At 43.8% G+C, this 144,179-nt stretch overlaps 1 non-coding gene across 1 annotated transcript; it reads left to right on the plus strand.

The window, feature by feature from the left end:
- Positions 1-44,509: 44,509 nt before the first annotated feature.
- On the plus strand, positions 44,510-117,156 carry LINC03041 (long intergenic non-protein coding RNA 3041). The gene is made up of 4 exons (XR_010148500.1): positions 44,510-44,592; positions 105,197-105,324; positions 105,817-105,880; positions 117,053-117,156. It is a non-coding gene; the product is annotated as a long intergenic non-protein coding RNA 3041 (transcript).
- The last annotated feature ends 27,023 nt before the right edge of the window (positions 117,157-144,179 follow it).

Raw genomic sequence — 144,179 nt, forward strand, 5'->3', positions numbered from 1 at the left:
TTGATTTGCCGGAAAGGAAATTCAAGTCCAGAAAGGTGATGTGACTTGTCTACTACTTCAACAGAAAATATAGAGCTGGCATAGTTTATACTAAGTTTGGTTACCCAAGTTTATTTGGCAGAGTATGATAGCCTGGTTAGAATCCATTCTTCTCTCTCTTCCTATAAACTAATTATCAGCTATTGAAAACATTGTTGGAAGCAGATATGCAGGTGATTTAAGCTTAATAAGCAGTTAGTAAGTGCCTCGTGGCCACATTCAGGGCACTGTGCGGCAAGAAAAAGCGTAGTGGCTGCCTTAAGGAATGGGAAGAAAGAGACCCTCAAGCAGATCATTCCAGTACCTTGTGGAGTACAAGGGCAGCATGCACAGAGTGCTGTGGGAATGCAGACCACCTCAGTCCAGCCTGAGTGTTTGGGGGGCTTCCCAGCTTGAGTGGAGCAGTGAGAATGAGAGGACTCCGCTGGTGAGGGCAGGAGGCAAAGGGCATTCCAGGCAGCTCCAAGGCCCAGAGGGAGGATGAGTATGGTATGTGCTGTGAATGGCCCAGTGTCACAGAGGGAGGGATGCAAAGTGGGGAGGCAGGAAAGGGTGCTGGGGCCTGGGAGGCCATCTTCAGCATCTGCTGGGGCCTGGGAGGCCATCTTCAGCATCTGTTGGGGCCTGGGAGGCCATCTTCAGCATCTGCTGGGGCCTGGGAGACCATCTTCAGGATCTGCTGGGGCCTGGGAGGCCATCTTCAGCATCTGTTGGGGCCTGGGAGGTCATATTCAGGATCTTGGGCTTCATCCTCAGCGAATAAAGATCAAAGGTTTTCAGCTGGGGCTAAGCAGTTTAGGATAGGGACATCTGGTTGCTGTGTAATGATGGATCTGAGGGGAGGAGGGACAAAGGGAGGCCCGCTTAGGGCATTGTTACAATGGTCTAGCTGAGTTGTAATGAGGGGCCTGGGGTGAGGCTATCTGGTAGAAGTTTCTGGAATGTTTGGGAGATATTTTAGGGAGGTGAGTGATTGGATTTAGGGAAGGGGTGCTGAGGGACAGGGAGGAATTTAGAATATTTGGCAAGTGACCTAGAAGGGCCTGGAAAGAATAGGCCATGTGCTAGACCAGTGCTCTTGAAAGTCTGGAACATGGATAGGTCAGGGAGGCCCGTGGTTGGGGCAGGTACCACCAGGAGAGGCTTTGTGTGGTCAGCAGGCTTCTTGGGCAACAGAAGGTCCCCCGCTGCCCCACCCCCTGCCAGCTCCCTGGCACACCTGTGGAAGCCTTTCTAACTTAGGCAAGCTTTCTTTCCCCCCACAGTGACAACCTGCGGAAAAGTCCAGGAACTGAGGGTGAGCTGGAGGTGAGGCTGTGCTCTGTGTTCACCGTCTCAGTGTCTCCTGAATGCTACTCTTTGTGGTCTCCAGATGACTCTCGAATGTGTGTCTACTGGAACACCTTTTGTGCTGCTGTAACAGAACACCATAGATGGGGTGGCTTATCCACAAAAGAAATGGATTGCTCAGAGTTCTGGGGGCTGGGAAGTCCAAGATCAAGGTGCTGGCAGATTCATTGTCTGGTGAGGGCCTGCTTTCTGATTTATAGACAGTGCCTGCTCACTGTGTCCTCTCCTGGTAGAAAGGGAGAGAGAGCTCTCTGGGGCCTCTTTGATAAGAGCACTGATCCCAATGACGAGGATAATGGCCTGATCACCTCCCAAAGACCCCACCTGCAAACACCAGCACATCGTGGATTAGGTTTCAACATAGGAATCTGGGGGGACACAAGCTTTCAAACCCTGGTGTGGAGCAAGCAGAGAAAAAGCAAACTCAGGCCCAGATCCCTAAAACCAGGTGTGATGCAGGAGGCAGCACCCTCGGCACCAGCAGCCCGGCGAAGAAACTGCTGAGGTCACATTGCCCGCCATCACCCTCTCACAGCAAGGGGTTAAACATTTCTTTAAAAACCCTACGGTGCCTTGGAAATCAGCTGAATGGCCTTTGTGAACAGCTCCAAATGTCCCGGGTGCACTCCTTGGCTTTCTGATGCGATATAAACGGTGGATTTTATGGGCAGCGGCATGGGCCAGTGGGCTAAGGACAGGCCAGGGAGTCAGCAAGGACACCACTTCCATGCCCGGTGACCGCTTGACTCAAGGTGTGACGTTGGGCTGATTGCTTCACCTGTTTACACCTTAGTTTCCTTGGCTGAAAAATGGGAGTCCTGATACCACGGGGCCTCACAGGGGGGCCGTGAGCGGCAGCTAATTGATGGTTGAAGTGCACCCTAGATGTCTGCAGCGCTAGTAAACTGCTAAGTAATTATGCGGCGCCTCGGCGTGCTGGCAGCCAACACGCAGGGCACTCTTCCCAGGCCAGGGGCCCGGGTAGCAGGCTGAGAATGCCGGCTCAGCTAAACGCCAGCCATTCACCTCCCCGGTGAGCCCCTCCGCAAGGTCGTTCTTCATCTCCTGAAGATCTTTCTCCTCAGGGCGCTGACATCTCTTCCCTCTCAGACCTGCTTTTAACCTTCTTTTCTGCAAGATGGAGCTTTTTCTTTAATTGACAGTCTTGCGAACAATCCTGTTTGTTGAGCAGCCACTATATGCAGGACGCTGTGCTAGGTGCTTCCCATGTCTTCTCTCACTGAGGCCTCCTCACAGGAAGAATCTGGGGGATCCTATTGTTCCCATTTAACAGATGCAGAAACCGAGGTTCAGAGAATTTAGGCACTCTGCGTATTCGTTCAGTGGAGCCTGTCCATCACTGTGTCCATTTAAGGGACGAGGCTGCACAGTCCCAAAGAGCCACGAGAAGGGTTCAAAACTAGAGTTTTCTGGTTTCGGAGACCTTCCCATCACTCTGCACAGCCCTCCCTGTTAGCTCTTTATTTCATGTAATGGAGCAGGGGATGGAGCAGGAGCATCACTGCACTGAGGTGCAGGGAACCTGGATAATCTTTCCCTGTCTCTACTGCAAAACTATTGTGAGGCGTGGGGCAAGTCGCTTGACCTTTCTGAATCCATTCCGTCCCTGTGACATCCCTTTTGGCTCTAATATGTAACAGCTTGACACTGCAGATGTGTATCACATTCACAGATACCTACTCTCTGCTTGTTCTAAAATTTAACAGATAATATATTTGCTCTGCCTGGCTAGGCTAAGTGATCCTTGTGGTCAGAGATGGTACTCGTATCCAGTTGTCTGTAGTAAAATGCACACACAGAATGTGCCAGGAGGTGTGTTTGGAGTGAGAGTGTGTCCCTGCCCTGAGGAGAAGAGTCTAGTCAATAAGACAGATGCATGAGCAGGAGGTTCCAGGAAAATATACCCCAACAGAGGTGGCTTTCCTTCTTGGGTCCACCTGGTCTGACTTGTCAGTGGGCAAGAGCTGTGGAGCTAGCCCCTGAGGGGCTGCTACTTGAGAAACCAAGTGATTCCCATCAGCTCATCTGGGAAGGGGGAAGTGTGTGAAGAAAGAGTTGAGTCTGCGTGACACCTCTCTTACAGGGAGGTTTGGCTCTGGGGGCTGCGTTGACAGAGACCTCGTCCATTGGATGCACAAGGATACTACGGAAAGCCAGCGGTCCTCCCCTCCTGGGACTGATCAATAATACCAAATCCCCAACTGCCCCAGAGGAGCACTCATGGGTCACAAAGAATAAGGAACAATGCCATCATCAGTTTGAGCTGGCACAGTGATGGTGGCACTGTTTAATTTTGTATTTCTTAAACTGTTGACAAAGCTGTGGAACATTTCACCAGCCCAGGCCTCAGACTGCCAAAATCCAGGCAGGCTGACCGCCCCCTCCCTCTTTAGGCATGCTCAGAATAACTGCATCGAGACCCTGCGTGCCTGCTCCTCCTGCGTCTCTGCCCCTCTGTGAAGGCTCTGCCGGCTGGCCCTTTTCAACCTTCCCAATATCTTCCCTGTTCTCCCCCTTCCTGCTCTTAATAAAGGATTGGCAAAAATAGCATAATCCTTGGTACCCGCAGGGCCAGCTGCCAGCCGCCAGTCCCACCATCCCTACCCCTCCTCCTCCCCAAATCACAAGTCCCTGCTGCATTTCGGTCCCCATTTCTCACCCCTGAGCCTCAGCTCCCAGGAGAAGGGCCAGAAGAATGTGAGCTTCCTTTAAATCCTGCTTTCCCGGATGTTTCCAAGTAAATGGGATCAACCATCACTTCGTATTAGCACAACTTGGCCTTTCCAGCAGTGATGGGCAGCCCCGGGCTGCTCTGCAATCACTTAGAGTCATAAAAACCGCTGCATGGGCTACCCCTGCATCATGGAGGGCTCTGGGGGGCAGCTGAGGGAAGGGGATGGGGGAGCAGAACACTGATAGCTCTGAATCTTTCACTAAGGCCATCTGCCAGGCTCTCCCCGCCCAGCCGGCTCTGTCTCTTTCATTGGATGGCACTGGGAACTCACCAGGGACAAGGACATGGAGCTACAGCAGGTAACATGAGTGGCTGCAACCCTCGGCGCCTGTGCCAGGAACTGTTCTCAGGTCTCCTGCAATCCTGCCATAAAGTCTATGATACATTTAAACACGAGGCTCAAAGAGATTGACTCGCTCAAGAAGGGGCAGAACTGGGATTCCACTGTCATACTCCTTCTCCTTCCCCAAGGGGCCCTTCACTTGCCTGCAAGGGAGGACCCTATAATGTAACTCAGCTCAGAGTAAGCTGTGCCCCTTATTGGAGACACTTCCTTCCAGAAGGGCTGCATCAGAGCGGAACAACCAGAGTTAGCTGTCTGGAAGTCACAGGGACCACCTCTTCAGGGCCCACCCAGGCACTCAGTGGTTAAAAGTGAACATGTAGCATTTATCCCTCTGCCTCCATATGTATGGGGACACTGTTTCCCTCCAGGGAACAGCCCCCAGGGTTGAAATTCCAGCTCCAAATTTTCCAGTAGCTCATCTGACTCCCCTGCATAGAGCATGTGGTATGGACAGCAAGGCTGGAGATTTTTTTAAAAAATGAAACAAAACTGAAAAAATCCTGATGTGGAGCTGCTATGAACCTGGTGTAAAAGCAAGCGTGTGAGAAACAGATCTTCAGATCAGTCCTCTCACCGGGCTCTGAAACTCCTTCACCAGTCCATTTCCCAGGGTGGCCGGTGGCGGGGCCCCAAGGCAGAAGTGCATTACTGTGGTGGAGGATTCCCGGCTTGGCCTGCATCCCATCCGTCCTTCCCAGAGTGACCCTTCACTCCTTCATTCTTTTCGTACAAGTTTCTGCCAAAGGAACCCAGATGGAGAGAGAAAAATCAGGGCTGGGTTTAGATAGGGGAAAAACATTCTCAGAATGCCAATATGTTCATCCTGGATGAAAAACTTAAAACAATTAACAAATCATTTTAGGGTTTGTGTGGCAACATGCACACACACACACACACACACACACACGTGTGTACAGAAAATGATGGTTTGGTTCTCATGTGCTTCTTTGAGCTATTTCTAGAAAATGAAGGTGCTCGCTGGAGAACATTGCAGAGGTGTAGGGCTAGCTTTCAGGCTTTTCTTCCATTTCAGTCCTCAGGGCCTCTCCTGAACCTCTTGCTTTTTGTTCTTTCCCCCTGCCTCTCCTTTTCCTCTCTGTCCCCTCAAGTCCTCAAGTTCTCCTCTCCCTCTCCCTACAAAAACTAGCTTTGCAGAAAGACTGTCACTCATTTACTCCACAGGGAAAAGGACTGACATAAAGTGTCCCCTTCCTGGAGGTTTTGCATTTCCAGGGACAAATGGCTGTGAAAGTGTGGAGTCTCATGCCTCAGAAGCACTGAGGCGGGGGTTGCGGAAGGCACACTGAGTTGAGGGCTGCTGACTCCTGCTCACCTCAAAGGCCTGCTCTGAGGATAAGGTCTTGTCTGCTGCCCCTTGCTGTTTGGAATCACCCCTACAGGCTCTGAAGGGGCTTGGTAGATAGAAAGAAGTCTTGGTTTTTTGTTTTTGTTTTTGTTTTGAGATGGAGTCTCTGTCGCCCAGGCTGGAGTGCAGTGGTGCAATCTTGGCTCATTGCAACCTCCGCTTCCTGGGTTCGAGTGATTCTCCTGCCTCAGCCTCCCCAGTAGCTAGGATTACTTAACATGCGTTTCTTCTTCACATTCCAAGCCGCATTCCCACCCTCCAAATAGAGGCACATTGAGAATGAGCATAGATTCGGCTGTGGCTAACTGCGTTTGCGGGGACTAGACCTACTAACCTGGCTGAGGATGGTCTAGTTTGGCAGGCGCTGCCCCGGAGGTGCCCAGAGCTCGGGTTGGAGGGCTCTGCCTGATAAACAGTGCTCTGGCAGCAGTGAAAGGGCAGAGGGAAGGCTCAGGCCAGATGCTGAAGGGAACTGACAGTAGAAGCATGCCTTTGCCCTTTCTTCTCCTGAGTGACAGGGGCCTGGAATTTGAAAACCCCTAAATGTGACATGGCCCGACCTTTGGCATCTGGGTTTTGGGAATTGGTAACATGACAAGAGAAGCTGCTTGGACTGAAGCCCGTCCTAAAGTGGACAGGGCTTTGCTCACACCATCTCATTAGGTCCTCAAGAGTGATGTGGGCAGATTTCTCACTAACCAAAGCATCAGGCTTTCCTTCTAGGGAATGGGATGAAGGTCTGCCAAGGTCACCAGATGTGTGAGTGACAGAACCAGGACTAGAACCCAGGTCTTCTAACTCCCAAGGGTCATCCTGCTGATTTTTCCAGAGGTGTGAGAGGTAATCCTACAGGTCAGGGCAAAGTTCAACAACAAATAGCATGCAAGTTCCATATATATGTATGTAATGTACGTAATGTATACATTACAGAGAGATTTATACGTAACAAAGCAACACTTTCTAGCAACTCATGGTCATTTGATCTTCTCACACTTAGTTTTCATAAGAGTAAAATTTCCTCTTTGTTCTCATTATATCATCTGTTTATGAACATTTTGTTAAATTACTTATTGCAATAGGCTTATTTTTGCAATAGGAACAAAGATCCACAGGTCTTAGTAGGCATGCCTTCACCTTAGGATCAAAACATCACACTGTACCCCATAAATATACACATTATTATCTGTCAATTAAAAACAAATCTAAAAAGGATTGGGGAAAAAGGAAGACATCAAAAATGATTCTTCATTCAGATTACTTAGCAAGTGGACATTTTTGTTTCACTTTAAGGAAATGGAAGCTGGAAATGCCAGGGATGGTTTGCTCAGGAAAGACAGCTGGACACGCCCATCCATGGAGCCATACTCAAAGGAAAGGTGTTGTGCCTAGATCTAAGGACTGTGAAAGGATGTACGTTTATGTTTTAAGTTAAGATGTTGAAGGTGTGTCATATACTTTTCTTTGATTTGTCTTTTTGAACAACTTTTTCCATTAGCTGACCAACAGCAGTCCATATTGCATCAGATGAAAGGGACCCTGATCTAATAGCTAACAGTTATTGAGCAATTATTCGGTGCGAGATGCTATGCTTAAGTGCCTTTTATATAACAGCTCTTCTAATCCTCACAATCTACCCAGGAGTTAGATAGTAGTATTTCCTATGGTGGGACATGGGCCAATTTTAACAGATTTTCGTCTCTCCTGCCTCCCATCCACTCTCCCTTCTCTTGCCAGCTGGTAGCCCATTGCTGAACTGCATCCCTATAAACCAGTACCCTGCCTTTCACAGCCTTGTGTTAGAAGGTGCTGAAGTCCTCGGATCTTTGGAAAGACCAGCCCCTGCTGGATCCATGGGGAAGGGATATGGTGGCTTCCAAATGGCCCAACCCAGGTTCCGGGTTTCATGGACAGACATGAAGAAGTAGACAAGTAAATCCATGGGGTGGGAGCTGTGAAATAGAAAAACCAGTGGAATTTGCTCAAAAAGGATAAAGTCCAGCTCTGGCCCTTTCCTGTGAAGTAAGGTGAAGGGCCAGAGTGGAACGTTCAGCAGCGAAACCCTGGGAAAGCCAGTCCGAGGTGCTCAGGTGGCATGGGGTTGTGGTGAGAAGGACTGGAAGTTGGGGAAGTATTCCTGGTGGCATGTGGACCAGGGGACAGAGCTTCCTGCTTCAAAATGGAGTCTAGAAATGGGGCAATAACAGCAGCAACAAGAACCACTGAAGGAAGAACAAAGAACAGTGCCTCCTTCAATGAGGGGCATCATGGAACCCATGACTCCTGCAGCTCATGAAGCTGCAATCAAACATATTTAGTGAACTGTTGTAGTTGAGTCAAAACTCCAGGGTCCATTCAGGTCGATAAGGTTGGATGAGAAGGATGCTAGGGGGGGAATGTGTCAAGAGCTATGTACTGGGAAGAGAGACAATCCTTGTGACACACACACCTGATGAAGCATTCATATCCAGGATACATACAGAACTCTTACAACACAAAAAGAAGAAGACAAATAGCCCAATTAGAAATAGGTGAAAGATTTGAGTGGACGCATCACAGAATAAGACATGCAAGTGGCCAATAAGTCCAACTTCATCAGTTGCCAGGGAAAGGCAAATTCAAGCCACAGTAAAATAGCACCGTGCAGACACTAAGGTAGCTAATGTCTAAGGCTGTCGACCAACCGTGGGTGAGCAGTGGTGTGCCCAGGGTGGGGCAAGCAGGCTGAATAAGGGGGTGTGTTCTCTGTAGAGAATTTTCAAACAATAGTAAAACCGCAAAGACAATCTGCTTTTTATTATCACCATGGAACAGCAATTCTAAACAATGTCAGTGATAAGATATTCCTCCCCAGCTAGGGCAGACCTCTCCCACAGCCCCCTCCCTTGGCACCCCACTTCTCTTGGCCAGGATGTGGAGCCACATCCCAGCGGGATATGTGTGTGTGTGTGAGATGTAGTACAGCCACCTCGGAGAATTACTTGGCAGTTTCTTTTAAAATTGTAGAAATTGCACTTCTACATATTTACCCAAGAGAAATGAAAACACATGAAATGCATGTTTATAGAAGCTTTATTTATAATAATCCCCAAATGGAAACAATCTAAATGTTCATCAATAGGTGAATGGATAAACAACATGTGGTATATCCATACAATGAAATGCCACTCAGCAACTGAAAAAGAATCAAGCCCAATGCTCGCAACCAGTAATGAATCTTAGTAACATTATGCTGAGCAAAAGAAGCCAGACACAGAAGAAATCACACTGTTTGATTCCATTTACTTGAAGACCAAGAACAGGCAAATCTAATCTATAGTGACAGAAAGCAGAACAATGGTTGCCTAGGGTGGAGGGTGGGGCAAGTATTGCCTGGGAAGGGCTACAAGGGAACTTTTTGGTATGCAGGTAATGTTCATTAGATTGATTGCCCTGGTGGCTAGGTGGGTGAACGTATTGGCCAAAACTCATCAAAACTGCGTACCTAAAATGTGTGCACTTTATTGTGTGTAAATTACACTTTAATGAGTTTGATATGAAACCAAAGTTTGAAACAAAGGAGAAAAAAACCCTAGGGTTGGGACCAGGACAGATACTGATTAATTCAATAATATGTCCCAGGCTTTTTGTGGTTATTCCTGAGTGGAACCCCATCAACAACATTCCAGAGTTGTGCCTGTAGACCACACTTGCAGTGTTCAATCTGGAAGTGCATTTACATTAACCATTATGGGGAGCTCTGCATGTTTGAACCCATAGAAGTTTATATTTCTTCCCTCTAAAGTGTTTTTATGTGTCTTTCAAGTTCCAATATTTTTAACTGCTTCAGGAGTAGGTAAAAACTGCCGTTTTAATTACAATGATAGTGATGATAATAACAGCGAACGTTTATTGAACACATACTGGGGCCAGATACTGGGCTCTGTAATTTACCTGCATTGTTTTATGTTATCTTCACATAACCCTGACCCTATGAGGCATTGTCTCCGTTTTTTAGAAAAGGATGGCGGTTCAGAGAGGTGAAAGCTGTTGTCAAGAGCACACAGCTTGTCAGACCAGCACTGACGTTCAAGTATGTTGGATTAGGTTGCTGTGTTCTTGTCACTGCACTCCAGGGCTTCCTACCCTGGGCCAGGCTGACCCCTCCTTCTGCCGTGGGAGGGCACAAGGCATGCCTGCTGCTGCGGAGCACACATCGTTGCTCTGCTGCCAGCGTCTTCAGGGCAGCTTCCCCGTCCCGGAGGAGCCCTCTGTAGCTCAGGCTTCCCTGCAGTCACCGCGGTGCCTGGCAGATAGACTTACACTGTGTGACGAGCTCTTGTTAGCATCATTCATGGACTGCAACCAACTGCAAAGTTGAATTGCCTTGTCCTCATGGGCTTTCCGGGTGGGGGGAAAATTCCTCCCTGACCTTCTACTCCTGCCCCGAGCTGTACGTTCTCCCTCTCTTCCCTCCCCTAGGATTCTGTGAAGTTTATTCTTTTGAACTGTGACCGTGACTGTGTATATCTCTGGGTGTCTTCTAACAGGAACCTGTGTTCCTTCCACCGCTGAGCTGGCTAAAAAGAGGTTAGGCAGGGCCCAGGGGAGTCCTGGAGGAATTTGTTCAAGTCTGCTGGGGTCTGCATCCTGACACTCGAGTGCATAAGTGCGGCGGAGCCTGTTTGACAATCAAACCCAGGCATGAACAAGCGTGGGGAGGCGCTGGGGGGCGGTAGGGACCCCAGGCTGAGCCAGCAGCTTGTGTGAGGAGGCCTGTCTGGAAGCCTGGTAGGGGACATGACAGGGAAGAGGGGCCCCAGCTGGGGAGGGGATACATTCGGAGAAGAGAGGAGAAGATAATGGAATCCAATAGAGCTCCTGAAAACGTGTCATCTTGCACCGCCGAAACCCTTTGAATACACTAAATCATTAATCAGAGTAGCCTAAAACTGCGATGACTACATGGAGACATGTTAGTCCAGATAAATCCTTGCAGGTTTCAAAGATCTGAAGGGCCCGGGCACTTCCCTGTGCAGCGGCTGCCCTCTGCCCTCTCCTCCATGATGTCATTATTGAAGTTGCGCTCTCACCGCGCATGGTGTGAGTTGACATTGACAGTTGTAGCACTCTCACGCCGACTCTGGAGGATTATTAGCTTTGAAGCTATTTGGCCTTGAGCGTTGAATTCCTTTTTGAGCTCACACTGGCTTATAATATCTGAGAAGCCTTGCTCCACTCTGGCCCCAGCTTGAATTAGGAGAAGAGGCCGCTTTCCAACTTGGAACTGATCCCAGCAGGAACAGAACAGGGAATATTATCCATTTCTGATGGGCAACAAAGTTAGTGTTCTCGAATCCCCCAGAGGCCTTCACACCGAGTTTCCATTTGAACATCAGAGTTGGAGCCGCGGCCTGGGCTACGTTTGCCGGTAATCGCGGCGCAGTCTTGCAGCTCGCAGCTGGACCCAGAGGGGGACTCAAGGAGTACACGCTCCTCTGGCCTCTGATCTGTTTGTTATTAGGCTGTTGGAAACCCCTCAGTGGGGCTGGAAGCTGATGTCAGAAGAGTATAATTCAAGTGAATGTTTGGAAAAAATAGCAGGGGGAAAAAAAAGCGCCCTTCTGTGATAATTTGCATGTGGTGAATGTAAGTGTCTGGGGGGATTAATTAGCTGAACAAAGCTGAGGAAGGGACTGCCAGTGAATGGGCAAACAGTGACCCGAAGAGCTTCTGACCTGCCCTTAATTTCTTCCCAGGATTTAAGCTAAGGTCTTGCAAAGCTTATTCCGGGGAAAAGGGACCCCTCCCCAATCCCTAGTGCCTCTCCCCATCCCCAGGCTTAGCCCATGACGGCTTTTCCGAAAAGAGAAAAAGTGTGCTCATCACTCTCCACAAACTGTGCCAATGTGCACAAAAGCAGCTTGGGGAATGTGACATGGTGGCCTCAGTTTCATTAGGGACCAGCAGCTGGGGTACATGATGGTCTACGGAGGAATTACGCACAGCTCTCTGGTGAAACAAAGGAAGAACTCCCAAGTTTTGGGGTTGCTAATTTAGAGAGAAGAAAGGTTTTCTTGAGATTATCACTTATTTATCTACATGTTCTTGTTTGTCTCACAGTTATCACTCATTTATCTGTCTGTGTGAAGGTCAATCTTCCACAATACTATTTATGTCCATAATTTATAGACTGGCTTTCTCTTGATGCAACTGGTTTTTGGATGTACCAGCCTTGGAGCTTAAAAAAAAAAAACAAACTGGATGCCTTCAGATTAGAGCTGACCCCCGTTTTTTCAGTTGGCTAGAAAAAAACTCAGCACCACTGCCAAACATCAAAGCTGAAGAAGTAAATGTGTCCAGGAAAAGATGCTAATAGAGGTGAAAGTACAGCCTTCCTGAAAACGGGGAACCCAGACCACAGCTGGAGGGGATGGGTTAAGTTACAGGACACAGACATACCTAACAAACCCAAGCACATCCCTCTTTGCAGTGGTTCAGTTGAATAAACCCCTTACATGTTATTTCTGTGATGCTCAGGCAAGTAAACAATGCATTTCCGGGCCAGGTGTGGTGGCCCACGCCTGTAATCCCAGCACTTTGGGAGGCCGATACAGGTGGATCACTTGAGGTCAGGAGTTCGAGACCAGCCTGGCCAACATGGTGAAACCCCGTCTCTACTAAAAATACAAAAATTAGCCAGGCGTGGTGACTGGCGCTTGTAATCCCAGCTCCTCAGGAGGCTGAGGCAGGAGAATCACTTGAACCCGGAGGCAGAGGTTGCAGTGAGCCGAGATCACACCATTGCCCTCCAGTTTGGGCCACATAGTGAGACTCCATTTCAAAACAAAAACAAAAACAAAAACAAAAAACAAAGCATTTCTGTAACTCTAATGGATGCTCCCCACCCAGTCTTCACCATTTCTGAAACTGAGACATCTTACAGTTGACATGTGCATTAGATGTATCAGTTTCCACCAAAAGGTGATATTAACATGATATGTCTTAGAGTGTGTGCAACAAGGAAATATGGTAGGAAAAAAAGTATTTAATATTTAAAAAATGACAGTGAGACTTGTAATCATTATTTTCACAGTCTAACTTGTAAAAATGATTTGGATATACACTGAGGTGAGAGTCTGTGAACTGGCTTTGTTTACCTGTGTGATATCCAGACAACGAATGGGTGGTTCCAATGCTGACATTCCCATTATTGATTTATTTATGAAATTGATGGGTGCTCACCTCATCAAGGTTTACTTATTTCAGCAAAATGATAAATTGCACTCTTTTTTTTCTGCCTCAAGGCAAGTTGGTGAGCTTTTTTTTTTTTTTTTTTTAAATCTTTTTCAGGTCTGTTAATAATTTCCAAAGAAAAGAGCAGTGAATGGTTGAATAAATAAACCATTCTTGATGACAATTTAAGCACTGGAGTGACAATATATGTGCATGTGTGTGCATGTGTGTGTGAACACACAAAAGTGCAATCTATTTCTGATTAATCCTATTAATTTGGGAAGTACTGTAGTAGCTGATTCTGTGTTTAAGTGTGTGCATTTACATATGCACATGTAACATCTTGCAGAGAAGAGTTTAAAAATAGATAGCTAGTGTCCAGGGTTAGCTAATGACAGATAATTAACCAAAAACAAAGCATGAGAAATTTCCAAGAGTAATTTAGTAATTTATAGCCACAGTTTCAAAGGTAGGGTGGGCTGCCTTAGGAGGTAGTAAGTTTCTGGTCACTGGATGTGCTTGAGTTACAAGTGTTGAAGGACCACTTGATGAGAATGTTTTGGTTGGAGTTCTTTTTATCATATGTGAGGAATTGGATGTGGTGAATATTTTAGCCCTTTTCAATGACAGAATCTGTAATTCTGTGACATAGAATATACAATATCATCTTAAGTGAGAGTGCATTGAAGTCAGGGATTACATCTTATTTTGGCATAATCCATGTATATAAGATCAATGTATGGAAACATGAATGGATGGAACTAGATGATTTCTGATATGCCTCCCAGCACAAAGATGGCAGTTGAATTAATGTATGTCAGCCTATGCCAATAATGTATATGTGGCACGACTTTCTTGATGCATGACTTTCTTCCTCAGGAATGTATTTTACTGAATCTCTGGTTCTCTCTCTTTTGCTGTCTGTGCTCTTTGAACCTGAATTTTTGGTGGCCCGTGTGATGGAGTTAAGTTACATCCACAGACATTTGACTATTCACTTGCCTGCCCTACAGTGCTGCGTTGCCTTGGAATAGACTTGTTGACTGCCTGGGTCACACACTGTTCTACTTTCCTGAGGAAGGGTATCTCATGTCCCAGTGAACACCCGGTACCCTAGGCACCAGCTTCTCCTTCAGCCTCACTTCTTACACATCCTCACATGCAGGAGGGTCATACTTTAATCCTCAATGCTCAAGTCATCCAGTCACCTTGAGTATGAACTTTTCCAATGCTCCGTGTTTTTTGTAAGAAGTTGAGCTTCTCCTGTACTGGGCATGATTTTCAGAAACTGCTGAAAATCAATGAGGGTTGGCAGAGCCAGGGTAGAGCAGCTTCTAAGTATGGGTAGCTCCATAAAAACAATCGGTGACAATAGAGTAGGCTTTCAACAGCAGTTTAGCAGTTTAGCTCCCTGGAGCTGACTTAAGTCATACAACTGTTTTTCTGACTGTGTCCCCCCAGATTCAGCTTTGCTCCTTTTTTTTTTTTTTTTTTTTGAGATGGAGTCTCACTCTGTTGCCCAGGCTGTAGCTTTGCTCTTGAAGTTTAGCTTTCTGATGTCCTTGAAAGGGTCCTTGGGCTATGCCTGGGCCACATATGTATGTGTCTACTAAGCAGTGCCCTGCACAACTGGGGAGTGGAGGTGGTAGAATAGATACATGTGGATTTAGATGGAGCCGTGTTCACCAACTGTTGCTAGCTACCTCTCCCCACTAATTTTATCCTTTCTTCTTGTGCAAAACTGAGTTTGCCTAGTTTGCTTCACCACATTGTAGGTTCAATGGAGACTATAAAGGAGATAGGCTCTTGTGATTTTTCGGTCCATGTCTTCCATTTCCTCCCAACAGTTGGCAACACTATTTTCCTCGCAGAAGAATGCTGACCTCCAGTTTCACATGGAACACACTGGGGCTCAGCAAGTCTTCCCAGCAGCTTTGATTTTAATTCTAGTGATGTGAGCATTGAGGACTTCTCAAGAGGATATCTTGCAAACTTCAAATTGCTATTGCCTTTTTGGGACTTTAAAGCAAGTTTCTTGTGCCCCTAGGCTTCCCCGAGGACACTTCCAAACACCAAATTTGCTTTGACTTAAAGAGAGTCGACAAGTGCACATGCAATAGAATGGTAAGGAGCAGTGAGGAATAAAGATGTAACAGAGTTGCGAATTCACTCACATTCACTCAGATGTGCAATATTGTGTAGTTTCTGTGTTTCCTAAACCTGAGCTGGTCTTCCTTAGATACTCCCCTACTTGCCAATTAACACTATAGCAGTCTCCTCCAACTTAAATGTTCTTATTTTAATTTAAATAGTTTATTAATCAGATGTTCAATCCTTTCCCAAGGCTGGTTTAAATGTTCCCTTTTAGAACTCTCCTCCTCTTTAGGTAAAGCTCATTCTCCATCCCAAGGTGATTTCAGGGTGGTTAAGGAGGCTCGCCTATTATTTGGTGGAGAGGAGCAAGGGGATCATGTGAGATCCTCCAGATTCTTGCTGGTCTTTGCTGCCAAGTGGCCAGTCTAGCCTGCTTCCTGTACTGGTAATCACTGTCTACCTGGAGTTCTGGGGTAACATGCCGGCACCCACTTCTGACCATGTTTTCTGATCTCAGGGCTGCTTCTGGCCTCTTCATTTTGACCATGGTTTTCATCCTTCCCACCAGTCTTTTTAGTACCTTCACATCTCTATACTCTAGTTCCCCATTGTGCCATCCCTAGGGCAGTAGGGACCTAGGAGCATTGTTCTGGGCTCACTTGCTGGTTACCTTCTCCCTCCACTGTTGCCCCATTGCCTTGCACCATGCTGGCAGTGACCACTCACAGGACTTCTCCTTAAGGCTTGTAGCCTTCCACTAGAATCCCCAGACATGCGTGACAAGAAGTGCTTCATTACTCTCCTGACATTTGCAGCCTTCCCCTCTGTCTATGTAACATGCTCCCCCCCTTTCCAGGATGCAGGACTGGAGAGAAGAATTGGGGACCTAACTGGCTTCCCTTGACTCCCCTGCCCTCTGTCTTCTTCATCCAATCCCTCAGGCTGAAAGCAGCCAGCTTTCCACTCCTCCACATCCTATTCTGATGGCATATAGTAAATCTCTATGATCTATTCCACCAGGTATGGCTCTTGATACACTAATGGGAGCTAAAGGAATTTAGAAAATCCCTTTCCTTCTCAACAATGCCTGGCTTTGAAGACTATTTTCTTGCTTAAGAGGTCAAGAAAGTCAGCTCTGAGATTCAAACTGATCAATGGCCTCTTTGTTCTAGGCAGTATCCCTGGGGCCATAAGCCTCGTGCCTCAGCCTTGGAGGTGGAAGACGGCAGGGGAAGGTGATTTAAGAGGAAACTGAAAAGTTAGAAGTGTAATATTTGCAAAATATTATCCTTGTTACAGAAATATGGTTCTTAGCTTTCATGAAGTACCGTTAAACACTCCCCTTCTAGGAAATGTCCATTTATACAATTTTCCTGTTGGAAACATCTATAGTTTTCGACTTCCTTCCTAAAACACTTTCCCCAGAGTCATATGTTCTTTGAAAGACTGTCTTTGAAGGATTTCATTCCACATCCTTTCTCTATTTTTCTGGCTAACAAACAACACCGAATCAGCAATATGTGTTATTTTTACCTATTTGCTCTTTCTCTGCAACCGGAGACTGTCTCCTCATTTAGCACCCTTTTCATTTGTAGGAGCTGTTAAGCCAGGAGGGCATTGTGCAGAACAAAATTACAAACCTTGTGGCTGGAAGAAAGTAGGATGGTTTGGTAGCAGTATGCTGGGTGGTTGCTGCGATCATTACTAAGAAAGAACTGCCAATTTGCTTTTCATGTGGGGAATAAACTCTAGTTCTTCTTTGCATGCCATCTCCACGATAATGGACATGACCCCAAAGAAAATGGACACAGCACGGAGAGGAGTACGTTTTCCTTATGCTTGTCAAAACATGTCAGTGTTCTCCCATGGAATGTAGTACTATTCTCCTAATGCAATTAAGCAGCACCTTCTTTTTCCATGGAAATGCACTTACAAATGTCAGACTGGCTTGCGGTCACCAGTCTGGGAAGAACTTTTGTTATGGAACCTGAAACCTGGCCTGATTACATGTTTTGCACAAAACCCCAAAGTTCACATGAACTTTTCAACTGGTGAGTTTGGCCAGGGGGTCATCGTGGATTCACTTGAGTTTTGGGGCAGAGGATTTTGACTCAGTGATGCTCAGTGTGATATTGAGTTTCCGGTGTCTTCTTGTTACCGGAAAGAAGGTCCCGATCCAGACCCCAAGACAGGGCTCTTGGATCTTGCACAAGAAAGAATTCAAGGCGAATCCATAGAGTAAAGTGAAAGCAAGTTTATTAGGAAAGTAAAGGAATAAAAGAACGGCCACTCTATAGGCAGAGCAGCCCTGAGGGCTACTGGTTGGCCATTTTTATGGTTATTTCTTGATTATATGCTAAACAAGGGGTGGATTATTCATGAGTTTTCTGGGAAAGGGGTGGGCAATTCCCAGAGCTTGAGGGTCCTTCCCCTTGTTAGACCATATAGGGTAACTTCCTGACATTGCCATAGCATTTGTAAACTGCCATGGCGCTTGTGGGAGTGTCTTTTAGCCTGCTAATGCATTATAGTTAGCATATAATGAGTAGTGAGGAGGACCAGAGGTCACTTTCATGGCCATCTTGATTTTGGCGGGTTTTGGCTGGCTTCTTTACCTTAACCTGTTATATAAGTAAGGTCTTTGTGACGTGTACCTTGTGCCAACCTCCTATCTCATCCTGTGACTAAGAATGGCTAACCTCCTGGTAATGCAGCCCAGTTGGTCTCAGCCTAATTTTACCCAGCCCTTATTCAAGATGGAGTCACTGTTTTTCAAACACCGCTGACACTGTCACTCTTCCCAAATCTTCCAGGGAGTGCTTTCATCCCCATTCTTTGGATGTCACAAAAAGCCACTTTTCCTTCACAAAATTCAGTGGAAAGTATGCCATCTCCATGAGATGCTTCAAGTTAGAAAACAGCTGATCTCTGCTCATCAACAAATCACCAGCCCTGCCCCTTGACTCCTCCCATAAGTTTGGTTACACCTGGCCTGCAACGACAGTCTTGCCCTTCATTGGGAGCATATATGCAATAAAAATCACAAGTCTTTACATGAGTATTGATATGTAACAATTGCTCAACATGTTCACATACTCTATATCAGTTAATTCTCATAGACACCTGCACTGCCCCCACACTGCTGCTGAAGAAACTGAGGCTTGAAATTGAAGTTCAAGGCCATGGCCAGAGGAGTACGTGGCAGAGACAGGATATAGCATAATGGTGGTCCATACAGCCCTTCTTACCATTGTATATCAGTGGTTATGAGAATGGGACTTACCTTGTGGGTGCAATATGATATAGCACCTAATAGCACCAGCTGTAGAACTTCCTTTTCAAGTCCACCTACATTTGTGGGGCCCAGTGCAAAATGAAAATGCAGGTCCCTTTTTTAGAAAGCAGGAAAAAATGCCACTAATGCTATAGAAATATAAAGCTTTTTCCTTCCCTCTGTAGTCTCTCTCTAGATTTACCATAGGTTTTAAAATTTGCTTTTTAATGCCATTTACATGAAAAAATGAAAAATCTTGAATTATTAGCGTACCTTTTACATTCAGCTTTATATTGCAAAAGGCCACTTTTAAATGCAGACATTAGAGCATTTATCTGATGTCGAGTCATCAAAATTACACAATTTGTATTTCGTAGCTTGCACACATATCTCATTGTTACTAGAATGGTGGAAATGCTCCACCAAACTGACCCAACTGTTTTATTTCAGTTCTTGATATGCATGCATTCTACCAACACTCTCTACCTTCAGCTAACTGCTGAGTAAGGAAAAGGAGCTATGGGCTGTCCTATCTCTTCTGTTCCCTTATCATTTTCAGTGTAAGTGGTTGGCTAATAAAGGGAAGTAATAACAGCAAGAAAGGATGTTTATATTTCCTAGAATGCCATTGCCCTCTTTCTATGTTCAAAGCAAATTCTAGTTCAAATGAGGACGAAGCCTCTCAGGGCTCTCAGCACTGCCCCTTTCCCACCACCCCCAGCCTATTCACTTAATTTGCAGACATAACACACTTACCTTGTACTCACTTTGAGTCTTGTCCATGGGTTTCTAACATTCTCTGCCATGGGGCAAATGCTGTATGTGAAGGGGATGGCAAGGGACAGCAGATACTCATACTGTGCCTGTCTCCTCTGCTCACATGTTGTGCTGCATGGTCCTATCAGACTTCACTTACAAAACCCAAGTTCAAAGACGTTATGTGACAGAAGCCCTGCCTCATATGGGCCTGATTAGGGCCATTTACCCCTGTTAGGATGGGTTACCTCCCTTCTTGCCTGAAGGCCTCTTGTCTCCAGAAGTGTGAAGTGACTAGGAGGTTCCTGTAGCTTCAAGTTTAATGGGACTCTTGCTGGGAAGCAAGGTGTCAATAACTTCCAGCAACAGTCATCCATTTCTGTAATCCTTATATTTCCCCCAAACCTCTTAAAAGTCTGAGATATGAAAATACCAGCACATTCCCTTCCACCACTATCCCACCTCAGTTCACCATTGGTGCAAGTGCTAACAATCACATTGCTTGTAAAACCCTAAATGACAAGGATCATATCTTACAAACCACCATATTCCCATTGCCTTGCCCAGGAGCTGGGAAACAGCTGGTGCTGCCTATTTCTTCAGTCATGTGTAGACACATAGAAGGTGCCATTTATGAGAAATAGGCCCTTACTAGACACTGAATCTGCTGCCACTTTGATCTTGGACCTCCCAACTTCTAGAACTGTGAGCAACAAATTTCTGTTGTTTGTAAATTACCCAGTCTAAGATATTTTGTTACAGCAGCACAAATGAACCAAGACAGTAAGGCACTAGTGATATGGTGGTGAGCAAAACTGATATTGTCTCTGTCTACATAAAGCTTACAGATTAAGAGGGGACACAGACTTTAAGCAATAATTATGAACTGTGAGGAGGACCATGAAGACACATTACAGGGAGCCCTGAGATTATACAAGTCCTGAACTAGTCTAGGGGGTTAGGGTAGATTTCCCTGGAGAGCTGATCTTAGGAATCTGAGGGTTTTTTAAAAAATTAATTTATTTTAATTTTATTTGTCCATAAGCTATTGGGGTACAGGTGGTATTTGGTTACATGAGTAAGTTCTTTAGTGGTGATTTGTGAGATTTTGGTGTACCCATCACCCAAGCAGTATACACTGCACCATATTTGTAGTCTCTTGTCTCTTACCTCCCTCTCACTCTTCCCCACAAGTCCCCAAAGTCCATTGTATCATTCTGATGCCTTTGTATCCTCATAGCTTAGCTCCCACATATCAGTGAGAATATGCAATGTTTGGTTTTCCACTCCTGAGTTTCTTCACTTAGAATAATAGTCTTTAATCTCATCCAGGTCACTGGAAATGCAGTGGTATATATATATATACCACAGTTTCTTTATCCACTCTTTGATTGATGGGCATTTAGGTTGGTTCCACAATTTTGCAATTGTGAATTGTGCTGCTATAAACATGTGTCTGCAAGTGTCTTTTTCAAATAATGATTTCTTTTCCTCTGGGTAGGTACCCAGTAGTGGGATTCCTTGATCAAATGGTAGTTCTACTTTTAGTTCTTTAAGGAATCTCTACACGGTTTTCCACAGTGGCTGTACTAGTTTACACTTCCAGTAGCAATGTAGAAGTGTTGTTCCCTGTTTGCCGCATCCATGTCAACATCTACTGTTTTTTGATTTTTTGATTATGGCTATTCTTTCAGCAGTAAGGTGGTATCACATTGTGATTTTGATTTGCATTTCCCTGATTATTAGTGATGTTGAGCATTTTTTCATATGTTTATTGGCCATTTGTATATCTTCTTTTGAGAATTGTCTATTCATGTCCTTGGCCCACTTTTTGATGGGATTGTTTATTTTTTCCTTATTGATTTGTTTGAGTTGTTGTAGATTCTGGATATCAGTCCTTTGTCAGATGTATAGATTGCAAAGATTTTCTCTCACTCTGTGGGTTGTATGTTCACTCTGCTGACTGTTCCTTTTGCCATGCAAAAGCTCTTTAGTTTAATCAGGTCCCAGCTATTTATCTTAGTTTTTATTGCATTTGCTTTTGGGTTCTTGATTATGAAATCCTTGCCTAAGCCAATGTCTAGAAAGGTTTTTCCGATATTATCTTCTAGAATTTTTATAGTTTCAGGTCTTAGGTTTAGGTTTTTAACCCATCTTGAGTTGATTTTTGTATAAGGTGAGAGAAGAGGATCCAGTTTCGTTCTCCTACATGTGGCTAGCCAATTAGCCCAGCACCACTTGTTGAAAGGGTTATCCTTTCTCCACTTTATGTTTTTGTTTGCTTTGTTGAAGATCAGTTGGCTGTAAGTATTTCGGTTTATTTCTGGGTTTTCCATTCTGTTTGATTGGTCTATGTGCCTATTTTTATACCAGTACACACTGTTTTGGTGGCGACGGCCTTATAGTATAGTTTGAAATCAGGTGGTGTGATGCCTCCAGATTTGTTCTTTTTGCTTAGTCTTGCTTTGTCTATGTGGACTCTTTTTTGGTTTCATATGAATTTTAGAATTGTTTTTCTCTAATTCTGTGGAGAATGATGGTGGTATCTTAATGGGGATTGCATTGAATTTGTAGATTGCTTATGGCAGTATGGTCATTTTCACAATATTGATTCTAGCCATCCATGAGCATGGGATGTGTTTCCTTTTGAAAGAAATCCTATGATTTCTTTCAGCAGTGTTTTGCAGTTTTCCTTGTAGAGGTCTTTCAACTCCTTTGTTAGGTATATTCCTAAGTATTTTAATTTTTTTGCAGGTATTGTAAAAGGGGTTGAGTTTTTTATTTGATTCTCTGCTTGGTCGCTATTGGTGTATAGAAGAGCTACTGATTTGTGTACATTAATCTTGTATCTGGAAACTTTTAACTGATAAAAGAACTGAATTCTTTTATCAGTTCCAGGAGCTTTCTGGAAGAGTCCTTAGGACTTTCAAGATAAACCATCATGTCTTCAGCAAACAGTGACATTTTGACTTCCTCGTTACCAATTTGGATGCCCTTTATTTCTTTTTCTTGCCTGATTGCTCTGGCTAGGACCTCCAGTACTATGTTGAAGAGGAGTGGTGAGAGCGGGCATCCTCACCTTGTTCCAGTTCTCAGAGGGAATGCTTTCAAATTTTCCCCATTCAGTATTAAGTTGGCTGTGGGTTTGTCATAGATGGCTTTTATTACATTAAGGTATGTCCCTTGTATGCCAATTTTGCTGAGAGTTTTAATCAAAAGGGGATGCTGGATTTTTGTCAAATGCTTTTTCTGCATCTATTGAGATGATCATGTGATTTTTGTTTTTAATTCTGTTTATGTGGTGTATCACATTTATTGACTTGCATATGTTAAAAAATCCCTGCATCCTGGTATGAAAGCCACTTGATCATGGTGGAATATCTTTTTGATATGTTGTTAGATTCGATTAGCTAGTATTTTGTTAAGGATTTTAACATCTATGTTCATCAAGGATATCCATCTGTAGTTTTCTTTTTTGGTTGTGTCCTTTCCTGGTTTTGGCATTAGGGTGATGTTGGCTTCATAGAATGAGTTAGGGAGGGTTCCTTCTTTATCTTGTGGAATAGTATCAAAAGGATTAGTACCAATTCTTCTTTGAAAGTTTGATAGAATTCTGCTGTGAATCTGTTTGGTCCTGGATTTTTTTGTTGTTGGTAATTTTTAAATTACCATTTGAGTCTTACCTGTTATTGGTTTGTTCAGGGTATCTAATTCTTCCTGATTTAAGCTAAGAGGGTTGTATTTTTCTAGGAATTTATCCATCTCTTCTAGGTTTTCTAGTTTATGTGTGTAAAGGTGTTCATAGTAGCCTTTAATAATCTTTTCTATTTCAGTGGTGTCAGTTATAATATCTCCTATTTTGTTTCTTAGTGAGGTTATTTGGATTTTCTGTCTTCTTTTCTTGATTAATCTTGCTAATGTTCTGTCAATTTTATTTGTCTTTTCAAAGAACCAGCTTTTTGTTTCATTTATCTATTGTATTTTTTGTTTGTTTGTTCAATTTTATTTAGTTCTGCTCTGATCTTGGTTATTTCCTTTCTTTTTCTGGGTTTGGGTTTGGTTTGTTATTGTTTCTCTAGTTGCTTAAGGTGTGACCTTAGATTGTCTGTTTGTGTTCTTTCAGACTTTTTGATGCAGGCATTTAGGGCTATGAACTTTCCTCTTAGCATCGCCTTTGCTGTATCCCAGAGGTTCTGATAGGCTGTGTCATTATTGTCATTCAGTTCAAAGAATTTTTAAATTTTCATCTTGATTTTGTTTTTGACCCAATGCTCATTCATGAGCAGGTCATTTAATTTCCATGTATTTGCATGGCTTTGAAGGTTCCTTTTGGAGTTGATTTCCAGTTTTATTCCATTGTGGTCTGAAGGAGTGCTTGATAGAATTTCAATTTTCTTAAATTTATTGAGGCTTATTTTATGGCCTATCATATGGTATATCTCGGAGACAGTTCCATGCACTGTTGAATAGAATGTGTATTCTGAGGTTGTTGGATGAAATGTTCTGTATATTTCTGTTAAGTCCATTTGTACCAAGGTATAGTTTAAATCCGTTGTTTCTTTGTTGCTTTTCTGTCTTGATGACCTGTCTAGTGTTGTCAGTGGAGTATTGAAATCCCCCACTATTATTGTGTTGCTGTCTGTCTCATTTCTTGGGTCTATTAGTAATTGCTTTATAAATAAATTTGGGAGCTCCAGTGTCAGGTGCATATATGTTTAGGATTGTGATATTTTCCTGTTCGACAAGGCCTTTTACCATTATATACTGCCTCTCTTTGTCTCTTTTAATCGCTGTTGCTTTAAAGTTTGTTTTGTCTGATATAAGAATAGCTACCCCGGCTCACTTTTGGTGTCCATTTGCATGAAATGCCTCTTTCTACCCCTTTACTTTAAGGTTTTGTGAGTCCTTATGTATTAGATGAGTCTCCTGAAGGCAGCAGATGGTTGGTGAGTTCTTATCCATTCTGCAGTTTTGTATCTTTTAAGTGGAGCATTTAGGCCGTTTACATTCAGTGTTTGTACTGAAAGGTGAGGTACCATCGCACTCATCATGCTCTTTGTTGCCTGTGTACTTTGGTGTTTTTTTTGTTTTTTTGCTTTTGCTTTTTAGCTTGTATTTTTGTTTTATAGGTCTCGTGTGATTTATGCTTCAAAAGGGTTCTGTTTTGACATGTTGCCAGGATTCGTTTCAAGATTTAGTGCTCCTTTTAGCAGTTCTTATGGTGGTAGCTTGGTAATGGCGAATTCTCTCAGCATTTGTTTGTCAGAAAACAACTGTATCTTTCCTTCACATATGATGCCTAGTTTGGCTGGATACGAAATTCTTTGCTGATAATTGTTTTGTTTGAGGAGACTGAAGATAGGGCCCCAATCCCTTCTAGCTTGTAGGGTTTCTGCTGAGAAATATGCTGTTAATCTGATAGGTTTTCTCTCATAGGTTACCTGGTGCTTCTGTCTCATAGTTCTTAAGATTCTTTCCTTTGTCTTAACTTTGGATAACCTGATGACAACGTGCCTAGGTGAAGATCTTTTTGCGATGATTTTCCCAGGTGGTCTTTGTGCTTCTTGTATTTGTATGTCTAGGTCTCTAGCTAGGCTGGGGAAGTTTTCCTCAGTTATTCCCCCAAATGTGTTTTCCAAGTTTTAGAGTTCTCTTCTTCCTCAGGAACAACAATTATTCTTAGGTTTGGTCATTTAACATAATCCCAGACTTCTTGGAGGCTTTGTCCATATTTTCTTCTTCTTTTTTCTTTGCCTTTGCTGGATTGGGTTAATTCAAAGACCTTGTCTTTGAGCTCTGAATTTCTTTCTTCTACTTGTTCAGTTCTATTGCTGAGACTTTCCAGAGCATTTCACATTTCTAAAAGTGTGTCCAAAGTTTCCTGAATTTCTGATTGTTTTTTCTTTAAGCTATCTATTTCATTGAATATTTCTCCCTTTACATCTTGTATCATGTTTTGGATTTCCTTGCACCGGGCTTCGCCTTTCTCTTGTCCCTCCCTGATTAGCTTAATAACTAATTTCCTGAACTCTTTTTCAGGTGAATCAGGAATTTTTTCTTGGTTTGGATCCATTGCTGGTGAACTAGTGTGATTTTTTACGGGTGTTGAAGTGTCTTGCTTTGTCATATTACCAGGGTTGGTTTTCTGGTTCCTTCTCATTTGAGTAGGCTCTGTCAGAGTGACGGTCTAGAGCTGAAGGCTGTAGTTCAGATTCTTCTGTCCCATGGGACATTCCTTAATGTAGTACTCTCCCCTTTTTCCTATGGATGTGACTTCCTGTGAGCCGAACTGCAGTGATTGTTGTCTCTCTTCTGGGTCTAGCCACCCAGCCAGTCTACCTGGTTCTGGGCTGGTACTGGGGGCTGTCTACACAGAGTCCTGTGATGTGAACCGTCTATGGGTCTCTCAGTCATGGATGCCAGCACCTGTTCTGGTGGAGCTGGCAGGGGGTGCAATGGACTCCGTGAGAGTTCTTAGCTTTGGTGGTTTAATGCTCTATTTTTGTGCTGGTTGGCCTCCTGCCAGGAGGTGGCACTTTCCAGAGAGCATCAGCTGTAGTAGTGTGGAGCGGGATCAGCAGTGGGCGGGGCCCTAGAACTCCCAAGATTATGTGTTCTTTGTCTTCTGCTACCTAGGTGGGTAGAGAAGGACCATCGAGTGGGGGCAGGGCTAGGTGTGTGTGAGTTCAGACTCTCTTTGGACGAATCTTGCCACAGCTGCCGTGGGGAATGGGGGTAAGACTCTCAGGTCACTGGAGTTGTGTACCTATGATTATGGCTGCCTCTACAGTGTCACGCAGGTTGTCAGGAAAGTGGGGGTAAGCCAGCAGTCACAGGCCCCACCCAGCTCCCACGCAAACTAAAGGGCCAGTCTCACTCCCACAGTGCCCCACCAACAGCCCTGAATCCGTTTCCAGGTGAAGGGCGAGAGGGGCGTGAAAACTTGCCCAAGGCAATCTGCCTTCCAGCTGCGAAAGAAAAAAAGAAAAGGGCTTTAGTTCTTCCCCTGATTTCTGGCCAGGAGGCTTCTTGCCCCATACAAATTGTTACAAAGTTTGGCTACAGAATTCCTTCTTCCTGTGGAGTTTCACCCCCCACCCCTCCTCTGGCCACCCTCCCGGTGGATTCCTGTGGTGCCAGGCAGGAATGGGCTGCTTGGGGATCCAGTGAGCTCCCAGGGCCTTTCTGCTGCTTCCTGTACCCCTGTATTTCACTCAGCTCTCTAACTTGACTCAGATCCAGGTAAAGTTGGAAGTTTCTCCTGTAAACATACCTTCAGCTTCTCCAGTAGGGGTGTGTGTTCAGGAGAGGAGCGTCTCCCTTTCCCACTTCTGCAGCTGGGGCACTCACAGTACTTGGGGTATCTCCCAGGTCCTGCAGGAGCAGTCTGCTTCTTTCAGAGGGTCTGTGGGTCCTCTTGGGTTTGCTGGGTTGTTCTTGTAGTCAACCTGGAGCTAAAATTCACGACGCAAGCCGCCAGATGCTGCTCTTCCTGGAGCTACAATCTAGTCCTGCCTCCCGTCCACCATGATCCCCTCAAACTTGAATCTGAGGTCTTAAAGGAGAAACAATGGCCAACTAGGCAGTAAATCCAAGGTTCTTTCCAGTTTTTATGTCTGTGAGAATTACTTGATCCTAAAACTATTAAAGAGAAATTAACATTTTATCTTAAGAATTAGGACTAACTGGACTAGGTTAGCAATGAGAAAATTCATTCCTTCTTGATTCTTTGGGCACATTTGCTCTTTTCTGTGTCCCAGAGTGTGAGTGTGTGAATTTGGGAGGATCCCAGCATTGCTGGCAGAGTCCTGGGGTGATTGAGGGGTGGAACAATTCACCACATCATTCCGGGTAAGAGAGTCAATACTTCTGCTTTCTGTCAGATCATAGCTAGAATCCCAGATTGCCAAACGGACAGTGGAAGCCAGTCTTTTCTACTTAGTGGCTTTCTGGTGACAGCCCCCAAAACTTTCACAGGCTATTTTAAGTGAGTGCCAAAAGCACTGCTGCACTACAGAATGACCCCCTGGCTAAGTGAGTGTGCAGGCAACAGCTTGTACATCAGAGTCTAAAACAAGAATTGAAAAACTCCTCATCTCCTATCCGTCTGCTTTCTAGGGGCATGAGATCCTCACTGCCTCAGTCCCTTTGGACTGCTATAATAAAGTGCAGTAGACTGGATGGCTTATAAACAACAGAATTTTGTTTCTGAAAGTTCTGGGTCTGTAAGTTTGAGATGAGGGTGCCAGCATGATTGGGTTCTGGTGAGAGCCCTCTTTTGGTTGCAGACTGCTAACTTCTCATTTGCTGCTCACATGGTGGAAGGAGGGTGAGAGAGCTCTCATGCCTCTCCTTGTAAGGACACTAATCCCTTTCACGAGGGCTCCACCTTCATGACTTAAGTATCTCCCAAAGGCCCCACCTCTTAACACCATCACATTGGGAGTTAGGATTTCAACATATGAATTTTGGGGGTCACAAACATTCAGACCATAATACACACATTTTCTGAGGCCCTACTGAGTGCTGAGGGCTCCCATGGGCTTTACCTCATTCTATCCTGCAAATCCATTTATTTTTTCAGAAGAGGAAACATGTTCATAGGTGTCTAGTTAATTAGCTGGGTTTCAGATCCTCATCTGTAAAGCCCACCTTTCTCCTAGCATCCCATGCATGCATTGTCTATTCTGATGTTTGGACTATTAGAAAAGCTGATACCAAAGCATCCTTCAGTCTTCTTCGTTCCACTATGCTCCCAGTTACATGGGCCAAAGCCCTTGAGAACATTCTTGATTTCTTGATATGAGAAAATATCACATGTTCAATCCGTCATCAATAGACAAAATAACAATAGCCATTTATGTATACATAAATACCATTTACATAAATATCGGTTATTATGTGCCCAAGTACTGTGTTAAGTGCTTTGCCTTTATTATCTCATTTAATGCTCACAACACCCTGTGAGATAGGCACTAAGTCCTATTTTTCAGATGAGGACATTAAGGTTCAGGGAAGTTTAATAACTTGTTCAAGCTCGTATGGCTAGCATGTGGTAGATGAAAGATTTGAACTTAGGAAGTTTGTACCCAGGGCCTATGCTCCTAAATCATTACATTTCATGTATGTCTAATTGACCCTACCCTCCAACATCTGCCTTGAATTTGTTTTATCCGACTCAATAGCTACCATATAGTTCAAACTACCTTTACTTTATGCCTGGACTTTAGCAACTGTCTTGTTAATAGTCTCTTTGCTTTCATTCTGCATTTCCCCTGCAATTCCTTCTTCACAAAGAAGTCAGAGAGGGCTTTTGAAATATAAACCACATTCTTCCACCCCGCAGCAAGAGCCTTCCATATGCATCACCATGACCTGTAAGGTTCTGTGGCCTGCTTTCCTCTCTGACCTCACTCCATGCTGTCTCCCAACATTCATTAGCCTCCAACTCCATTGGTCTCCTTGCATTTCTTGAATGCACAATTTCTGCCACAGGGCCTTTGCACAAGCCAGTATGCTTTTGTGCCAAAGTTTTAGGTAGCTCAGTCCCTGCCTTTTTTCAGATCTTTGTTCAAATGTCATCTCCATAAAAAAGCTGTCCCTGACTACCCTGGCTGTGGTAGGCAATATTCTTAGATGGCCTTTATGATCCCTGCCCACTGGTGTAATGTCCTCGTGCAAGTGGAAACGATGATTCAAGGGGATATAACCCCTGTCATGAGGTTACTATTCACTTGACTTTAAGTCATTGAAAAGAAAGACTATCCTGAGTGGGCCTGACCCGATCAGGTGAGCCCTTGGATGAGAAAGAAGCAGTAACAGACATTCTCCTCCTGCCCTTGGCGGCACAGCCTCCATGAGTCCTCCAGCTGCAAGGAAATAAGTTCTTCCAACAAGCCCATGAGTTTGGAAGAGAACCCCAAGCCTTGGATGAGACCCCAGCTCTGACTGATCCTGTGATTACAACCTTGGGAGACCTAACCAGGGAACCCAAGGAACCTAGGCCTTGATTCCTGACCCATGGAGTGAGATAACAAATGTATCTCCTTGTCAGCCGCTAAGTTTGTGGTCATTTGTTAGGCAACAATAGAAAATGAATACACCATCTAAAATACCTCCCTCGACAATTTTCCATCCCTTTGCCTGCATTATTTTTCTTTATAGCATTCTTTTGCTATCTGAAAATATATTATGCAGTTATTTACTTGTTTAGTCTGACTGTCCCACTGTACTACAGTCACCATGAAGGCAGGGACTTTGGCTCATTTACTGTAGCTCTCAGCTTCTCAGAGCGCTGTCTGGCACACAGTGGGTACTCAATAAATGTATGTTTGAATAAACTAATAAATAAATGTTTACCTAATTTAAAAAATGGTTCTTACAGGTAAACTTCAATTTAAAGAAACTTGACATGCAGAATCTCAATTTATATATAAAAAAGAGGTTAGTACTGATTTTTATTTCCTAAGAGGACACAGAATATGAAACAACTCACCAAAAATGTTGCCACAACTTTGTAGGAGCATATGTATTGCATAAAGCAGGCTAAGCCTGGCTGTTGGACAGCCTCATTACTGTTTCTTTTGACAAATGCCAGTGTATTTTACCGTTAAACATATAGGAACAGGACAGAAGACAGGCAACCTTGACAACACGTACTTGTTGAAAGACATTTCAGTTAGGAAGGCAATGGAATGGATGGAACATATGATAAAAGTGCTGTCAATAATATATTTGCCTTAAAAATATTCCAATGATGGCAGTGCCCAGGACAATTTAATGGTTTATTTAAAATTGTTACAATGGTGAAATGCTTGATGAATTAAAAATTCATAACCAAATGAAAATGGGAAAAATAAACTTGCTAATATCCAATACTCTCCCTTCTTTGTTCATTTGTAAAGATAGATGATACACTGAGATACATTTGGACTTGTTTTTCATTTTTCAAGGAAGGGAATTTTGACATTTGAAACAGAAAGAGATGTTTGCAGGCTCTTAGAACGAGATGCTTCTGATCGTGGTGGAGCCAAAGTGAGCTCCTCATGCAGGCTTTCTGCTCTGTGCTTCCTGGTGTCACTGCTATTGGATGGGGTGGAGGACTCACAGGTGGGAGTGCTCAAACAGGCCACCAGGTATGTCTCCTCTGCCTTCTGCAGTGCACCAGAAGCAATGCTGGGGAAGCATGGGTTTGTTTTGAAACCCTGAGATGCTTCTCAAACAGAGGGGAAGTTTAGAAAAGCATGAGTTCTGAGAGTGTGGAGTCACGTCTGACTTTGTGGGCTACATTGCTTTGCCTGTAGCCATAAGTTTTTTGTTCACACCTCCAGTAGGGGGAGAGTGGCGTCTGACTGTGAGAGGCAGCCTTGGGGCTGGAGAACATCTCGGTAGTCCTGACTGTGAACACTCATCCCGTTTCCATACACAAAATAAAATGACTTCTTTTTTCTTGAAGAAAACGTCTGATAAAAGAACAAAGCATCCTGCAAACTTACCAGTAGGGAAGACAGTGTTGCTTTTCTTGAGCAAAACCTTTTCTTCCATATAGATGAGGGTCCCAGTGGGTTTAATCTGCGTGTCTTCTGGGACTCTAGGATCTGAAGGCAGGCCTGGGTCAGCTTGCACCTGACATACTGTCAGGGTTACCTTCTTAATGATGCACCTATCCAGTTCCCCTAGCCTTCTTCGCTGGCTCTGCTTCCGTTCTGGTCCTCAGTAGCTCTCCCCTGGATCGCCACAAAGTTCTCTAACTGCTTTTCATACTTCCAGTTTTGTTACTCACCCAGAGGAAGCTTCCTCTGGGGCCCCTCCCTAGGGATCAGCTACAATGAACTTGTTGTCCTCAGACTGTTCTAGGTTGTTTCATGCCACATGGTTGTTCCTCACTCTGATCCCCCTTGCTTGCCTGGGACACCTTAAGTCAGCTCAAACTCTGCTATGGAGGAAGCTCTTCTTCAGACTCAGCTCCTAATGAATTTTCAGTTTAGTAGAATGCTGACTCTGGGCTAGCAGGGGGCAAAACAGTTAAGGGAGGTATGTAAAATGCCACCCCTCTCTTGTCCCCCAGGTACTCTGCAGAGAGCTTTCACAACACTTGCAGCCCTTCACTGTACTTATGTCTTCACTTCTCTGCCTTCCCTCTTAGACTGTGCGCTGCTTAAGGCCGAGCACAGTCACTAATTCATCTTGATCTTCCCAGTGCCTATACTTAGGATGCTCAACAAGGTGTGTTGATGAATAATAGTAAATTACAACATCAAACACTTACAGAGGGCTTACCATATGCGAGGCTTTGTCCTGAGTGCTTTATGTCTAATAACTCACAAACCTGTGAGGTAGGTTTTGTTATTATTATCCCTATTTTTCAGATAAGGAAACTGAGGAAAGAGAGTTAATTTGCCCTAAGTCACATAGCTGAATGGCATGTGACTCTAGAGTCCCTTCTGTAAACTCTCCAGGGTTCAATGATGATGGAAAGGGGCAAACGCAGTTAGGATAGGGTAAAGCCAGGAGGCATGAGCTCCAGCTTCAAGCTCAGTTTCACCTTCAGATCTGATGCTGATGGAGGCATCAAGCACCACAAAGCCTGGTACGAGGAAACCTGCTGGCTGCCCCACCATGATCAAGACCTGTCTGACTTTTCAAGGAAGGGACAATCTCATATAGGGAGGAGTGATGGGAGGTCTCCCTTGTCCCTGTTGCTTCCTTGTGGAGGTGTCCACCATCACCACAGTTCTGGGGTTCACTGTGAAGATTTGTTCTATATCGCCAACTGGAGGATCTGTATTAGATTCTGTTAAAGAAGCTGTGACTACCCAAAAAGTTGCATAACCAGTTCCTAAGAACAGCATGGGAGGAAACATGGACATTTCACACTTCACAGCCATGAAACTGGCAGAATAAAGTTGGCTCTGGTTGGTCCATACTTTAAACCCAAGGCTTCTACTCAAGGTAAAAATGCCTTTCCTTTGGAGTAGAAGGAATTACAGTGTTCATTGGGAGCGGAGCTTGCCTGGGACGACTCCAACCACAGTGAACTGTGATGGTGGTGCAGCAACAATGGAACCAGATCTGAGCCCAACAGTGGACCTGGGGTCCAGAAGAAATGGTCCAGTGGGAAAAAGTGGGCAAGGAGTAAAAAGGCAATTCACAGATGAAATACAAATGCCCTGTAAACATTGAAAAGCCATATACTTTACTCCAGAAATATTTTTTATAAAAAACCAGTTTTTAAAATCTGGTGTATTGATACAATTAAAATGATAATTTTAATTGCTGGCAAAGGTACTCTAGAACAATACTGATACAAGTGTAAATTGGTACAAATTATTAAAATTTTTTGAAAAAGTACCCGAGGTAGCTGTCCTATAGAAATAATGAGATGCAATGGTCAAAATGCACATGCAAGGGTGTTTAATTAAAGTTCTATCTATAGTACCATGAAGCTAAAAATGACATGAATATCTATTAATAGGGGAATGGTTACTAAAGATGGGTTACCTCTTCAATTACAGCTATTTTCCCATGGAGGAAAAATAAAACCTGTATGTTCTACCATGAAAAAAACCTCATTTCGTGAAAAATACAATAGTCCACTCTTAATAAGAAAGCCACAACACACATTTTTTGCATGGTGAAAATTTTGAGGAATAATGACCAAATTAATAAGAGGTGTAATCTGTGGTTGTATGTGTAAATGTGCGTGTGTTTGGCAATTATTATTGACTGCCTACCTAGGGTCCGCTGCCTCATTCTTACTTCCTAACAGAACCCTAACTTTACCCAGGTATCCACCCAACAAGGAAAGAGATAGTATTCCCAGCTCTGGGGTGAATCCTGATGAGTCTACACCAATTCTAGTGGTCCCATTTCCTTCCTGATGATTGGTTAGGAACGGGCATGTGACTTGGTCTTGGCCAATGAAAGGTGATGGGGATCTACTGTGGGGCTTCTGGGAAAGGTTTCCCTGTCTTAAAAAAATGGAGTCATGCCTTCTGCTGAAGTTGTCTTGTTTGAATGTGACACTTGGAATCACTATGACCATTTGGGAACCATGAGGAGAGCTAACCCAGGGACCAAGTCCATACATTGAGAATAACAGAGAGGAAAGATAAAAGAAACCTGTGTTCTCATTGATGTGAGTTACTGAGTTAACCAACACTGGAACCATGCTGCTTTGGGACTTCCTATTATGTAAAATAATCAATGTCCTATTGCCTGTATCAACAGAAGCTCCGTGTGTTCTCTTCCATTTGCCAGAGGCCTCCCAACTGTCATACTAATGAGGGTTTGGGATTTCAGGAGCAGAATGACTTCCACTTCCTAATTTATTTGTATCTTACAAGCTGATGAGATTGTCTATAAATTTTATTTTCTCTTTTGTCATTTCTCATATTTTGTAAATAAAAAGTAGAGTATAAAATTAAGTGTGGGCTACAGATAAATCTCCCTGTCTACACCCTACACAACAGGGCAGTGCATGCGGTTTACCCTGACTCTGGGTCAGACAAACCTGGCCTCTCTTTTCTACCTATAAGACTTTGCATAGAAATCTGAGCAGTCTTCTTAGCCATAGAATCAAAGTAATCATAGCCACTACCTCCTATGTTGCAATGAAGGTTAAATGTGTCCAAGGATGAAATCTGTCTGGCACCTTGATAAATATTATTCCTTCTGCTCCCCAAACTCCAATTCTAATTTTTCTCAGAACTTCGGTAACCCCAGAAAATGAGGTATGAATGGTGATAATAAAGAAATTGGGCTTGGTAAAGAATAGAAGCTCAGGTTTCAGTCCGACCAAAATGGCCCAGGCAATAAGTTGAAAAATACATCCAATTTGAAAAAGGAGTTATCTTAAGGGAATCGGATAATGTGCTGCGTGACTAAAACATGCCCCAAATCTCTGTCAGTTACACACAACTTCCTTGAGTTTTTTTAGGCAGCGAGGAAGGCTGCAGATGAGGGGTTGCCACACCTGGAAGTGCCTGCCCCATCTTTAGGCTGCTGCATGGGTACATGGATGCTGGTTGTCCGCTTTTGCAAAATTCACTTAGAACAGCTTCAGCTAAGCATGTGGCCTCCACCCACCTTTGAAATCAGTACTTTGTACAAGTTTAGAGGCATCAAGTCCTCCACAGCTCCTGGGTCCCTCTGCTCAGTGGGCTATAAAACACAATTGCGCTCAGCAAGCCCCGGTCATCAGTAATAATGAGACGGCTTTGAAACTGCCACTATGAAACCCTAAACCAGGCACAGACCCGCATGCTGGGCCAAGGACTTGGGAAAGGTTGGCCAAGGTTCGCAAGCACTAGCCTGGGTTTGCAGAGAGCTTTCTTAGCTTGGGTTTCTTCAGGGGCTGAGTCTGTTTCAGCAGAGGCTGGTCTGGGTGGTATGTGAATGGGCTGATTTACTGGGCTTGGGCAGAAAACAGGCAAAGCCTGGGGCTGTGAGTAGTTTTCACTTTGAGGTTTTGGGGGAAGTGATTGAAGCCTGAGTTTTACCTTCTGGAGGGAATTCTGGCCTCCCTCCCCAACCTCATTCCCATAAGGCTCATGTATTTCTTTCACCCACTGTCCCAGCCTTCTAAGATGGAGGGTGTGAGTGAAGGGAGCCACCTCAAACAGATTGGCTTTTCAACAATTTGTACATGGAAGCCTCAAAAGAAAATGGTTTTCTTTTTAATATGGTCTTTAAAGTCAAGCTTCTGATGGCACAGCTCAGTAACTTCAAAAGATATTATTTGGATCTCCCTTCTTCCTTTGAACAAAATATGTCAAATAACACCTGGGCTGCCCCTGCCAGTCAGGGCCAGGGAAGACCTTGTCTGCTGTTAGCCTCTGGGTCCCAGCAGTAGGACAGAGTGATAGAGGGCTTAGGGTGGTCCCAGGAGCAAACTCCCTAGAAAGGTGTCCATGGTGGCCCCCTTTATACCCTATCCCGTGGATTTGTAAAAACCCAGTTTCAGGTTAATTTCCTAGATATTCAGTCAGGGTCTCAGTGGGAAGCGTACAGCACATTACAACAGGGGGGATTGAAAGGAGATTAGTGAAGGGACTGTTTTCAGAGTTGTGGGCAGTGGTAAGGGAAGTCTAAAAGGTGCTGGAGAAGCACCCAGGCTGAGCACAGCCAAGCACCAGGAGGGCTGACGGGATGAGGGGAGGAGTAGTGAGTGAACCTGGAGAGGCAGCAGTGGCTGAGGGAGGGCCACCCGAGGAGCTCTGGGAGGAGAACCAGCCATGGTCACCTTCTGGGAGAAGAACCAGCCATGGTTACCTTCTTGGAGAAGAGCCTTGCTCGGAGGAAGTTGGGGCATGAACACCCCACTCCACTCTTCTTCCAGCTTCTGATCTGCTAGTGCCTCTTTGTGGCTGAACCTAATCAGAAGCCAGAGAGCAGTGGAGCACATCTGAGTGTGGTCTATAAAGTTCCCATTCCTTGGGCACAAAGCAGGTGGGGGAAGGTGACACTGAATGCAGTTGTGCATCACAGTCACCTGGAGAGGTTTGGTAACAAGTACAGATTCCCAGGCTGCCCCTGGAAGATTCCAATTTCGGTGTCTGGGATGGGCCCAGAGAAGCTGTACCCTTCCAGAGCTCTCTGGGTGGTTCTATGGCCCAGCCAGAATGGAAAATGCCTTCCTAAGTCATCATAATTAGTCCGTTCTCATGCTGCTATAAAGACATACCTGAGACTGAGTGATTTATAAAGGAAAGGAGGCTTAATGGACTCACAGTTCCACATGGCTGGGGAGGACTCACAATTGTGGCAGAAGGCAAATGAAGTGCAAAGGCAGGTCTTACATGGTGGCAGGCAAGAGAATCTGTGCAGGGAAACTGCCCTTTATAAAACCATCAGATCTCATGAGACTTATTCCCTATCACTAGAACAGCATGGGAAAAACCTGCCCCCATGATTCAATTACCTCCCACTGTGTCCCACCCATGACACGTGGGGATTATGGGAGCTACAATTCAAGATGAGATTTGGGTGAGGACACAGCCAAACAATATCAGTCATGTGATGGTCTTCTGAATTAAGTGCTATCACCTGGATCTCAGCTCAAGTTGTCCATTGATCCCTGACATCACGTTCAAAGTGGGCAGTAAGGTTTATCCATTTATTCCAAACATTTGCTGAGCACCTACTGTGTGCCAGGCACGTTGCTGGGTGCTAGGGGGCCAGTGGGAATAAATCTTCCCTGAATAGGCGTCTCAAATTCTCTCTTGCTTTTGTGGAAAGTTCTATATCCTTGGGAGTAAGATGGAAATATTTTTGGGAGATCAGCATATGTTACCAGAGGAAAACTTTCAATATGTTACTTAATCTTCAATTCCTTTATTTGCAAAATGGGCATGATAATGGTACTTTCTCACAGGCTTATAAGGAGGATTGAGTGAGATAATATGTGTAAATCTTAGCTGGAGCCCTGAGCATCATACATATCAAATACTGTCATTATTAATTTTACCATTATGATTTATTAGTAGGTCTCCCTCATCCTCTGACTCCAAAATAGCAAATAATTGAGAAAATGCAAGTAGCATTTTGTCTATTTTCACTACTCTCCATTTTTGAACAATTCCTTCAGAAGAAATCTTGGCGAAGTCTATGATGTGATGGAGTGTATTAGTACCTACACAGCCGCCCTGTCCATATGTTTACTCAGTACATTTCTATATAATTTTTAAGATACAAAGCAGGGTCATAGGGATGCAGGGAATGTGGAAATGATTTGAAGGTAGTGATTTTAAGAGTTGAGAAACAGGACTAATGGAGAAACATGAAAAGAACTACAATTATTAACTTGAACAGGAGATGAATGAGGGGATGGGGAGCCATTCTCTGAGATGAAAAGATTATTAAGGAGAAGACGGCAACTGGTGCTTCTCTGGAAAAGGTGAAACAAACGGAAAGCAGAGAGTGTGGCAAGAGGGAATCAGGTCTACTTTAAGGATCATTTCCCAACAGAGCTGGGTATGAGCTCCAGAACAGGCTCAAAAATACCACGGACTTACATGCCGGTGTCTGGAAATCCTCCCCAGTGGAATCACATTTGAGCGGGCCAAGAGTTTGAAGCAGGCAATAGGGTGGCAAGGCAGGACTGGGTGAAAAACTGCCTGCCGCCACGTGCCCCCGTGGCCCCAGCCTCCTCATCTGTCAGGGACAGGTGTGGGACTGCGCCTCCAGAGACTCAGTGAGTCCTAAGGCCCACCTGAAATTCCCAGTCACTGTGGATGTTTGCGGGATGCCCCGTGTGGTGAACACTTTGCTGGCTGGCACACCTTCTGAAATGCTGCATTCCACTTTGAAGATGAACAGTTTTTGTTGACTGGTCAGTTAAAAACTCATCATACCACATATGGAAGCTCAGTATGATTCTAGACAGGTTTTGGGCTCAAAAATGATTTCGTGTTGTGGTATTTCACAGGGTTTTCTACCTCAGGGTAAGTCAAGAAGCATGAGATGCCTTAGGTGCGGAAGACCCACTATCACCTGCTGAGCGCCTTCTATGGGCCAGGTGCTTGATGTACGTTTTAGGACAGTTCTATTCTCCTTTTCCCTTTTTGCCTTTTGTGGTCTGTAGACACAAGGCAGGGATACCAGAGGAGACTTTTTCTTAAAGCAAAATGCTGGCGTAGAAGCGTTGTGGATCTGGGCAGGGTGGAAGGCCTGCTTGTATTGCAGAAACCACACTGAGAGAGTACCACACTGAGGAGGTCTTCCACCTCCTGCCCAGTGTTCTACTTTCCCAACTCATCCAGAAGGACACTAGACCAAGAGAAGAGGAAGAACCCTGAAGAAAAGACGAAAAAGAGGAAAAGGCTGGAAGGCTGAGAGAGAGAGGCGAAGAGGAGATGGGATGTCCGGGGTGGAAGACCTCTTTGGCTAACCTCCATGGCTTTGTGGGCTCTCTAAGGGCTGACAGCTAAAAACCCCAAACAAAGAAGAAATTGGGGATGGGAAAGTTAGCAGGTTGGACTGCTGAAACTCTCCTGAATGTTTATTCTTTGTGGGATCTGTAGTACTTGGAATGTCCAATGAAACTGACTATAAAATCTATTTTTTAGAGCATTCTTCTAGACCAGAGGTCAGCAAACTTTTTCTGTAAAGAGCCAGAGAGTAAATATTTTAGTCTTTGAGGCCTGTTGCAACTACTCAACTCTGCCATTGTAAGTGAAAGCAGCCATATACAACTCATAAACAAATGGGCATGGCTGTGTTCCAAGAAAACTTAATTTACTAAAGCAAGTAGCTGGCTGGATTTCGCCACAGATCGCTGCCCCCATTCTAGATCAGAGTTTCTCAAAGGTTCATGCACACACTCATCACTTCAGGATCTTGCTAAAATGTAGATCCTGGGCCGGGACCAGATTCTGCATTTTGAACACACTCCCAGGTGCTGCTGGGGCAGAAACCACGCTTTGAGAAGCAAGGGTCTGGACATCTCAAACTGCAGGGGCCACAGAAGCCAGAAGTGGATGTGAGTGAGTTGGTGGGTGTAGGGGCACACACTGGCTGAGAGCTGGGGTCTGTGGCCTGGAGTGAGCTTGCCTGTCTACAGGAAGCAGCTCCTCGTCCTTGCAGGTCCTGCTGTCTGTTGATCTATGGAAATACTGTCCTGTGTGCCCAGATATTCGGCTTCATCTAGAGGAACCGGAAATACAGGTTTTTATGGGAAAATGTTCTGATTTTTGTGCAAGTCAAATAAGACACCTAGCTGGAATGGCACTCACCCACAGGCTGCCATTTTGCAACCCTAGTTTCAGACCCTTGAGCAGTTACCCAGGACTGCACTGGGCCTGCCTTCCATGATAGGAGTGTGGTGCTTGGATTATGCACACAGCACCTCTCAAGCTCAAGGCCTGGAAAAGAAGGAATGATTGTGATTTTATAGATGTGGTTGATGAGACTTGAAGAAGTCAGGAAGAGGGCTGCAATTCATGCTTATGGTGACTGAAATTAAAAGCTACATCCTCAGGCCGATAACTTTAGAAAAGGCACCTCCTCTGAACAGACAAACTGTACAAAGCCCTCTTTGGCAGGGCAGAAACTCTACGACTGACGGTGGTAAATGGCAAGCAACTTTTCCAAACTCCTTGGGCTAGCAGTGAAGAAGCAGGGATTTGAACCCAGGCCTTTCAGACTCCAAATTCCATGCTTCCTCCACTACCACCCATTGACTCTAATTTGATGGATATTTGAAAGTGAAAAAGTTCAACCTGTCATCTCCCTCTAATCCCGTATCTAAGCCACATTTGTAAGATGTAGGCACAGCCGATGTGATATTTTTATCTGAAATATTTACAGGTGGAAAGGATTAAAGCAAGTGATGGACTATTGAAGGTTAATGCCATCTTTTAATATGGAAAAACTACTCTCTCCACAAGAAATATACTTGTGGGATAATCTTGAGATATGTGTGTGCGTGCTCAAAATGTCAGCTAGAGTTTCATTAATTTCAGCCTCCCCCAAGAACACTATGTTATGGTTCTGAGGCTGCGTGTTAGCATGCTGACACAGGTGGGACCCACAGCACCCGGCCCTCAGGGGTAAATTTATGGTATGATGTGTGAGGAATCCATCATGCAATTTGGCCCATGCCCCCAGCTGCTTAATCAGAGATGGGGGATGCAAGACAAATGTTGTCTCCAGGCTTTGGGTGCTGTGTCTGTTTGAAGCTTTGACCCATTAGGACAAACACTCCCACTAGGAAGGCCAATTAATAAGATGGCTTATTAACACCCAGCCTCTCAGAACACGGAGTGCTTTGCCCTCAGCTTCTTCTGGGCTATTATTTAACTATTCTCTAGGCTAAAGGATCGTGTCCTAGAGTTTTTAGGCAAGCATAGGCCTTTGTGAGATATCTAAAGCATAACCTCATTTACTCTGGATGAGTTGTGAAGATCATGCTTACAACTGGACCACAGCCAGTGTCTACAGATGATGGGTCCAGCAATCCCGTCATGGGCATCTACTTTACAAGCCCCTTTGAAGGGCTGATCTTCCTCCCAGCAGAACAGAGATTAAGAGGCAGCCTCAAGGGGGAGTTGGCCTTCAATTCCTCTCCCAACTCTTCCAGTTGTAACCTGAGTAAATTGTGAGAATACACAAGCCTTACTTTCTTCATCTGTACCATGGGGGCAATAGTAGCAATTCCTACCTTGCAACATGGTTGGGAAGACTAGAGACCCTGTGTGGTACTTTGCTAGTACCCAGAAAAGTACTTGACCCTCAGTAAACAATTGCTGGGTTGTGTCCTAGATTTGGTGGTGTCCCTTTCTATGGTTTTGCTTCTGTGTAATGTCCTGGCTAAAAGGACCCGCTTTGGGGCAGCTGGACTAAGGTTAGTTTCTACTGTACCTCTTTCCAGCTGTGCAATCTGGGATGAATTATTTAATCTCATGAAGCATCACTTTCCTCATCAGTAAGATAGAGATAAAAATAGTTCTTACTTTGGAGAGCTAGGATTAAGATTGGATGGGCAGTTGTGTGTAAAATGCTTATTGCTTGGCATAACCAGGCACCTAGTAAAGGTTGTAAATAGAAGATAGGATATGTACTTTGGAATCTGTGAAGGCTTTGGCTACATGGAAAAATAATATTTCTGCCTCTTATCCAAAATACAGTTGACCTTTGAATAGCATGGGTTTGAACTGTGTTGATCCATTTATAAGTGGATTTTCTTCTGCCTCTGACACCCATGAGACAGCAAGACCAACTTCCTCCTCCTCCTCTTCCTCCTCCTCCTCCTTCTCCTCCTCCTCCTCCTCCTCCTCCTCCTCCTTCTCCTCCTCCTCCTCTGGCTACTCAACCTAAAGATGAGGGAGATGAAGACCTTTATGATGATCCACTTCCACTTAATAAACAGTAAATATATTTTTTCTTCCTTCTGCTTTTCTTAATAACATTTCCTTTTCTCTAGCTTACTTTATTGTAAGAATATAGTATATGATACACACAACATATAAAATATGTGTTGACTGTTTATGTTATTGATAAGGCTTCCAGTCATTAGTAGGTGATTAGAAGCTAAGTTTTGGGGCAGTCAAAAGTAACATGTGAATTTTCGGTTATGCAGGGGGTTGGCATCCATAACCTCTGTGTTGTTCAAGGGTTGAGTGTATATCAAAGTAATATGGAAAGCCTAACCAGCCTCAGGAACTTTGATCTGTAAATTCTGACATTGTACCAAGTGCAAACCTACTTGCACTTACTTGGAAAATAACTTTCTAGGGTGCAGAAGATATTTTAAAAACCATCAACTGCAGCTCAGCCCCTCTTTCTGAAACAAATACATGGGCCCAAATGAACCCAAGTCAGAGTTACTACTTTTTGGGCAACTATACTGTGTGGCATGCGGAGCCGGATGCTGGGTAAGTGCTCAGTCCAGTAACCTCGGAAGGCTACTTTTATTATTCATATCTATGCCGGAGGAGCCCAGGGCTCAGAGTAGATGAGTAACCAGAGCTCAGAAGTGAGAGAGCTGGGACTTGAACCCTCTCACTCCAAACTCCATGGTAATCACCTTGTCAGCTGTCCCGAGGCATTCAGCAAGACAGGTGTTCCTGTCTCTCTTTTGTAGAGAAGAAAACTGAGGTTCAGAGAGGTCGAGTAACCCACACATGCCCACACAGCTTGGGCCTGCTCCTTGCCCAGAACCTGGGTGACTTCTCCTGTAACCCACTCACGGATGCGTGTGCGTGCTAGCGGAGAGTGATTCTTATCTGGGTCCCTTAAAGAAGTGATATTTTTCCGTGGTTGTTTACCTGCTGGCAACCCTTGTCATCTTCAGAGGAGACCCAGAGACTGTGGGCAGGGTGGTGATTCCCCGAGTCAGCCACGGAGGGCAGAGTTCCCTGTGATGGCAAGACAGCAAGCCTGTGTCTCGAGTACACATTTCTCACTATAAAGCAAACAACCCGACTGGCAGAGCACTGTAGGGAAAATGACATCACTGCAGAATTTTAGGGCTAATCATTTAGCTGGATTAGCCCCAAAGTGCTGTGTCTAAAATCAGCATCCCTGCCTCTTTATGTACTCCAGATGAAACACATTAGCAGAAATATGGCAAGGGACACTCACAATACACGGTTCTACACTCTCAGCAGTTTTTGCAAATCTGCAATTAGTCTAAAGGGCCTGGGTAAATTAGGCCTCTTGATAAATGAAGCACCTAGACAGGCCTCAGATTTATTGGATCCCGCTGTCCCGCTGTCCAGAGCCCTTGTCAGCTCCACTGCAGAGCGGGGACTGTACAGGGAAACAAAACAGAGCCAATTCAGGCTCGGAATTGCCCCCAAGTCTTTGAAAAGACTGTGTTTGAGACTGCTGCCTCGGTGGCCTTAAAAGTTTCTGCCAGGAACATAATAGCTGAAATAGGAAGCCATTGCCAGGAAGTTTGCGAGGGGGTAGAAGAGGCCTGTTATACACTCCAGGCAGAAGGAGAGATGGGGGAAGGGTTTTTGTTATAGGCAGGAGGGAGGGGGCCACTGAGAGGCCTGCATGTATCAGCAGTTCTTTGCCCCATCCCACCCTGGGCCTCTCCAGCCTCCTCATGTCAGAGATTAGCAATGGGCACCAACGGGTACCAGTGGGAACCACCAGCCTCTCTCCCAGCACTCCAGGTCTGGGCTCTAGTTGTTAGTTAACACACTCCTTTCCCAAATGCAATTTTCCACATGCTTCAGGTATTAATAATAAATAACCTGGTGTTTTGACTACACAGAAAGGTTACAGAGATTCTAGAAAAGCACCCTCACCTCCAAAGTTGGGGGGTGGGTGTTTGTAATGCCTTAAAGCAAGCGTCCAGGGGCCAGAAGCCTGTGAGTGGTTGTGGCTTAGGTACAGGGGACATATGGGAAGGGGGTAGTATGGGCCTGTTGTTCTGATTTATGTCTCTGAATCCTGAGAAGCGGTTTGCAGCCATATTGGGGTGACACCTGCTAACTTTGCTGCCGGTGCTGCTGCCGCCGCTGCTGCTGCTGTGAGTGCTGAAGTCAGCTGAACCAGACCAGTAAGGGGCCAGCAGATGCCCAGATGTTTCTTGGGTGGCGAGAGTTATTTTTTGTTAAGTCTATCTTATTTATTTATTTATTTTTGCAACATTTTCTTTACTGATTACTAAAGTAATTGCTGTTTGGGGATGGTGGGGACATTGTCTGAATTTTTAATTTAAAAAGTAGTAAAGGACAATTTGTAGTAGGAGACAATTTGAAACAGAGGTCCCTGTTTTGTGTGTGTGTGTGTGTGTGTGTGTGTGTGCATGTGTCTGTTTCTTGCTCCCTCCCTATCTCTTTCTGTCTGTATCTTACAATCTTAGGTCCTCTGTCTGTCTTCCTTCTTCTGTATGTATCTCTCTGTTCTCAGTAACCCAGCAGAGCATGTTGTGGCCCTCTGTACCCCCAGCACTGTCCCCACAACTGAGCACTTTGCCACTTAACTCTTGGTGGCTTGGGCAGCTGGGTCCACGGGCTCCTTTGAGGTTAGGAGCACCCCAGGGTGTGAGCTTTCCAAGACCACTTTCTCCCAGAGGCTGCAGGAACGGCCTCACTGCCATGCCGCTTTCAGCTGCTGTGATTCAGTGTCTCTGGTCTGCAGATCAGCTGGGCGATTCTCCTGTCAGCCCACATTGATTTTCCTGTAGATTACATTACCTCCAATCACAAAAGAAATTGTGCTTCTCTCCTGGAGTGTCAGGGCAAAATGAATAGCAAACATTTTCCTGCAGGCAGCTCAGCTTTCCTGTCAAAGGCCACTTGAGCAGGCAGAGCACCGTCCTTGCTCCCCCAACCCCCAAATCTTTTCTCTCCAACTCACTGGAAAAGTTTCTGGGATGAGGTGGGACATCAGATGCAACTTGGAGCGCACAAGATACCCAATTATGCCTCAGTGAGATCCTTCGGTATCTTAAGACCTTCTAAATTATGGAATTAAGAGGGTTTAGAGGGGGAAAAGAGCAGGTGACACCAGATGTGTTAAGAATTTAGAATGTGCTTCCTCATATATTAAAAAAGACTCTTTGAATATCATCAAAGAGATTGAGCAATTTTTATTCCTTTTAAAAGTACTGATTGGGGTCTCTGGTCTCTGGCTGGTGTGTGTGTGTGTGTGAGTGTGTTGGGAGGCTATATCACAAGGGCCTCTCTTTCTACGCTTGGTTGGTGCCAGGTCCACTTTCTGAAACCCTGGCATGCAGGGCGAGCCTTGCTTGTGTGGGCAGCTTTGGCACGGAGTCCTGGCACGGTGGATGAAGAGAAGCGTCAGCACTTTTCAAACAACTAACTAGCAGCAGAAGGCGGGCGCCAATCTCCAAAGTGGGCTTTGTGGGAGAGAGGTCTGTGTCTGGGCGAACAACCTGCTTGTAGAGGCTGGAAGAGGAAAAGGCCAAAGGCACTTGAAAAGTAAGAGAGAATCTTCTCTAGGGACACTGGGGGGCCACATAAACACAAATTCCTGCCCAGGTGAGCATGGGTTTCTGTGTATCCCATGTGTGTGTCATGAGATACTTATAGCAAGAATTTTCATTGATAACTTAGCCAGTGTTTATTGAACAACAACCATGGGCCAGACACTGGGTCAATGCTCTACCTATCATTGACCTATCTTTTCACTTGTCATCTAAATTGAATCCTCGCAGTGGGGAAGGCAGTGTCATCCCTAGTGACGTGATCTGGAAACAGTGCATTAGAGAGTATAGGAGACTTGCCAAGGTATTATAGATTGAATTGTGTCCCTGACCCCAAGAAATGTGTTGAAATCCTAACCTTCCCCACCTGTGAATGTGACGTTATTTGGAAAAAGGGTGTTTGTGGATGATCAAGTTAGGAAGGAGTCATTAGGATGGGTCCTGATCCAATATGACTGGTAGAAAAACCAGGGAGATTTGGACACAGAGGGAAGACCATGTGAAGACTCAGGGAGAAGAGGAAGGACAGCCATCTGTAAGCCAAGGAATGCCAGCGATTTCTAGGAGGGAGGCCTAGACGAGATCCTTCCCCCACAGTCCTCAGAAAGAGCCAACCCTGCCAACAGCCTGATAGCGAACTTTTAGCTTCCAGAACCATGAGACAATATATGTTTGTTGTTGAAGCCACCTAGCCTGTGATACTTTGTATGGGAGCCCCAGGAAGTAACTACACAAGCTCACCCAAACCGTGGGTGGTGGAGCTGGTGTGTATGTATCCAGGCCTTGCCTGTCCCCGCAGTTATGCAGTGTAGCCTGCACACTGCTGGTTTCCTTGATGAGGGACCAGCCAGTGCCTGGATGTGCTCCCGTGGGCCTTGCTTGTTTAGGAGTTGGTATGTTGGGATGGTTTGGGGGCAGAGGCCAAAGGGAGACTTTATGATGAATCTAGCGTCTTATATATACTTTTGCTTACAGGTCTAGGAATCTGCTAATTTTATCATTTATATAAAGAACCTTAAAATGTGTATATCTTTTGACCTATTGCTAGAAATCTATTAAAATAATGATAAAAATGGTGACATATTTCTGTAGAATTATATGTCATAGTACTACTTATGAAACAGGTAGGAACGTTCCACATCCCAGGAATGTATGAAATGCCACATTTCCATATTTTCTAAAGTGAAATGAAATCTGATAGAAGTCGACACTAGCCAAGGGTGGTGAGAAGAACTCTGAATTCCTCTACCCCAGCTGGGTTGGCAGAACCTCTCTAGCCATAGTGTGTGGTGTCAGCCACATAGACAGCCACGTAGCAGTGCCCATCTGAGGTCACCCAGAGCATCCGGCTCAGATAGGGCCATATCTCCACCATAGGTCACAGTTCAAGTCTTATTTCTTTTCCCAGTCTTGGGGAGTCATTTAGCCAGGGAGGAGCCCATCTGTTAAACGTCTGCAGCCCACATCATTCATCCTCTTCCTTGGACGATGTAGTCTACAGGTGTCAGGGACCTCTGTTTTTGAAACACAAAGCTCTCTCACAAAGTACCATAATCTCCTTTAAATAAGCAAAATAACCTTTCAGAAGTACATTTTCTCTCTCTCTCAGGGGTTATAGCACGGCAGCTGTTGAGAAAGATGTTTCATCTTTCTTTCATGTGACCACAGGAGTCAAAACAAACACAAATAACAAAACAACACAACTTCCAAATAACAAATCCCTAACACAAATAGTGGCTACATTTAAATGCCCAATCATTCAGACTCATTACATTGATTATAATCCAAATACATACATTAGACATAGACATTCAATTTTTAGTTAACATTAATAGGAGACAAAGTTCAAGTTGTAATGTAAAGTGAAAAAATAGAACACTATATTATTTTCTATTGCTGCATAACAAATTATTGTAAGTTTAGCCACTTACAGCAACACCCATTTACTATCTCATGGTTCTGTAGGTCCAAAACCCCAGCAGTCTTGTTTGGGTTTCCTGCCCAGGGTCTCATAAGACCAAAATTAAGGTGTTGGCCAGGCTGTGTTCTCATCTAGAGCTGGGGTCTTCTTTCAAGCTCATTCATATTTTTGGTAGGATTGAGTTCCTGTGGTTGCAGGCCCAAGGTCCCTATTTTCCTTGCTGGGTGTCAACTAGGGGTTGCTCTCAGGTTCTGGAGGCTTCTAGCATTCTTTGCCATGTTGGGCTCTCTATCTTCACAGTCACCAAAGGAGACTCTCCCTTGTTTCAAGTCCCTCTCATGCTTCGTATCTGTCTCCAGGAAAAGCCCAATCTCTGTCAAGACTCACCTGAACAGGCCAGACCAACCCAGGATCATCTCCCACCCTTAAAGTCGTGCCATGGAACATAACCAAATCATGAAAGCGATGGCCCATAATAGTCACAGGTCCCACCTGCCCACATTCAAGGGGGAAGGGATTACATAAAGCCATGTGGATTCCGGGATCATCTTAGAATTCTGTGTAATACAGATACCAGTTGTATATACACAAGATCTCAGCCATGTAATGTTTATGAGCTCAGAGGAACACGTGTATGATATAAACCTCAATATTAATAAGACTTTTCTGTGGGGTAGGATTATGGATGACTTTTATTTTCTTCTTTATACTTTTCTGTATCTTCTAAGCATTTTATAATGAGCACGTTTCATTTATGATCAAGGAAAACACCCACATTATTTAGATAGAGAAATAATTGGGCCTCAAGCTAGGGTAGTAACGCATGACTGGTAGGCATTTGCTCTGTAAAATTAAGTGTGTGTAGCTGAATGGTTTGTTCATTCATTTATTCTTTCGTTCATTCATTCACTGGCCCCCTTGGGAAGAAGGTGCAGACAGGTTGCATTTTCCTATAGGACTGCATGCTGATGGGGTCCCTCTGTTCAGAATATCTCTGGAATTGCTTCACACTTTTCAGCAAAAAAAGATTCCAAAAGACAAGTAGTATTTCTATTTGTTATTACTCCTGTGGAAAAAATAGTGAAGGAAAATTACTCAGACTGTTTGAGAAATGCTTTGCAATTTCTATTTTCTCACCAGTATCCTAATAGCTTGATAATGTTTAGGTTTTGAAATTTCATATTTTCTTTGTGAGCAGAAAATACCAGCTTCTCATAAAGAACTGAAATGAAACAACAGAACTTTTGGCTCAAATTCACTTTTCAGCCTGACATGTCAGAAGGAGCCCAGTGCAAAAACTCTCTCCCGAAACAGAAGTGTGGCCCAGGGAGACTAGCAACACAAATGATCCAGAAACCCTTATAGTGGGAACTCCCGCCACGAACAGAGCAGAATTGCTCAAGGATGGGAACATCAGCATGTGGCAAACCATCAGAGGGACATCGACTGGCCATCTCAGGCCACCCTGTGCCAGTAGCAAATCTAGGGGCTCAAGTCAGGTGAGAGCGTGAAGTAAATGAGGTTGGGCAGAAAAATAGGGCAAGGATGCCCTGTACCAAACGGTGATGTTGGCATGATTTGCCTTTGGGCTTCTTTGTCTCCTCTTCCTTCTTCATTCATTCCCCTTCCCTTCACTGGTGCCCACTCCTGCCCTGGTGCCGGCTTCCATCTCCCACCCACTTTCAGTTAATGAAGATCATTCAGGGTTTTTTTTTTTTTTTAAATGCGGATACACTCAGGAGTATTTGCATTTTAATAAGGGATTGTAAAAGGTGAAAAAGCCTTGAAGATAGCAAAGAATAGTTTGCTAATAGTGGAAGGACCAGTAAGGAGGTTATTTTTGCTTGGGGGCCCTGCCCAATGCCCCCAAAGTCATCTTCCAAATACTGTTTTTTGTACAGTGTTGACCTGGCTCAGGAATGGGCTGCAGGGATTCTATTCTGTCAGCATTAAATGGGTGTTGACAGCTGGAAGAAAGGCATCAAAATACATAGGAAACAGCATTCTTGAAATGAGAACTAAAATATCTGCTGTGTGTCTTCCACACCGTGTCATGGGGAGAATCAAATGAGGTCATGTATGTGACAGAGTCTCCTAAGAGACTCAGAAATGAACACATGCAGAGTAGTATCAGGATACGTGGCTTATGTGGTTGTCCCCAGCACAGTCAGAGAACAAAAGCCTGGGCACAAAGATGATCGGGCTTTTGACACGGTTGCCTGCCTTAGAAACTGACACTATTTCGTTAGGCCTTTTCTGCAGGTAGTCATTATATGTAAATGTCATGAGCGAATGAATCCACTGAGATATAAAGGAGCATTCGCCCCTTGAGAGTTGTTCTGGGTTCCAGAGACTCACCTCATACTATGCCTCAGTTTCTCATTTGATAGACCTGAAGATGAAAATAAGTATTGGTCTTCCCTCAGCAGAAATAGGAAAAGTGAATGGCCAGCTGGGGTGAAGCTCTTTGAGGCCTCCGTGAAGAAGGGGGAAGAAGCTCTTCTTCCCGAGACGGGGTATATTTGGGCAAAGGTGAAATCATGTTGGTTTTAGTTTTTTTTCAACTTATCAATTATTTTCTAAATATAAACTTACAAACTATGAAGCATGAGAAGTAAATGGAGAGCCATGAAACTTCCACCCAGTTAACGATAAATAACATCATCACCCTCCACTCCATCCAGGGTCTCTTCCTCACGCTGGGCCCTTCCCTTCCCATCACCTGAATACATGGCAAGGAACCACTATCTGAATGGTGCTTTTATTTTTTAAAACAATATTCTTTATTCCTATTTTGTATCACAGTTTGACCACATATCCACTAACCATATATCACTTAGTCCTGCTTATCTTTTAAACTCCATATAAATGCCATCACCAGGTATGTATTCTTTTGGGACTTGCTGTTTTTAGCCAACGTTATGTGTTTGTGATTTGACAGTTTTTATGCCTCTAGGTTTGGTTCATTCATTCTCATTCCATTGTATTCCATTTATGAATATACCAGAAATCAATCGTCTCTTCTCTTCTTGATAGCGCAGCTTTAGTCTTTGCATTTATTTTAAACATGCTTTCACTGTAGGATTTAGGGTGCTTGTCTTAGTTCAGGCTGCTGTAACAAAATACCAAAGATATAATCTTTGGTTTATATCACAGAAACATATTTCTCACAGTTTTGGAGGCTGCAGGTCTGAGAAGGGGGTGTCGGCATGGCCGAGTTCTGGTGAGGGCCCTCTTCCACTTGCAGACTGCTGACTTCTCAGTGTGTCCTCACATGGCAGAAAGGGGGTGAGTGAACTCGTGGGCTCCCTTTTCTGAGGGCATTAATCCTACTCACGAGGGCTCCCTGCTCAGACCTAATCACCTCCCGAAGGCCCCACCTGCTAATGCCATCATGTTGGGGGTTAGAATTTCAGCATATGAATTTCAAGGGCAGAAACATTCAGTCCATTTACAGTAGTGTTTATTCCAGTAGAGGTAAAGCCAAGGTGTGGTTAAACAGGACTAGGTGACTGGGCAAAGGAAGTAAGAAACTAACATTTTTTTTTTTTTTTTGAGACGGAGTCTCGCTCTGTCACCCAGGCTAGAGTGCAGTAGAGGGACCTTGGCTCAGTGTAACCTCTGCCTCCCGGCTTCAAGAGATTGTCCTGCCTTAGCCTTCGGAGTAACTGGGATTATAGGCATGCACCACCACGCCCGGCTAGTTTTTGTTGTTGTTGTTGTTGTTGTTGGTATTTTAATTAATAGTAGAGATGGAGTTTCACCATTTCAGCCAGGCTGGTCTCAAACTCCTGACCTCAGGTGATCTGCCTGCTTCAGCCTCCCAAAGTGCTCAGATTACAGGCATGAGCCACTGCGTGTCCTGCCAGAAAGTAACATTTTGAAGGTAAACCAGGCCCTAGCCCCCAACTCTCCTAATGGTCTTCCTTGTCCATGTTATGTCACCATTCTCAGAAACACTTTTTCAGTAAAGTAAAGAAGTTGAGTTAGATAAGCTTCAGATTCTCTTCTAAGGCAACCTCCTAATTCAATAAGTTGTTCGCTCACTGAACACATAATCTGCTATTTGCCTCCATTACTAGATTCAGTAGAAAACAAAACAGGCACGTCACAGAATTTCAGACCACGGAAGATGTCAGAGAAAAAAGGAGTAGGCCGCTAAAAAGTTTTTTGTTTTTGCTATTGTTGTCTGGTCTGTTTTAAAATTAGAAACTGTAAATACTATTGTAGAAACACCCATGGGGTGAGGATACAGAGCTCTGGATGGATCTATTTTAGGTAGAATGGCCGGGAAAGGCCTCCCAGAGAATGAATACCTAAGCTTGAGAGGCACCAGCCACACATGGTCAGGAGGAAGAGGATTCCAGTCTCAGAGAACTGCCTGGGCAAAACCTCTGGGTAGAACAAGAGCTTCATATGTTCTAGAACTTGGGGGGATTGTGTGAGAGGGAAGCATGCCTCCAGGTGAGCCCTGACACTTCAGGGAGGCGCTCTGTGGACCATCGAAAGGATTTGAGTTTTATCCTGTGTGCAAGTGGAAGGCGTTAAAGGATTTTTCAGTAGGGGGTGACATGATCAGATCTGTGTTTTTGAAAGATTACTGCGACTGTTGTGAAGAGAACGGGTAGGAGGGGGCTAAAACTAAAACTGCAACTGTCGGGCCTTGCAGGAGGTGATGGGGCTCAGGTTGGAGAAGCAGTCATGGAGGTGAGAGGGAGGGGACGGGCTAGGTCCCAAGATGATGTGGAACCAAGAAGGGGCATTGCCGCAATGTATTTTTAATTAGAAACATAATCAACATTGGGAGTAAATGGGGAAATAATCAGACGCAAGCTCACTTCACTAGAGAAGAGAAGGTTCAGAGAAAATGGGGTTGGTCAAGATAAGGAAGTTGGAGGAAGCTGTGATTCTTTAGTAATGGGACACTACAGATCCTCTGCGCATACTCCTCCTTCCCTCCCTCTCTTCCTTCCATCTTCTAACTACCTTGTCTGAAGACTATCTCTAAAACTCTTCTCTGTTTGAAGATAACCTTCTTTACCAGAATGGAGCAGACAAGAGCCACCTCCCCAGTCTTCCAGAGGAGAGGGGACATCCAACCCCCCACCACACACCCACCTCTACACACACATCCAGGCCCAGGACAATGTCCTCACCAGCACTGTTCCACCCCTCCCAATCCTTCCTGGCCAGAAAAAGTGCCTGAACCGCTGTGTCAGATCCCAGTCTTGGCACAGGCTTTATATCTCCCTAACAATATACTGCCCATTTAAAGAACCATAAAACATGACCGAATGGGGAATAGCAGCGGCTGTTTAGTATGCTTTAAAATTCTTTAATTTGCTGTGCCACAATAACTTGCACTTTAATAAAAGCAATCTCTCGTCTTAATAGCTACACAATAAAGAGTTATTTATATGAGTCAGTGTGCAGGCCCGAGCCTTCCAGGTGTGCCCCAGATTTTAAGCACTCCGAGCGATTTGCAGGCTGGCGCTGCCTGATGCAGCCCATGGAAGGCTCCTGACACTGCCATTTTGCAGTGTCACAACTCCAGGGCCACGGCCCGCCCCAGGCTCCTGGCCCTGCACAGCCCACTCGGCGCGCTGATTTATTTCGGTATTACGTTTAATTGTTTCCTTCTTGTGGAAGCCTTAACATGCAATGCTTGTAAATCTGACCCAAATCCTCCATATGGCACTCTGGTTTTCCATTTTCAAATGCATTCGCCCTGGAATAATGACTGTGGTATAACTCAATTTGAGTTCTGCTGCTGGGGACTTTATTACATAATGCTTTCTAATTGACCCTCATAGTTTAATAAGACAGAACATTTCACCAGAACATTGACAAAAGTTATTAATTTTCACTTCAGCAGAGACCCATGTCCCAATTAAATCCCCTGATAATGCCTGACTGACTGACCTCATTATGGCTAATGCTTATTAGTCCTGCGGAGAAGATAGCATCACACACTGTTAAAATGCCTAAATGAGCACATACAACCATCCACTGTGATTACAATTTACAACATGACAAATTTTACTCCCTAATCCTTGTCTGGTGCAATGAATGTGGCATGCTGCTGTCATACCACGGGATCAGCCATTGAGGATTTGGGAGGTGTAAAAATGCTCTGCGAGTGTGCTAAGCTACACCCAGTTAAATTCTATCTGCCTTTCTAGGAAACTATTTCAAGTGTGTGGGCGTCTTTAAACAGGGAGATGACTTCTGCCCTTTCCTTTTTTAATGAGAACAACTAGTACTCATTTGTTTGTTTGTTTTTAGCCGACTTCAAAAAATAGAAAACCCACCAGCAGCAGCAGCAAACAGTGATTTCAGCCTTTCTGCTTGGGTAGCTCATACTCCCTGAAGTGGACTTTTCTTCCCTGAGTTTAGTTACATTTTTACATTTTTCCTGAGCTTTCATTTTGCAGGGGACAGTGGGTGGGGGCTTGTAGACTCAGCTTCCAGTTGAGGGTATCATAGATACCACCCCATTTAACCAATGACAGGGCCACTTACTCAAGCTAGTCCCGTATTGTGGCACAAGCTGTTGGAAGGTCAGTTGGAAGAAAAATGTATATTTGCATATGCTGATAAAATGGAAGCCTCAGAGTGGCAAGAAAATGAAAGTGAAAAAGCCTTACAGTGTCTGAGGCTTCAGATTGTTTTTCGACCTTTCTTCTTCTGGTCCACACAGCAGTGTTTATCTTTGAGGCGGTCTGACCACGGCTCGATGTCTGTTTTTCCTGTGCAATGTAGTCATTCCCCCTGGGCTGTATGATTTGACACATGACAACAATCTAAGAGCAGAGATCAAACTTCTCAGACTCATGGCAATGTGACAAGTAATGTGTATTGACACAGCAAAGTGCATTCTGGAAATACGAGTGGTTGGGCGGGCACAGCCCCTTGCTCAGCTAGAGATAGCTTAAATCATAGGCTTCAGTTGCCCACAAAGATACAGCCAAAATTTAAATAATAATAATAACCAGCTGCAAGCTGCAATTCATTGAACTCTTTTCTCTCTCTCTTTTTCTTTGGGTATCATCATGTTGAAAGCAGGAATTTTGTGGGAAAATAGTAATAGTAACAAAAGAAGAAAGTGAAAAAAAGAAATGAAACTAAACCTCCTTAGGGAATATTTTAAAGTACTGCATGTTCTCCTCCATCACTCATTCTGCAGATGTCTACTGAGTAGCTCCTTCGTGTTGGGCACTGTACTAGGTTTCCGAATACTAAGGTGAATGACCTAGAGATAGGGCACATCATACCTACTCACAAGACACCCTACCACATGATGCTACAAAGGTTTATGGGACCCCCAAGAGAGGGCATCTAACCCACATTTGGTAGTTCCTCCATGCGTTCGACACATGGGCATTTAGCCCTACTATGTGCTAAGCGCTATTGAGTCTGTCTATTCCCAGTGCTAAAGAGTGACTCCTAGTGGTGACCCAAGGTGTGGCGGCTTCCTCAGTGAGACAAGGATTCAATAGGGCATTGCTCATGAAAGGCTTTCACTGCCTGTTTGTGGCATCAATGATTGATGGCATATATACTGAGGAAAAGTGAACTCGTTCGCCCAAAAGAAGATTTTTTAAAACACTGCTGTGGGAGAAGAATCATCACAGAGTTGTGTAATCGCAGGGAAAAGAAGGATCCATTTGAAGGATGGAGGTAGGTTTAGAGAAGATGTTGCTAAGGAGGTGGTCACAGAGTTCTGGGTATGGCTTTGGTGCTTAGACTTGAATCCACATCGTTTTCCCCTGGTGGGGTCTCCTGCTATTGCACTGGAGCCAGGTCAAACTGGCCCAGAGAGCCAGTCATGCCTAACTCTTTCCTACTGCATTTTCAGTTCTATCACATTGGTAGCTTGAATTTAGCCATGGTGGGAGTATTTACACCACAGAAATTGGCAAACTCTACAAGCCAGAGCTCTTCGTCTACAGCTACCCCTGCCCCCGGAACCAGTTGTTAAATACTGATCAGCACACCACTGTCTCCACACAAGAATCCCTAGCTGTATGAAAAACTCAACATTGATTTCATTAGATGACTGGCAAAGGCTTACACCACAGTGCAAAGCTCTGGTAAAAATTCACATCCATGCCTTAGGTCTGGGGACCCTAACTTCCATGAGGGCAGTGCTGGGACCCTATGCTCAGGCTGTCCACAGAGAGACAAGAAAGACTTCCAAGTCTTTTGAGAAGATTCTGAGCCAATTTCCTGAAGCAACTGCATGGACGAATTACGGAAGTGGCGTGAACTGGTCAAGACAGGCTGCTGCCCTAGATGACGGATGTCCCACTCAAGGGCACTTTACTCAAGGGAGCAGCTGTGAAATAATAGTAATGGGGATGATCCAGGGCTTCTCTGAGAGAGCCAGAAGTGGAATACACCATGCTTGGGGAATTGTGTTCTCTTTCAACTCAGTGACCCCACTCTCTAGGAAACATGACTCACTTAAGGCTGGGCTCTGTCTTCTCAAGCTGAGCACCTTGTCCCATGGAGTGGAGCCCACAGGGAATGGGGAGGACTCAGAAGTGTGAGGAAGGTCTGTCTCCTAAGGGTTAAGGAAGAAATCCGAGTTGATAGATGCCTCTTCCCTCCCCAGCAATGAGGGCTGAATAAATGGCCACCGATGGGAAAGGCAATAGGGCACTAGCGTGTGGAAAGGCACAGCATTGTGGGCAGAGGAAACCGTGGAGATTTCTGTGGGACCTATTGTGTGTTCTCAGGGGAGAGGGTGATGGCAAGAGGAGAGCATAGAAAAGAAGACGGGACCCAGATTGTGTGGGCTGTGGTGTTTGTTCTTTATTCTGTAGCCAACAAGGAATCAACACAGATAGTTAGAATAGGGGAACGATATGGTCCAATCCCTTTTTAGGGACATGGAGGGTAGAGAAGTAGGGGAAGAGTTTGATGGCTGGGGGACCAAGACCAGGCTGTTGCAGACACAGTTATTTGCTTATTCAGTATCAGTTCTCATTTTCTTCCTTCCTGACAGAACCTCAGTTTTATTCAGAGAGGCAATGTGTGCTGCATGCGAAAGAAAACAAAAGAAAGAAAATCCCCACTACCATTCCCAACCTTCCTTGCAGAGGGAGAGGTCAGACAACACAGTTCTGGCCAATGAAATGTCAAGTGACATTTCCCTGGGCGGAGCTTCCAGGAGAGCTCTTTGAAAGGGGTCAGATTCAGGAGGCAAGCTGCTTTTTCCCCCTTGCCCTTCGCTTTCTTCTAACCTGGAATGTGGATTTGAAAGAAGCGCAACCATTTTGCAACCATGAGGTGACAAGCATACTGAGGATAGCCATACGGCAAGAGTGGCTGATTGGAAAGATAGGAGGCATGCAGGGTCTCTGGAGGCATTGTGGGGCTGCCATATTGGCTCTGGATCTCCTACATCTGGATTTCTTATTGTGTGAGGAAAAAATCAGACTCTATTTGGTTAAGCCACGGCAAGTTCAGCTTTCTGTTACATCAGCTAAACCCATTCTTAACTCTTTCTGGTACTGTTTCATAGGTCCAGGTGACAGCCCCTGAGTACCTGAACTACAGCAGCCAGTGGCATGAAGAGGTGAGGAACAGCTCTCAGGTAGACTTGGCAGCAACATCTTGTTAGGGAGAGTGAAGCCTGAAAGACAGTGTAGCTCCTGAAACTGACTGAAATGTAGACGGCAGAATCGGCCCACCCCAAGGATTCAGGTTTAAGGGCTGAGTAGGACACATGCCAGAGACGATGAGCTTGGTCAAGGGCAGACTGAGTTTGAAGTGCTCAATGTGCAATGTAGACGGGGCATCTTCTGGGCCACTGGAAAGGCCCGTCTGCATTCGGGAAAGAGGTAGGGAGAGTTCTGAAAAAGAGATATGGCAGTTACCGGCAAAGTGATGGTGGCTGGATCCATGGGAGTGGACAGGATTACATATGAGACAGATGTGTGAGGAGAAGAGGGGCAAAGAGACAGCTTTGGGGAACACTGCCAGGCAATGGGCAGGCGGTGCTGGGTTGGGGGATTATGGGGGATAGAGAAAGAGAGTGTGAAGGGCTGGGAGAGAGTGGGGAGAAGAATTCACAGAGGCTGGGTCACAGAAGCCAAGAGCAGAGATGGTCTCGAGAAGGAAAAGAGCAGTCAAGAGTGCCAAATGCGGTGGAGTTGTCAAGGAGGATGAGGAATGAAAATTAGCCTATGGATTTGGCAATTACGATGTCAGTTTTTCTGCTAAAGCTGCTCCCACTGAGGTCACTAATGAAGCCAGAGAAATAGAATGATTTGCCCAAAGTGACATCGTTAGTAATGAGTCTAGCATTAGAAACTGAGGCTCCCGACTCTGGTTAAGTGCTCTTTCTCTTTTATTACATATACTTTTAGGCTGCCCCAAATCACAAAATCAGGTTTTCTTAGAACAGCTTTTGGGTATCATTTATGGTCAAGTGCAAAAACCTTCTAGCTGTCTTTATTGATGTTAGTTTAAATAGGTGTCACTTTGTTCTCAGATTAAAGTATCTTCTTAGCTAATATTTTGATGTGCTGAGATCTCCTAATGGAGAAATAAGCAAGCCATGGAGAGGAAGAAAGTCAAGACAGGCACTGTCCGCTCCCCTGCTTGTCACTCAGGGCTCTCAGCCCTGGCTGGAGGCTGTCTTCATTTCTCGGTCCATGTCCTGCCCCACAGCCAGAGGCTGAAGAGAGAGTCTGAAGTATTGCCTGGCGGAGGAGTGCTGTTTCTTTTCTCTCAAGCAAGAAGGAGCCTTTCCACAGACTGGCCCACCCTGAGCAGACTAGTATCCAGCCGGACATACAGCATTGACCCCCGCGGGGACCAGAAACAGCCTGGGCACGTGAAGCCAGCGGGAAATATTTTAGCCAGAAGTTCTTACTCTATTTCCAGAACAATCAACATGAAGGTCACAGCATCTATAAAAAGCCTGAGCTATCTATCTACACGAGAGGTGGGGTTCAGAGAGAGAGGCAAGAGAGTCCATCTTGAAATTCTCAAGGCTGAACTCGAATCTGTCTCTCTGTCTTTTTTTTTCCTCCCCTCCCAAAAGCAGAGGTCGGAAAGGTGTCACGAGGTGAGGGCAAAATTGTCAGAACCCCAGTGTGTTTCAGCCCCTGCTCTCCCAGGCGATCACACACCTATCAGTACTGAGGATAGCACAGTAGGTGCACTGGCAGAAACCCCTCTTGGAAAACCTTCCCTATCAGAGAACAGAAAGTAAAGCAAATAAACATCCTGAGGCTGTGAAACTTTCCAATCGCCACCCCCTGCCCCAGGCTGACAGGGGGTGAGTCAGCAGCTTGGATATATAGTGGCAGTTGGTAGGAAAACCCGGTGGGCTTGCTAGGGGGGCCCTGCAATCCATAAAGGAAAATTGTCTCAGCAGAGCAAGAGGTTTTTGTTGTTGTTGTTGTTTTTCCTGAGCAAACGAGCACTGGTGTTTTCTCCCATGCAAGAAAGCTGCTACAGATCTGGAGTCAATTTTTCTCTGATGGACAAGGTAGTGAGGGCCTCTGGCTGATTAAAGAGAGTAGCTACCATTCACTATTTCTCAGTAGAGGGAACATAAAAACGGAGATGCAGCCAAAATAAACAGATGGCTGGATCGGGTGGAGGATGCTGTCACGAGCAGACACACAGGTAGCATGGGCCCCAGGCAACCACACAAAGCCATTAAGAGGAGCCAAAACTCAGCAAAGAGTTCTAGAACCCTGGGAAACAGATTGTGCCCTGCCCCAGGGGGGTCGCCTTGGAATTGTCACTGATCCAAAGGTAGTCAAGTTTGCACAGAGCAGGGGGACCCAACAAGCAAGCAAGCAAGCTTGGACACCAGGAGGACTGAGAAAAGACAGAACTGAGAGTAAAGGGGTGAGGCAGTGAAGTCCGTGTAAACTCTGAGCCGCTCAAGTGGCTGGAAGGTTGAGCAGCAGATAGGATGGCGTACCGACTGGCGGGCTGCTTTCAGAACCGACTCAGAGCCACTAAGGCAATTCCGCAAACATTCACTGAATGCCTTGTAGGTACCAGAGCTCTGACTTTGAGGATCTTGTGGTCTGGGAGTGAAAAGTTTATAGATAAATGACACTGCAATACAATGATTATGAACAGAATCCTGAAGGATCATAAGGGAGAGAGCTGTCAGGGAAGGCTTCAGAGAGGAGGTGACACTGAGGCTGGTTAATAAAGACTGAGCATGGTAAAGAAGGAAAAATTGTACCAAAGACTATAGTTGGGTAACCACAAGACTATTATAATGAAGGCTCTGGTTGCAGAGAAAAAAAGTTCAGTTAAACTAGCTGAAGTTATGAGGAGCATTACTACAGAAGTACAACAGAGACTCTTACCAGAAAGTAAGAGGAAAGAAGTGCTGTGGGTTGCCATGGGGACTGGACCCAGGAAACCATGATCCAGCGTCAATTCCTGACAGAGGCACAAGGACTTCCATCCTCCAAGCTCTGTGTCTCTGTCCACTTCCCGTCTTCCTGAGGTCCATTCTTCTCTGGTTACATGTGGCCTAGGAATCCCATATCTTTGCCTCATTGGCATTCGTGGCTTGCTCTGGCATCAGCTTCAGGAACAATTTCCTATGACCTTTCAGGTAAAGTGCCTATCATCCTGTGGGCACACCTGACTCTATCCCTCAGTGTTCTACTTCTCAGGACAGAGAACCCAGTTGGCTCTGATTAAGTCATTGATATCTGATTGGTAAACTGGTGTCTGGAGCCAGAAGGCTAAAGTGCAGGTTGTATATAATGTCACCTTTCTTTCTTTCTTTTTTTTTTTTTTTTTTGAGACAGGGTCTTGTTCTGTCACCCGGGCTGGAGTGCAGTGGTGCAATCTTGGCTCACTGCAGTCTGGATTTCCCAGGCTCAGGTAATCCTCACACCTCAGCCTCCCAGGTAGCTGGGACCACAGGTGCCTGCCGCCACGCCTGGATAATTGTTTTGTATTTTTTGTACAGATGGAGTTTCATCATGTTGTTCAGGCTGGTCTTGAACTCCTGGGCTCAAGCAATGTGCACACCTCGGCCTCCCAAAGTGCTGGGATTACAGGCATTAGCCAACATACCCGGGTGAATGTCACCTTTCAAGGTGTGAGTGGGCGTGGATGGGGAGGTGATGACTGGCATATTTACTAAGGTGCATGTACTCATGTGAGCACTCTGGAAACACAGGGTATCTGCCATAAGTGTCCAGGATAGACTTTTGGCTCTCTGTGCTGCAATTGTACAAACCTTTATCTTAACACCGAAAATATTATAAAAATTTATCTTAATTTATCCTTCATCACAATTTAAATCCTAAAATAAGGGTAAACACTTTAATCATATGTATTCATGTTTACCATTGCAATTCCAGAAAATAGCATAGCATCAGGCACCTGTAAGGCTGAATAAACTTTGATTATCCTGGTTATTTCTGCCATCATCTTCATTCTCAATTTTCCATTCACTGTAATTGTCTGTTACCTGCAGCTTCCTATGGTGGAAGAGAGGCATACTCAGTATGCTATTTCAGTGGAAGACTGAGAACAGAGATTTTACAGATGTCAGAACTGGACTCAACTTGTGTCCAAATTCCATATGTATGCAGAGGGTCCTAAACTGTGACCACTATAGAATAGTGTCTTAGTCTGGGCTGCTCTAACAAAAGTACCATAGACTGAGTGGCTTATTTCTCACAGTTCCAGAGCAATCAAGGTGCTGACAGATCCAATGTCTGGTGAGGGCCTGCTTCTTGGTTTGCAGATGGCCGTCTTCTCATTTATCCTAACACAGAGGAGACTAGAGGAAGAAAAACAAGTGCTCTCATGTCTTTTTTATAAGGGCACTAATCCCATTTATGAGGGTTCCATCCTCATGACTTAATTACCTCCCAAAGGCCCCACCTCCTAATACCATCAACATCGAGGGTTAAGATTTTGGTATATGAATTTGGGGTAGATGCACAAACATTCAGTCCACAGCTGATAGACATAGCTAGGTGCGTTTACCCCAAGTCTTCTTGCAGGAGGTACCAAGGAGACACGTGGGAGAACTCATTCTAATGGATGATAAAATTGGCAGATATATGTCACCTCAATGGCAGAGAAGCAGACAGTGTCTCAAGACAGTGTCTTGAGACAGTACCTGTCTCAAGCTGCATGGACTCCTGTCTGAATACTAAGAAAGGGGAGCTGGAAGTTAAAACAAATCAGGGTGCTTCACTGAAAGATCTAGAAAACGTGTGGCATAGGGTATCACCATCTTGGCACCTGAGGACAAAGAATAGTATGGAAGGTAAAAAGGCTCCTACCTTCTACCTTCATGGTGTGGCTTTGGGATCTTAAGAACTGCAGTCTGCGCCATGGCAGTGCAGGTGTCTGGCAGCACCTAGGAGGTGGTGCCAGCCAATGACAATACTCAGCAGAAGTGGCAGCGGTGCCCAGCATCAGTACTAGTGCCAAGTGATCAGAGACATCCGGAAGGTAGACATTGGCTGAGGAGTCCAGAGGATACCATTCTCATCTGACTGTCTTGTTAGTGGGATTCACTCTCTGAGATTCACTGAACTATGTAGAAAAGTATTTGGTAGGGCTTGAGGGCCTGCCAGTATCTGTAGAATATTACTGTAAGGCGATTCCACTTGTACCCACAGGCAGTCTGACCCGGGGAAACTTGGGTGACATGTAAACAGAGGCACCTAGCTTGCTCTTGACCCATGGTCGAATGTCAGGAGTTACTGCTTATTCTGTTATGGGCTGAATTATGTCTCCTTAAATATACATGTTGAAGCCCTAACTCCCAGTGTCTCAGAATGCGACTGTGTTTGGAGCTAGAGCCTTTAAAGAGATGATTAAGTTAAAAATGAGGCCATTAGGGTGGGCCCTGATGTAATCTAACTGGTGTCCTTATAACAAGAGGAAATTTGGACATAAAAAGAGACACAAGGAATGTGCTCACATAAAGAGAAGTCCATGTGAAGAGGCAGCAACAGGGTGACCTTCCAAAAGCCAAGGAGAGGGACCTCGAAGGAGACCAACCCTGATGGCACCTGGATCTTGGACTTCCAAACTCCAGAACTGTGAAAAAATAAGTTTTTTATACCACTTAGTCTGTGGTATTTTGTTAGGGCAACCCTAGCAAATGAATACACACCCCATATAAGGCTCAGCAGGCATTAGGACCCTCTTTGAAGGACATGCAGGAGATCCCAGATCAAATAAAGTAGTCAGCTCCTACCAAGAAAAGCCAAGGGCAGGAAGAGATTGAAAAGAACAGCCGCCGACGGAAGAGTGTAATCAGAGAGAAATGAATAGAAACTGCCCAAAGAAAATACGTGCTACCTAGCAACAAATACACCAAGTGTAGAGAATAGGCCAGACAAATAGCTCTAAAGAGGATGTGGTCGTGGTAGGGGAAGTAATCAAAACTAGGAAAGCGAGAAAGTATGAAAAAAATCAAACAGCGACTCAGCTAGAGAAATTATAGCGCGAAGTTAAGAAAGTGCAAAAACATGATAAGGAAAGCAAAGGTGAGGAATGAAAAGAAGATTGCGAGAGAGGTTAAGATAAATAATACGGCATTTTTCAAGTGCAGAAGGAACAAGAGGTCAGTACAAAAGCCAATAGGTCCTCTAAAAGCTGGCAGAGGCAATTTATTGACAGAACATGAAGACATAGCTAAAAAATATTAAAGGGCTCTCCCCCACTCCCGCTCCTTGCCTCTCTTTTCACAAAGGAAGATGGGGACATATGCCGAAGCAGACAGAAATTTCCCGAGAGTGGAAAAAAGACATATTGAAGGAAATCAGGATCTTGTCAGCACAGGTGATCAAGAAATTAGGACATCAGAAAAATTACGGAAAGTCTAGAGCCAGGCCAGAGCCTCCTGGAATGAGGGACCCAGAGTCCAGCGCGGCCCGAGGCCAAGGCTCGGGAGGGATGAGTACGGGTCCCGGTGCACAGGCGCAGAAGCTTGTGCAGGAAGCAGTCTTGGGCCGCATCTGTAAGTTCATCTTGTAGACGAGTTTTCATCTCTGGTATGGGGAACAGATTCAGGGTTGAATCAGGCCTTTATACCCAAAGCAGCTGGCATTTGATCATCTTTGATGGGGCTCTTGTTTTTAAGAGTACCTGCATGCTAAGTTTTGGGCAGAAGTTCACTCTCCTTCCCAGATCATAGACAGAAGAGCTGGGTTCAAGTCACGACTCTGCTACAGACCTGCCTGTGATTTCAGGCTAATCGCTGAGGGTCACAGAGATATAGGTGCCTCTTCTCTAAAACGAAGGTGAGCATTCCCTTGCTCTAAAACGGACTATGATGCTCAGATGAAATCATTACTCGTTCACCAATACGACAAGTAATCTTGAGTGCTTTTAACGTGCCAGGCTTGTTGTAGGTCCAGGGAGGGAGGAGTAAAGACAGATCCCTCTGCCCTTGCATGGTTGACATTCTTTTGTAGGGGAAAGAGATAAATAAACAGAAAAATAAACAAGGTAATTTCAGAGATTGATGAGAGCTTGGGAACAAATGCATAGCTGTGCAAAGCCCTGCCCCTACTGGTGGTCAGGGTAAATGGCACTGAGTTGAGATCTGAACCAGGAGGAGGAAAGATCTGGGACAGAAAATTCTAGAACAAGGGCAGTAGGCTTCAGTCCTAAAGTTAATGTGTAAAGGCATTGTTTAGAGCATACAGTGTGGCCAAAATGCTGGCTCTGAGTGACGTTATCAAGAGCCTTTTCCGAGGCTCAGAATTTGATATTTCTCTTCTGTTCTCTTCAACCTGACTAGACGGTAACGGTTGTCAAATCAAGGCAAACTTCAAGAAGACAAGCCTGGCAACAAAGATGTATAAAGCATACAACACATATAACACTGATTCCTGGAGGAGATGGGAAGGACACCCTTTTTCTTTCCAAACATAGAGCCTCTCTTGTCACAGGGAGACTGAGGCTATGGTCACTGCTTGTGGCCTGCCAGGAAGTCCTAGACAAAGAATCGGTTTCAGGTATATTGCTTACCTTGGGCTCTACAGATTCTGCATAGTGAATGGGGTAAAACACGAAGATGCGTGGATGAGCTTCCCTGCTAAAAAGGACCAGCCCTCCTTGAAATGGATTCCTTTCCATTCCCACACTCTGCAATATTGTGATTGAGTCATGCAGCAATTAAAGAGAAAAATGTCACTATTGTGCTTCCAAATATATTATTTAATTTTCACAAAACAAATCAAACTCTTGGTCTTGAATGCTGAGAGAAGAATATAAATGGAACCACAAATCTCTAACATTTCATGTTAACGCAATAGTTCAATAAGAGAGAAGTTGAATTTCCTTTCACAAATGTTTATTGAGCACCTACTAGCTTCAGGGCATACACAAAATAAATACTACCTGGTCCTTGTCGTACACGAACTCATGGTCTCTACTTTGAATCACACTCTTTCGAAATACAATATCTATTGGATCAAGAGAAAAGCTTTTATAGTGATTTTTACAAAGAAATAAAGCAGAAGCAATTATACTTAATTTAGGAATACTGGATATTCACAGATGAACACGTTTTCAAGCACACAAACCCCCAGATTTTTGTCTCTAGTAGAGCCTAAAAGGAGTTCTACAGATCAAGAAGATGGGATTTATGCTCAGACAGGCCCAGATTGAAAGCCTAGCTCATCTCCTCACTAGTGGTGTGATATTTGGCAAGATACGTAGCTTCTCAGTTTCCTCGTCTATAACATGGGACTCATGGTACTGACCTCATGGAGTTGCTGTAAGGATAAAATGAGATCATGCATTTAGGCTGAGAGTTTGGCTGTTGTAAGTGCTCTACAATTGCCCCTTTCCCTTTTTTTTTTTTTTTTTTTTTTTTTTTTTGAGACGGAGTCTCGCTCTGTCGCCCAGGCTGGAGTGCAGTGGCGCGATCTCGGCTCACTGCAAGCTCCGCCTCCCGGGTTCACGCCATTCTCCTGCCTCAGCCTCCCGAGTAGCTGGGACTACAGGCGCCCGCTACCACGCCCGGCTAATTTTTTGTATTTTTAGTAGAGACGGGGTTTCACCGTGTTAGCCAGGATGGTCTCGATCTCGTGACCTCGTGATCCGCCCGCCTCGGCCTCCCAAAGTGCTGGGATTACAGGCGTGAGCCACCGCGCCCGGCCGCCCCTTTCCCTTTTTAACTGGGATCATTGAAAAGCAAGCAGTTAGATGGTTGAAAATGTGCAATTGTTTGTGTCTTCCTTTTTAAAAAGGAGCTAATACCAGTTCCATGTTTTGGAACTGATGCCTACAATGTGTTTCATGTCTTTCTGTCTTCAGAGAGAATAACTCGTCATTTGATAGCGTAATCCTCTGATTCTCTGGGTCACACCAGCCTGAGGCAGAACAGCAATAGCAATAGCTCAGTGACAGAAGAGACACTGCCCCTGCTTGTATTGAGGGAAACACTCATCCTAAAATCATCCACGTGGTGCTGCAGTTTCTAAGTTTTGTCATGATGCAGTTCACCGAGTGCCTGTTGGGTGCTACTGAGGATAAAGTGGCAAAAAAAAAAAAAAAAAAAAACCATGCAGCCCTTGTTCTCAAAGCACTTGTACCTGGGTTGCTAAGCCACGTGACCACACAGGTGCATGTTGGTAATCATTTGACTGCAACTTCTTGCAACTGTGGCAGGTCTTAAGAAGAAGGTGTCCATGGTGTTATAGGAATCTTAAATAGGGAATTCATCTTAGGCAGGGAGGTGAGAAGGCGATACTTGAGCTGAGTAGAAGGCCAGGAAGAATGAAAAGGAAGAGGAGAGGGAAAGCATTCTGGTCAAAAGAACCAAAGGAGGCAAGTGCCTGGGGCTGGAGTGCAAAGAATGGTGAGGTTGGCACCATGCACAGCCTGCTGGGCCTCACTGAGTTTTCTGGGCTTAACTTAGGAGCAATAAAAATCTCCCAAAGAGCTTTGTGTAGGGAATTGGTATGAGTAGGTTGGAACGATCACTAATGTTGGAAACTGAAAGACAGTTGTGTAAACCTATTAGAGGGAATTATGAGTATCTCGAGAAGATTTAATGGTGGCTTGGACAGGGTGGTGGTAGAAGTTGATGGAGGGAATTTTATAGATTTTAGGTTTATTTGGGGGATGAAAATGATAGGAGCTTGAAGATGGTTTGTATGGAATTGGGGAGGAGGAAGCCAGGTTGAAAGGTGAGAAAGCCTTGAGAGATTCCTAGAATTCCACCTTGAAAGATGGATGAGAGGGGACGGGAGGGAGGGGGGTCACTGAGCTGGGGAACACTGGAAGGCACTGGGTACGTGGAAAGATCATGAGTTCTGTTTTGGGTGTTTGATCTTGAGGCTGCCATTGAGAAATATGAAAGATGTTGAGGAGCAATTTCGATTCTTGGATCTGGAGCTCAGAGAAGCCTGGAATAGGTGTAACAGAAACCATTATTTTGTTTGGAGGAGGTCCTTAGAAACACCCTGAGATGAGGGGTCATGTACAAGTTACTTATTAAGGCTGTGTTCCCCTGGGAGACTGGTCAGGGAGTGGGGAGTGGAGCAGGCGAAGGGAAGAAGCTGAGCACAGGGTTATCTCAGGGTAAGGTGTTATCAAAGGGTAAGTCCTGCAGAGGACAGGCTTTAGCCTGATCTCTCGGGGGCTCTGGTGAATAAGCCACAGCTTCCCCAACTATTGCAAAGGAACCTCACTGGGAGGGGCTGTGCAAACTCATGGGCAATCCCTGAGGGCAATCTTCCTCCACCTCTTCCTCCTCCAACGGCCGCAGGTGCAGCTGAAAGCACACCACAGCTGGTGAGGGGTGAGGCAGAGAAAGCCTAAAAAGAGATCCCAGGGCAGCTGGGTGGAATGCTGACATCCTCACTATTGGGGTGGACAAGAATTGCCTAGGGAGATGGAGTAAGAAGAGAGATGGTCAAGACTGCTTTACTGAGGCCCTCCAAAACGTACTGACTGATTAGAATAGAAGCTTAGAAAGGAGGCTGAGGACTATCGTTTCACAACCACCCTGCAAAGACAGCAGCAATATAAGTATTATTATCTCCATTACAAAGATGAGAAAACCAAGTCTTGCGGAGGTTAGAAATTGAACACAGAGATCCTGACCCTAAGCCTAGTGCTCCTTTAAACCCAACAAGGGAAGGTTTCCCAGCGTTGGAGGGCCCAAGTACTGAAAAGAACTGGTCCTCTTTTGAAAGTGTTTATAGATGCCAGTGCTCATGGTTTAACATTCACCTTGCCAGATTTCAAAACCTGGGGAGAAAGGGAAGCTGGCACGTGATTTACGGTGATTTTTACAAAGAAATAAAGCAGAAGCAATTATACTCCATTTAGCAATACTAGACACTCATAGATGAACATGTTTTCAAGCACATGAACCCTCAGATTCTCATCTGGCATAGAGCCTTAAATGGAGTTCTACAGGACAAGATGGGCTTTGTGCTCAGGCAGGCCTGGATTGAAAGCCTAGCTCATCTACCCACCGGTTGTGTGATATTGGGCAAGATATGTAGCTTCTAAGTTTCCTCATCTGTAACATGGGACTCATAATACTTACCTCACGGAGTTGTGTGAAGATAAAATGAGATCACGCATTCAAGCTGAGAGCTTGGCTATTATAGGTGCCCCTTTTCCCTTTTAACTGGGGACATTAAAAATAAGCAATTAAATGATTGAAAATGTACAACTGCTTGTGTCTTCCTTTTTGAAAAGGAGCTAATTCCAGCTCAGTGTTTTGGAACTGATGCCTAGCAATGTGTTACGTGTTTTTGTCTCTTCAGAGAGGTGGGGAGGGGAGGCTGGAGTCACTCCTCTGCATCCCCGGAGACAAAGGTGAATGCGATGAGGGTTTGAGGCAAACGTGTGGGGGTCTGAGCTGCCCAGAGCACAGAGCCCAGCCTGCTTGCTGTCTACCAATGCTTTGAATTTATTTTCTGCCTGTGGGGAAGCTGCTGTTGACTTTGTCCATTAAGCAGGCTTGCAGGATATCTGCTGACCCCAGGTTCCTTCTCCCCTGAGGAAGCACCACTGCCTCAGAGATCAGCAGAGGTGTGCTCGTTCCCAGGGCTTCCCCAGTCCAGAGGGAGTGTGTTGGGGGTGAAGTGAGCTCTGGGCTGGGACATAGGGACATGCCTCAGGGACACAGAGCACGACCCTCTGTTTGCCGACTCTCTGACTCTCTGGCTTGAGGAGCAGTGAGGAAAATCAGAACTAAGAATACCTGCCCCCTGAATAGTCTGGGATTAATTAGGAGACTGATAATGCACAGTGTGTGCCTAGGATGCAAATGAGTTATAGTCTCGTTACTAATATAGCTGGGTGGATGATTAGTATATAAAACAAGGCCACTTCTCAATAAGCCAGAGGTCATTGGGTGTCCCCATAGGGTGACTTAAGCCAACCTTGTATTTGTGAGGAATTCCCACTGATTTACCAGGGAGTAAGAGCCAGCAAATCAAAGATGTTTTGCCCAGTTTAGTAAATAAAATGCAAAGACCCTGCATGATGCTTGTGTTTATTTTTTTTCCCTTATAGAAAATATTTTCCATGGAATTGAACATCAACATTAAAAGTAAAAAGGGGGTGGGAAGAAGAAACCTAAAACCGATGTAAGTTGGAAGCAAACTAGTACTCATTTCCTGTAGAGGAATTTTATACTTTTTAATGGAGTTACTGTGGCTTTTTATTTCAGCATAAGGTGAAGAGTCAAAGCATGAGGATTTAAGGCTTCCAAGTGTGTGCAGTTATATGAACAGACCCTTAAATTTGCCAGCAAGCCCCAGGCACTGCTCCTGCATAACTAATGTCTCCCTCACCAGGTCCAGGGCAGAGGGCCCTTTGACTCCCCTGGAAGTTATGCAGGGATAAGGGGAGTGTCAGGAATGCAGGATTAGGCCTCATAATTGAAGCTGTCATTAGCTGAAGAGGCAGGCGGGCTTGTGAGCCTTTCCAAGTTTGCATTTATTATGAGATGAAGATATGGCTCCTTTGGTATAAAGGGGGTAGAGGGAATTTCTGCAAGTCGGCAATATCTACCCCCCACCACCACCTTTTTAAGTTGGTTTGTTCTACAACATTCATTATGCTCTTCTTAGTAGATCCCAGAAAAATGATCCTTTAGAGGATTTTCTTTATCTTTTGAGGAAGGCCAGCTGGAACCTTCTGAAATGATTCCCATTCAGCGTGCAACCACAGACAGTACCAATGGTAAGGATGAAATATTATTTTTGTAAAGTACATGTGGTTACAGCAGTGCCACTTAATTAGACACTCCTTATTGGATGATGACAATAGAGACCATGGGGCTGAGCATCCTCTATGGCATAAACAAGCCAGGAAAGTGAAAGGTCTTAAGGCTGTGGAGAGAAGAGATTACTGTGATCATTCCTTATATCCATGCAAGTAGCATTCTGCGTGCACCTATTCTTTTTCTATTTAAGTTTTTTTACTGTGGTAAAATATAAATGACAAATTTAGCATTTTTAGCTGTACAATTCAATGGCATTAAGTACATTCACATCATTGGGCAATTGTCACCACCATCCATCTCTAGACCTTTTCCATCTTTCCATACTGAAACTCTACTCATTCAACAACTCCTTCCAGGTCCTGGTCCCTGTATCCCTCCAGCCCCTGGTAACCTCTATTCTATGTTCTATGTTCTGTTTTATGAATTTAACCACTCCAGGTACCTCATGTAAATGAAATCACACAATATTGTTCTCTTTGTGCCTGACTTATTTCATTTCGTATTGTGTCTTCAAGGTTCATCCATGTTGTACCATGTACCATTCTTTTTTAAGGCTGCATAGTATTCTCTTGTATGTATATACCATATTTTGTTTATCCATTCAGCCATCTGTGAACACTTGGGTTGCTTTCACCTTTCGGTTATTGTGCATAATGCTGCTATGAACATGGGTATATAAATATTTCCCCCAGACTCTGCCTTCAATTGTTTTGGGCATATACCAAGAAGTAGAATTTCCAGATCATACGGTAATTCTCTTTCTGATTTTTTGAGGAGGCTTCATACTGTTTTCCATAGCAGTTGCACCATTTTACATTTCCACTAACTGTGCAGAAGGGTTCCAGTGTCTCTACATCCTCACCAACACTTGATATTTTCAGCTGGCTTTTTTATTGTTGTTAGTAGCCATCCTAATGGATGTGAGGTGGTATCTCATTGTGGTTTCGATTTGCATTTCCCTAATGATTAGTGAATCTGAGCATCTTTTTATGTGCTTGTGTATAAATATTCATTCCAGCCCTCATTTTCAGTTCTTTTGGGTGTATACCAGAAGTGGAAGTATGCACCACTCAAACGTTGGAGCAGCCCCCATAAAGACTTGCTAGGCAATACTTTGAATGGGTTATGACAAACCCTGAGGGTATAAGAAAACTTCAACCAGAATTATAAGAGGTAGAGAATATTCTGGCTAACAGAAGATTTATTAGATCTTTTCATTTTTGTTTCAATCATGCTTACTAAAATTCTTCCCAAAATATTTTATTATGTTTCTTAGATGAGTTCCACAACCTGTCCTAGGAGAATTTTCATTATCGTAGAGGAATAGTATAGGAGGACCACCTGGGAACTAGATGCTTAATGTGCTATCCTGGAGTTTTAGATGAGAAGCATCAAATACGTTTAGCCATGTTATAGGCCAAAAGGTAACTGTTGTATAGGATTGTGAACCTGAAGTCAGTTAAATATTTGGGATGTGGTTTCAGAATAAATGGTCTGTAGCTCTTCTTTCTGGCAGTGACTGGAGAGCAGGGCCTGTTGTCTATTAAGGCCACTCCTAGTTCATGAAAATAAAACCATGTCAACTTCAGATAAAAGAATGTTTATCTTTCTGTTCTCCTAGGAGGGAATTGGAGGGGCCAGGCTGGGAAAGTGTCTTGTTGATCCAAATGTGGTAGCATATCATTGATGTTTCAATGGAAAAAGAAAAGTGTGTTCAACATTCATCTATTGTTTCTCCTCATTGCAAATGAGGATTAAGGCAGTTCTGCATTTATTCATAATGATATCCCTAGCACCAGTCTAGTGCCAGGCCATAGTATGTGATCAATAACTATTCAATGATCAATGGTGCCTGCTCCTTTAAAAGACTGCCCTGCTAACCTCATTCTCGTGTAATGTCAAGATGGTAGTTCTCTATCCGCATTGGAATACAGCCTTTGGCTGGCCAAGCTGGGTCCCAGGTGTTGGTAGTGTAGACAAGCCCACTTTTCACCCCTTATTTGCATCTGTTTGTGACTGTTCCTTTAATTGCATGGGTAACATTTTCTTTGGGAAAGAGGCAGAAGGAAAAGGGAGCTATTGGGTAGAATGCAGGAACAGCTATTTTGAGTCTGGTCTGGCAGAGAGGGTTTGAAGCCACGCCTAGAGGAATGAGAGTTGGAGCACAGGAGAGCTGTTCTCCTGAGAAGGTGAGATTCTGGCATGGATCTGCTGCTTTGGGGCCCACGTGATCCCATAGCCACAGAAGCTTCTATCCTTCTCTTTCCTGCAAGGCTCCACAATCTCCTCTGGGCACATAACAGATGGCAGCCTGGGTGGGAAATGGCACTCTGGGGATGCTCACTGTCCTGGGGCAGCAGGGGCTCCTTTAGGCAGCTCTATGGGAGCCATAGAGGAAGGACAGGAAGGAGATGCAGGAGAGGAAAGAAATGCAGGCACCTGGTGCCCACTGACGCTCCAACAACAAACTGCAGGATCGTGCAAGCTCCTTTCTGGAGCGCATGCAGTGCTCAAAATCATAGCTTGTTGTGTGTGTGTGTGTGTGTATAATCACCAGCTGGTGAGACCTGGGGTATATTTATTTGTGCTCCAAATTACTACCTTTGTACCTACAAGCAACCAAGCACAAAACAGATACCCACTTTGGTAGCTAATAGACAAGGAAGGGACAACAAACTCCACACCAAAAAGCCATCTATAATTCTAAACAGATTTATTCACAGCTTGGTACAAAGAATGGTCTTTGTGTCAAATAAAAATCCCAGGTTTGAATAATGATAACAATAATAATAACAGCAGACACTTTTCCACAGTGTTCCCTGTGTGAAAGGTACAATTCTGAGTAATTTATATGTTTTAAATAATTAATTTAATCCTCCCAACAGTCCTATGAGATAGGGTATCTTACTACAGCCACTCTACAGAAGAGGAAACTGAGGCACAGAGAAGTTAGGTAACTTGGTCAAAATCACACAACCAGTATGTGGCAGAGTTGGGATTCAAACCCAAGAAGATGGCTTTATACCATCATGAGATATGATAAAGATATCATCTTTATTGAGGTATAATTTACATACCATAAAACTCACCATTTTAAAGTGTATAATTCAGCAATTTTTAGTATGTTCAAAATTGTACAACCATCACCATTATCTAATTTTAGAACACTTTTATCACCCCAAAAGAAGCTTGATATCCATTAGCATTACTCCCCATTCCTCCTTCCCCCTCCTCGTAACCGCTAATCTACCTTCTGTCTCTACAAGTTTGCCTATTCCGCGTTGCACATAAATGGAATCGTATAATACGTAGTCGTTGTGTCTGGCTTGTTTTTCACTTAGCAAGATCCTTTCAAGGCTCAGCTGTGGTGTGGTATGTATCAGAATGTCAATCCTTTTTACGGTCAAATGATATCCCATTGTATAGATACAACATTTTGCTTGTCCATTCATTAGTTGATAGACATTTGGGTTGTCTCCACTTTGTGGCTCTGATAAGTAATGTTCCTATGAACCAACTAAATTGTATTTAAAAAAATAAAACCAGAATATATTTCACATATGATCACTAATAAGCTAATTTTCTGGGAGATTCAAGGATTGCCTTTCTAAAGCCAGGCAGGCACTCCTGTGCCTATCTGTATTTAAGGAGCTGATAATAGTGGCAGAGATTATGCCAGATGATGCATATAAAAGTGTTTTCTAAAACTTTAAAGCATCAGTCCAAATATTGGTCATGAATAACATGAGCTTGTCCAACGACTTGAGAGTTCAAGTTAGAGGATAGTTAGATGGCTAATTGAGGTTTTATTGTTAAAAACACTATTTATTTTAAAAGGTTCTATGCTGTGTTAACTGGGAGGCAGGCAAAGGGCCCACTTTGTGTCCATAGCCAGTCACAATGGGCTGTTCCACAAATGTCATTGTGGGTCCCAGGGATACTAGTTTCTCTGCTACTATATTCCTCTTTCCTATTTGGTATTCACTTTTGATATCTTATTGATCATTCCTCATATAAAGAAAAGGAAATTTTTAACTCTCTAATCCAGTTACGAATATGTTTAGCTGCATGTAACAGAAAACCCAAGGGTGACTTAAACAGAATTGTGTTTTCTTACACAACAAGACATCTGAAGGCTGCTTTGGCATTGGGACCAATGTCTCTGTGCTGATTTTAACCTTTCTCTCATGTTCACAAGAGGCTTGTCTCACCTTGAGCGGTCATGTCTGTGGTCAAGACAGAAAAGGGACTTGGGTAGGGGTGGTGTCAGGAGAGCTGAAACCCTCCAAGAAGCCCCCAGCTGACTTGTGGTTCTGTCTCATTGGCCAAGAGATCACCAGAGTGGCTGGGAAATACCATATTTAGATTTTCCAGCTGCTATAGTAGAGAGAGATAAAGAAAAAGGGGGTTGGAAATAGGTGCCAAATTATTTTTAAAAATGTGTTAGCCACACCTGCCTCTCAAGAGAAGTTAGGAAACCTAGGCAGGTGAGAGGAAGAGGCAGCAGCTCTGAGCTCTGAAGGAAGAGGCTGGCATGGCCCCCTCGCTTTTCCAGGGGTTTTGCTCAGTGAAGTTCTTCATTTGCCATTTCTGCTCTCAGACTTGTGATTTCACTGAAACTACTCATCTCCCCACAGACACTGGTTTGGCTATATAATGGTTGAAGGCATGTCTGGATGTTTTAATGATGTGACCATACTGCATTGTGACATGATGTGGTCCAGAGACACTGTGGCCAGAACCAATCTGGCTGGCTGAGCCATGTCTAAATCTCAGCAAGTTTGTCCAGGGTTGAGGGTCCAGCTTGGAGTGTCACAAGTGTTCTGCCACAGGCTTTCTGAATCTGTTCCTCCTCATTAGGATTAAGATGCTGGAGGACAGGACCCAGGACTCACAATTCTGTTCTATTTCCCTTTCCCTGCTACCCTCCCCCACGGTACTGGAACACTCCTGGGCACGTACGCGAGTCTCAATAAATGCTTGGTGGATAAACTCACATTCCTGGTGACTAGTCAAAGATGTGTCATTTATTATGAAGTGTGCCAAAAAAGTCACTCACTAACTTGTCCAGTAAGCACTTTAGCAATTTAATCTGTGAACCAATTACTTCAATACAGTTTCCAGAAATAGAGTTGTTCATCCTTTGAAGCAGGTTAATTGTCAACTGATATTTTATCTTTGTTGATTCATCTGACAGACAATTAGGGCTTCTAAAGTGTCAGGCACGGTGCTAGGCACAGAGGAGCACAGAGAAAATCATAACACTTCCCACGAGGTCTCAGAGGGGAGTGGGCTAGACAGGCGTGTCAGCAATGCACCCAGGTCTCTGAAGGGCTGCATCAAAGCTCTGTGGGCCAGCGGGGAAAGAGTGATTCAAGGCAGGGAGGAGTTGTGGGGTTGTGAGGTTAGATTGGCTGCTGGAGTCTCCTTCCTTAGACATTCTAAGCTGACTGCTGGCCTGGTTCCACCAAGGGGATCCGGGTGCATGACTCTGTCTGCCTTCCCCACTAGATGGGCTCACTGATGAGAGCACACTGTTTTCTGGAGCTTGTCCACATATGCTCCAAGTTGGCTTTTTTAAGAAGCAGGATAAAGAAGAACATTAAAGAGAGTCAGAATGAGGTTCAGGAAGCCCAAGGCCCAGGTCTCCTCTCTGAAGGAATCTGGTGGCTCTAGCCTTCTTCATTCCCCAAAGACTTTGGAGGGATGGGGTGAGGTGTTGCAGAATGTCTGGGAAGGACTGTCTACGAGATGCTCACTGGTTAAGACACTCTGAGGGTGGAACACTACGACACAACTTTCTTCACCAAAAAATCAATTTAGGAAATAACATCAATGTAGTTTTGGAAGCATCTTACATTCTCATTCAAATGTAATGGTTTTATGGAGTCCTATGTGGAGGGTGGAGGGCATGCATATTCTTGGAACTTAGATGACCCATTTATGTGAATACTGGAACAGCACTGAGAAAAATGCCACTGCTCTGTAGCCTCTAAAGGGTTAACATCAGGGCATATTTGAAACTTGGCAGCCAAAGGCAGCTGTGTGACCTTTTATTGTGAAATCAGATTGGAAGCTGTAGCACAAAGCAGGGGGTGGAGAGTGGAGCCAATGGCCCTCAAGACTGCAGGAGCGGGACCCTCACACCCTGTGGTTAGTGACTGAGTTTGAAAAGCAAGCCAGAATGAAGCCTGTATCTCCAAGGGGCATTTCCAAACCAGTAATTGAAGACTTTTTACAAATTAAATTTGTACTTCTTGCTATCCTTTAATTTTTAGTATGTACTAACAATACAGATTTGCTAAATCTGGAAGTTGGTAAGCAAGCATGTAATCATTGGTAACTCCTTATCCAAGAATCTCACTCAATATTTCATATGCTGCCTCATTAATGCCTGTCCCTGCCCATTGATCTCTGGCAACTCTAGGGTATTGCTTACTCCTATTTTACAGATGCAGAAGATGAGGGAGAGAAAATTAAATGCCTTCATGGAGAATTAATCATGCAACAGAACCAAGAGCTCTAAGTGTTCTGGCTTCCAGTTCTTGGCCTTGACGGTGAAACTGAGCTTTTTTTTTTTCTCCTAGGAAAAGCTAGAACTTTCACTTTATGGGGCTGACAAAGAAAATCACCATTTGCTGAAAAGGTAGTGAAATGCCTACTTCTTAGCCCTCTGGTCAAGGCAAGTTACTTGAAAATGCTTAAAGGAGGTTGCTGTAAGACAGATCCAACCGTTTTGTCTCAATTGCAGTGGTGGCTCAGCCACAACTAACCAAAAAAAGTGGGGGAGCAAAATCTAAACCTATGACTGAACTGAATTCCCTGTTTCTTTGATTGAATTTACTCTTCTTTAAACTGTTACTGAATTTATTGGCTAATCAATTACAAGAGTTGAACTGGTGGTGAAACTTCCATGGAAGACTTGTGTCCATGCCTTTCATGTGTTTGGCTTAAAAAATCTATACAATGCATAGAGCTGGGTGGGAGGTAAAGTGAGTCAAAGAGAATGCTTTCCAAGCCATATACTTGCCCTCCAAGGTGACCCCTAGCTACCTCCAAGCTCTCAGACAGTGGAAGGCCATAAAGAGTGAAGAGGTGAATTCTGAGAGTGTTAGAAAAAGCTGGGAGATTGCCTGATTCCTGTTGAACTTCAGACCCAAAATGTATGGCATAAGCAAGAAACTAGAAATTGGCCTAGGAGGCAATGGTAATCATTTTTGGTCGATTAAGCCTAGAAATAAGCAGAGATTTAAAAAACAAAAATTACACTCAGAATTAAGCTGTTAAGAGGCTACTGCCCTAAACCAAGGGGTTTGTTCTTTGTCTATTGAAAGCTGTTAGGTTGGTGCAAAAGTAATTGCACTTTTTGCCATTAAAAGTAATGCCAAAAACTGTTTTTACTTTTGCATCAACCTAATATTTAATAAAAGATAATGTTTTTGAACCAATATTTTGTACCAGACTTGAGGCTAAGCCTTCATACACATTAATCTTCACAACAAGCCCAGGAAAGAAGTACTCTGATTATAATTTATTTTTTATGGAAGAGGAAATGAGGCTCAGAGAGATTCAGTCACATCCCTAGGGTCTCAGAGATTGTAAGGGATGTAGGCAGAATTTGAACTCTGGTCTGCCTGACTCCAGGGACCACATTCTTAACTATTTCTTCCCTGTTTCAATATTTATTAAATATCCACAATGAACAAGTTGCTTCTAATGTGTTGTACAACTATATAAGCCTCTCAAAATTGCCTTAAATGTGACAGTCTGGTTTTTTGTCTTGGACTACATCATGAAAAGTCAAACATTACAGTCGCTGAGGTATAAGAGACAAGGACCCTGAATTAAGACATTTTTGCTGAGAATGAAGTGGAAGATTCCTGGAGATCCTAAGGAAAAGAGGGTCTCAATATGACAAATCATATGAGTACCTTAGGCTTGAAGATTAGGAGTTGGGAATGAGAAAGAAAATGGCCTCAGGCAAAGACAATAAAACTTGATTGCAGTTTGACATGGTGGCAACTTTCCTTAAAAGAAGGAGAAGCTGGGAGAGAGATGGTGGTGAATAGAGGGAAGAGAGTATGTTCGGGTTGTGTGTGTGTGTGTGTGTGTGTGTGTGTGTGTGTGGTAGAGAGAGAGAGAGAAAGACATTCCTTGAGTCCGCTTCAGTTAAAAGTGATGGAATAGACGAGATCATCTAGAAACAAAGTGCAGAGGTAGCACAGAGCCCCAGGGAAGAAAGCGTGGCCCTGGAGGAGGTGAGATTAATCAGCTTCGCCTAAGGCAGCCACTATTAAATAAAGGATGCAGGGGGAGGAGGGGAGGCATTCTGGAAAGGCAAGGGTCAACAGTGGTTTCAGTGACAGCTATTCAGGGGCAAGGGAACAAAGGTGGAAAGACAGTGGGAGGAGCCCAGTTTGCAAGAATGAGGAAACAAACACCAACCAGGACATCAGTGGAGGGACCTAGGCAGGAGAAGGGCTGTATTCCTCCCTAGGGGGTGTTTAGGGGCTGGAAGTTGCAGGTGGGAGGGTGGCAGTTAAGGCCTATATGACCACAGGAGGGAGAGGAAAGCTTGGGGCAATCATAAAGAGGGTACTTAGATGCCTCTCTAAAAACTGAAGTTCACTGTGGCTATAAACTGTGAACAAATGTGCCCAAGGCATGTACGGCTTTGGTCCATCTGGCCAGCTCAGTGCTTACCACACAGAGACCTGATCTGGTCATTAGAGTGGCTGCAAACACCAGCCCAAGTCTACCACAACCTGTTTCTGGGAGCTTGCTTTCTGATGGAGGAGGTATCTGATAGACACGTGCGAATGACGGTAAAGAAATTAAATGCTACAAGAAACGGCTCGCTTCATAAAGAAGTCTTTTTTTTTTTCCCCCAAGTTGAAGGCCCAGTGAGCTTCACTTTGCAACCGAGTGGAATAAAGGGGGAGGATGTGGGTTTTGGGTTGGAAAGGCTGGGGATTGTGACCTGGTCCTGCCACTTTTGAATTGAGCCTGGGCTGTGATGTCCTCACAGTTCTCATCAATGGACCCTTTGCAGAGTCAGCGTCCAGACAGTGGCTGGCAGTGGAGGGGGTCGTGCCTTTGCTGTGGGAGTGACAGGGAGGTGTGAGGGCAGAAGAATCTGGTAGGACTCAGCAAATTTCCCAGAGCCCGATTTTATAATGGTGTTGAGTAATAAAAAAATATAATTTTATAGTCACCCGTCTTTTCCATATAGCCAGGGAGGACAAATCACATCTTGTTTCAAAATAACAGATGCCAAATTTTAGGAGTCTGAGAGCTGGGGATTATGTGATAATATGAGGGTCGATCTGTTTTTTAAAAAATAAGTTTATCATGGCATATTTATTTATTATTACAGTTATTCATCTCTCTTTATCTAATCTATCCTATCCTATCTGTCTATCTAGCCATCCATCCATTAATCCTGGCTAGAGACACTTGGCAAACTGAGAGACCCTTATCCCTACCTTCTAAATATGCAAGTGTGAGCTTATGAAGTATACAAAAAGTCGATTTTATATCTGCTTTTAGTGCCACATTCAGACTGTAAAAGCTGCTGTTAAAAAACCTTTAGGTAAATATTTGAAATATTCTAAAACTGACATTCTGAATGATATTCTGATGCCACTTCAATAATGTTTTATAAAATTCAGAGGAAAAATAGAATTAAGTAAATTTGAACTTTCCCTTTTCCGAGACACTTAAAGGCCGTACTATTTGCATATTCTAATGTGGGATCACTGTAGCTGGAGGTACAAAGCTTCAAAAGAAACTGTCCCTAGCAGGCCAAAAAAGCATGAGTCCTTATGGCCTCCGGCCTTTCATCTGTATAAGACAAAAATCAAAGTCTTTCCTTTTCAAAGTGGCTTCTGTGTAACCACTCACCACAGCCCACGCTTTCCAGAGCTGTCTTTGGAAGCACAATTAGAAGGTTTAAAAACCAGAAACACAAGCTCCATCCTATTTACACATTTAAAGTAAAGGTCATTCGCAGAAACTGGGCTTCCCAGATTTCTCCCCCTGAAATCCCTTAAGATATGTAATACCAACATAAAGGGAATCACAAATCCAGTTTTCAGAAAATGGCATTAAATATAGATTTAAACTTTGACCTTTAGTCCCAAGTGAGAGGACAAAAAATTCTCTTTACAGTGAAGGGCATGTTGCTACTAAGCTTCAATGAGTAGGAGAGAACCTGCCTGGTAGTAGCCAGGATTAAGAAGCGCCAATCGATTTACCTCCAATGCAGGTGTGCTGCAAATCCGCTGGGCCCAGATGCAGCGCGTGATTGGGCCAGGCTCATCTATATTCTAGAGTTTGTAGAAGTAGCTTCTGGGAAACGGGGGTCTTCTTGGCTTGGGGAATTGATGTTTCCACGGCAATATTTGAAATGCGTTTGGAGTGAGCAGGAATAAGAGATGGAATACACAGGGTCTCCCACTCCACATTAGGGTCATGAGTAATAGTGGGAAATCCATGGGTAGCAGAGTGACGGATTGGGCAAACAGGGAAATCATGGAGACCCAGAGCATTCATATTTTTACATTCCTTATTACCCTGATTGCTCTGCAGGTGCTGACCAGGGCCCCAGGCTGCTGACCCACTCTGCAGCTCATCTCCCTGCTACATCATTGACAAGTTGATATGGGGGCCCAGGTGACGGCAGGGCGGGGGTGGGTGGATGATGGGCAGTGAGTAATGGAACTTATTGGAGAAAGGGACTATTGGTTATGTGCACACCCAGAAACAGAAGGAGAAATGTTCCCTGACCATGGGCTTTGCTAGAACAATTAGAGAAGTAACAAAATATACAGGAAAGAGCACTGGACTGGGAGTCCATTTGTTTTGCTTCTAACTAGCAGGGTGAACTCAAGATGACTAAGAAGCACATTTTTTCATTTCACTAGAGACAGTGACCTTTAGCACAAACCTGATCTTGCTGATCTTATATCCATGGTTGCCTGCTCCATGCCTGGCTGATACAGGGTACTTAGCAATGTTTGTTGATTGGATAAATGAGGAAAAGAAGAAGATTATTTGTTGTGTGTGGCCCCGGCACTCATCCATTCTCTTTAAAGAAATGGAAGCATTAAGAGGTGAAATAACTTTATTGAGACCCCATTACTTGTCAGTTGCAGGAAGAAAAAAAACAAGGTATGCTACAAATAATAACAATGATGATGACGAGGGTTAAAATAATCAAGCACTTACTATTTGCCAGGAGTTGTGCTGTTTGTGTTAGTGATTTCCTCTTCTGTATCCAGGGCTGGGAAGCCTGAAAACTACATCTCCCAGACGTCCTTGCCAGGTTCGGTTCCATTCTGTCAATAGGAAGCACTCACAGAATACTGGGAAATGGGAGCAAAAAGTCATTATTTTGATATTTTAACTAATCCAGTGTCTTGTGCTGGTGGCTGCAGCAGCAGCAGCAGCAGCAGCAGCAAACAATAGCAGGTGACCATGGGGCCCCTAACATAGCTGGTAAGTGACAATGCCCTGAGGTTTGTTGAGCTCCTGGGCCCCTGCAATGACCACAAAGGCCCAGGTCCTTGCTTTCTCATTATGGCAGCCAAGGTAACAACAGTAGAGGAAGCAGAGGCACCATAGCAGCCCCACGGGGCAGAGCTTGTGAGCTATGGGCAACCCCACCTCCCTATGGTCTCCTGTCCCAGAGGGCAGGGTCTTCCTGTAGGTACCTATCTCTAAACAACACCGCCTTCCTGGTTTTGCTCCAGCAGCCCTTCCAAAACATTCATACCCAATCACTTGTATTAAACTTCCTTTGTTGAAATACCCAGGGTGGTTTCTGTTTCCTGACAGGACAGACTGATACTACTTTTCGTGGCTTATCTCACCGCATTCTCATAGAATCCTAGGAGAGGTTAGCTGTTAAAACTATACTTCCTATTCACAGATGAGGTAACTGAGGCTAAGAGATGCTAAGTGACTTGCCTCAGGTCACACAGCTATGTGGTGGCAGAGTGGGGACATAAATCAGGTCAGTCTGATGGCTAAATCCATGCATTTAACTCTGCCCCTCAAGAACGCCTCTGCTCCCTGCCCCTGGGTGAGTTTATCAGGGCTTTTTGGGTATTCAGGGACGGGGGCTTCCTGCCTGCACTGTGTGAGACTGGCTTCTGCGGACCCTCTCCAGAATGCCCTTTCTCCAGGGCCCTTGTTTTCTGCCTCTTACCCTGAGCCTCATGATGCAGTCATTTCCTTCATAAAAAATGTTATAGGGACTGGTCCCTCTTCTAACAGCAAAAATAGCACAGGGCATGGCACTTGTTGGCAGGAGAAGCAAGGAGGTTACTTCAAGTGAGGGTTGCGGGGAGGAGGAGGGAGGATGATGTTTAGGGTTATTACACAGCCGACAGGGGCCCCTGTTCTGTCAGGGCAACAGTGAGGGCCCTGGGCCCGGGCTGGGGGTGAGGATGAGCCCAGGGCCAGGATGGAAGGAGCTGGTTCATAGATATAGTTTAGAATGGTGCTGGGCTGTGAGTACTTAATGCGGTTAAAGAAAGAAAGGGCCATGAGACATTTAGTGCTGCAGGAGACACCAGGCTCAGGGGACGCTTGGACCAAAAGGGCTGAGGCAGTGCATATCTGCACTGGGAGGGAAGAGCTGGGAAGCCAGCACAGACATGCTGTGGGGGGTTCCAAGGGCCTAGAAAGGGATAGTGTAGACTCTGGGCTTTGAGCAGGCTCTGGAGTAAGGGGTAAGATAAGAAGTGGCTGTATGGGAGGGAGCAGGAGAAAGCACAATTGGCGGTATCTTCAGACTAAATTCTAAACTCCCGGGATAAATACTACAAAACTTCCTGTCTCCCTTCTAAATGTCTGAGAACCACTCTGGAAGCCTTCAGGTGCCATTCAGCGTTGAAGCTTCCTCCACAGGAGACAAATCCAAGGAATAATTTGGCATTCTCTGTATTAGTCCACTTTCACGCTGCTGATAAAGACATACCCAAGACTGCGCAATTTACAAAAGAAAGAAGTTTAATGGACTTACGGTTCCACATGGCTGGGGAGGCCTCACAACCATGGCAGAAGGCGAAAGGGATCAAGTCACGTCTTATGTGGATGGCAGCAGGCAAAAAGAGGACTTGTGCAGGGAAATTTCCGTTTTTAAAACCATCAGATCTCATGAGACTTACTATCATGAGAACAGTGTGGGAAAGATGCACCCCCAAGATTCAATTACTTCCCACCAGGTTCCTCCCACGACACCTGGGAATTGTGGGAGTTACAATTCAAGATGAGATTTGGGTGGGGACTCAACCAAACCATATTATTCTTTCCAGCCTTTCTCCATCTCTCCATAAGCTCTGTCCACCTCATCCAGCACCCCTGGCCCGGAGCTCAGGACTCTGTCTCTGCTGTGACTCAGTAAGGAAGCTCCTTTACATCAGAACTTTGCTGAAGGAAACTCCCTCACGCCCAAGTCCATGTCTCCTATCCTATTCCTCTAGGTTCCTGCCATTGAACCGAATAGCTATTTTGATAAATGCTCTTGAACTTACGATATCAATGGCTTGTTATAACTTAAAATGTTCCCCTTCCAAAAAGCATTTGTATTTTAATACAAGCCTTCAGCACTTCATTCAAAGGAGTGAGTAATGTGGAATTTCAAATGTCATTGACATGAAATTTATGTCAGTTAAGAATGTCTTTGGCTGTAACAGAAAGCCATACTACAGTGGCTTAAAGAAGTAAAGGTGTTTATGATAGACACACATTCACACCCACACCCACACCTACGCAAATTGTTGAGTTGTCTGTCCAGGGCTTATATGGCAGCTCTATCCCATCACTACAGGCCAAATTTCCCTCTCTCTTCCTGCTTTATCCCCATGGTTGCAAGAAGATCACATGGAGTATTGAACCACGATGGGGCAAAGAGGATGAAAAAGGGGAAGACACAGAGACTATCTCCCCAGGGACTTCTGCTGACATCTCATCGGCTAGAACTGAGTCACATAGCCAACCCCCAGCTGCAAGGGAGCCTGGGGAAGAGAGCTTTTAATTTTTATTTATTTTAAATAATTTGGCATAGTGACACTCAAAATCAAAAATGAGGTTCTGTTAGTAAGTGGAAAAGAGAATGGATGGGGAATTGGCCATAACAGTGTCTGCCATAAACAGCAACAGGCTAGGACTGAAGAGACCTCAGAGAACATGTTGTCCCACCCTCTTCCTCTATGGAAAATGTGCAGAGGGATGTGCTGAGAAGGGAAGGGATGGACCTGTGTGAAACCACACCAGTCTCTGCCTCTCAGCCCACTGCCCACTCCATCACCCCACGTCTCATCTCCTAGAGCCAAGGGGTGTGCTTTAAAACAAGGAAGAAGAGGTCTCCCTTTCTCCCGTATCCACCTGCTCTACCCATTGCAGAAAGCCACCCCCACCCCCCCACCGCCACTGCTGTCCTCTGGTACAGTTAGAATGGCTTTGGTTTTTTACATTTTTTCTTTGCCATTTTAACCATTTCTAAGTTTAGAATTCAGTGGCATTGACTACGTCTACAATATACTTTATGTGCAGTCATTGCCACTATTCTGTATTTTGCTTTTCATTGCTAATGTAATGTTGGGTTTTCCAGATGTAGGGTTCAGAGATTGAGATTGGAAATAAAGGCAGTGAAATATTTAATTCATTCAAAAACACAAAGTGCTTTTACTATTAGATGTGTCTAACAGTTTAGAAAGACATGTAGTTTCTTCCTGGGAACATGTGGTTTCTCATCTGGATTATTTATCCCCCTCCAATAAATGTTACGTGTAACTCTCTTGCACAGAAAGCTGGCATCAGGGCCAAGCTGCCCCATCTTTTATTCAAGGGCATCAGTATCAATCCCCTTGTGTTTGTACTCAGATTCTACAAATAAATTATTTTCTTTGAATGTTCTCGGGGCCATTTTGTGATTTGGGGCAGATGAACATACCTCTGGATTCCTAATCCCTATGAATTGGGCCATGACCAGAAAATGATGAGAAATTTGGGGGAGGTAAAGACAGTTTCCAGCCCACAAACAACCTTCCACTCTTCGAAAAATTCCTCTGAGTCTCACGGGCAGAAAATGGAGTCCTATAACTTCAGTAGACGGTAAGACTCTGGAGAGAGACAACTGGTGCAATTTCCATCTCTTGAAACATTTAAAATGTATCTGATCAAAGGAGGAGAAAATTAACCACAGTGTAGGAAACTGGCAGGGGGACGGACGAGATGACCTAATTTGCCTTTCCCGTTACTAATTTCAGTAGGAGTTGTCTCTGGGAATTCCACACTGAAATTCCAAGGCAAGAGCTCCACAGTGGGAATTTGTGGCTTCAGAAAATGACACTCTGGACTCCTGATTTTCGAAGCCTCTGCTGTTGCATCCTTCGGGGTTTAGCGTCGAACTAAATTCTTCTCAGATAGACACATGAGGCCCCATTCTTACCTACATAATAACTTTGGAGAAATTTTCCCTTTGGGTTTCAAAGGATGTGATTTAGGCCTACGAAAGTTGGGGCTATGCAATGAATTCATTACTTGCTGAAATAAAAATCAACACAAATATGTCTTTGCCTTAATGAAAAAAAAAGAACCCACACCACTTAGTTGCTTTACCAATCTCTGGATTCAATTAATTTTTAACATGGAAGTAAAGTCCCTTTTATTTTTTTTCTCCTTTCAAGCCAGACATTTATTTTTAACAAGGGATGAAATCATCTGAGAACAAAACGGGACATCTGTTACTTTATATCTGTTTATTTTAAGTACTTAAATCTGAGTTTGATTTCACACAATTTTGACATTGTTGCTTCATTAATAATCCTTACGTAATTGCGACCTCAGAGTGAGCCCTGCGATTGCAGCATTCACTTCTCATTAGCGCAGAGTCTGATAGGAAAGCCAGAGTCACCCTGGGATGGGAGAGGCTTCCGTGTTCAAAGCTGGTCCAAACGCGGACCCCAGCAACAGCAGGAAATCACCTCAAAAGGTGCAAGGAGAAGGCCTCTGATGGAGCCCCAACATGACAAAATGATGGCCTGTAGTCTGCTGTTCATGTTTGCATGGTCCAATTTTGCCGAAGTTGTTGGATGGGCAACCTAGTGGCAGCAGTTGTTGCAAGAAAAATAAAAGATTGCATATGAAACACACAGAACTAACACCTACATATGTGTACACAACAGTGTGTTGGACCACAAGTACCACTTCATCTACCAGGTCAACCAACCTGCCTTCCAAGAGCCCTGGGATGCAGAGTGGTGAGCAGGTAGGAAGTATGAGAGAGCTGCAGAGCTTCACAGAGAGGGGCTCTCTGGCCACAGTGTGGCTGGCAGATAGGTGTGGCCTGGAACCTGGGGCTGAGAATGGAGAAGTGGGGCTCACAGATGGGAATGTGAAATAAGGGCAGTAGAATTTTTAATTCATTCAATTCATGTGTAGAACATATACTTAATAAGCCCTATGCCAAGCACTGGATATATGTGGTAAACAGATGATACTTCCGTTTATGAAGGGTAAGAGATTAGGGAGCTATGAGAATGACAGAGGGGTCTATTTGAGATTTAGGTGTCATAGAATGACACTCAAAGAGATAAAATTTAAGCTGACACTAGAAGGATGGGAATGAGCTAGAAACAGGAAGAGGAAGGGAGAGAATTCAAGCCAGAGGAAACAGCCTAATGGAAAGCCCAGAAAGGGAAAGAGATTGGCATGTTGGAGAGACAGAAAGGGGGCCAGTGTGGCTGGAGTACAGTGAAAGACAGAGAGGGAGTGGAGAAGGAGAGGAGGGAGAAGATGATGGAGATGAAGATGGGAGTCATGCTTGGTTTTACAGGCCAAGGTGAGGCATGTGGATTTAACTGTATACACACAAGGGAACTTACTGGTAGTTTTTAGTAGGCAAGTAAAATGATTGGGTTTATGCCTTCATGCTGGCCATAGAGGGAGTGAATTACAAGGAGCAAGAGCCAAAGTAGGGAGGTGAACTTCATAAGCTGCTGTTGTGGTCTAGGTATGGGTCACAGCGGAGATGGTGGGAAGGGGGCAGGTAGCGGCAATCTTTAGGGTAAGATCAACAGGGAATGCTGATGGACTGGATGTGGCAGTGAGGAAGTGTCACAGGATCCTTAGGGTGTCACTTCGCCAGCCAGAAACCTCTGTGGCTGGTGGCGCCTTCTGCCTGAGTATTGCTCATGCCCACTGGGGTTGTTCTGACCACTTGGCCCAGCAGGCTATGCACTACTCATTTTGCACTACTGGCCAGGATCCCACACTGGTCAAGCAGAAGCCAGGTACAGAGTGGCGAGGGGTGTGTGGGTAAGCAAGCGTGTGGTCCAGCCACTGTTCACAGCTAGGCACACTGGCTGCTGCGCAGGGCAGGCAACTCCAGGTACCAGATCTGTGCAAGGCTGCAGCTGGACCAGATACGCTGTATGTGGCTTCCTCTGAGGGCACACATTTCTGGACGAGGGGAATGCAGTGCTGCCTGGAAGCACGGAGATGCCAGGAACCACAGAAATCCAAAAAGGTGTCACAGCCCTGGCTTGGGGAGCCCCTAGGTCTGGGCTCCAAAAGGGCCACAGCTCTTCTCTCCTTGTTGTCCGCAACATGGTGAGCAGGGGGGCGTGCTTCAGCCCTGTTTGTGTTACAGCTCTTTTAGTCCCACCATTTGGTGGGTACTGAGTTCCTGTTCTGTGTCCAGGAAGAATAAGGTACGTGGACATCTGGAGGATAAGCAAGGCAGAGAAGAGCTTCACTGAGTGGCAGAACAGTCCTCAGGAGATGCAAAGTGGGTAGCTCCTTTCTGCAGGCAGGTTGTCCCCATGAGCGTCCAGCTCTCAGAGGAGACAAGACCTGCAGTGGGGTAGCTCCCTCCCACAGGCAGCTAGCCCCAACGTCTGTGCAGCCCTCAGCCGAGAGGATACCTGGAGTGGGTAGCTCCTATCCGCAGGCAGGTCATCTCATCATCTGCAACCCTCAATGGAGAGGAGACCTGGAGTAGGTTCCTAATCATAGGCAGGACATTCTGTCCTCTGCCTGAGTCTGGCTGAGTCTGGGCTTTTTATGAGCTTCGGAGGGGAGAATGTGTGTGTTGATTGGTCCATGGGTGCCATAGGTGGGCCCAGAAAAAGCACCATAAATTCTCACTCTGGTCCACAGAACTGACACCCTGGCCCTCAAGCTTCAGGCTGTCCCTGGCTTGAAGGTGGGACTTCAACAGGGACCCACCTCTTTCCACCCAGGAGCCTGTCTGCCTCCTGTTGCCATCCGTATGTCATCTACAGTGCCCATGGTCCCCAGGCTGTTCATGGCAAGGGGTGCCTGCAGGCCCATGCCAAGCTGCCCTCAGCCTCCTCTTGGCCTCCCTCCCATGCTTTTTGGTGCCCAAAGTTCAGAGGGGGCCAAGGTGGCAGAGGGCTGGCATATTAGCACTGCCCAAAGCACGTGCACACCAGGCCGGGTAGTGATAATGCCTGGGCTCAGCCACAACTTGGTCTGAAATCAGAGCAGGTACTGTGAGTGGGGAGAAGCCAGGCAGCATGAGCAGACAGTTTGAGCCAGCAGGGACAGAGGGGTTTCCCTGGTCCCCTAGAGCACAGGGATGCCTGGGTCTGCAGCCATGGCTGGGTGGCTGCAGCTACACCTGGGAGGGTGGGGCTCCCACCCCTCCAACTTGAGAGGGGGTAGGACTCCTGCCAGCTCCATGGAGTGCACTGCCCCAGCCACAAGTGCCCCACTGCAGTTGGTGTCATGTCAGCAGCCACTCCAGACAGGCTGCCACTGCCATCAGAAAGACGAGGGACCAGGACTATTGCACAGGTTCCTGAGTCAGACATCTCAGTGAACAGTGGTCCTATTTGTCAAGATGAAAAAGGTGGGATGGGGTAGGCAGGGAACTAGGTTGTTGGGATAGGTTTGGGGATGAGAAACAAAATACTCCATTTAGGACATGTTGGCATTGAGATGTCAAATTGTCAGTCAAATATTTGAGTCCAGAGTTCTTAAAACAGGTCTGGCTTGCAGATATAAATTTGGAGTTGTTGACAAGTAGATGGTTTTTAAAACCATGGCAATGAATGATGTTACCTGGATTTTGAATAAAAGTGAATAAGTATTGTGCTGGCTAGAGGTCCTCCAGAGAAGGAAGAAAGGTGCCATATTTACTTCACAATATGTTATGGAATGTTTTAAAGTAAATTATGGACATGATATTTCACTCCTAAATTCTTTAGTGTACATATTCACAAAATAAGGACATATTCCTGCTTAAGCACAATCCCAGAAATGACATTTAGGTTCATCAACTCAGAGCCAGCTCTTGCCCTGGGCTCAGCAGTGTCCATTTATATTTTTCTTCTAATTCTCACAACAACTCTATGAAGAAGGTATGACTGGCCCATTCTATCAACAAGGACACAATGGCTCAGAGAGCGTTTGTAACTTATCCAAGGCCAGGTAACTAGAGAGGTGTGCAGCCAAGATTCAAAACCAAGTCTGGCTGTAGAGCTTTCCCTCAGTCACTACTTAGCTGCAGAAAATGGCCTAGAAACTCATCTGCATGGAAGGCATATGATCTTTCTCCCCCTCGGGCCCCATCCTTGACCTGGCATCTTTGTCTTGGGAAACTGTCTTTTCCTCAGAGCATTTGACAGACCCCACAATTTCCATTTTTTTTTTCCCCCAAGTTCAGAAGGCTATACTTTGATTCAGGCCAGGCCTAGCCTAATGCCCTGAAGGCATTAGGAATCTGGTTGCGCAGTGATCATAGATTTTTTTTTTTTTTTTTGAGACAGGATCTTCCTTTATCACCCAGGCTGCAATGCAGTGGTGCAATCAAGGCTTGCTGCAGCCTTGACCTTCCAGGCTTAAGCAGTCCTCCCACCTCAACCTCCTGAGTAGCTGGGACTACCTGCATGCACCACCACACCAGGCTAATTAATTTTTTTTTTTTTTTTTTTAAGAGATGGTGTCTCACTATGTTGCCAGGGCTGGTCTCACACTCCTGGGCTCCAGTGATCCTCCCACCTCGACCTCCCAAAGTGCTGGAATTACAGGCCTGAGCTACTGCACTTGGCCTTGATCACAGATCTTGAGAAGCCAGCTTTAATTCCTTCTTGAGCTGCCCACTGCAGTCAAGGGATGGCAGGGCAGGCAACAGCGTTTCCCTAAAGCTTGGCAAGGGAGTAGAGGTAGAGTGAGGGGTTCTGACAGTGGTGACAGGATGGGGCAGGATGCATTACCATTGTGTATGCTATAGTCATATCAATATCTCACCCTCCCAGGCCTACCCTCCAGAGGAAAGCCTGGGGTTGTGTCCCTGAGGGACTGCCCCAGCTTCCTGCAAGCCGTGACGGAGGGTAGGGGATGGGTGGAGTTGACTCAAGTATACTGCCAGTTCTGATCTCCCTAGGAAGGGTGTCCTTAGCTCACCCCCACCATCCTCCTTATTGTAGATTGTGTAGACTTCAGGTGTAGAGAGGCCTGTATCATTCAAAGGAGGGTGTGTGTGCACCAGAGTGCTCATGGTAGCCTCCCCATCACTCTCCAGCCCTTACCCTATTTTTTCTTCATACCATTTATCAGCATCTGCTGGAAACATGTTTGCTTACTATCTGTCCCTACTAGAATTTAAGCTTCCTGAGCAAAAACTTTTGCTAGTTTGGCTCAGAATTCATTCTCAGCACCAATAAGAGTGCCTGACACATAGTAGGCACTTAATACATGGTTGCTGAATTAATGATTTTATCAATCAATCATGTAGAGCTATAGACATATCTAAGCAATGACCAAGTAGATTCAAAATAGTCCATAGCAGACTTCTGTCCACCTGCACCTCACCCTGCAAAGCTTCAAAACACTTTCCTGTCTCACAAATCTCAACAGTCAAAAGAATGGGAAAAGGAAAAGAAGGAAGGAAAGCGCTAGAGGAGAGAGTGAGTACAGGCAACACCAGAGCCAACCAGAGGGAGCCTCATTCAGAGCAAAGTGGAGAACCCAGGCTGGTTTTCAAGACCTCCAGGTGGGGCACAGGAAGGTTGCCTTACTCTGAAGCCAGAAAATTCAAGGAGTTGTAGCTTTTGATCATCAACTTATTCCAGGCTGGCTTAGAGGTCTGGGGAGGACATTCAGGTGCTCTGAAATACAGCGATAATCAAGAGAAAGAGGGAGTCTTAAATTGAGGATGGAGAGCAATATACTCAGGTTAATGGAAGCACTAGCAATATTAAATGAAATTACTCTACCACTTCTTCATAAGGCGGCACTGGGGAGCCCGCTCTTTGCATAAGCAGGGAGGGTCCTGGGATTTAGCAGGAGGGCGGAGGGGCTGGGGAATCAGTCATGCAGCAACCATTACGGTTCATGGGCGCCCAGCTCGCAACCCCTCAGCGCACCTGCCGCATATTTACTCAGGCCCACGCAGGAGCCAGGCAAATTTGGGCAGGATTTCAAGGGAGGCTGGAGCCAGGGGAGCCTGCTTTAGTCCAATTAAATGAAGCAGTATCAGGTGGAAAGTAATTCTGAGTATTCACCATTATAGGGAGTTTTGTGTATAAGCCCCTCAATGGACTTTCTTTTAATGAAGAGCTAAATGCGGGGTCTGGAAGTGGGCAGGAGGAATTGCTCCAACTAGCGGAGCTGAATCTCTCCCTGAGGAAGGCACACAAGGGCAGGCAGAGTTTCCTAAGGGCTACATCTTGTGGCCCCCACTAGACACTCCAACCTGGATCCCGGGACACCTCTATGGACATGTTACTTCCATTTTGTAAAGATAATCGAGAAACCTCACCAGGCCTGGGGCGCTAAGAACCTGATTTGAATCATCACAGGCGGATCCAATGCACTTAAATCTTTGGGGATCTTCTTCCTGCTTCCTGCCTGTCTGTCTTCCTTCCCCAGTGTTGGTCTTCCGAGGCAGTGGAAGCCAAAGAAGTGAAGATGAGCTAACAGGGTTGCAGAGAATCAAGAGTCTTATATAACTGTCTTAGGGAAAACCAAGCCCACCAGTGTAGGTAATAAATGAAAGAGGAGAAGAGTGCAATTCACGAATTCGAATAGCACAAAGAGGATGAGCTGTTTTTAAACTGTTGATGATACCAGAGAAATCTCTCCATCAGTGGACATTTACAGAGGACTTCAGGTGTGCCAAGCACCTGAGGAGACAGTCAGAGGGGGTACCACCCAGAGAAGCACAAAACAGGATTTCTGCCCTCAAACAGCTCATGATGACAATGCCCTGAAGGTATCTGTAGAGCTAAGGAGACAAAGCAAAATTTCGTTAAATGAAATAACCAGGCATAATTTAACCACACAAACAATACCCAGACCCTTATTTCAGGCCCTAATTTCTGTTGCCTGCAACAGTACTCCAGGCATATCTGAGTATCCAGTCCTGCTCACCATTCCCATGACTTTTTAGATGTAGACATCAAGGATGGGGCAGCCAGAGCTAAAGGCCCCAGTATTGGAGTGTTATTGGCCAGATTTTTATTATCAATATACACCACTGGTTCTAAAAAGAAGTCAGTGATAAAATATGCTTCCCCTACCCCCCATAATCCTCTGGTGGATAACGTTAAGCAATTGTTAAAAATTTCTATAAAGTGTTATTTACATATGTGTACATTTTTATTGTTTATAATTTAATAAACTTCGTATTCTACATGGAAGTTAATTGATAAATTCTCATCCATATGGTCTCCAATACAGATAGACACATATATTTGTCTTCCTTTTGAGAGTAAATTCCTGCAGGTACAGATTATTGGGGTTCACTTTGGGTACAGTATTTGCAGGGAGTCCAGGTTTGTATCTTCCACTCCTGTGATAGAACATATCCCTGCTTTTAAACAACAGATTTTCTTTATTATTATTATTATTATTATTATTATTATACTTTAAGTCCTGGGATACATGTGCAGAACATGCAGTTTTGTAACATAGGTATACACGTACCAGGGTGGTTTGCTGCACCCATCAACCCATCACCTACATTAGGTATTTCTCGAAATTTTATCCCTCCCCTAGCCCCCTACCTCCTGACAGACCCCAGTGTGTGATGTTCCCCCCATGTCCATGTGTTCTCATTGCTTAACTCCCATTTGTGAGTAAGAACATGTGGTGTTTTGTTTTCTGTTCTTGTAATAGTTTGCTGAGAATGATGTTTTCCAGCTTCATCCATGTCCCTGCAAAGGACATGAACTCATCTTTTTTTATGGCTGCATACTATTCCATGGTGCATATGTGCCACATTTTCTTTATCCAGTCTATTATTGATAGATATTTGGATTGGTTCCAAGTCTTTGCTATTGTGAATAGTGCTGCAATAAACATACGTGTGCAGGTGTCTTTATAGTAGAATTATTTATAATCCTTTGAGTATACGCCGAGTAACAGGATTGCTGGATCAAATGGTATTTCTAGTTCTAGATCCTTGAGGAATTGCCACACTGTCTTCCACAATGGTTGAACTAATTTACACTCCCACCGACAATGTAAAAGCTTTCCTGTTTCTCCACATCCTCTCCAGCATCTGTTGTTTCCTGACTTTTTAATGATGGCCATTCTAACTGGCGTGAGATGGTATCTCATTGTGGATATGATTTGCATTTCTTTAATGACCAGTGATGATGAGCATTTTTTCATATGTCTGTTGGCTGCATAAATGTCTTCTTTTGAGGACTCTTTGTGCATATCCTTTGCCCACTTTTGAATGGAGTTTGTTTTTTTCTTGTAAATTTGTTTAAGTTCTTTGTAGATTCTGGATATTAGCCCTAGTCAGATGGATAGCTTGCAAAAATTTTCTCCCATTCTCTAGGTTGCCTGTTCACTCTGATGATAGTTTCTTCTGCTGTGCAGAAGCTGTTTACTTTAATTAGACCCCATTTATCCATTTTGGCTTTTGTTGCCATTGCTTTTCGTGTTTTAGGCATGAAGTCTTTGCCCATGCCTATGTCCTGAATGGCACTGCCCAGGTTTCGTTCTAGGATTTTTATGGTCCTATGTCTTATGTTTAAGTCTTTGATTCATCTTGAGTTGATTTTTGTATAAGGTGTAAGGAAGGGGTCCAGTTTCAGTTTTCTGCATATGGCTAGCCAGTTTTCCCAAAACTATTTATTAAATAGGGAATCTTTTCCCCATTGCTTGTTTGTGTCAGGTTTGTCAAAGATCAAATGGTTGTAGATGTGTGGTGTTATTTCTGAGGCCTCTGTTCTGTTTCATTGGTCTATATATCTGTTTTGGTACCAGTACATGCTATTTTGGTTACTGCAGCCTTGTAGTATAGTTTGAAGTCAGGTAGCATGATGCCTCCAGCTTTGTTCTTCTTGCCCAGGATTGTCTTGGCTATGTGGGCTCTGTTTTGGTTCCACGTGAAGTTTAAATTAGTTTTCTCCAATTCTGTGAAGAAAGTCAGTGGTAGCTTGATAGGGATAGCATTGAATCTATAAATTACTTTGGGCAGTATGGCCATTTTCACGATATTGATTCTTCCTATCCATGAGCATGGAATGTTTTTCCATTTGTTTGTGTCCTCTCATATTTCTTTGAGCAATGGTTTGTAGTTCTCCTTGAAAAGGTCCTTCACATCCCTTGTAAGTTGGATTCCTAGGTATTTTATTCTCTTTGAAGCAATTGTGAATGGGAGTTCACTCATGATTTGGCTCTCTGTTTGTCTGTTATTGATGTATAGGAATTAATAACATAGGAATCAATGTGATTTTTGCACATTGATTTTGTATCCTGAGACTTTGCTGAAGTTGCTTATCAGCTTAAGGAGATTTTGGACTGCAGTGATGGGGTTTTCTAAATATACAATCATGTCATCTGCAAACAGGGACAATTTGACTTCCTCTCTTCCTATTTGAATACCCTTTTTTGCTTTCTCTTGCCTGATTGCCCTGGCCAGAACTTCCAATACCATGTTGAATAGGAGTGGTGAGAGAGGGCATCCTTGTCTTGTGCCAGTTTTCAAAGGGAATGCTTTGAGTTTTTGCCCATTCAGTATGATATTGGCTGTGGGTTTGTCATAAATAGCTCTTATTATTTTGATACGTTTCATTGATACCTAGTTTATTGAGAGTTCTTAGCATGAAGCGGTGTTGAATTTTGTCAAAGGCCTTTTCGGCATCTATTGAGATAATCGTGGTTTTTGTCATTGTTTCTGTTTATGTGATGGATTATGTTTATTGATTTGCATATGTTGAATCAACCTTGCATCCCAGTGGTGAAGTCAACTTGATCGTGGTGGATAAGCTTTTTGATGTGCTGCTGGATTCGGTTTGTCAGTATTTTACTAAGGATTTTTGAACCGATGTTCATGAGGGATATTGGCCTGAAATTTTCTTTTTTTGTGGTGTCTCTGCCAGGTTTTGGTATCACGATGACGCTGGCCTCATAAAATGAGTTAGGGAGGATTCCCTCTTTTTCTATTGTTTGGAATACTTTCAGAAGGAATGGTACCAGCTCCTCTTTGTACCTCTGGTAGAATTCGGCTGTGAATCTGTCTGGTCCTGGACTTTTTTTGGTTGGTAGGCTATTAATTACTGCCTCAATTTCAGAACTTGTTATTGTTTATTCAGGGATTTGGCTTCTTCCTGGTTTAGACTTGGGAGGGTGTATGTGTCCAGGAATGTATCTATTTCTTCTATATTTTCTAGTTTATTTGGATAGAGGTGTTCTCGGATGGTAATTTGTATTTCTGTGGGATCATTGGTGATATCCCCTATATCATTTTTTATTGTGTCTATTTGATTCTTTTCTTCTTTATTAGTCTGGCTAGCGATCTATTTTGTGGATCTTTTCAAAAAAGCACCTCCTGGATTCAATTATTTTCTGAAGGGTTTTTGTGTCTCTATCTCCTTCAGTTCTGCTCTGATCTTAGTTATTTCTTGTCTTCTGCTAGATTTTGAAATTGTTTGCTGTTGCTTCTCTAGTTCTTTTAATTTTGATGTTAGGGTGTCAATTTTAGATCTTTCCTGCTTTCTCTTGTGGGTATTTAGTGCTATAAATTTCCCCCTAAACCCTGCTTTAAATGTGTCCCAGAGATTCTGGTACATTGTATCTTTGTTCTCCCTGGTTTCAAAGAATATCTTTATTTCTGCCTTCATTTTGTTATTTACTTAGTAGACATTCAGGAGCAGGTTGTTCAGTTTCCATGTACTTGTGTGGTTTTGAGTGAGTTTCTTAATCCTGAGTTCTAATTTGATTGCATGTGGTCTGAGAAACTTTGTTATGATTTCTGTTCTCTTGCATTTGCTGAGAAGTGTTTTACTTCCAATTATGTGGTCAATTTTAGAATAAGTGTGATGAGGTGCTGAGAAGAATCTATGTTCTGTTGATTTGGGGTGGAGAGTTCTATAGATGTCTATTAGGTCTGCTTGGTCTAGAGCTGAGTTCAAGTCCTGAATATCCTTGTTAATTTTCTGTCTCGTTGATCTAATATTGACAGTAGGGTGTTAAAGTCTCCCACTATTATTGTGTGGGAGTCTAAGTATCTTTGTAGGTCTCTAGGAACTTGCTTTATGAATCTGGGTGCTCCTGTATTGGGTGCATATATATTTAGGATAGTTAGCTCTTCTTGCTGCATTGATCCCTTTACCATTGTGTAATGCACTTCTTTGTCTTTTTTGATCTTTGTTTGTTTAAAGTTTGTTTTATCAGAAATCAGGATTGCAACCCCTGCTTTTTTTTGCTTTCCATTTGCGTGGTAGATATTCCTCCATCCTTTTATTTTGAGCCTATGTGTGTCTTTCCATGTGAGATGGGTCTCCTGAATACAGCACACTGATAAGTCTTGACTCTTTATGCAATTTGCCAGTCTGTGTCTTTTAATTGGGGCATTTAGCCTGTTTACATTTAACATTAATATTGTTATGTGTGAATTTGGTCCTGTCATTATGATGCTAGCTGGTTGTTTTGCCTGTTAGTTGATGCAGTTTCTTCATGTTCTTTACAATTTGGCATGTTTTTGCAGTGTCTGGTACCGGTTGTTCCTTTCCAAGTTTAGTGATTCCTTCAGGAGCTCTTGTAAGGCAGGCCTGGTGGTGACAAAATCTTTCAGCATCTGCTTGTCTGTAAAGGAATTTATTTCTCCTTCACTTATGAAGCTTAGTTTGGCTGGATATGAAATTCTAGGTTGAAAATTCTTTTCTTTAAGAATGTTGAGTAGAGTATTGGCTCCCACTCTCTTCTGGCTTGTAGGGTATTTGCCAAGAGATGTACCGTTAGTCTGATGGGCTTCCCTTTGTGGGTAACCTGACCTTTCTCTCCGGTTTCCCTTAACATTTTTTCCTTTATTTCAACCTTGGTGAATCTGATGATTATGTATCTTGGGGTTGCTGTTCTCGAGGAGTATCTTTGTGGTGTTCTCTGTATTTCCTGAATTTGAACGTTGGCCTGTCTTGTTAGATTGCGGAAGTTCTCCTGAATAATATCCTGAAGAGTGTTTCCCAACTTGGTTCCATTTACCTTGTCACTTTCAGGCATGCCAATCCAACATAAATTTGGTCTTTTCACATAGTCCCATATTTCTTGGAGGCTTTTTCATTCCTATTTATTTTTCTCTAATCTTGTCTTCTCTATTTCATTAAGTTGACCTTCAGTCTCTGATATCCTTTTTTTCTGGTAGATCGATTCGGCTACTGATACTTTTGTATGCTTCATGATGTTCTGTGCTGTGTTTTTCAGCTCCATCAGGTCATTTATGTTCTTCTCTAAACTGGTTATTCTAGTTAGCAATTCCTCAAACCTTTTATCAAAGTTCTTAGCTTCCTGGCGTTGGGTTAGAACATGCCCCTTTAGCTCAGAGGAGTTTCTTATTACCCACCTTCTGAAGCCTACTTCTGTCAATTCATCAAACTCACTCTCTATCCAGTTTTGTTCCCTTGCTGGTGAGGAGTTGTGGTCCTTTGGAGGAGAAGAGGCATTTTGGTTTTTGGAATTTTCAGCCTTCTTGCAGTGGTTTCTCACCATCTTTGTGAATTTATCTGACTTTGGTCTTTGATGATGGTGACCTTTGGGTGGGGTCTTTGAGTGGACGTGCTATTCCTTTCTGTTAGCTTTCCTTCTGACAGGCCTCTCTGCTACCAGTCTTCTGGAGTTTGCTGAAGGTCCACTCCTGGACCCTGTTTGCCTGGGTATCACCAGTGGAGGCTGTAGAACAGCAGAGATTGCTGTCTGATCTTTCCTCTGGAAGCTTCATCGCAGAGGGGCACCTGCCAGATGCCAGCCAGAGCTCTCCTATATGAGGTGTGTCTCCCAGTCAGGATACACGAGGGTCAGGGACCCACTTGAGGAGGCAGACTGACTCTTAGCAGAGCTCAAATGCTGTGCTGGGAGATCCACTCCTCTCTTCAGAGCTGTCAGGCAGGGACGTTTAAGTCGGCTGATGCTGCACCTACAACCGCCCCTTCCCCCAGGTGCTCTGTCCCAGGGAGATGGGGGTTTTATCTGTATGTCCCTGACTAGGGCTGTTGCCTTTTTTTCAGAGATGCCCTGCCCAGAGAAGAGAAATCTGTCAGTCTGGCCACAGCAGCCTTGCTGAGCTGCAGTGGGCCCCACCCAGTTCAAACTTCCCAGTGGCTTTGTTTACACAGTGAGCGTAAAACTGCCTACTCAAGCTTCAGCAAGGGCAGATGCCCCTCCCCCCACCAAGCTCAAGCATCCCAGGTGGATCTCAGACTGCTGCTTTGCTGGCAGTGAGAATTTCAACCCAGTGGATCTTAGTTTGCTGGGCTCCATGGGGGTGGCACCCGCCGAACCAGGCCACTTGGCTCCCTGGCTTCAGCACCCCTTTCCAGTGGAGTGAATGGTTCTGTCTTGCTGGCCTTCCAGGCACCACTGGGGTATGGAAAAAAAGAACTCTTGAAGCTAGTTTGGTGTCTGCCCAAATGGCCGCCCCGTTTTTTGCTTGAAATCCAGGGTCCTGGTGGGGTGGGGCACTGAAGGGAATCTCCTGGTTTGCGGGTTGCGAAGACCGTGGGACAAGCGCAGTATCTGGGCTGGAGTTCCTTGGACTCAGTCCCTCACAGCTTCCCTCGGGTAGGGGAGAAAATTCCCTGACTCCTTGCGGTTCCTGGGTGAGGCAACGCCCCAGCCTGCTTTGGCTTGCCCTCCATGGACTGCACCCAGTGTCCAACCAGTCCCAGTGAGATGAACCGGGTACCTCAGTTGGAAATGCAGAAATCACCTGCCTTCTGTGTCAGTCTCGCTGGGTGCTGTAGACCGGAGGTATTCCTATTGGGCTATCTTGCCAGCCTTAACAACAGATTTTTTTTTTTTTTAAGCGATGGTATGTGACTGTAAGGATGAAAAAACAAAACTTGGGTTCTATCAGTGTTGTCATTTTATGTGACCTCTTGGAGTTTTTGTGTTTGAAATTCAAGACAGTGAAACAGTGCAAACTGTGAGATGTAATGATGTTTTTGTTTAATAAATATAAATTTTAGTACATATATGAAATGTTTTGCTGACTTTGACTAGTATCTTTAAGGTTGATATTTCTCCTTTTTAAGTTGCTAATTGTTAGTTTTAAAACTAAATAACAAATAAAAATTTTATAATTGAATGCTACACACTGATTCCTAAAAATTAATGTGATATAGGGGATGATGTTAAATAATGACCTGCTCTGAGTATAAAATATATTAGGACATCCCTGCTTTCTAGAAATTCCAGAACTTGTCCTGGAAGAATTCAGACCTGAATTCATGACCTGGATGTTGCTTGGGTTGGTAGAGTTATCTTTTTCACATGCCATGGCAATTCAGGTCCCTCTATAATCCCACTTCCACACTACCTTTTTCCTCCCTGGTCCCCAAGACTTTCCACTCTGGACTATAGTTCTCCTATCTATCTCATATTCCACAAAAAGAATTTTGAAAAACAGAGTCGACTATTTTTTTTCTTGTAAGCCTGCTACTTGTTTTAACCTCTTTCCACCTCCTGATTGCTTTATGGCCCCGCCTTAGTTCTTTGATATGTATAAAGGAAGCCTAAAGAGAAAGGGTGCTCTTGGAGAGTACAGATCAGTAGATTTGAAAGAATTGCCCTTCCCTGCCCCCAAATTAGAAACTGATCAAAAGAACTGCTTAAGAAGTGAACTTGTTAAAGGACTGAAGAATATGAATCACTATCAGGGGATTTATCAGAAGTATTAAAAGAAGACATGTGGGAATGATTTCCAGAATAGGGAAGCATTATTTCCCTGGAAATAATCCAGGGAAAACATAGAACTGGGAAGTTCAATGTTTGGCAAGAAAAGGGAACAAATCTTAAGAGAAAAACCTCAGTATCTGCAAGACAACAGGACAATGGGGAATTAACATGGCATGTTTCTGAAAAACTGAGTTTGCCAAACTTGAGCTCTTTGCATACTTCAGTTTCAGGAGTTTCAGGATTAGCAAATATGGTGGCTTTAAACCACTTCACCTATCTTCCTGTCTTTGTTGGATTTGATGTGAAGACTAGAATAGGTGCAGCAGTGAGAAGTGGAAAGACCCTAAAATATGTGGTACAGCCCCAAACTCAGAAAAGAGGTTTTCAGCAAAGTACTAAAAGGATCTCTCTTTGGCCAGGGTTGTTTTGTCGATATTCTAGAAAGAGAATCAAATAGCATAGTACTGGATGTGGGAATCCAGGTTTAAGAATCATCAATGTGATCGGGACCTGGGAGAATTAGCAGAGTCTGTGATCAATATAAATCTAGCTCTGCACACCTAGGCAGCTGAGAGTGTGAACTCAACTGGAGCTGACATGGGGAAGTAGGGTCCTCCGAGCCCAGCTGGCAGGGTGCCACCCTTTCAGGCACTGACAGAAGAGTGTGTTCAGAATAGACTCCCAGGACAGAGGAGTCTGGCGAAAAGTTGGAGGTTGTTAAACCAGAAAAAGAGAAGCGTCAGGGATCACACAAGTGACTTATTCATGTGTCTAAAGCACTGATTTGCAGACAAGAGACTGTTATGGTTTGAATTTTCCCCCCTTATATCCCCAAATTTATATGTGGAAGAAAGCACAAGGAAGAGCATTCTAACAATTCAGACTGTCTGAGAGTGGGCTGAGCTGCCTTTTGGTGTAGTGTGCTTTGTAGTATTGAGGATGTGTAAGTGGAGATGATGATATGACCAGTTTCTGGAGCTATTATAGGGAAAATTCCCGCAAGCGGGGGATGCACAATCTCCAAGATTTCCTTCAATTGTAAAATTCTATGCTTCTAACTCCAAAAGTATTCAGAAACAAAAAATCAGCTGAAGATTTTAAATTAGGAATCGTTTTGTTTTTAGAAAGGACAGAATCTAAACGAGCATTAAAAAAGAACCAGTAAAATGTAATTCTACACAAGAAAAAGTGCAAGTTTTTGTTTGTTTGTTTGTTTGTTTTGTTTTGTTGAGATAGTCTCACTCTGTTGGCCAGGCTGGAGTGCAGTGGCACGATCTCAGCTCACTGCAACCTCTGCCTCCTGGGCTCAAGCAATTCTCCTGAGTCAGCCTCCCGAGTAACTGGGATTACAGGCATGCAACACCATGCCCAGCTAATTTTTGTATTTTTAGTACAGAAGGGGTTTCACCACATTGGCCAGGCTGGTCTCAAACTCCTGACCTCAGTAATCCGCCTACTTCAGCCTCCCAAAGTTTTGGGATTACAGGCATGAGCCACTGAGCCCGGCCAAAAAGTGCAAGTTTTCTTTTACTCTTAACCTAAGATCTACCCTCTTAGCAAAATTTTAGGTATACAGTATCATATTGTTAGTTCTAGGGACTACACTGTGTAGCAGCTCTCCAGGACTTATGCAGATCACACAACTTCATGCCCTTTGTCTAACTTCTCCCCATTTTTTCCCTCCCTCTGACCCTGGCAACCACCATTCTACTTTCTGCTTGAGTTTGACCATTTTAGATTCCTAACATAAGTGAGACCATGTTGTATTTGTCCTTCAGTGTTGGGCTTTTTTTACTTAGCATAACGGACTCCAGGTTCATCCATGCTATCAAAAAGGGCAGGGGCCGGGTGCAGTGGCTCATGCCTGTAATCTCAGCACTTTGGGAGGCCGAGGCAGGCAGATCATGAGGTCAGGAGTTTAAGACCAGCCTGGCCAACATGGCGAAACCTCGTCTCTACTAAAAATACAAAAATTAGCCAGGTGTGGTGGGCGCCTGTAGTCCCAACAACTCGGGAGGCTGAGACAGGAGAATTGCTTGAACCCAGGAGGTGGAGGTTGCAGTGAGCTGAGATCGCGTCACTGCACTCCAGCCTGGGTGACAGAGCAAGGCTCCATCATCTCAAAAAAAAAAAAAAAAAAAAGAAGGCAGGATTTCCTTCTTTTTAAGGCTGAGTAGTATTTCATTATATGTATATACCACATTTTCTTTATTCATTTGTTGATGGACATTCAGGTTGCTTCCATGTCTTGGCTGTTGTGAATAATGCTGCAGTGAACATTGGAATGCAGATATCTTTTTGATATCCTGATATTCAGTTCCTCTGGAAAAGAGCAAGAATTAACAGGGAGAATATTTCAAGAACCCAATGGGCAGGAAGTACAAAAAGAACAATGATGCTGGGAAACACAGGGCATTGAATGATATTAAATATGTTGGATACCACATGGCTGCAGAACAGGGTGGCTTACTATGAGCAGTATCTGTAGCTTTAAGCCAGGCAGGTTCCTGTCCTGCCACTTAAGAGCTTTGTGGTCTTGGCCCATCTATGTAACTTGTCTGAACAAGAGTTTCCTCATCTCCAAAGTGGGACAATATCACCTGGATCACAGGGTCAGGAGGATGACATGAGACAATTAATGAAAACTGTGAGACATGTGGTAAGCATTCAATAAAGAACTATGAATTTCATTACGAAATTAGCATCTTCAGAGCCAAAATCAAAGGCTTATTACACAGACACACACACAGAAACACAAATGACAAAATTAAAGCTTTAAAGGAAATTTCTTTGTTAGAGTCCATGATGTAAATAACAATCTTTCCTATGTCAGTGTAAAGTTTCATTTGCTAATATTTTATCTACACTAAATGATTAGAAATCATGATTTGCCACATCATTCCACATAGAACCAAGTGGAATGGTAGATTTTGATTTTTTTTTTTTTTTTTTTTAGTGGGTACCCAGCTCATTGGAAAGTACTGAAGGCGGTCCCATGTTTGAGACCGTTGGTCTGATGTATGGCCTTGGATAAACTTCTGTCATTCTTGGTTTTCTCATCTGCACCTAACTCATCAAGTTGCTGGGATGATGAAACGGGACTAGGCTTGGGCAAAGTATTAAGTAGATGGCCGATGAGCATGTTACCATCGCATCCTCGTAGCTTTCGGATGGTGATTGTCGGTACTGGCTCTACCCCAAGGATAAATGCCATAAATACCATGGGAAGCAAGGGTCAATTTATCCTGATAGAGCCAGTCAAAACGAGGAATAATGCGTGAAATTAAGGTAGATGAGGCTTTAAGGAAAGGAAAAACTTCTGTTCAGCAGGATCTTTTAGATAATGAAGTGGTCTCTAAGGAGACTTGAAGGAGCTCTACACTGGAAGAAAAACTAAAATGGGCAACCACTCTGCCTACTGAAATATGAGTGATTTCAAAGCTTCTGCCTTCTCTTAGTGTTTGCCGCTTCTCCTTCCTCTTTTAGTTTTGTGCTTTCCCCAAGGATGTTCCTTGATCCAAATTGCTCTTTATTCGAGGCTGTGATTCATTCCTGGTGTGGTTTAAATTGACCCATGTTTGTAGTATCTGATGCTAGAGTCCTGTCTTAAAAAGGCAACTGCCATCTTTCCCCCGGGTTCACCCTTGGTGCCTTCCTGTCACCCCACTCCACGTTTGCAGCGGGCCGTCCACAGCCTGGCCTGGCTCTTCTGCCTCAGCGTCAGCCTCCTCATTAGGCATGCTCTGGAGCTGGCTGGTGTCAGAGCCGGCCGATGCATCAGAATGCAGGGCATGCGTCCGGCTCCTGGGAAGCTGCACATTCCGCATGAAATATGAAGGCAACAGCCAGCCCAGGGGAGACCCAGGGTGGATTTACAGGAAGAGCAGCAAAGGTGGCTGTTGGGGGAGGGGCATTCTGTAGGGCCAGAGAGACAATGTGGGCACCTATCACATATTTTAAAGGCACTGCTTTGGTCGGGGAGAGGGATGCTGGGAGGGGCACCTGGTTTATGTATCCTCTTGGCCGCTCCTGACACACACTCCCTCGGTACATTCTTTCTGCATATGCTCATGGTATATCTGTGATTATGGTGATGTGCCCTTTTGAGATAGGCAGCCGGCTCACTCCCCGCTGTGCTCATCACTGATTCTTGAGTTTCTCTTTTGGGATAACCTGAAATCATAAGAGCAGTCCATGCGGATTTCGGAGCACCTGACAGTAAGAAACATAATAAAAAGTAATGATTGTCCAGCAAGCCCTGGGGATGCTTGTCACACACCACCTTGGGTCCACAGAGGTTAAGCGTGCTTAACAGGCGGTGGCCTCAGATGGTTCCAAGGCCTGACATTAGAGCCTGTCCTCGTCTTTGTCCAGAATCCTCTAGTTTCCAGCCAAGGCTCCATGCTGGGGTTCCACCCAGCCATTCAGAGATGAGGAGAAAATCATTCATCCCCACCATAGGCACTAAGAGATTACTGCATGCCTTAACATGTCATAGTGTAATGTGCTGTGCACAGACCCTTAGAACACTTACCCACTGTAGTGTGCTTGGTTTATGTGCAGGTCCCCGACTTAGCCACTCTATCCATGAAGCAGAAATGCTGTATTATTTGTTTTTATATAACCAGAGGATTGGTACATAGTAGGCACTCAATAAATACTGAGTAAATTATATTTGATGAGACTGTCCTCCCACACCAAGTCATCAAAAAACACAAGTCTACTGGCCCCTCCAAATACAGAAATTTTGGGAGGCCAACTTTTCTCCCCTAACCTAAGTCCACAATGCCCATGACAGTGTACTCAGGGTGTAATTCCATTTCATATCATTGATTACAGAGTATTACAGAGTATCCCACTTTCTTTTGATCAGAGAACATATTCACACACACACACACACACACACACACACACACACACAAAAGGAAGCAGTCTGCAATCCTTGTGTGTGAGATGAATGTGAAAGTTCTCTGCAAGAAACTCCAAAGCATTGATGTCTCCTGAAAGCCCCGGCCATTTCTGGTTGGCAGTACTGCCTGCTGCATACCTTCCAGAGGTGCCATTCAACAGGGGGGTTCCACGCTGAGGCTGCCCTGCTGGCTGGAATGCGAGACAATATGTATGCTTGCTTTACATGTGGGAACTTTCAGTGTACAGAACTGTATTTGGTAACTTTCTGTTAATTTTATAAAGAAATTGGCTTTTTTTGTGATCGGAGAGGACTCTGTACTTCTGTTTGGTTCTTGATGCAGAGTAGCAGGAAGTAGCAGGATTCAACTAAAATGTTGGCTCTTCACAAGACCATAAGCTGCCTGGGAGCTGGGCATCCTCTCCCCTGTCCACGGCTGTGTTCCCAGTGGCTAGATCGTAGCTAGAACGGAGTAGACACGAAAACATTGGGTTGAGTGGAGACTTGGACCTGCACTGTCACTTAGAGAGGGTGTCACTTAAACAGATCTGTCTAGATCTGCACTTTCTGTAGCAGAGAAAGTATAGTGCCTTATCCTCTACCCAGTAATATGTTCAGCGTTGGGTCCATTAGAATCCTCCCTGGTTTTGATATGCCTATGCTGAGAGATAGAATTTCTCTATTGGAGCTACCAAGTTGAGAGTAGGATGCTAATTCGAAAGAGTAGAGAATTAGGCTATTAGACAAAATATGGATATGGAGAGAGAAAGAGAGCCAGCCAAGCAGCTAGCCCTACCAGCATCATATGACTTTGCATATTCAGCCCCAGCTGGAGCTCTAACCCAGAATGTCTTGGTTATATGAACCAATAAATTACTGATTTCTTTATTTGCTAGAGGTAATATAGAAGAAGGTTTTCATCACTTAAAACTAAAAGCAGTCTGACTGACAGCCTTGTTTCATACTATCCCTGTCTACTTTTAAAGCTATTCATTTGCTCCATGCTAACAGCTAATCTTCTCTTTACATTTAACGCATGCGGATCTCCTAAATGTCTATTTTCACATGGTGGTTATTTTGCCCAGTCCTTTTGCCTGCTTTAAGCAGAACTGTGTTTAGGCCACATACTCAGGCCAGATATATCTGTCCCACGCAAAGACTATAGAGAGAAGGAATACTTCACATTTCTGGATAACAGACCTAACAGTTCCCGCTGGTGTTGGATCCCCCAGCGCTGCAGCACACAGCACCCCTTTGACAGTACACATTAACTCTGCAGTGGACCTTGGTGATGGTGAGGACACCCTGCTCTGGACTCAGCTCTGCTGTGGCTGCGCTCACTTGTTTGTTTGTAACTTGTTTTGTAGGAATGGGGCTTGGCCCCCAGCTAGACGCGAGATGGCTAGTTTTCAGAGAACAAAGGAGAGGGAAGAAGATAGATGTTCCTTGAACATCTACTATGTGAGAAACACCACCCAGGGCACTGCACCTGCCTGTGAGTTACATAACTTCTCTTGTCCATAGCTGTGGATGCAAAAGGCTCAGAGTAGTTCAGCAGTTGCTTGCACGTGGGCTGAGCTGTTTAGGTGACAGTGCAGGTCTGTCTAAATGCAAGCATCCATGCTTTTTCTACCACCACTAAGTTGTCTCCTGGGGCCATATTTTGATTTGTTTTGTGCAGTCCAGACCACTCTGCACCATGCTGGCCACACTGTAAGTCCAATGATGACAGCACTGTGTTTATCGCCATTTCATACGAACCTAATGAGGAGGGAATGTTACAGAACACCCCCTCCATAGTGTGAGAGAATTGCTTGACATGGAGATGCACAGAAACAAGAGAAGTTTGGAGTCCAATTTCCTCTTCTGTGGCCCACCCAGCCTCTGGGATTGAAAGCGTGGCCAGGGAAAGCGTTCTGTTCCCGTACACGCAGGGATGTCTCTGGCTGGGTGACAGCCACTGACCCACCTCGTTTTTGTTCTGCAGGTGTTGGAAAGAGGATGCAACCATCCCCAACGGGGAAGGGTGGAAAATGCTGCACTGTGCATGGGTGAGTGTGCACATGTGTGTATGTGTGGTCCTGGGAGCAAGGGCCGGGCAGGGACCAGTCTGCAAAACAACATTAAGAAACCGAAACATTTTCCACTGAGAAACAGAATTACTGCCCGTGGAATTCTTACCCAGCCTGAGAAGCGAGCAGCAGCCCCTCCTTTTCATTAGTTAAACAAAGAGGGTTATTTTTCAAATGAAAACTTTCAGTGTGGAAAACAATCTAATTCCCGGGGCTTTTTGAGAAGTGAGATTCTCAGTGCTCCAATAAACATATCTATGTGGATATGCAGCTGCAAAGGCAGTGTGGGTGCGCTGACCAAACGAGAGGGCAGGCTTGGCCAGTGGGGGACACGGGGACTTAGCTTCAGGCCTCTCATGACAATCCCAGGTAGAAAGGCCACCAGACGGAACGAACCACGGCCTGGAAGATTTGAACTGTTCTGCGAGAGAAAAAAAGCGAAAACAAAAATATTTTCTGTAAGTCCATTAAATGGTCTCCTTTCTTCCTCCAAGTCAATGAACTCCTTCTGGTCGGAAAATAATCTGCAAACTCAAGCCCTGCTTGGTTCAGTGGGGTGTGTTCCGCCTTATTGAATTCCTGGCCTTCAGAGATCTTCCAAAAAAAAAAAAAAAAAAAAAAACTTGCACCCACTTATGAACCCGTGGGGTAATGTCAGCTTTCTTTTGAGGGGGTTCTCTTCATGAAAGCTCCTGGGTACTTGCATTTGTTTAAGAGTGGTCAAGAATAGGAAGGCAGACTGCCAGGGTTCAAATTTTAGCTCTACCACTTAAAAATAGTGTGTGCTTACTCTCTCTGGACCTCAGCTTGCCCATCTGCAAACAGGAGTAAGAATGGTACCTACATCACAGAGTTTTCATAAAGATTACATGAGAAAGTGCTTACAAAGTGCTTACCACAGTTTCTGGACAAAGGAAGACCTCAAAGTGTGGCCATTATTATGAAGTTAAAGGGACATGGCATATGGTCACAGACCTGAACTTTTTAAATTAATAAATATCATTCTTTGAGGTTTCTACTTTTCCCATCTCACTAATGGAAAGCATGTTGTTTAAAAAAATAAAAGCAGACACAAAATAGCCTCTCTTCAAATCAGAGCTTCCTTCTCTAATCAGTCCGTGAATGTTTCGGGGAGTGCTCTATTTAACTTGGCTGGCCCCTGGTTTTGCCGTGAGTAATACACTGGGCTTAATTTCAAACTCCACACAGCCAAGATCACTGGATACTTGAGCTTCCCCAAGCTGAGTTGATACAGCTGCTCTGCCCCTGGTCACTGGTGAGTTGTCCCTGTGGATTCCAAAGGGTCTGAATACAAACAGGCCAAGGTGCATGGGCCAACCGAGATGGTCAAGGACATGGGTTCCCACTGAGCAGGTGTCCAGGTGAGACAAGACTGAGGAGGCCTGGGGAGCCCTACAGTGAAGTCAGAAGAAACTGAGACAGACAGAGGGTGGCCAGAGATTATGGAGAGAGGGGCCTCGCTGACACTTGGGGAGACAAGTGTTGCTTGGAGCATCCTTGCTCTTACAAAGGCAGCATAGGTGGTTGAAAGAAACCATCCTGATTTTGACGTTGCCACAATGATAAACAAAGGGCATGAAAACTCTCCAAATTAGGGTCTCTGAGACCAATTAGGTCAGATGATGAAGATTTGCTTGAAAAATAAAATTGAGTATGGCTTTCTTTTAAACAAGGCTTCATTTCAAATGGAACTGAATAAACCAAATTCAATTTAGACATGTTATTCCCCAGGAACTTAGCTTTGGCATGAAATAAGGCTTGCCTGAGGCCACTTGAGAACCGCAGTCTGTGGGACAGCCCTGTGATGGACAAATAGAGCAGAGTGTTAATTTTGAGGCCTGTCGAACCCCAGTGACAGGCGGGCTGGTAAACAGATTGAAGAAGCTAATGACTATTTAGTGCTTTCCAGGATAGGAAATGTCTCTTTGGCTTCTGAGGTAGCAACACCCTTACCTTAAAAGGTTTAGATTGATGATCTGGGCCCAATAAAAGCCCCTTCTGAAATCTGCTGGGAAGCCCAAGCATTTCAAAAGTGAAAGATAATGAAGATGTTCTAGAAGCAATATCATTATGAGTATACATTATAAATGATAATTACAATTAATCATATTAGCCTTCATAATCTCCCAACATTATAACTCAACAATGGTAGATTCATCTTCCTTGTGTTCTTTGCAAGAAGATTTTGCCTTGAGCTACACATTTTCTCCTTTAATTTGACTTGTGGTGGTTTCTGCTTTCTGACTGATTCTCCGTCTCCTGAAGACAGACATGTGATGGGGAGGGAGGTTTGGGAATTAGATGAAGTTGTGGGGTCATGATGCCCGGCAAGTTCTAGAACCCCAGAATTTACTTGGCCCCTGAAGGAGACACTCGAACAGCCCATCTTGTTATTTCAATGCTGTCAGAACTCTTTCATGCCTCTACATGTGAATCCATGGTCAGGCGTTCCCCAATCCCCGCTGCAATCTAAATCGGCCTCCTCCTTTTATTCTCTCTCATAATTCCCTCTTCTTTCTCCCCAAGCACTAATCATGGTTTTTAATCATTTCTTTTCTTTATATTTATTTGATGTTTAGCTCCTCATTAGATATGAGCTCAATAGGAGAGGGGTCATGTCTACTTTCATCACTACCATACAATGAATACCTAGCTTTGTGACTGGAATAGGCAGGCAACCTATAAATAATTGTGAATGGAAGACAGAGTGGGTTGCACAGCTTGGAAAAGCATGCCCCTTAGAATGAAGCCCTCTCTTCTTTCTCTTCCCATTGACACCAGACATTTACTATCTCAATATATTCCACAAAGGCCCACAGTGACTTCCCGCATGCTGAGTCCAGTGGCTTTCTGGGTCCTCATCCCTGGGTTGAGCTGTAGAGACTGATACAATGAACTCTGCCCTACTAGAAAGCCTGCTTTCTTGGCTTCTGTGGCTCCAGGCTCCCCTCTCTGGTCTATGCTCACTGACTCCTTCCTCCTGTTATGCTGTAAAGGGAGTAAAGCCCATGGTTCTGGACACAGCCTGGTCACATCCTCATGCTGTTGCTTGTTTTGACAGCTCCTCCACTGTCTTGGCTCCAGCCTGCAGCTTTTGACTGGGACCTACAAAGTCTACATTTCTAACCCTGAAACGCTCTTCCTCTTGCCTTCTTTTTCTTCTCCCAGTCACCAGGCTGGACAACTTAGTGTCTTTCCTCAACATCGTTCCTTATATTTTCCAAATAGTCAACATATGAAAATACTGAAAATATGAATTCAGTGTCTTCTCATTGTCTATGACTCAAATCTCTTGATTGTCCAGACCTTCCCATCTTTTCCCAATTTCCTGCTGCACATTATCCAAATTTCTCTTATGCCAATAATGCCTTTTCTATTAATACTGTCAACATTCTACCTTTCCTTTAAGGTTTATCTCAATTATTTCCCACTTTAAATCCCCTGTGAGCTTCCCAATCAATTACAATTTCTCCTGCTTTTAACTACCAACACACTATACATCTTTGAGTTGGCATTCTCTTAACTTTTTATTGAATAATGAATTTCTATGTATTTGTCCATATTTTCAGGGAAAGCCTAATAAATAGATCCCTGGAGAGACTGACCTAGATAAATCAAAAGCATAAACTACTAACACACACACTAAAGACATTAAACAAAATATTAAGATGATATTATGAAGAATTTTATGTCAGTGGCTTTGAACATGCAGGTGAAATGGACACATGCCTAGAAAAATGCAAAAATTGACATAAGAAAAAATGGATAATTTGAATATTCACATATTTGCTAGAGAAATTGAATCTATAATTTAAATAGATTCCTACAAAGGAATCTTGAGGCCCAGACATATGAGTGAGGAGTTATTTCAAACATATGAGAAAAAAAATGAGTGTTACACAAATTCTTCCAGGGACTGGAAAAAGGAATACTTTGCTACTCATTTTATGAGGCCAGCATTACTTTGATACTGAAACTTGTCAAGGACATTCCAGGAGAAGAAAATTATAGGCCAATCCTTCATTGTAAAATAGATATAAAACTCTTGAGCAAAATAGTGGCAAACCAAATCTAGAGATATTTTAAAAGGATCAGATATCATGACAAAATAAAGTTTCTTTTAAAAATGCAAGGTTGGTTTAACACTAAAAAATCAATCAATATAATTCACCACAGAAACAAAATAAAGAAGAAAAACCATATGAACACCTCAAAAGATGAATAAAAAGCATTTGTTAAAACTCAGAACTTGTTCATCACTGAAAATATAACTGGCATCAAATTAGGACTAGAAGGGAACCCTTTCATCTATAAAAGTCTGTACTTACTTAATAATGAAATATGAACACTTCTGCTGGAGACCAGCAACAAGACAAGGATGTTCACTCTTACCATTTCTATGTAACAGTGTACTGGAGGTTCTAGCCAGAGTAGTTTAGACAAGAAAAAGAAATTTCAAAATTTAAGGATTAGAAAAGATACCAAGCCTGACAGTATCTGTGGACATGATTGTATGCATAGAATCTACAGGTGAATTATTAGAATGAGTCAGCAATTTAGCTAAACTAATGAATATAAAGTCAACATACAAAAATCAGCTATGTTTTTGTATACTTGCAACAAATATTAGAAAATAATACTTTAAATTTGATGCCATTTATAATAGTATTTAAAAAATTAAGCACCTTGTTAGGAATAAATTTAGCAAAATATGCACCTGACCAATGCATAGCAATGCAGAACATTGCAGAGAATAGTTTTTAAAGACTTAAATAAATGAGGAGATATAACATGTAAATTGGATTGGGAGACCCATAGTTGTAAAAATGTTAACGCTCTTCAAATTGGCCTATGCTTCCATGCAATACTTGTCAAAATCCCAGCAGGTTTTCTTTCTCTGTCCTTCCTCCTTTTTTCCCTTGCTTCCTCTCTCCCATCCACCCTCCCTTCCTCTCTCCCTTCCTTCTTAAAATTGGTAAGCTAATTCTAAAATTTACGTAGAAATACAAAGGGTCAAAAATAGTCAAGACAAAATTGAAAAAGAAGAAAGCTGAAGGACTTGTACTACCAGAGATATCAAAACTTACACAGCCACAGTAATTAAGGCAGTGTGATACTAGTGTAAATAGAGACAAATGGATCCATGGAACAGAGTTGAGGGTCCAGAAACAGAGCTGCATAGAAATCACCTAATTTACAACATGGGCACCACTGCAATGGAGTGTGTGAAAACAAATGTCTGGGTTAATTGGATTTCCAAAAGGAAAAAAATTCTTTGACCCCCTATCTCACACCAAACACAAAAGTCCATTACAGATGGAACATAGGCCTAAGTATAAAAGGTTGAACAATAAAGCTTCTAAAATATAACCTATGAGAATATCTTCATGAGCTTGGTGTAGATAAATCAAAACAATACATAAAATTTACTAACGATAAAACTAAAGATTGATAAATTGGTATCATTAAAATTAACAACTTCTCATGAAAAAAAGTAAACACAGACATACATATACCATTCATAGAGTGGGAGAAGGTAAATATATCTAGAATATTTAAAGATTTCTTATATAACAACAACAAGATGACATATAATGTATTAAAAATGGGCAAAAAATTATTGAACAGTCCCTTTACAAAAGAAGATGTCTAAATTTGTAACAAACTTATGAAAATATATAAAATTAGGTATGCAAACTTAAAATCACAATTCAATATTAACCACTTTCTTATTAGAATATAAATTTCAGATAAATTGGCAATGCTGAATACTGGTGAGAATCTGAAATGACGACAGGAATTCTTACATGCCATTAGCAGGCATGGAACCTGATGTCATGCTTTGAAAAATTGTTCTTGTGGTACCTACTAAAGCTAATGTACGCATAGTCTCTGATGCAATCATTCTCCTAGATACATACACAAAGAGATCTGTATATAAGGGCATCAAAAGTCACGCACAAGAATATTCACAGCAGTGCTATTTCTACTAGCCAGAGCCTAGAAGCAACACAAATGTCTATCAACGGGAGAAAGGTGTTCATTATGGCATATATACAATGGAATACTATATAGCACTGAAAATAAACAAACTACCACTATGTGCAACAGTATGGATAAAAATTATAATGTTGAGTGAAGGAAGAAATAAAAAAATATTGTATGACTCTATGGACCTTCAATGACAGACAAAACTAATCTATACTGATGGCTGTCCAAAGAGGGGTCACTCTTGGAATGTGGGAGTAAAGATGGTAGCCTTACAGTAATGGCATTATTCCATGGCCAGGTCCGAATGGTGGTCACGTGGGTGTGTTCACTCTGAAAAATTAATCAAACTGTACACTAATGCTAGGTATCTTAGTTATACTTCAAATTATGAAGTTTATCAAAACAACCACAATAGCAAAAACCTTTTACCAGAGGATCTGTATGAAGTCATTTAAGGCTTGGCATTCATTTTTGCAGGCTGCTTTGTGTCTTTGTAGTTCTGGGGCTGTCTGCCTTCATAGTTGCCATTGCTTCTGTCTGTTGACATGGTTCTATCACTTTCTTCTATTCAGCCCTTTGCTTTCAATCTAAACTTGATATATTCATCCTGATCCTTCATCTAGTTGTTTTGCCCTTGGAGCTAATTTCTCATTCTCAACTTCTGTTTCAGCATTTCACAGCTGGGCATGGTGGCTCACGCCTGTAATCCCAGCAGTTTGGGAGGCCGAGGTGGGTGGATCATTTGAGGTCAGGAGTTTGAAACCAGCCTGGTCAACATGGTGAAACCCCATCTCTACTAAAAATGCAAAAAAATTAGCTGGGTGTGGTGGTGGGCACCTATAATCCCAGCTGCTCGGGAGGCTGAGGCAAGACAATCGCTTGAGTCCAGGAGGCAGAGGTTGCATTGAGCAGAGATCATGCCATTGCACTCCAGCCTGGGTGACGGAGAGAGACTTCATCTCAAACAAACAAACAAACAAAAACGATAACAACAACAACAACCAAAATCACATTTCACTAATAATGTCCCATGTCAGGTAGTTCTACTTCTTCTGTATATTTTGTTAATGGCCTTGGTTTAATTTTATTGCTTAAATGTTCACTCTTTCCTTAATTTTTTTCTGTTTTGGCCTAATGATTTTTATGTTCTTTTTATCAATAATTTCATAATTACTATTACATTATCTGCTTGCTTGGCAATCTTTTTTTCCCCTCCCAATATCACAACTTTTAAACAAAGCTTTCTCCTCTACTTTTCTGTCTAATGGGGTAGGAGTATGGGATACGGAATAGAAACTCCTTCTCATTCTTCACCCTTTACATCCAGCAAAAAGAGCCAGGTGATCTGACATGCAATAGGAAAGGGGAAAAACAAAGATTCACAAATGATAGCTAATACAAGTGCTTCCCAGTTGCCCGAAGTGGTTTAACAGATTACTTTTCTTACAGATTTAGCTAAGAGGCCGTCTGACCTGAGCTCTTTTATGGAACTATTCGGCCTCGCTTTCATTTTTTCTTTTTAGAAATAAATCCTCTCGTCCTCAATCGGAGACACTGAAGAAAGCAGGGAGTTTGTATTTTTTTAATCCATATGAAGGTTTTGGCCAGGAATTTTTCAAACACTAGAATAAATTTTTAAGCTGGACTTTGATATCCAGACAAGCCCAGCTCAAGTTCTCTTGGGTCTCCTTCCCAAAGAACAGACTTCTTCAAACAGACACTGCTCGCTGTCTTAGCAGAAAGGCACCACGGCAGCTGCGACGGCCGCGGTCAGCAGAAACTGCTGCACATCCTGCCTATCTGGGCGGCACCTCCGTTTGCTACATTGCCCTGGGAACCAACACATCCTATTCCGTGGTCCTGAAGCAGCAGTCTTCAGAAAAGAAGGAAAGAGCATGGAGACCATCAGAGCAGGAAATGCTGGGTTCTCTGCTGACAGCATTCTCCATAACATGAGATTAAAATATTGAAGGGAAAAAGACAAACACTATTTTCTTCAGCATTATGATTTGCTTCTTATGCTTTTCATTTTTGACTTTGTCTTTGGAGTTTGGATTGTAGAAGAAATAGATGAGTTTCTTACAGATGAGACCCCCAGAGAACCTTAGGTTTAACTCTTAGTTTAACTTCCTGAAACTTGACTGACAGAACAGAGACTGGGAAAGATAAAGAACCTTAGGTTTAACTCTTAGTTTAACTTCCTGAAACTTGACTGACAAAACAGAGACTGGGAAAGATTAAAAAAAAAAAAAAAAAAAAAAAAAAAGTAACTGGTTTTCTGTGACAACTATAGAAGCAGTTCATTTCCTTTTGGGGACTTAGATGGGAGACTCTAAGTAATTGAAACTTAATACGCAGAGTCCCTCAGAAAAGTGACCACCCTGGGGCTGTTAGCATCATTTCCTGTTAATTGTCACCTGAAATAACCAGTTGTGGAAATGGCACAGGGGGCCTGAAGCAAAGGAATGTAGTCTAGCCCACTCATGGCCCATAATGAAATACAAATGATTTAACAGCAGTACTGACAAGGTTCTCAGAATAAATCATGTCCATTCTCACCACTTCACATCACTTACTGTAATTGCCCTGAGACAGAATGGGGGAGTTGGCCATTGGTTACCTAAGCTCTGCGACAATTCCCCCCTTTTACCCATGAGGACAAAATGCAGTTCTGACCTAATTTACTTCTCTTCCCTAAGGCTGAAGCGCAAGTACTTTCTGTATCCCAGAGAAATCTAGAAGTTAAAGGTGGCCAGAATAATTGCAAAGTTTTTCTGAGAATCCTTTACCTGTGTGTTGACTCCGAAGTGGCCTCTCACAGGCCCGAGTGCTCAAATGAGCTGCTGTGGCTGGGCTTGCCTGGGTTTTCTACCAAATCACATGCCTGGATGGATCTGCTGTAGTTTGAATGTTTGTGTTGCTCCAAAATGCATAGTGAAAATTAATTCCCAATGCAACAGCATTACGAGGTAGGGCCTTTTGGAGGTGATTAGCCTTCGTGAATGGAATTAGTGCCCTTATGAAAAGGGCTTGAGGAACCGAGTTCACCCCACCCACCTCTGCTCTCCCTTCCGCCATGTGAGGACTCAGCACAAGGGGCCATCTTTGAAGCAGAGGCAAGGGCTTGCCAGACACCAAACCTGGCACGTTGGTCTTGGACTTCCCTGCCTCTAGAACTATAAGAGACACATTGCTATTATTTATAAATGACATAGTCTGTAGTATTTTGTTGCAGCAGCACAAATGGACTCAGATAAGACCCAATCATACCCTTCTGTGTATTTCTTCTGTTTTCTCCCAATCTTTCATCCCACTGCAACGAGTAAGGTTTGGAACCTCTCTTGCTTCTCTGGAGAGGCCAAGTTCCTCTGTACCCTTGATCAATAGGGAGTTATGAGTCTCTATGAACTATGCTTCTCATTTGAGTTAGTCATCCTGTTCTCTTGGCCTCCTCTGCACTTTGGCCATGCCTGCCTATCGGTTTGTCTATCTCCTTTGGGCCAAGAACATCTGGGATGAGGAACCTGGTGTGTCTCATCATTGTATCTCCACCGTCTGCCAGAGCACACAGGGAACAAGTAACTGAGGAAAGCAAGGGAGGGGAAGGATGACAGGAAGAAGTCTTGGCCTACTGGCCCAGTTCCCTGGATGTGGTTGCAAATTGATAAGATGCACAGAAACAGAACTTCCAGGGAAGCTTCCTGGAAAATCTTTATGCTTAGACGGAAACTCTGATATGAATGCCACCACAGTATTCATAGGATCAGGATGGCTGGGCAGCCATCTCCCCCAAGACCTGCCAAGACCATGTCATTTCCTTATGTGATGCTGACAGTCTTAGCTCTGGCCCTTAATACCCAACACAAGGTGGCCATCCTGGACAAAGCCTGTGTCTAGGCTCCTGCTGGCCCACTCACCATCATTCCACTATGGCCAAGTAATCATTCCCAAAGGACAGATCCTGCCACTGTCCTATTTAAGAATCACATGCTCATTCCCAGGCCCCACCTGGCCTTTGAGGCTCTCCAACAGTGCCCGTGGCACCACACAACCCTCCAGACTCCCCGAGGATGCTTAGGCCAATCCTCTCGTCCCCAGTGTGCTTAGTCCTAGCTTGGACCTTTCAATGCTTCTGGGCCAATATGTATTCATCTGTTATTTCAAGAAACCTTTCTGAGGAACCATATCCAGCTCATCTTTCTCACACTTTGTATGTCCTCCTTGCTTGGGTGCCCCATCTGGACCACATCCTGCCCATCCTTCTCCTCCCTATGCATTCCTTTTGTCAATGCCTATTTTGAGAACCTTACCAGGTGCTAGGCCCATACCTTGTAAGAGGCAGAGCTGAGATTCAAATCCAGATCTAAACAACCCAAGAGCCTGGCTCTCCATCACAACAACACTCCATGGCACCCCCTGCCCCTGAGGCCTCTTTGACCCTGCCTTAGATTCCTTTCTCAGTGAAAAGAGATGTCACTTTGGCCAGAAAAGCAGGAGTCCCACTAGTTGGGCTGCAGCCCCCAGGATCCATCTCTTCGACAGTTTCCATGCACCAGTTGTGGAAATAATATCACTGTGCAGGCCCGGGAGACACCTTTCTTGGAGTGCAAGACAGCAGAAGGGCTTCAAAAAGGGACCCAAGATTGGGATAGAAAGAGGAAAGCATTCCTCCCTCTCATCCAGTGCTCCCTCACACACTAAGTGGAGACCCTTCCTTTGGGAAGAAAGGAAGCAAGTAAAGGAGATGGAGGCAGTGGTGAGGAGGGGACTCTGCCAGGCACAATGATGAGTCACCATCCAGATCCATGGCACAGCGGCTGGACCAAGAAAAGGATAAGGATTTGGACACAGGGGCTGGTACCCTCTTCCCTTCGCAGCTGGCTGAACCTGTGGAGAAGGAATCTCTGGACGTGGGCCTGAGGTTTTGAGTTCACTCATAGTGGGTGACAAAAACGAGATGGTTATTTGTTTTATGGTAATGATCTCCATGAAGCTCCAAACTCTAGGACTGCAGTCGGCACGCCACGCGGCAGGCCTTCCTTCGGGTGCGAAAGGATTTCCTTGGTTTGGTGGGATTCGTTTGTTTTTTAAATGAGGCTGTTTATTTTCTCTTCTTTTAATGTTATGATTTTTTTTCAGGCTCACAAGGAAGATACATAATGTACAGCCGAATCTACAGTCTCCTATTTTGTCAGCTGCTTGTGTTGATTAAAACTTCAATAAAGATCCTGTGATAAAACAGAGCTATGTTCAAAGGATCCTGTTATGTTTTTAAAGGGCTGAGCTTGGCAGAAAACATGTAGAGTATAGCTTTGCTACCTTGGTATTTTTCCCCTTTTCCAGGTTAAAGAGGGAGAAGTGGAGGAGACACATACAGTGGTTTCTAGTACCTGTGGGATCGTTAGACAGCATGCGTTTAACCAAGTCCCAAATAATAAGCAGGGTCCAACTTAAATGCATGAACATTGTTTATCAAACTGGTGTTAAATGTGTGACCAAGAACAGACCTCGTCCCATAAGTCTGACTGACAGCCTCTCTCTGCAAGAGGTCCCAGCCTAACAGGGAAGGGGAGGAGGCAAGCCAGGGGCAAAGTGAGGACACAGAGCTCCAGGAATTCCAACCCAGTGATTCACCCAACTCGCCCAAGATGATCCATTCCAGCAAGATTCCAATAAACTGCCAGTAACACATCGTTTTAAAGCTCAGAGATCACTGAAGGCTCTCAAGGGAGAGGTGTCAGTGGTGCCATCTACTCCCCAACCCCTTTTCCCCCTTCCCTCCAGACAGCCCATTCCTGGCAGCCGCTGAAGTCTCTCAACTCTTATTCTGCAAGAGGCTGAGAAATGGATGTACGTGAACATCAGGCTTGCCAAAGTCGCTGACTTTATGCAAAGCAGGCAAGTGCAGTCAAAACACTTACAGCAATCAATTCGAGTTGTTGGGTAAAGTTTTTTCCGTGTCCCATACATTATTGAACAGTTAATTTCGTCTTTGTGCCTGCAAGACATTCCAGCTCTCAGATGACAGCTTTATCCATTAAGGAGTGCCTGGTGACAGCCGTGCAGCAAGAGCTTTGCCAGCCTGGCCTGCCGAGAGGCGCGCCTGCATCACCACCGAGAAATCCTGGGACACATCAACATCTTAATCAATATGCGAGAGTCAATTACCGGGGAAGCTAGGACTTAAGCAGGAGCTGATGATGAGGTTCACGTGCAAATGGACTTGATCAATACGCAGCTGAATCTCACACGTGGATTCACATCAGTCCTCCCACGGCACCCAGTCCCTGACTGGCAGGCCAATCACACCGCTCCTAACCTCCAATCATCTGCTTTACTAGATTCATTACTGCTTTTCTTTGATTCATTCCTTTGATAAAAGTATTGGGAACAGAGAAGCAGAGTTGAGGGAAACAACGAAAACGTGATGACTGGACTCATGGAGAACTCATGGAGAGTTCTGCACAGAGCCTGGAAGGACTAGCTCAAAGACCAAGAGAGAGGGTTTCTGCAAAGATGTGTTCTCTCCACATTCATTTTTTTTTTTTAAACAAACACTTCTTAAAGGAAAAACCAATTCAGCTTCTGAGGGAACAATATTTCTTTTTTACTGATGAGAAAGCTGAAACTTAGAAAGGCCAAGAGCATAGGGTTACACAGAGTGGATTCACAGCAGGGACTAGAACCAAGGTCTTTAGATTCCAATATCTACCTAATCTAATTGAATCACATAGCTAAGGGTTAGAGGACTGCAAAAAATGCAAGAGCCACATGAACTAAGAAAGTGAAAGGGAAACAGTGTTTTCTTGGTTGCAGTAGGAATTTCCAGTTGGACCTTAGAGAGTGGAGAATGACTTGACAAGGGTCAGGGAAAAGGCAGTATTCTCTGTGGGATGGGGGCCTGGGTGTCTGATGAGCAGCACAGAGCCACGTTAATGGCAAATGGCTGCACTAATGTGGAAGGGGATGCACTAACAGGAGGTGAGGTGGATGGGCAGGGCAGGGCAACGTTATTCAAGTCAAGTTAGTCATTGTGTTTGGAACACCAAGGCCAGGATGGCAAACTTGGACTTTATCCTCTAGGGCAGTCTTTCTTAAACTAGTATGCTATGGAACACTCGCCCTCTAAGATGCTTCACAAAAGAGGGCAGCAACGTGAAGGACACTTGGAAGACGCTGTGTACAAAGTCATCCCCTCAAAAAAGTCATACTACACTCTAGCACATCGTCACACTCTGAGAAGACCTAGAACAAAGACATGTCTTTAGCTTTCCTCAACCCAGTATACACCCATAAACAGCATTTGGATCTTCTTCAAAGAAAGAAACCTCCCGGACCAGACAGCTAGGTGAGATTGGCTCACCTTTCAGGGGCTCCCAAAAGCATTCTGTATTTTTCTTTGAAACATTCACCACCTATGCAACTTTCATTCAATGTCTACTTTTTTATTACCATGAAAGCTTCATTCATTTGTCTCATTGACTTCCTGGCACAGAGCAGATTCTCCTCCAACAAGGGGATGTGTGTGAAATACTCCAGGAACATAGTTTGGGCAAGGCTGCTCTCCTGGGAACCACTGGAGTTTGCTTCTTGCTCAATATGGTAAACACAGCACCTAAGATGAGCTCTTGATGTTGTTCCTGATGAAAAAAGGTTGAAGCCAGGGAAATCATGGTGCTGGGGAAATCAGTCCAGGAGAAAGGTGGTGAGGGACAAGGTGAACTGGGAATAGACCAGCGTTTATGACTTCAAGAGATATTTCTTGGGAAGAACTGAAGGGGAGCTGCCTGATTGCCACAAAGTATGGAGAGATTGTGAGTGTAGGCTCTGCGGAGGGGCAGACCAAGATCAGAATTGAAACCCGCTTCTTGTAGCACCACAGGCAGTGAGGTGACCTTGGGCCAGTCCCTTCCCATCTCTGAGCTTGTTCCTCATCTATGAAATGACCATGGCATATGGAAGAATCTAATTAAAGTTAGGTATGATTATTAATACATGGGAACTATTGTTAGTATTAGGAAAGACAAGAGAGTGAGAATAGTTTTGGTATTTCAGATGTGCGTATTCAGAAAATTGGGGACATTGGCTCAAATACCAAACTGTGGGAGGAAAAGGGTTTCTTTTGGGGCATGTTGAGTTTGAAGTGAGGCCAGCATGTTTAAATGTCCCACAAGCAGCTAAGCACATAGGACTGAGACCCTAAGGAGGGGTCAGCATGGGGCATGGCTGAAATTGAGAGAATAGATGAGAAACTCTATAAAGGGAATAGAAAGAAAGGGCAGAGAGCAAGAGGCTTCCTTGGGCAGCTGCCTTATTTTGGGAGCAGGAGAACGAAAAGAAAAGTCGACCTTGTTGCTGTTATGAGAAGATGCTGTGGTTCTCAGGCTGCCTTAGACAGCTGAGTAGCATCTCATCAGCCTGAGCTAGGGAAAGTCTGCTGTGTGGGCTAAAGCTTATGTGGTACTCACAGAATATGTGGAAAGTTCCCGTGGCAACTTCTTATTGAAAATCCTCACCCCGGTTATTTTCCATTCCTGCTGAGACATCTCTGTGTCCCTCAGGTTATGGTATAAATATTTTATGAAGTACAGAGGGTTGAGATATCTTAACAGTTTTACTGAAAACTCATATTTCTGAAAGTTAAAGGATGCATTTTCCACTTACAAAAATATGAAACTCTAGATTGGACAAAGAAATGGACATGTCCCATTGCAATATTTTATGCAGTGTTTTTCAGGGTCTCAAAGTACTTAAGATGTTAATTCCATTCCTTTCTCCATGAGGCTTGTAAGTTTCATTATCCAAGTTTAAAGGTGGGTAAGGACTTAGCACAGAGCCCAAAAGATAGTAGGTGTTCAATTGTCCTCTTCCCTTCTTATATGATGAAGGTTGAAATGGGGTCTGTAGACTCAGGGAGGTGAATAATCTGAGATATTTCCAGACTATGCTTAATGCCATTAGCAGGGGTTAGAGGAGAGAAAAGAGAAGAAACTTAATTAGAAGGAGAATAGGCCAGGCGTGGTGGCTCATGCCTGTAATCCAAGCACTTTGGGAGGCTGAAGCGGGCGGATCACGAGGTCAGGAGATTGAGACCATCCTGGCTAACACAATGAAACCCCGTCTCTACTAAAAGTATAAAAATTACCCAGGTGTAGTGGTGGGTGCCTGTAGTCCCAGCTACTCGGGAGGCTGAGGCAGAAGAATGGCGTGAACCCGGGAGGCGGAGCTTGCAGTGAGCTGAGATCGCAACACTGCACTCCAGCCTGGGCAACAGAGTGAGACTCCATCTCAAAAAAAAAAAAAAAAAAAAAAGGAGTGGAATAGAAAAGATATTCTGAAAGGCAATTAGAGCAAGCTTTATGATGAAGTAGAACTGCAGGACCCCCGAATAGAGAAATGATCCATAGTTCATGAATGAGTGTAGACCTTAACACTGAAAAGTGGTCGTTTTGCTAACTGCCCAGAAAGAGTCACACAGCCTCTGCCAACCCAAGTTCTGGCAAAATCATCTCAGTTCCAACTCTCTCTGTGGATCACAACCAACTCATAAAGAACAAGAACATATGAAGGGACCAGGCAATGAATGTCATCAGGCTCCATCGATCCTGCGCCTGCTCACAATCTCCACCGAGGTTTGTGTATCTAGAATCCTGTTCCTACCTTATTATACCTGTGGCTTAGGGAATTAAGCAGCTGGGGGAAAACATGGTTTTTGATACCAAAGAGCATCCTGCTAACTCAAAGTCTGTGTCCTGGGCTTCATTGGCCTTCGTTTTTATCAGAAGTAGGTGGGTAACACATTAGGAAAAAAAAAAATTGGCCCCATAAAGGGATCCGGAAAGAATGACATATTTGTCTGTTAAGTATAAATACGAACAGCCGTGGAGATACGGTCCTGTGGTGCTAGGTTTTCACTCCAGCAACATTCATCTATTGCCAGGAAACGCTAGATTTAGTACCTGAGGGACTGAAGTTTCAAATACCTTATACTTTTTTTTTTTTAATACTCTGCCAAGAATTTAAATTGGTAAAAGCTGGGGACTGACAAAACTTGATCCCCAAGAGCTTTTCTGGCACTGGTTTATCAGAGAATATGGTGCCATTATTTTTATTATAATTATTATTTTTTTCTTTGGTGGGGCGAGAGCTCGTTTATAACCCAATGACTTCTACTCCCAGATGTATTTTTCTTTTTTTTTTTTTTTAAATCCCAATGCTTAAATAAACAGAGGCTTTGCCTTTTGTGGTGGCCTTAGAAGCTGTCATTGGATTTACATGCAAGCGGGTGGTTGTGAGCCTTTTCATGTTTTTAGATCAGCTCAGAAAGAGTTGAAAGGAGAAAGCTAATTTTAGGAAATGTGTTTCCACCAGCTCCACACTGCACATACCTTCCTCCCAAGCCTCAGGTCTCCACCATGCCCTGACACCAAAATCACTTAACAGGGCTTTGCAAAGGGGGCCTGCTGGCCCCAAACTGGGACAGCTGTGGAAGAGCAGAAAAGGCCAACATGAGTTAGTAAGCCTGAGTTTGAGTCCTGGCACCATCATTTTTGAGCCATGAAACTTTGGACAACTTAGCCTCCCTTAGATTTTTCATCTGTAAAATGATAATTGGATTTTCCTGGGAGGGTTCTCGGAAGGATGAAATTAAACGAGACAAATTATGTGAAAATGCTTGGCGCTGTGAGTTTTTTAAATGACAACCTATAAACGACGAGTCCAGGGAAGAAGGGAGAGAACATCATGGAGCACTATTGTGGATTTTTCTCCAAGGTTAGGCTCTTGACATAGACATTCTAGCCGAGAAAACAACTGCCACCACGGAGACACATAAAACAAGAAGATACTATTTACAGTACAACATCTTTATGGTCCCTCATTGCTCCCCGCAGCCATATTCCCGACTGCCTTCAGATCCTCTGCTGATTTTACCCACAAGCAATTTCCAGGGTCAGCTCACCTCTCTCTTGCCCAGGGCAGCGGCGGCAGCAGCAGCAGCCCTGGCGTGTCCTATCTGGCTGGAAATGATTTGAGTTTTATTATACAATTAGATCAAGTCTCTTCGGGGTAGTAGCCTTCCACATACTTAGAAGAATAGATTAGCCATTAGGACTTTGTATATTTTTCCCAGTAATTGACACCACATCCCATTTTCCTCACCAAAGGGAAAAATAACCGCATAAAACAATCATGATTCGGGGGGCAGGAGGTGGGGAACCGGGGCATTCACAATGCAACAATGTCTCAGTCCCACCTCAATCTCCTTCCTTTGCCCAGCTTTGCGTGTCTCTAGGAGCCAGGCAGAGCGGGCCTCCGGTTTGTTTTGTTTTGTTTTTTTTCCCATTCCAGAGCCCCTCAGGCTCAGCGTCCTAAGCACTTTACTAAGAATAAACCAGGCATCATCTCTGCCACCGAGAAACAGCAGCCACCACTGGACGGGAGCCTGGACATTCTTAAAAAGCCCACATAAACATCACCAGAACAGAATTGGTTTTCTTTCTTTCTTTTGCTTTTTTTAGTGCCTCCAAGGTATCCCAGGATGGGTCTATTAGAAACCCTTTCCCTCAGGAGCCCCTTTCTTGTCCTGGTCAGAAAAGGAGTGGGGCTATTGTGGGGTGGTCCAAGCAGTGGTGAGTTGAGGCTCTTTGGTATCCAAGTTAGGAAAAGGAGAGAAAAAAAGAGTTTAAATCCAGAGGGTTCAAGCCACACCTGTTCTTTTGTCCCGTCTCTTCAACCACTGTAAGTTTAGATTTGGAATAGAACAGGGGGAAACCCATCTTACTGAGGGATTTAAACAGAGACCAGTGCAATCCCCTAGGCTGGCTTTGCCTGTATTTGGCATGGTGCATGTCTGCAACGGGCCTCCATGTTGCATCTCAGCCAAAAGCAGACACCTCAGGCCAGCAGTCTGCATCTACACAAGCAAAACAAAACACATGTTCTCAGATGTCTGGTCAAACATTTGTTTCCTTTGGTCATGTTCTAGCAGCCCAAACTCAGATTCCAACTGCAAGGCCTGGTGGCACTAACAGACATTGTTTTTGTTCCATTCATTGCTGCAAAACATCTGTGAGCTAAAGGTTCTTCCCAATTGCAACGATCTTTGTGCCAAGGCTTGATAGGTCCTTGACAGCTTCCATGCCTGCCCATAGGCCTATGAGGCGGCTCTGGTGCAGACATAGGACTGCAGAGAGAGGCGGTCACTCTTCCCAGTCCCTCCCTTTCTTCTTGGATGGACCATCAGACAATGCAGCTAGCAGTACCAGATTTAGTAGACATGAAGTGTTTTCATACATTTTTCAGCTTGGGTCAATGTGTCCAAAGGGACTCTTTGCTGACACGTCTGGGCTGGTTCCTTGGAGAGAAGCTGAAATGCCCATTTTCCAGTAAGATCAATAAACCCACTCAGCTCCGACCACAGACCTTTCCTCAGGTATCCTCCAGCAAGTCAGGGTGTGCTGGACTTTCGTCGTGGCAATGTGACCCAGTGTGCCACCAGGAAATTGTACTTCAAGCTGAGTTTACTTTCCTGAGGACAAAGTCAAAGCCCTAAAGCTTTCAATTTGGTCCCCAAGGACCGTGGAAAATCACAAGATGGAAAGTGACCTTTCTTTGGCCACAACTGGTGATGACTTGTGAACATGTCTCTTTTGCCCAACTTGGCTTTAGCTAAAACCTACTGTTTTGAATAAAACTTGGGCCATTCTCCACCCTCTTCTTACCATACCTCTAGGCACCCACTGCCAAGTCCTAAGAGGCCCTGCCTCTTTTTAACAAGGAACACAAAATGAAGCTGTAATCATAACCTCTCTTGCTCGTTCAGAAAATATGCAGATGTGATTTTTCTTTCTTTTTTTCTTCTCAACATACCTATGTCCCTTCATTATTTTTAAAACTGTCTCTTACTTTTTTTCCCCCACTCCCACCCCCACTGTTCTTAGCTAGGGGCCAAGTTCAATCAAACATCCCCCAGTTGGCACCAAATGGGCACCTGAGGGTAATAGGGCGCAGTGGCACTTTCCCGCCTCCTTCTTTCTCCGGTTGCCAGAAGAAACCCAGCTGGGTCCCTCAGCCAACACAGGCCCCTAATTTAAGTTTAATAGTACAGCATTTTTACTACTTTTGGCCAGGGCATTTTGAGAAAGGGTAATATATGTGAAAAATATACCCTAAAAAATTCTGTTTAGAAAACAATTCCAGTCTAAGCGCTCCATGCTCTCAGTTTCTGGCCCTCTTTTCAGGAAAGCAGCTCCAGCAACCACACAATTTAGATCCATTTTGGGGTGGGTGGGGGGGGTTCCATTTCCTTCCTATGTGATTTTTTTATTAGGTGTTTTTTTTGTTTGTTTGTTTTTTTTTTGCTATTTTTCTTTCCCTATGCTGGTTTACTGCCTTGTACCTATCTACCCCCAAGGAGTTTAAAAACCTCAAGTAAGTGTTATTGGATTTTTCTTAGTGTATTTTTGGACATTTCTGGTTGAGAGTGTGTGGTCGGGATCTGTGTGTCTGTGCTGGGAGGGTGCTGGGCTGCATGCCCAATGATGATGGCCATGAAGGCCTGGGAGAGTCAGCAGAGCCTCCCAAGCATGTGTGGAACATGGAATTGCCCCTTGTTTCATGGTAGTGAAAACCCTACTGGTTAAAGGTTGAGGCACCTGGTAGGCTTTTAACAAGTATCCATTTTGTAGACAAGGGAAAGAGAGAACATTAGGTACCATTTCTTGAACTTCTACTTTGCATTGCATAATCAATGCTCTAGGTAGTTTACTTCATTCAACCCTCACAACAGCACTGTAATGGTGACGTACTCCACTACACAGAGGAAGAAACTTCAGAGGTTAAAAGGGATACGGTTACTTCCTGTAGCACATGTGGAATAAGGCAGGATTCTAATCCAGGTCTGCCTTTCTACTGGAAAGAATCTAAACTGGGTGAAATTATTAAAAACCATGATCCCCACTCCCCAAAAGGCAAAATATATTGACTGGGAACCACGAGTAAATGTTTGGGCCTCTTAGAAAGAGGCAACTGGTTGTAGAATCATTGCCTTGAGACATTTGAAAAGTTCAGTTAATTTCTCTGGGCTTCCTCCTCCTCTGAAAAAGGAGCATGTTGGGCTTGATTCAAGAGAGCAAGGAGACCTCACAATTTGCTGTTACCCCCAGCAACCTCCAGCGCTTCCCCGTGCGCCATGGCAGACGTCACTAACAGACAATGCATGGGGCCTCAGACTCCTTCTCTACACAACATTCTAGGCAGCTACTAACAACATTCTCACTGCCCTTCAAGGCAGCACAGCCAGCTGTGGCATCCCCCAACCTCCAGTCATCTGTTCATCTCCTTCATAATTTTTACTGTATCTATCCTCCCTATCAACTCAATATATTTACTTGCTTGATTTATCGCGATTCCCTTTTTTTAAGCCAAAGAATAGCCTTTTTCTAAGAATAATATCCATGGTTTAATGTGGTAACAATAAGATTTTGAATATGTTTTTAAAGTATATAATTATGTAATTTTTAAATAAAGTTGTCCAGGATCCATTCAAGGTTAACTTAGCATGTTTTCAACACTTTCTATGATGCTGGCATGGCAGGAAGACTGGAGATTTGAGGCTCAAAGAGACTTAGTTGGAACCCCTGCTCAATCTTGCACCAATTCCGTGGCCTTGAGCAAATTATGTAATCTTTTTGAGTCTCAAGTCCCAATTATGGGAATAATAAGCCTTTCTTTGCTATACTGTCTTGAGGGTGAAAGTTAACTTAATGCAATAATTTGCACAAAGCTCCCGGCATAGTCTTTGGTACAAGGTAGATATTCAATAAATGGCCACCATTGTAATTGTTTGTATGCTAATACGCTGTGTTGCTGGTATCACAGTCCCCAGCGCTGTATGAAAGTCCCCTTCTTTCCTGAAACCCAAGCTAGATCCCATCTGTCCCAATGCCTGGGACTCCCAGAATATAGGATTGAGGGTCCTCAAAGATGATGTTCTTTAGGGACAAATATTTACCCAAAGAAAGTAGGTCCTTAAAGAATTCTGTCATTGCTGTCCTGTCAGAGGAGCCTGGCAGCACTGTCACAGGAGCATGGCTTTGGTAATAAGACTCTGTCATCATTAGGGAGCCATTTTATTTCTGTGACACCGTCATCCCCAGGTCCCAGCACACCTGATTACATAAGTGGCTTTTCTTTCCTGCCTCGTCTCTGTTATTACTTCTAATGTTTTTCTGCTTCTGAAGGATGGGAAAAATGAAGCGTATCTATGAACAAGGCCTCTAAGTTGGGGACTGGAGTAGAAAATACAAAACAACCTTTCCCTGTCTCTATGACCAGGTGGACTGCCAGTGAGTCCCTGTTTTTATTTCTCCAAGCCCAGCTGAACATACCTATTTTATCAGTTGACTTTGTCAATGCAAAGCAGCAAGTGACACTGAAACACCTGTATTTTGAGGCCCTGGTCATCTAAATCTGCCTGTGAAAAGTAGATGACACAGTAGCACAACACTGAATCCTCCCCCATGTTTTAGCCTGAAAGATGCTTTTGCTTATTTACTTAAAGAAAGGAGGGAAAGGAGTGGCAAACTGCCTGTGTCCTGAAAGACTTCAGGAGTTATTCCTGGCGCTCTCTTTCCGTGAACTCTGAGGTTTGGGGATAGGAGAAATGAGAAGGAAAGATGTGTCTCCAGAGTAAATGGTGAGATCTGCTCTCTCTGCTCCTGCCCACTCCCATATTGTATTCTCACTGAGGTCCTAACCAGCTGTTCTTAGAATGGGGGCTGGGGAGGGTGAGAAGTCTGCGGCCTCACTGATGCTGCTGGGGACAGATGTAGGTCCAAGGGTGATCATTTCTGCCAGGCAGAGGGGAGGGAAATTTCTGATAAAAACAATATAACTCAAAGAGAAAGGGAAGAACCAAAATCATGCCTGGAATGTAGGGAATTCACAGGGATGGGAGAGAAGATGAATAAAATGTCTGAAAAAGACACGGGAGGACAGGCAAGCAGCACATCTCCACCTCTGATTCTGCTCAACAGAACCCATCTCTTCCCATCAGACAATGGCAAATACCTGGGCAATCGTCAGCCACCTCATTCTCTGACCGACTGTGAACCTAGACCCTCACAGTGTGTGTGTACATGTGTATGCAAAGCAATTAAAAAGGAAGACTGAAGACGAAACAAATCAATGTTTACAGATTCATAATAAGTTCCTTTCCATATATTTATTTATTTTCTCTTTCGCCACTAAAGATGCAACAGCAAACTTGCAGGGAGCAGTTGTTGCCAGAGGGTGAATCATGGCTCTATTGATTTGATTATGTAAAAGCTCAGAGGAACCTAAAGCCAGATACAGAAATATCTCATGGCCCTGAACCCTATGGGACACACACTAGTAAAAAAGCAATCTTTATATTGTTCCTGATAAAAGCATCATTAGTTTCCTCATAGTGAAACCATTTCTCTGCTGATACAGTATATGGTTTTCTTTTTCTCCAGAATCCACTCAGACATAATTAACACTCAGTTACTAGACTTGAGGTTCCCTGGGGTGACCTGCTCAAGTTGGGGAGGGGGGTGAAGGGCTAGAGATGGAAAGAAAGAAAGACTGAGAGAGAGGTGGGAAGGGAGGGAGGGGGCAGGGAGGAGAGAAGAGATAGGAGAAGGAGGGAGGCAGAGGCGGGTGGAGTGGGGGTACAGTATCGAATCTATCCTTCCTTGGCCTTCCTGAACACCGCCCCGTTGCCTGCACTGCGCGGGAGAAGAGAGCCAGCGCGGTGGCGCCCTCTGCTGGGCCTGCTTACCCTCCTCGCCACGCGATCTGGACCAAGCCCCAAGCCATGCAATTCCGGGACGACCCTCTCCACCCCTTGTTCTTCTTTGCTTCCTTAGGAATAGCACTCCAGCCATCGCCTTCCGATGAGAGAAGTCTGGACTGACCTCTCTGCAGACAGACAAATGCCCAAAGACGTGCTCACAGTTTGTGCTAAAACTGCAGCAGCAGCAGCAACAGATAGCAATATGCTCTGCCTCCTTGTCCCTGTCAGTGTAGGCAGTGGCTCCCTGAAAAGCCCTTGAATAAACAGTGTTGCTGGGGTCAGCAGGGCTGGCCTTGGATGGGATCTTAAGATTTAAAGGTTTGGAAAAATGGAACCTGGAAGGTCCTTCCATATCTCTATTTGACAGCTGGATGGCTAATGTCTATGAGCCCCAGGGACAGGTCCTGGCTGCCCACAGGAATGGGCTCTGGCTTAGAAAGCCTGCATACCAGGGGACTCTGTGTTCGTCTCCAGCTGGGCCTCAGCTTCACTAAAGATAAGAGAAGAATGCCAAATGTATTGCTCATCCTATGGACTTCTAAGCAAATAATGGCCCTTTCAGGAAAAATAAAAATTGTTGATTTTAGAATTCCTGGATGTGAATTTGAATTCACTAAGACAGAAACCAAGTCAGTTTACAAGGAGGCTATTCTTGCACCTTTCATGTATATTAACAAGCCCATGGATGTATCTACAAACACATACATGCACACACACACACACACGCACATGCATATGGTGGGTATTAAAACATAAATGCATGAACACTTTCACACACAGGGACACCCAACCAGAACCACATGTACACAGACTTCCAAACACATATATATAGATGTCTTCATGGAATCCCATATGGACTGCATCTTCCAGCCACAGACTCACCCTCCCGGCCTTCCTCCCTCTGCTCCCAAGTTGTGTGAAACTTGGGAAATTTCCTCTGGGAGTCATTCTGTTGCTCTATTGTTCCATCCTAAAGGCCCTTCCAGGGACCACTTCCCAGACAGCAAAGTCTCTGTGCTCCCACTGGCACCAGATCTCTGTACGTTCATTAGTTTAGGCAGATCACAGGGGATTTCAGTAAAGATTTCTGGAAAAATTTAAAGAGCAAAGCTCTGAGGTCAGGCAGGCTTAGTAGCTAACAGCATGGATTCTGAGCCGGATTGTCTGCATGCACCCTAGTGCTGTCATGCACTAGTGGTGTGCTTTGGTTGCCTCATCTATAAAATGGAAATAACAGTACCTGCCTAATGGGGTTGTGATGGTCATAAAATGGGTTAGTATTCAGAATCTGCTGGAACAGTATCTGACATATAATAATCACTATATAAATCTCTCTCAAATAAAAGTACATAACCCAGGCTGGTTGTGCTATTTCCTGAGTAATCCTGGGGGCCTCTTCCCCTATCTCTCATTAGGTAAAAGGAAGAAGAGAACACAAAGAAATGATGACCAGGGCCATGCACAGTGGCTCACACCTGGAATCTCAGCACTCTGGGAGGCCGAGATGGTGGATCACTTGAGCCCAGGTGTTGGAAACCAGCCTGGGCAACATGGCGAGACCCCATCTCTAAAAAAAATACAGAAATCAGCCGGGTGTGGTGGTGCATACCTGTAGTCACAGCTATGAGGGAGAGTGAGGTAAGAGGATCACCTGAGCCCAGGAGGTCAAGGCTGCAGTGAGCTGGGATTGCACCACTGCACTCCAGCCTGGGTGACAGAGTGAGACCCTGTCTCAAAAAAAAAAAAAAAAAAGGAAAGAGAAAGGAAAAGACATGATGACCAGACACATCCTTCATACTTTTTCAGTCTTAGGGACCCTTTCCTGTACCTCATTGATTAGCTTTATTATATGTTATAATAGCATCATGACCTGCAGTCAGTTTGAAAATCTGCAATGCCTCCTCATCTGCAAAGCCTCTTGAAAATCCCTTTTAGTGTACATGATTTTAAAAGTCAGATATAGGCAACTTTTAAACCTCATTTGTATTTTTATTTTACTTTAAGTTCTGGGACACAAGTGTAGAACTATTTGTTGCACAGGTGTACGTGTGCCATGGTGGTTTGCTGCACCTGTCAACCTGTCATCTAGGTTTTAAGCCCTGCATATATTAGCTATTTGTCCTAATGTTCTCCCTCCCCTCGCCCCCACCCCCCAACTGGCCCCCATGTGTTAAACCTCATTTTAAACATTCATTTCAACCTTCTCCATTGATTTTTACCCCTCTTTTAAAAGTTAGAATTGTCAAAAAGTAGAATACTTGACTGTTTTATATTCCCTTCCTTATTTCTTTTTTATCTTTCCCACTTTCTCATGGAAGCATAATTAACAGTGAAATAGCAGAAAGCATGGTGATTAGGGTCACAAGATAAGTTGGCCAGTGAGCTTTAAACCATCAATGCATTAGGAACAAAGCCAGACGCTGACATGATGATCTTAGTAGGAAGCCTAATAATGGAACATGCCTCCATATTGATTTTCTTTAAATATCTGTTCAACAGTTTTGTGGAGGAGTAAGGGAAAGAGAAAGAAGACAGCTAAGAAAAGTCATAGGTCTTTCCTTTGCTCTTCTAACAATTCTGCTCTGCCTCAAATTTGCATATCCCACTCAAATAAACAAAAGCTCTGCAGCAAACTAGACCTGATTTCCTTTGAAGATGAAAAGACATGCAAGTATTGTGAAAGCCCAACCCACTGCAAAGAACATTTAATTGAAATATTCCATCTACACATGTACTTTTGATGAATGCAACTTTTCTCATCTTGTTACATTTCTAGTAAGGTTTAGCATTCAAGTGATACTTCGGTGCTCCTATAGGAAGCAATGCCCCTGGAAACTGCACATAGACCCTACTCAGCAGCTGGTTTTGATTAGGAGGGAATTTTTTTCATAGATGCCTTTTTAGCTCTGGGTCAGAGAAGGCCCAAGACAGTGTCTGTGGTGGCATCTGTCCTCTGGAATGGCCCTGTGTTGCTCTTTGAAGGTCTTCTCATTCCAGGAATAACCTGGAAGACCCATGACTTCCTAAGTTGACATCCACACTCAACCCCTAGAGCAAGCTTGGTGGTTTCCACAGGAAAACATTCTTTGCCCTGTTTTTCCCTCTCAACATCATATACCTAATTTATCTTTACAACACGGACTTTAAGAACCCACAAAATCTGCAGTGCCTTCTTGACAGTGAGTCTTGATAGAAATATTAAATCAATGTGCAAAAATCACAAGCATTCTTATACACCAATAACAGACAAACAGAGAGCCAAATCATGAGTGAGTGAACTCCCATTCACAATTGCTTCAAAGAGAATAAAATACCTAGGAATCCAACTTACAAGGGATGTGAAGGACCTCTTCAAGGAGAACTACAAACCACTGCTCAATGAAATGAAAGAGGATACAAACAAATGGAAGAATATTCCATGCTCATGGGTGGGAAGAATAAATATCGTGAAAATGGCCATACTGCCCAAGGTGATTTATAGATTCAATGCTATCCCCATCAAGCTACCAATGACTTTCTTCACAGAATTGGAAAAAACTACTTTAAAGTTCGTACGGAACCAAAACAGAGCCCACATTGCCAAGTCAATCCTAAGCCAAAAGAACAAAGCTGAAGGCATCACGCTACCTGACTTCAAACTATACCACAAGGCTACAGTAACAAAAACAGCATGGTACTGGTAACAAAACAGATATATAGACAAATGGTACAGAACAGAGCCCTCAGAAATAATGCTGCATATCTACAACTATCTGATCTTTGACAAACCTGACAAAAACAAGAAATGGGGAAAGGATTCCCTATTTAATAAATGGTGCTGGGAAAACTGGCTAGCCATATGTAGAAAGCTGAAACTGGATCCCTTCCTTACACCTTATGCAAAAATTAATTCAAGATGGATTAAAGACTTACATGTTAGACCTAAAACCCTAAAAACCCTAGAAGAAAACCTAGGCAATACCATTCAGGACATAGGCATGGGCAAGGACTTCATGTCTAAAACACCAAAAGCAATGGCAACAAAAGCCAAAATTGACAAATGGGATCTAATTAAACTGAAGAGCTTCTGCACAGCAAAAGAAACTACCATCAGAGTGAACAGGCAACCTACAGAATGGGAGAAAATTTTTGCAATCTACTCATCTGACAAAGGGCTAATATCCAGAATCTACAACGAACTCCAACAAATTTACAAGAAAAAAACAAACAACCCCATCAAAAAGTGGGTGAAGGATATGAACAGACACTTCTCAAAAGAAGACATTTATGTAGCCAACAGACACATGAAAAAATGCTCATCATCACTGGCCATCAGAGAAATGCAAATCAAAACCACAATGAGATACCATCTCACACCAGTTAGAATGGCGATCACTAAAAAGTCAGAAAACAACAGGTGCTGGAGAGGATGTGGAGAAATAGGAACACTTTTACACTGTTGGTGGGACTGTAAACTAGTTCAACCATTGTGGAAGTCAGTGTGGCAATTCTCAGTGATCTAGAACTAGAAATACCATTTGACCCAGCCATCGCATTACTGGGTATATACCCAAAGGATTATAAATCATGCTGCTATAAAGACACATGCACACGTATGTTTATTGCGGCGCTATTCACAATAGCAAAGACTTGGAACCAACCCAAATGTCCAACAATGATAGACTGGATTAAGAAAATGTGGCACATATACACCATGGAATACCATGCAGCCATAAAAAATGATGAGTTTATGTCCTTTGTAGGGACATGGATGAAGTTGGAAACCACGATTCTCAGCAAACTATCGCAAGGACAAAAAACCAAACACTGCATGTTCTCACTCATAGGTAGGAATTGAACAATGAGAACACATGGACACAGGAAGGGGAACATCACACTCTGGGGACTGTTGTGGGGTGGGGGGAGGGATAGCATTAGGAGATATACCTAATGTCAAATGACGAGTTGATGGGTGCAGCACACCAACATGGCACATGTATACATATGTAACAAACCTGCACGTGTGCACATGTACCCTAAAACTTAAAGTATAATAAAAAAAAAAAAAAGAAAATTCACCCCTCTCTCAAAAAAAAAAAAGAAATATTAAATCATGCACAGAGTTATTTCAGACCAAAGTGGTGCTTAACTGGATTCTAATTATTTGAAAATCAGTAAGGTATGGATGATCTCTGTGTAACCCTTAGTTAAATGAAATAGTCAATTAACCACCACAACTTTACTTACCCAGTCATGCTAAGTAGGAGTTTGCTATGGCCGTGATGTGACTTTTCCTATAGATACATGGTTTCTGTCCTTAACATGTGTGCTTTAAGGCTTCTCAATTGCCCCCAGTAAAATGGATGGAACTTACCCAGCTTGAGCATTACCAGCCAGACGCACCAGTGGGACAATTAGCTAGTGGTGGTCACTGTTTGCTGCAAGCATCAAAGAAAGCAAACCAGGCCATGTGGGAAATGAAATCAAGAGACTGACTTCATTCCCAGTCTGCCCAGTCTAACTAGATACAGGCAACATGAAGACATTTTCCTCTTTCTCCCATACCCACCACTGTCTCCTCAAAGGCCTATTGGTGCGGGAAATTCTATTTGGGGAGGGACCAAGATCAGACTGTGGGCATGACCTGTGTAAGACTCAGATGCAAACACTATAGAAAGCCTGAACACGTGAGGGGCCTGTAGGAAAATCCCAGCAGCTCTACATAACCTAACCTCAGTAGTCACAATTCCCTGCCCCAACTGTGTTCTCTTCTACATTGTCTGCTCAACAAACTTCTACTCATCCTTTATAGTCCAGCTCAAATATCTCCTCTTTCAGAATGGCTCTCAGGACTCTCACCCCAACCCAGGCAGGAAGAGGCTCCTCCCACCTGGACTCTGCCAGCACTCTGCTCATGCCTTTTTTTAAAATCCCAGCTCTACCAATTATGAGCTGTCTTTCTAAGTAAAATGGGGATAATGTCAGTACCTATCTCATTGTGTCATTGTGAGGGTTGAGTTAATGCAAGTAGAACCTCTCTGGCAATGATGGGCACACAGTAAACTATCAATACATCCTGGCCATGGTTGTTAGTGCACTGTATGCAATGGACTATAATCATCTGCCTGTTATATTTAGGAATGTGTGCTTCTTGGAATGTTTCTCAGAGCTCCATCAAAACAATCCTATAATCTAGTCTAATGAGGTGCGTAACTAAGATAAACCTTCATCCTTCTGGTTTTATTAACTGACAATTGTGAGAGTCACACACTTCTTGAATGTTTTTGAGATTTCTCAGTGCTCCTGTGGGCCTGCGTGGTGGTTTTTAAATATCCGCAAATAGGCCGGGCATGATGGGTCACACTTGTAATCCCAGCATTTCGGGAGGCCGAGGCAGGAGGATTGCTTGAGGCCAGGATTTCAAGATTAGCCTGAGCAACATGACAAAACCTGCTCTTTACAAAAAATTTAAAAAGTTAGCCAGGCGTGGTGCTGCTCACCTGTAGTCCTAGCTACTTGGGAAGCTGATGCAGGAGTTTGAGTTTTCAGTGAGCCATGATCACACCACTGTACTCTAGCCTGGGTGACAGAGTGACACCCTGTTTCAAAAAATGGAAAATAAAACAAAATAGAAATAATCAATAAATATCCACAAATACTTTGATATTATTTCCTTCAATAGGTATACCCTAATTCCCTCTCTGAAATGCGAGCTGTACTTACTGACTTGTTCTAAGGAATGGAGTGTGCCGGAGGGGCAGTGTGCGTCTCCCACGATTCAAACACAAATGGCACCAGGACTTCCTCCTTTACCTTGGATTACTCACTCTGGGGAAAGCTGGCTGCCATGTCATGAAGACACTCAAGCAGCCCCAGGGGGAGGTCCATGTGGCAAGGAAGTGAGGCTTCCTGCCAACAGCCAGCAAAGAACTGAAATCTCTTGCCAGTAGCCATTGGGTGAGCCATTTCAGAAGTGGGTCCTCCAGCCCCAGTCAAACCTTGGATGGCTGCAGCCTTGGAGAGACCTGGAGCTAGAACTCCCAAGCTATGCCGCTCTGAAATTTCTGACCCACAGAAACTAAGATAATTAATGTTTATTATTTTAAGCTGCTAAATGTTGAGGTAAGCCGTTATGCACCAATAGATAACTAATATAGATGATGACAGTACATTTTGAGTCAGATTTCTGTCTGAAAGTGACATGCCTTTGAGTGGAAAGAGAAGGCAGAGAATAGGATTGGTAATTTCCTACAAAACTTTACATGCTAGGGAAAGGGACAACTCTTGTCATCTCTCCTGATGGCTGGCCAGGCTGCTACTCCTCAGGGGTGCCGTGGCCTCCTGGAGGCTCCCCTCCTGGGGAGGGCTTGGTCTGCTCATGGGGGAGGGAGGGCCCACTGCATGCTGTTACCCCTGAATCCTGCTGGCTGCTAGTCACTGGCTACAACGCCAACCTGAAACAGTTTGTGAATATCTTCAGTTCCCTGGAGAACCCACCTAGAGTAGGAAAAAAAACACCCAACCCATGGACTCGAGTCACACCTAAACTCTGCCCCTTAAGTCTAGAGCTTGGAAAAGTCATGCAATCTCTCAAACCCTTGGTTTTTCTCATCTGAGAGATGGGAATAATAAAAGTATCTATCTTTTGTGTTGTGGGGAAAAATGAGATAAGTACACAAAGAATTTTTAAAACCACAGATTGATGGTGTTTTATCATTTCATATCATATATCATATCATACTATATCATAGTTTTGTTTTGTTTTCTCCCACAGTCCACATAGATGCCCAGTAATCTCAAAATCACTCGGCAATTCCCTACTGCCCTAGAGAAATGTTATTTGATAAGTTTATATAAAGATCGAAAGAGAATGCCTGGAGATAGGTAGCCCGAACAGATGACTTTCAACTTACAAAATTTTAAGGCAGCAATGGAAGAGAGATTGGAAAAAAGGGCATCTACCTGGTGCTCCTTCAGATAGATCAGATATCAGGTCTACTCTCCGTGACAAAGGAGGCTTTTGGCAGCATGAGCAAAATGGCCTAAATATCTAGAATGCCCTTGTTGCCAATTTGAAATAGGAGGTGCATCTCCCCCGGTTTTAGAACGGTCCTGCCTGCAGATGGGGCCTGTAGTGTTTGACCCTTTGAATTCCTTCCGGTTTTATGATTTCACCTTCACTGCATCCTCCTCCTTCCTCCCCTCCTCACCTCCACCTCCACACACTTCTACTTTGTCAGACAAAACCCAGAAATATTGAAATGTGGTTTGAGTATCACGGCAGCCAGGAAGTTGAGAGAACAGGTTAAAACTATTTTCTTAAGTCCCAGCTTCTTTCCAGGAAATACAGCACTTACAATATATAGATAAATAGCCAGAGCCATTTAGATGATTCCATTTGTCCTTTCCCACTTGTCAAAGCATTGCGCTACCAGCATGTCGGGCCCTATTTAAGTAAATGGACCCCTCCCTCAGCCATAAACAGTGGCTCTTCTCTGGGGTTTTGTTCATAGAATTAGGCCACAGGCGATTCAGAGGATTCCCAACCAAACAAACTCTGCTTATCTGAATTAGTTACGAGGCGTGCCCCTTCTTAAGAGTTAGTTCTTAGTAATAATGCTGCTCAGGTCATAGTCAAGGTCATGCCCAGTGGAGCCAACTTCAATTTCCAGACTTCTAAGACACATTTTAGAGTAAGCCTCTCAAACTCTCTGCCTCTGAAAATGGCCTGACAGGGCAAAACATCCAGCAAAACAAGGAGGGTTTATTGTGAATATCCACAGTCATGGGCAGGAATTGGAAAACTGTTAGCATTAGAGACAGTTTTATCAGTTTTAGAGACTAGTTCTCTCTTGTCTCTCTGTTTCTTTCTCCTTCCTTGTCTCTCTTTCACTCTGTCTCTGTTTCTCCCTGTACATCTCTTTCTCTTCCATCCTTCAGTGACCTACGTTCACCTTGTGCACCACGTCTTTGCACCACATATTTTCCCTGCCTCATAGCTCCTGTGTCCCTGTAAAATCTACTTCCTCATCTCAGAATTTGTTTCCCCAGGATCTTGTCCAGCCTAATTCTACCCCAGGATATCCTTTCTACTTCAGCTCTCATCGATGATACCTCATTGCATTCTCTCAGCTCAAATGAAGGTCTTGGTTAATTCAGCTCATCTTGTGGGGGGCCAGACCATGCCTTGTGTCTTTGGCTTGGCTTCCTTAGAGCACTGCCCATCCCTGGTCCAGTCATCCACACCTGGTCCGAGTCGTATTGTATCAAAGATGACAGCTCTAAGTCTTTTAAGCAGAAGCTGCAGGGAGGGAAGGTTCTCCAAGAATGGGAACGTGGGCATGCCAGGTGGTCTTAGTGCTATACCAGCATAACCAAGGTGAGGCCTGTGACTAAGGCAGGTGACTGGTCTCATCTGAGAGTCATCCAGGTTTCCTTCATTATCCCCATATTTACAAGTAAAGACCATTAAATGGCTGGCCGCAGTGGCTCATGTCTGTAATTCCAGCACTTTGGGAGGCTGAGGCAGGCGGGTCACCTGAGGTCAGGAATTGGAGACCAGCCTGGCCAACATGGTGAAACCCTGTCTCTACAGTGTTCACACTAAGTATGTATTAGGGCTATTCTATATCAGGAGAATAGGATTCCGAACTGGTTAACCCCAGGCCTCAGGAAGGCTGAGTCTTTATTATTCACAACTGGTCATCTGAGTACCTTGGTACCCAGAGTAAAGCCAAGTGCTTCCTGAGGCTGGAGTTGCAGCTCTGAGTATCAGTGAAGCCTGATTTATTGATTTGCAGAGTCTGGTTATTACACTACTTGGGATCAGATTCCCTGTGTGTCATATAATAAACCCATGGCTTAATGTGGAAACTCCTTGAAGCATAAGCATATACCAATGATGTCCCAAAGAAAAACAATTTTGTAACTGTCGTACAGATGATGGAATGGTTAAAAGGACAGGAAATCAGCTATGCAAATTGTGAGATGTAAGTCACACTTCTATTTGTACCAGGAGAGTATGAAAACTGGAATTATTTTTTGTCAACATAGAAAAATAGTGAGAGACTATTGAGCACTGTCTTATGAAGAAAACCACTGTTCTATGTCCGAATTATCTGTGATGTGCCTCACTATCCCCTTGATTTTTTTTTCTGACTTAGCCAATGGCTCAAGGACTATCAGTATTGTGCTGAATTTGATTTTTCAAAAACTTAATACAATGAAAGTATACATGTGACTATTGATAAACACTGCCCCGGTTGATAATGAAGAAACAAATCATGCCATGTTCTGTTGATAATCAGTTGGTTTAATTCTGCCAATTCAATTTCAAAGATGTGGAAAGTAATAAAAAACTAAATCTGAAGTTCAAAATATGTCACTATTAAATAGATACCTTGGTTAAAAGATCCACTATGTTAAACTGTAAGTTTCACGGCCTTGAAGTGGCATTCAACTACTTTATGGAAGATAGCATAGTGTTACATTAAGAATATGGGCTTGGCAGATACAAATTTCTCCCACTAATTATATAATGCTTCTAAGCCCTGAGTTGCCTATTTGTAAAACAATGACTATGACAGCTTGTTCTAGAATTCTTGGAAGGACTTCGTGAGATAATGCCTATGAAGTACTCAGCACAGTGACCGGCACATGATATGTACCTAATAATAGGCAGCATTCATTATTATTTTGCCCATTTTCTCTTTTGGAAAGAAAAAGTACTTAAAGAGCAGCTCACCTCAGAGGCAACTCAAAATATAATAAATAACACAAACCTCTAACTGTTATTAATTACAGCCTCATTTAACTTTAATTCATTTGAAAAATATATTTGTAATTCTCCCTGAATCTTTATGGTAAAATCAGATATTTCCCAGGCTGGGATATTTGGCATAAATGTCTCACAGTCATCAGCAACGTGTTCTTCTTCAGTTACTGGTGGAAAAATAATGATATCACAGCAACAGCAGCAGCAACAGCAGCAGCAGTAGTAGCAGCAATAATCTGCTTGACTATTGATCTTTATTAAACAAAAAACATTGGTCTGCCTTTCTAGTGTCTTTCTGAAACTCTTGCCCTCCAAATTCCTAAGGGCAGAGGAGAGTGACCATTCATAGGCATGAGCCAAAGAACTTCCTGGAAAATAGAAATTCACTTTGATGCTTCCTGTTTTATTTTAAAAATTCATGTGGGTTTTGAATTCTTTTTATAATATATTGGTATTTGTTTTAAAAACAAAAATAATGTTCATCTATGACCTTTGCCTAACTGCAGTACACCAACCCAAACATCAGTGTGTCAATTAGAAAGGGTTTCAGCTGCAGGTAATACAATACCTAACCATAGTGGGTTAAGCCATTAGTACCTACATTCTGACTTAACATGTTTAAGTGCTTCAACTCTGTCATCAGTGACCTGACTCTTTCAAGCCTAAGTTAATACACCATCTTCAACGTGTTGGCTCTCCATGATTGTCTTGTTTTGTTTTTTCATGATCACAAAATGGTTACCATAGCTCCAGGCATTCCTTTTCACACTGTCATTCCAAGAAGAACGAAAGGTAAGGGACAGGCCCTCCAAAATATACATACATAAATCTCTTTGGGTGACACTTGCTATGATTCTCTCTAGCTACCAGGGAGGCTGGAATGTAAGTTCTGGTAAAGGGGAATGGAGTTCCCATGACTGGTTTAGACTAATCCTGATTCATTTAACTGGCTAACTGGGAATAAGAAGGCAGGAAATGTCTATTGAATAGACAAATATAAGAGTCTCCCTTTTTCCATAGCTGACAAGTTCCAAGACTCTCAGTGGTTGCCTGAAATCACGGGTAGTACAGAATGCTATATATACTATGTTTTTTCCTACACATGCATTCCTATGATAAAGTTTAATTCATAAATTGATAAAGTAAAAGATTAACAGCAACTAATAAAATAATTATAACAATATACTGTAATAAAAGTTATGTGAATGCAGTCTCTCTCTCTCTCTTTCTCAAAATATCTTACTGTGTTGTACTCATCTATTTTTGAAGGCAGTTGACCGTGGGTAACTGAAACCATGGAAAGCATCACAGCAGATAGGAGGGGACTACCTAGCAATGTCTGCCACATTCAGTTTGCAAAACACAGAGTTAGGAAATTTCACCATTCCTGCTTCCTCTGAGTCCTCTGTTTTCAGGCACCAAAGAAGAAAAAAAATTGTTTAACTGTCACATGAAATCGATACAGTTTCTTTCTCTCTCTTTCTCTCTTTCCAAATATGAAAGGAACAATAGTCTACTTTTTCTTTAAAGAAGAAAGAAAAATATTTTACTTCCCAACAGAATTGTCTAGCACTAAATGGTGCCATAGGAAACCTTACAATTCAAATACGATTAGAGAAGAAAACCTGCAGATTGAGCGAGGTCTACTGTTGGAGCCTCGAGGGCATCTACATACGTTGAGACTTTGGGTTCTTAAGAAGAAGTGCCTATGAGGGGCCAATGAAGGGTAGCTTTTCTGAGCCATGTTTTTGACACTAAGGGTTGGTGGGGAGGAGAGCTGAAGGATGTGGTCTGGCTTTGAAGGGCTCAGCAGGTGAGATCACTTCTTGCCTGGCTGCCTAAGGGGGATCCCCAGCTGAGCCTGCGGATTCTGCAGCACAGGCACAGAAACTGCCCCATCTGTTTGCTGGGTGCAGCCCTGGGAAACATCTGTTCATCTCATTGGTTCTGGCTGCCTTCAAGGGCAACAATCTTGGAATGAACAGCTTCCCTTCCACAGACTTGAAGACAGCACTTCCCCGTCAGTCATGGAGAAAAATAAGATCTTGGGGCCGGACACGGTGGCTCACGCCTGTAATCCCAGCACTTTGGGAGGCCGGGGCGGGCGGATCACGAGGTCAGGAGATCGAGACCATCCTGCCTAAGACAGTGAAACTCCGTCTCTACTAAAAATACAAAAAATAAGCCAGGTGTGGTGGCGGGCACCTGTAGTCCCAGCTACTCGGGAGGCCGAGGCTGGAGAATGGCGTGAACCTGGGAGGCGGAGCTTGCAGTGAGCACACATGGCGCCACTGCACCCTAGCCTGGATGACAGAGCAAGACTCCGTCTCAAAAAAAAAATAAGATCTTAGAGGGCTCCTTATGCCCCAGAAAACAGGACTCAACCGCTAATCTGTTGGTAACTAACTGGTGGAAAACATAGTCCTCTTTTTCCTTTGTTCACTTGTCAATCTTCCACTATGTATACATGCCCAGTAGACACTGGTAGCCTTACCTACACAGGTCCCAAAACAACTCACATACACTAATAGAAAGATTGCAAGTAAAATCAGTAGACTCCAGAAAAGCAGATCAAGCTAAAACCAGGATACATGGCTGCTATGGAGGCTGATTTAATGATAGAAAGAGGATATAAAACAAAACAAAATATAAAACTAAAATGAAAACTCTTAAAATGATAAAAGATGAGGTTGCAATGGAACAACCCAAGAACACAAATGTTTCTGGAATAAAAATATAATTTCTAAACATTAAACTAGAACAGGAAAATTGAACAATAAACTGGACCATGATGAATACTCAACTAGTGACTTGGAAGAGTCAATGGACAAATTATCTCACAGGACAGAGAACAATAGAAAGAAATGGTAATAATGAATAAAAAGATAAGAGATGTGGAAGATGGATCCAGGACATCTATAATGTGAAAATAGTAGCCCAGAAGGAGAGGAGGGAATAGTTTGAAGAGAATAATCAAATGCATTTTAGAAGACAATTCCTCTTACATGAAAAATGACTTGCATTTTCAGATCAAAAATGCTTGCCAGGCAGATTTAATAAGACAAAACAAACAAAGCTGGCTATATCTGGATGATAAAGTTTCTGAAATCAGATAATAGAGAGAGAATGATTTACTTAACAGAGAACAGAATGAGACAGGCATTGGTTTTCTTATCTGTAAGAAAAGGATTATAATTTCAGAATTATCTACCTGACCAAGATATTGGGATGGTCAAAGAAAGACATTTCCACACAAGCAAAGACTCTTGTACTTTTTATAAAGGAATTACTTAATAAAATGTGAAAGTCACATAAAATTAAAATCAGAATGCAAATCTCAAGGTAGCAGATAATGGAGTATAAGAATTAGAGGAGACCAAATGCAACAATGCAATGAAGTTTACAATTTAATCTAAATTGGATGATGATGATACTACCTTACAGATTTTGACTACCTACCATCTGTCAAGCATTTTTCTAAGTACATTATATCTGTTATTTACTATTACTTTCCCCACATTAGAGGCAAATATCACATTTTGCTATTACTTTTCCTTTGGTAACTTGTCCAAGCTCATTGAACCAGGATCTAAAGTCAGATAAACTGATTCCAGAACCTGCATTTATCCTGTATACGGTAATGCCGTGCATAGCCTCATAATAATGCAAATATAAATGATAAAGTGAATGATAAAAAAGAATGTTTGAAAAGAGATGTATTATAATAAAAGTTTAATAGCTTGTCAGAATTAAAATCCCATATTAATTAAACAATACTCAAAAGTGGGAGTGGGGGTGGAGGTGTGTGTAGAAATTAAGAGTGAGAAGGCAAAAACCCTGCTGAAGTTCCTGTGCTTTTTAGGAGAGGGGTGCAGGTGTGAAGTTATTACTTAATTTTGGCAGAGACATATGTTTAAAAATGACTTTTAAAGATATAACTTTATCAACAAAATTAGAAACATAGCAGAATTTCATATTGAAGGAAGAAAAAAGGATTTAAAAATATTCAAATCAGGGAAGAAGAAGAAAAAATAAGAATTAAAGAAAATATAAAATGGAAGGCATCAGAACAAACATATCAGATATCACAATTAATGTGAATGGCTTTATTTTTCTCATTAATAGACAAAGACTCACAGATTAGGTTAGAAAAACAAACCAACCAACAAAAAACAAAATTTAATTGGGCACTGTTTAGAAGATTATAGATACCTGAAACGAAATGAAAATGTTTAAAAATAAATGATAGCTATAATTATATCATCCAAACACAAACCAAACGAAAGGAAGAATACCAATATTAATGTCAGATTAAGTAGTACTTGAGGCCAAAACATGAAATTAGGTAACAAGGAATATTTTGAGTTGTTGAAATGAGCAAAATATAGAAGCAATAAGTTATATGTAAAAAACATTTTAACTGTATACAAACAATTTGGTAAAACCATAATCATAGTGGGAACTTTAGTTCTCTGAGATTCCAACACATCAATTTTGGCAAAAAAAGATATAAAGGAGTAAAATAATAAATTCTAATATTTCATATGTGTGAGTATATATATAAACACACATATACGCACATACATAATGTATGTTACAAAGATTCACTTTTCCTTTTATGTTATATACACATATATAAAAAATTGATAGCATGCTTGACCAAAAAGAAAATGGTAAAAATGTAAAATGTTGAG

This window comes from Pan troglodytes, chromosome 11 (genome assembly GCF_028858775.2).
Source record: "Pan troglodytes isolate AG18354 chromosome 11, NHGRI_mPanTro3-v2.0_pri, whole genome shotgun sequence".
In the NCBI taxonomy this organism is placed as follows: Eukaryota; Metazoa; Chordata; class Mammalia; order Primates; family Hominidae; genus Pan; species Pan troglodytes.